We start from the raw sequence: 124,414 nt of genomic DNA, 5'->3' as shown, positions 1-124,414 counted from the left end.
TACGTCCTGTTTCAGAAATGACAAGTAGTTCACTAAAGGCAGGGGTGAGAAAGAGAGGCTGATGGTTAGAGTGGCTGCAGGTGGTGGTGTAAGAGAGAGGCAGATCATTAAGGGACATTATGCTTGGGAAGTTAGGTTTTAGTTTATAAATTATGAGAAGTCATTGAAAGAGTTTAAATAGCAGAGTAATATGAATAGAATGTTTTAGGAGGATGTTGGGATTATATTTAGTAGTGATTCATTAATAGACAAAATGTAAAGCTCAGGCAAGAGGTAACAGGCTGACTTAAGACATTAGAAGGGCATTGGGATGGAGGGAATAGAGTAATGAAAATATTTAGTAGGTCAAATTGGTAGATCATGGTGAGGATGGGAGAGAAAAGTTAAGGATAATTCCTAGGATTCTGCATTGGGTGACCATTCATATGATAACATGACCATTAGGTGGTACCACTTTTAATGAGAGAGGGTCATACAAGGCCAGGAATGGATTTTGGAAGAAAGACAATGAGTTCAGCTTTAGACATACTAATCTCAAAATATGTGCAGACTGTCCAGGTGGAGATACCCAGGAGGAAACTGATAATGTAGATCTGCATATGTGGCGAGAACTCTGGATTGGAGTTGTAGATTTGGGAGTTATAAGCATAAAGATGGTAGTTAAAACTTGTAGATCTGACCACCTAAGACTCAAAGAGTGTGCTTGGGTCCAATATGAAAAACAAGTGCAAGTCTCAAAGAGGAAAAGGGGTCTGTTATGGCCTCCATGCTGCCAAATATCTTCCCACTAAGCAGTGTCTGCAATTACCATTGTTGTGATTTATTCTTTTAGGTTAAGGTCGTATCTCTAAGTAATTGCCTCTTAAAAGTACCGTTGGGAGGAATTAAACAGACAACACAGTAGTGTAATGAAGAGAACAACTGAACTAGGTATCTAAAGATCAGTTTCTAACACTGACTTTGCCATTGACTGCCTGGGTGATATTCAGCAAGTCACTTTGCTTTAGGTTCCTCATGTGGAAAATGAGGAAGTAAGACCAAGTGACCTACAACATTTGGTAGACTATGATTCCACCAATAATAATGTCTTATTGTAGTTTAGTTCAGTGATTTTCAAACTTATTTAGCACCAGTTAGCCTTCTTTGAAAGAATTTTCACGTGGAAATACAACGGATTAGTCAGGATGTTTTGGTTGCAAAGGTCTAACTCAAGTTAGTTTAGGTGTAGAACAGAATTTCTTAGTTAATTTAACTACACTATGTGAAAAGGTGGAGCTGGACCCCATGGATGACTGGAACCTGAGACTGGTGCACCAACAGGACTTGCTCTTTACGCTTCTCATCTCTGTGTGATGACTTCATTCTATTCAAGGCAGTATGTGGCCACTGGCCACTCTCAAGACTTCCTTCTTCCTTCCTTCCTTCTTGTCTTAGACTACTAGTACAGTGAAATAGCCCTTCTTCCCTTAGTCCCACCTGAAACATTCTCAGGACGAACTCTGCTTGCTTTGGCTTGAGGCATATGCCCACCCTTTAGCCAAGAAGTTGGGGGACTCTCTTGAGCTGCAGCTGCCATTAGAATCACCTGTTTTCAGTATTGGAAAGAATATTTTCCCCAAAGGAAAGGAGCATTGTTTGTAGAAAAAGGAAAGTTAGCAGGCAGACAATTAAATGGTCAATATGTAAAACAGATAAAACAGAGGCTTTCTAGTTGAGGTCCCACCTATCTGGTCCCCTCTGTGTACCCTAGGTGGCTTCTGAAGCATACCTTTGAAGACCTCATGAGGATCCACGGAGTAGAGCATTAAAATAATTGATTTTATTGATTGGATAGCATGCTAATTGCATAGCATGCCTCCAAGTCCTTGAAAAACTTAAGCACTAGATATTTATTGATGGTGGTGGTGCTTACCTAGTACAAAATTTCTGCAATAGGGAAGTACTAGAAAGAGTGGTGCTGATGTTGATGGGATTGGGGTGGAGATTTTGAATATTCAGGGATCAAGGGACTTGAGACAGGGAGTGTAGAAAGAGCAGGCAGGAGGGTACCAAGATGAACTCTGCCTACTTTTCATTTTACCTAGGACTAATATATATATGGCACACTATTAATAATCGTGGAAAATATTCATCTTTGGCTAAGATACTGGGATGGGTCCTTGGCGTCATCAACAGTCATTCTAGAGAAAGGAACAAAGGGGACTTTGATGGAAAGAGAGAGTTGATGGACCCAAAGAGGGGTAGAGGCAATGAGTAATGCCACCTTTCTTCGATGAATATACCCATGGTAGATGGTACCTCAAAAAACATTAGAAATAAAGTTATGAGGATAGAGAGAGAGAGAGGAAGAGTAAAAAGATGAGTAAAAGATGAGAAGATGGAGAGTAGTTCAGTAAAAGGTAGAATATATCACTGGAATATAGTTTGCAAGCCCTGTCAGTAGGTCTGGGAAGTAAAAATTCAAGATCACCTTGATTAATACTTCTTTAAAAGTTGTACTAATGAATATCAGGTAGATTACATTTAATTATCTTACTAATTATACCTTACTGAATAATTGAAATGTGACCGTTTTCTTGAAAAGTTATGTAGTTAGTATAAAGGTATGTATTGAAATCAGTAAAATGAAATTTAATTGGTTCTTTATCAAATAGTAATAATGTTCTTAAATAAAAAATTTTAAATCTTTGCCTTCTGAGCAAGCTGCTCAACAGAATTTCAGAAAACAGACAAAGAAACAGTTATAAGGGATCTAAGAGGTTCAGCTACCTGTGCTACCAACAGAAAAAACATGGAGAGATCAGATTTACTCACATCAAATATTAATTACTAATTTGGAAAAGACACAGGTAGTCGCTAGAACATCAAGTACTTTTTTTTTATTGAGAAGAAATGAACCAATTCCGTAATAATACAATAATACAAATAAACATTAAGTGTTGTTTCAGAACAAATTGTACCTACATAGTGTTACTGTTACACCAACTTGGTCAAAAAGGCTTACTTAAGCCAAAAGCTTTCACTTGGATAAATCACTTCTTAAAAGTGATATTTTCTTACTATGTTCTTATTTTTAATCTTAATTAAAAAATTGCAGTATCTGTCAAACATGAAAAATTCCCATGAAATGAGACATCAAAAGTAGGTTACTATTCTGTTGCAAACTTTGATGTACTATAAAACTGCTTTTTAAAAATCGCTTAAGTGCTACTCTTTTGTTGTTGGAATGTTTTTTGAATTGGAGTCTTATGAGGGATTTTTTTCATATCAGTGAAGATTTAATTTCTCAGCATTTGTACAGTGCCAACTATATGAAAATTATTATTTCTCTAATTTCGATCTCACTGCAAATGAGAAAAACAACAATCTATTTTTTGGATGATACAGTTATACTGGGTAATATATAAAAGTATTGCTTTCCTTTTGTTTCTAGTGAGTCAATTTATTTGCTATGGTATCAAGAGAACATCCCTAGAGTAGAGATTATTTCAACTCAACCTTCATTCAATTGATATTTTATAATAAAATCCACTCTTTTTTTTAAATTCACTATTCTTAACTCTGAATGACACAATTACAATTATTCCATGGATTGTGACGCGTTTAGTATTTAAAATTTAAAGGCCAACGATGAATATTTCCTATATAAATCTGAGTTTCAGGACCAGCAAACCCCACCATTATTAATGCTTCTTGAACATCCACAAAGGCTCCCCTCTTTCCTTACCCCAGTCACTACCGCTAGTAAGCCTGTGAGAGTGGCAGGTATCATATAGCTCAAGTGAAAATGCCAGTGCCATCAGCCTTATCCTCCTGGGCACTGTTGTGACTATTAATTTTGTGTCACCTTTCATACTTTCATTTCTGGTTTCTTCTGTGAGAATTTCCTGTTTATGTGTCTGCTTCTCCTACCACGACTGTGAGCTACTTAAAAATCGAGACTACATATGCTTATCTATCTCTGACGCTACATACAATGTCTGGAACATAAAACACCCTCCACAGACGTTTTTTTATTGTATACGAATGAATAGCTAGGAATCTATATATCTACAGGTGTTTGAAGAAGCTTAAATCTGTGAGGATTTCCCATCATCTGATTTATATTTTTCAGGTGCCTATTTCGCTCTTTTCTTCACATTTGGTAGCATTTCTCCTTGGGGAAGACTGTTTGTGTGCCAAGGAAAAACGCTGTGGCAAGATGCCACTGAGGCAGGCTTACTATTCTGGGCTCCTGAAGTGACTTGTTTGGCTTTGTACAAAGCCAAAGATAATTATTCATTATATGTCAGCCTAGGCTCAAGATAGTTGGGAATCAGTGGGACTTCTTCCAGGATGAAGACCATTTGGACACCTATTACAAAAGCTGGTATGGGGGTGGGAAACGGAAACCTAGCTGGTTGCTAGGGAGGGAGATAGAAACTTAACACAGGTGGAAAACAAAGTAGCCACGAATGTCCTGAAAGGCTTCTTCAGTCACTCACTCACAATTCCTGGTAACAAAGACGAAAGTGGTGCAGTTGTTCTTCTGCAATCGTGGGGTCTTTTAATAGCTGATCAGCTCTGGCTAAATGATGATTTGCATTTTTACCGCATCTTTTTCCCCAGGAGAGGAAGGTCTTTTACATCCGACAATAGGGTCTAAGATTAATTGCAACCAACACAACGTGCTTAGTGTGCTAAACACTACCCCTGTGGGAAAAAACTACTGAACACTACTAATAAACCCTTGACCAATACTGGTAAGTACACAAGCTCGGAGCATGCATTGAGAAAGAGATTGTGCAAAACTGCAACAGCAGCATTCTGCCTCTAGAGCTGGTATGATTTGTTTTGGGACTGCTGAAACTGACTCACAAAAACAAAATTAAACCCCAGAAACTTAAAATGTCAAGGCCACATTCACCAAGTAAATATTAATATTTCCAGTTTACATTTTGATGTTTTCACTCTGTAGCTGGCGGTTGCCAACAAACGTAATTCTATCGCGAGAAAGGAGAATTAGAAAATAAACAGGACCGGGTTATCGCATAGCGTCACGGGTTCTCTTATTTACTTTCGCGATACAACTTACACAGGCGGCACACGTTAAAAAAAAACCCACCGAAGAGGTCCGGAAACATTTCCTTCGGTTACTTCACCTCACCTGGCGTCTCGTTAGCTACCCAGACCGGCGCTCGGCTTCGCCGTCACGCGGCCTCGGGCGAGCGAGCAGTAAACAGCACCGAGTACAGGCACGAACACCGGGTGAGGCGGCTTCGCCACTCTCTCCCCTTCCCCCACCATGGCTTAGTGGATGTGGATTTCTGATACCCTACCAGCCTTCCCAGCTCTGCTCGTCACTCAAGCCACGAAAAGAGAGTAAGAAAACAGCAAGGGTAAAGGAGAAAACAGGCAAGACCCCCCCCCGGCAGCCGCGCGCGCACGCGCACCACGACCAAACGCGGCGCCAGGGGGCGGGGCCAAGGCGCGGCGCTAGAGCTCCGCCTCCTTGCCCTCACCCCACCCCTCCGCGCAGGGGAGTGAGTGACTCCCGCCAGCCCCTCCACGTCAATCAACCCTCCTCCTCGCACTCTCTGCACCTTGTTATTAATCTCAATACCGATATCGCGCGGACGCCTCTCCCCCAGCCCTCGGGGGTGTGAACGTGTGTGAGCGAGAGCAAAGGCACCGAAAGCTGGCGTCTCTGTGCAGCAGCCTCGGCCGCGGCAGCAGCAGGCGCAGCAGTAACCCCCACAGCGGCGGCAGCCCAGGCGCCAGGAGGCCAAGGCCAAGGCCAGGCTCTGCGCGGCTCTCGGAGTAATAGCCGCGGCTCCGGCGGCTGCGGGGGCGAAGCTTCCTCCGGCGGGGGCCTTCGCGTCGGCGGCCGCGGGGCCTCTCCTGCGCGCCCAGGGTCACCGTCCCCGAAGCCCGGCGGCGCGGCCCTCGTCCCCTCCCCGCCCCCCCATCCGTCTCCTTCTCGCTCCCTTCAGCCTCCCTCCTCGCCACCGCCTCTGCCGTTCCTCAGGCGGCCCGGCCCGGCCCGCCCGCCCCGCGTCCCCTCCGGCCGGTGCCTCTCCCCCCGGCGGGCTGCCTGCATGTCTTTGCTGCCCTCAGCCCCGCCGCCACCGCCGCCGCCGCCTCCCCCGCCGCCGCAACACCAGCACCAGCCGCCCCGCCGCCGCCGCCGCCGCCGCCGCCCGGACCCCGGCGCGCTGAATGCAGGTGAGGAGGGGGCGCAGGCCCTCCGCGACCCAGGCCCGGGCGCCGTACGCGCCCGCCCGCCGGAGAGCCGGGGTCCGGGCCCTTCCTGTGGCGGCGGCTTCCCTTCGGGGCGGGCGGGAGCGCGGGCCGCCCGTGGGTGTTTGTGTTTGCGTCTGCGGCGGCCGCTCGGGAGGGGAAGCATCTGTGGGGGCCTGGTGCGCGCGCGCGCGTGTTTGTGTGTGTGTTTCCCCTGCCGCGGGGAAATGGCTGCTGTCGCTCCTGGGCCGGAGGAAGAGAATGAGGTAGAGTGTGTGTGTGCCTGCGAGTAGGATCGAGAGTGTGGGGAAGAGGAGCGCGTCCCCGGGGAGATGAGGTGGGAGAGGGACAAATGTTCGTGTGGGTGCGCGAGTTGGGACTTTGGCGGGCGGAGAGGCGGCCTGAGGACCCACGGCGAGTGGGTGTGTGTCGGGTGTGGGGCTGACCCGCGCCGCGGTCGGAGGCGGCGAAGGTTCCGGGGTGTGTGTGTGTGGTGGGGGTGTCCGCGCCCAGGGCCCGGGACTCTGGGGGCGGGTTCCGTGTGTCCGGGACCCCCGAGCGGCGTGTCCCTCCCGCTCTGTAGCCGAGGCTCCGGAGCCTCGCAGGTGAGAGCTGCTCGGGGCCGGGCCGGGAGGGCGAGTGTGTGTGCGGCACACGCGCTGCGGTCGGGCCGCGCCGCCGTTCCGCGGGCTGCCGTTCCCGGAGCCGCGGCAGGAAGCGCGCCGGCCTGCAGCGCGGCCTAACCGCCTCGGCGCCCGCCCGCCTCCCGGGCCGCGCGGGCCCAGGGCGCCGCCGCCGGCCCGGGCAGGTGAGGGTCGGAGGCGGGACGCGCCGATTGCCGTCGCCCCGGCCGCCGGCTCGCCTGAGGAGAGGCGAAGGCGTAGCTCGGCGTTCGAACTGCGAGCTCTCCCCGGCCGGCGGTGGAACCCGAGGGAAAGTGAATCAAAGCAGTAAATCTCGGGGATACGCGCTGGCGGGATCCCTTCCTTAAATCCTTCCCTGACGGCTGTGTGGAGGGACTACATCCATATTTTCATTTTTCGTTGCACGTACTTTCTCCTTGGTAAGAGGTATGCTTTTTTTTTTTTTTTTTTTTTTAAGATAAAAGATTTTCTTGGAGAGGCCGGGGAAGAAATGGAAGCTGGCTTCCGTGTCCTGTGGTGTTGGTGGGATTGGATCGATTTGGGGCATTCAAAATTGTTTTATCCTGCCTCCTAGGGGGAAAGGCGTGTACGCGCCGAGCTGAGGGGGTCGGTGAGGAAGAGGAAGTTCCTGGAGCTGTCATCCTGAACTCGGCCGACTAGTTAGCCTAGGCTCTTGAGATGGGTTGTGTTCAGGAGTTGGGCTGAGCCGTTTGTCCACATTGGAAGCACAGTACTACATTTTGGGAGACACTAGCTTATTGCTTGTAGTTAGTTATCTTAATTGCCAGTCAAGATAGTCATGCATAACACAAACAAACACGTTTTCCCTCACAGTCTCCAAAACCTAGATCAAGCAGCTTCTATTGTCTACTCAGTGTGTGCTCCTGGAGAGCTATTTTGAGAGTAGTCTAAGTAAAACGCAACTGTAAAGATAAATCGGCCAGTAGGTATACAGTGCACTTCAGAACCCAATAGAAATGGTATTTGGATAATTCTGTGCTGATTTACTTGATCTACTCTTCCCTCTTCCATTCGCATCTAGTTAGCCCATCTAGAAAACCCTGTGGATCAAGTCAAGATATAGGTTCTATCTTTGGAGGCCATGCTCTGTCACGGTGGCCAGAGATTGCTTTTTTCTGAACCTGGTCTCACAAAGAAATGTTCCATGATGTTCACCGGGAAGTAGGGGGAAGAATAGGATGGGTGGAGAACTGTTTTCTGTGACCACTACTGGAAAAACAACACATGTCGTTTAGTGGAGAAAGGACTTGTTTTACAGACCTCAGAACTCTCGCTGTGCCATTTTTCTTAGCTTTTTGACCTGAGGCAAGGTATCTAATATTTATAAGCCTCTGTTTTCTTCTCTGTAACAGAGATAATACATTTGTAGTAAGGTTGTCTGAGGATAGAAGGAGAAAACAAATGTTTGGCGCATAGTAGATGCTTAGTTAAGCATTAGTTCCTTCTCCTGCAGCCTTGACTGCGGGCATTGAAAAACATAAGTATAAATACTCATTTAATTATTGAAATATTATGTAACTAAGTAAAAAATCAAGACAATAGAACATTTCACAGTCCTTTGATGTACATAAGGTATAAATAAACAACTTCTGATGTATTTTAGAAGTCTTTTTTCAGAAATAAGACTCATTAAAATAGCCTGTTGTATTAGTTTATAGAGACTATATAGTCATACTTAATTTTTTTTCATGTTTTCGAATAGGCCATCTCTCAGTTTCGTTACTCTTTATGAGTTCTTGCTGTGTAGCCTGGGAAAAAAATTTTAAGCTATATGTATCACATATATGTTCCAGTGCAATCAAGCATTAAAAAAGAACTCAGAGAACTAGAGTTTACTTTATCTGTATAGATTCAGAAAGTATAAGTGCTACAAAAATTGTTACGTAATTCTTTTATTATTTATGTAATTCATGTTGGCTGATTCTGGTAAACAAAACCTCTTGGAATATTTTCCTGATGGAAGCAAAAATCCTTTATCAACTTTTGATAATTTTCTGTTTTTATTATTCTATTTAGAGCTGTAAATGTGCTGCTCATTTAATTTTAACTGTATTATGGTGGAAAAAATAATGGTATGGAATTTAAGGTAAAGGCAACAGAGAGGTTAAATAAAGGACTTTTTTTTTTGGTGAAGGCAGGGTGAAGAGTATGTGGGAGGAGTTTGATTGGTTTCACTTTATAATGTCTCTGTTTACTAATGCCAGGTTTCCCAGTTAGGCCCTATATCATTATTATTTATATCAGCAATGTTAAAAGAAAACCTAGTAAAGCACTAAAATTTCAAGACATTTGTGAAGGATTTTTGTCAAGGGTAGTAGGGACAACTTTATTAGAATGAAAAATGTAATGGTTTTATTAAAGCATGTGTGTTATGGGTATGTGCATTTACAGTGAACAGAATTATCTGCCATATGGTTATATTTAAAGGAAAAATTTGTACCTTAAAAATTATAAATGATAATTCTTAATACTTTAAAACAGTAAAATAGAAATGAATTTTGCCCTTAACTAGGTATTTGGTAATTTTCATTAGACATTATGAATTATAGTATTTTAAAACACTTCATAACTTTTTTTTAATTTGGGAGAATTGAGGAAAACATTTTTCTGTAAGAATCATGAAAATAGATGATACTGAACTAATATATTAACATGTGGATTATTGGACTGTGAAATTTATTATTAACATTGGCACTGCTCATGCTATCATTGTTTAAAGGAATTATGTTATAACAAAATCAAGGTGGCAAATTGTTTAGGTTTTAAAATTGAGTGTTACTTAAATGGGCTTTTAAACAATCTTTCCAAAATATTTCTTATACATGTCTTTAATTAGGGGAAATTGAAATACTTAAGACTTTGTGCATGTATTACTTTGAGTAATGCTAATTAGGGTAATAAATACACTCCAAAATTTTAGTGGCTTAACATATGTAAGTTTATATTTTGCTCGCATAACAGTCTAGTGCAGGTGCTCCTGGTTAGCAGGCTTGTGGCTTTCCTCCATGTGGTAATTGAGGGACCCAGACTTCTTACATCTTATGTCTCCACCATTCCTTAGGGTCTTGGAGCCCTGCCTATTACTCACAGACCATTTCTTAAGAACCGCCAGACTTAAAGTGACAAACATCTGCCCACATTTTATGGTGAGAATTTGTCACAGAGCTTTATTTGAATGCGAGGGGGATGGGAATTTAGTCCCTGGATGGTGGACAGCTTGGGACATTTCATGATGTTATTTTAGATGGTAGCATATATTTAAGAAATTATGTCTAAAAAGTGAATTATAATAGTTAAAAATTGCTTTCCATCTTCAAAGAGTAAAATTGGGGATGGGGGAGGAAGAGAAGGGAAGGAGTAAGAGCCAGAAGAGGGGGAGGGGGAGGAGAAGGAGGAGGAGGAGGCAAGAAGGAGCTCTCTTCTCTGAGGGGTTTGAATGACAAGTGAACTTCAGCTATTTAAAGATACAAGTTTTACAGAGAACATTACAATTGGATTTTATAACCTTTAGAAGATCTCTCCTTTACTATCCAGTTACTAATTGTCGTTGTGGTTTGCTGGGTTCTGGCTGTTTGAGTTATTTCTCTTTGTGCTTTGAAATCAGTTGACTTTGCATTTCAGTTTCTGGAGTATAGTTTCATGGGAAACACATTTTTTGAATTTTCTTTTTCTGTTGTTGAGATAGAGCATTATTATTATTATTACTTTATACTTTAAAGAAATTGACCTTACTATGTTTTGTTGTTTGCTATTGCTGTTTTTGTAATTCTAAAGTCATTGTAATTAATATATGTGAGCCTTAACCCAGAAAGAACAATAAAATCATCAAGTAAACAACAAAGGCTTAATTATTAACTTGTGCTCATGTTTCATGATGAAAATACTACAACTTTCTTTGACTAACTGCTCTAACACTGAACCTCTAACACATTAAAGGAATTTTATCTTGGGACAATTTTAATTTTAACTGAATCACAACTTATTCTTTCGTTGCCTAGGATTATTGTAATGTGAAACCTCAGTTCTATGTTTACATTTACTTATTTTGTTCTGAAGAGTTTGGCTAGGGATCTGGGGAGTTATATATATCTGTATTCCCCCAAAGGAAGATTTTTGAGTAATTTGGTTAACTTCTCCATGGTAAATATTTCTAATATTTTGCATTTTGAAAATTAAAAACCTTATTTGAGGGCCCATTCTGTACCCACTATTATACTCGGTTCTAAAGAGAAGTATGAAAGAAGTAGAAGAAAACCTTGCAAAGCTTGTAGCTTGTGAGTGAGGGAGATAAAACATATAATTTAGTTATTTCAAAACAATAAATGAACAAGGGCAAGTCACTACAGTATAAACTGTTTACAGACATTCTGAGAGGGAGTGACATTAAATGGAATGGTGGGGGGGTAGGGACTACTTAAAGAAAGAGTTGAGAGGATTTTTTGTTTTTTTGTAACAGCTTTTTTGAGATATAATTAATTCACTTACCATAGAAGTAGCCCATTTAAAATATATAACTCAGTAGTGTTTAGTATATTCAGAGTCGTGCAGCTGTCACCACAATTTTATGACGTTTTAATCACCTGAAATACAAATCGTATATTCTGAGTTACCCCTCATTCTCCCATACCCTTAGTTCTAGACAATCACTGATCTACTTTCTGAGTATATATTTGCCTATTCCGGACATTTTATACGAATGGAATCTTTTTTTTTCTTTTTGTGTGTGAGGAAGATTAGCCCTGAGCTAACATCTGTTGCCAATCCTCCTCTTTTTGCTGAGAAAGATTGGCCCTGAGCTAATGGCCCTGCCCATCTTCCTCTACTTTATATGGGACACCGCCACAGCATGGCTTGACAAGTTGTGCATTGGTGGGCACCCGGGATCTGAACCTGGAACCCTGGTCTGCCGAAGTGGAGCACGAGTACTTAACCGCTATACCACTGGGCTGGCCCCACAAATGGAATCTTGATGTAATATGTGGTCTTTTATCATGGACATCTTTCATTTACCTTGTTTTAAGGTTCATCCATGTTATATTGTGTAATAGTACTTTGTTCTTTTTATGGCTGCATAATATGCCATTATATGGATATACCATATTTTGTTTATCTGTCATCTGATGGACATTTGGGTTGTTTCTACTTTTTGGCTATTATAAATAATTCTGCCTTGAACATTCGCATATAAGTTTTTGTGTACATAGTTTTCAATTCTCTAGGGTATGTACCTAGGAGTGGAATTGCTGAATCATGTAGTGCCTTTATGTTTAAACTTTTGAGGAACTTTCAGACTGTTTTTTCTGAACAACCTCACCATTTCACATCCCCACTAGCAGTGTATGAGGGCACCAGTTTTTCCACATTCTTGCCAACATCATTATTATCAGTCTTTTTGATCATAGCTCTCCTAGTGAGTGTTAAGTAGTGTCATTGTGGTTTTGATTTGCATTTCCCTAATGATGTTGAGTGTCTTTTCATTTGCTTATTGGCCGTTCATATATCTTTTTTTGACAAATGTGTATTCAGATCCTTTGCTCAGTTTTCAGTTGTTATTTATCTTTTTATTATTGAGTTGTAAGAGTCTTTTGTATATTTTAGATATGTGCTGCATCACATATATGATTTGCAAATATTTTCCCCCATTCGGTGAGTTGTCTTTTCACTTTCCTGATGGTGTCCTTTGAGGAACAAAAGTTTTTAATTTTGATGAAATCTAGTTTATTTTTTCTTTTGTTGCTTATGCTTTTGGTGTCATATCTAAGACACCATTTACTAATCTAAGTTCACAAAGATTTAGCCTTCTGTTTTGTCCTAAGAGGTTTTTAGTTTTAGCTCTTACCTTTAGATCTTTGATCCATTTTGAGTTAATTTCCATATACAGCCTGATGTAGGGAGTCTAACTTTATTCCTTTGCATGTGGATATATGGTTGTCTCAGTACCATTTGTTGAAAAGACTTCCTTCCGCCTTGAATTGTCTTGTCTCTCTTGAGAAAATCACTTAACCTTAAATGTGAGGGTTTATTTCGGGACTTTCAGTTTTATTCTGTTCTGTATAATTTTTCTTATACCAGTATTGTCTTGACTACTGTAGCTTGGTAATTGAGAAGTGTGAGTCTTCCAACTTTGTTCTTCTTTTTCAAGATTGTTTCCGCTATTTGGGGTCTATTGTATTTCCATATGAATTTTAGGATCAGCTCATCAATTTCTGCAGTGAAGCCAGCTTGGATTTTGATAGGAATTGTGTTAAATCTGTAGATCAATTTGGGGAGCATTGCTGTCTTAGTAATATTAAGTTTTCCTATTCATGAACATGGGATCTTTCCACTTATTTAGATCTTTGATTTCTTTCAACAGTGTTTTGAGGTTTTCAGAGTATAAATTTTACACTTGTTGCATTTGTTCCTAAATATTTTATTCTTTTAGATGCTATTGTAAATGGAATTATTTTCTTAATTTCATTTTTGGGTTGTTCATTCCAAGTGTATAAAAATACAATTGATTTTTTTGTATTGATCTTGTATCCTGCAAATTTGCTGAACTTGTTTATTAGTTCTGACAGTTTTTTAGTGGATTCTGTAGGATTTTCTGTATAACAAGGATCATGTCACCTGTAAATAGATGTAGTTTTACTTCTTTTCCAATCTGGATGCATTTTATTTCATTTTCTTGCCTAATTGCCCTGGCTAAAACCTTCAGTACATTGTTGAAAAGAAGTGTCAAGAGCAGATGTCCTTGTCTTGTTCCTGATCTTGTGGGGGGAAGTGTTCAGTCTTTCTCTATTAAGTATGATATTAGCTGTGGGGTTTTCATCGATGCCCTTTATCAGGATGAGGAAGTTCCCTCCTATTCCTAGTTTGTTGAGTGTTTTTATCATGAAGGGGTATAAAGGTTGAGGTTTGAGGGAAGTATGAAATATAGATTAGAAAGGTGAAGATGCTGTGTCCAGTAATGAGTGGCAGATAATAATGCTTAACTTGTTTGGGAAAGAGGGGTAGCTTTTTTCTCCTCTTTTCCCCTCTCCCTTCTTTCCTCCTCTCCCCTCCCTACTTTTTTTTTTTGTTATTGTTAGAGCCCTAAGGTTGATTCCTACTCCTAGCAACCCTCTGTACAGTAGAACAGAACCCTACCTCATCTTGTCGCACCATCCTCTCTCCTTCGGGCGCTGTATCAGACAATGCTCCACTGGTATCCATAGGGTTTTCATGGCCACTTTTTTCAGAAGTGGGTAATCAGATCCTTCTTCCTAGTCTGACTAGTATGGAAGTTCTTCTGAAACCTGTCCACCATGGGTGACCTTGCTGGTATTTGAAATAGCAGTGGTGTAGCTTTCAGCATCACAGCAGCATGCACTGCCCCAGTAAGGCAACCGACAGATGGGTGGTGTGGTTCCCTGACCAGGAAACGAGCCTGGGCCGCAGCAGTAAGAGCCCCAAATCCACTAGGCCATCAGGGCTGCTGCCTTCTCCTTTAACATTCTCTAATTGTTTTCCCATCAATTCATATACGTATTTTGGAGGGCCCTTAATCGTTTACTGAAGATTTTTCTAAATAACTCAGATTTCTTGAGCAGTGGAGAATATTGTTTCTTTTGAAAAACATGCAATAAAAACAATGTGGAGAGTTTTTTTCTGATTAATTTGGTAGCTATGTGGGAGGGGGACACAGGAAGCAGAGAGAATACTAAATCATAAATGAAGTGATAACCATAGAATTAAAAAGAAAGAAACAAAACTGTGTGACATTAAGGATATGGTTAATGAAGAATTCCGTGTTTACTTTTTAAAATTTTTAAAAACTTTTCAATGAAATCAATATTTATTGAACACTTATAAATGTGCTAGGTAGTGCTAGACGATGAAATACGTCTTTGCAACAGAGATGGTAAATTGATTAGAAAAATAATAAGACTTTATAGATATATGGACAAAGGATACAGACAGTTCCCAAAAGAGGACATAGCCTGAAAAAATAAATGTGAAAAACCTGATCAAGTAGTGATCAGAGATGCAAATTAAAACCATAATGAGATAGTTTAATTATCAAGTTAACAAGGATTATGAATGAAAAAATTCTCTTAATTTTACTATAATAATAGCTTTGGGTTTCTGTATTTCAACTATTTTATTTTGCCAAAAATCTGCATATTTTGAATTTTAGTTATTATTATTGCTAGTTGTTTCTAATTAATTACTATTTAATTTTTTAATGAAGTCCTAAATTTACTTAATCTGTTCTGTTTTACTTTCCAAACCAAACAGTCTTTTTGCTGTTGTTTTTTTTATTGAGGTCACATTGGTATATAACTGTGTAAATTTTTGGTGTACATCATTATATTTCAGCTTCTGTATATACTGCATGTTCACCACCAAAAGTCTACTTTCCATCTGTCACCATACATATGTGCCCCTTTACCCTTTTCGTCCTCCCCCTACCTCTTTCCTCTCTGGTAACCACCAATCTGTTTTCCTTGTCTGTATTTCATATGGTATTTGTCTTTCTCTGACTTATTTTGCTTAGCATAATACCCTCAAAGTCCATCCACCTTGTCGCAAATGGCATGATTTCGTCTTTTTTTTTAATGGCTGAGTAGTATTCCATTGTGTGTCTGTATGTGTGTGTGTGTACCACATCTTACCATGTTTACTTTGAACTGGCTGTCACCTGACTTTTTTCTCAAAATATTTGAGCATCACTGGTTTTGTTTTTGTAAGTTTTTTTTTTATAGTTTGCTAAAAATTTTAATAGCTTTCTTAGGAAATTTTGCTCTACAAGGTAAGGTTATATTGCACTTGATGTGGTGATTGCCCTGTGTTTAATTTTTGAAACTTTGTGTTTCCATGGAGCTACATTCTGGTTAGACAATATTTGTCTTTTTTTTTTTTTTTTTTTGTGAGGAAGATCAGCCCTGAGCTAACATCCATGCCAATCCTCCTCTTTTTTGCTGAGGAAGACTGGCCCTGAGCTAACATCCGTGCCCATCTTCCTCCACTTTATGTGGGACGCCGCCACAGCATGGCCTGACAAGCGGTGCATCAGTGCGTGCCCGGGATCTGAACCCTGGCCGCCAGCAGCGGAGCAGGCGCACTTAGCCACTATGCCATGGGGCCGGCCCCTAGATAAATATTCTTAAAAATTTTCTTTCTTTCCTTCATGTTATAAGTCTCAGAAGTTAAATAACTTTGGGTTTAGCTAAGAATCTTCCTGTTCACAAGGCAGAATTGGAAAGTGGTAATAGAATTTTTGTTTTGTATTGTTCTTTTGTAGCAGGATTATTACTTTTCATTAATTTTTTAATCCACTTTAAAACATTACAGATAAAATTTATTTCTAATCTTTTGAAGAAACAAGTAGTTCACTTTGCTGTGTGAGAGACTCATCATTCCTACTGAAGAGACGCCTGGTAATTTTGGGTTTTCATATTGTTTTCATTTATTAACAATAGAAATTGGTGACACAAATTGGAGAGACGAAATAGAAGTTATAACACTTTGTCTTCCTTATAGTCATCTGTGGAGAGCACCTCTCTCTCTGTAACTTTATAGTTTAGAATCTTTTTATTTTTCTCTTCCCAAATTACTTAAATAGATTCCCTAAATGAGTAACATAGATCAGAGTTATATAATACCAGTTACAATACTGCTAAGAGAATAGACCTAAATTTAGGATATACCAACCTTAGTGTCTCTCTATACAAAGATTTTGCTTGGATCTTTACATATATATCCATTGGTATCTGATCATAATGTTTATATTTAAAACAAAACAAAACCAAAAATCGAACAAGGTATGTTCTGCTATAGGTTCATATTTAGTGCCATCTTCTGTAACATCTACATATAAATTTATGAAATAATACATTGTGAATTATGTACAGAAAGATAACCTTTAAACAGTACAAGAATTTTAATCACTAAAAGTGTATCTAATCCATTAATAAATATTTATTAAGCTTCTACTCGCTATATGCTGTTGTATTCAGGGTCTGAGGAATAAAAAGTTTAGAGTATAGTCTTTTCTACCAGGAAGTAGAACTAATATTTATTGGACTACTGAGTACTAAGAACTGTGAAAAGTCATCTCCTTCCCTTTAAATATGTAATCAAAACTAGTCTCATGAAAATCTTGTGAATTAGGCAGTATATTCTCATTCTGTCGTTGGTTAAGAATGTGAGCCTTGGATCCTTCACTTTCTAGCTCTTGGAAAACTCATTTAACTTCTCCATGCTTCGGTTTCCTCATCTGTAATAGAGAGATAATAAACATCCTTATCTTAGAGGGTTGTTTTGAGGATTAAATGAAGTAATACCTACAAAGTGCTGAGAACAGTATGTGGTACATTTGTAGTAAAAAAACAAAACTAAACTAAAAAATTCAGTATATGTTAGCTATTACTGTTTCTCATTATTAGGAGACATACGGTTAAATAACAAGTCTTAAATGTTGGTAAAACCAGTATTTAAAACAGGATCTGATTGACCAAAATACTTACTCTTATACTACTTATAGGGGATTTAAGCCTGGATAAATAGGAAACAAGTGAAGGCAGAATATGCTAAGTGAAAAATAACATTAAGTGCTATAATGTACAGAGTACATATGGTTGTGTGACCTACGGGGATAAAGAGAGGAGGTAGAAGTTGATCTCACCTTTATCTTCAGGAGAAGGAAGGAAAGGAAAAGTTAATGGATTACTGCAACATTCTCCTTGCTTGTCTCCCAACAAGCGTTATTGCTCCTGTAACTTCTGTTCTTTTGTATGTATTGTTAACAGAGAGATCCTTGTAAACTTCATTCCATGTTACTTAAATTCCCTGCTTAAATCCTTCAATAATAAGAATAGTTCCTACTTTTTGGTTGCCTACTATGTGCTAAGGGCAGGAGTTGGCCAGTTTTTTATGTAAAGGGCTATATATAGTAAATATTTTGGCTTTGTGGGTGGCATAAGGTCTTTGTCCTATACTCTTCTTTTTTGTTGTTGTAATTTTTTTGGTCTTTTGACAGTCCTTTAAAAATGGAAAACCATTCATTGCTGGCAGACCAAGCTGTAGTTTGCTGACTCCTGTGCTGGGAGATTTATGTGAATTAACTTCTTGTTAGAATCCTGGCAAAATTGATATTATTAATCCCTTTTTATAGTTGAGGAAACTGAAGCTTAGAGAGGGAGATTTGATGAAAGTCACATAGCAAGTAAATGACAGAGCTCGAATTTGGATTTAGGTCATTGGAATTCCTAAACCTGTGTACTTTCCAGGATATCCTGCTGCTGCTTATTGCTTTTAGAATAAAATGGAGATTTCATTGCATTATGTGTAAGCCTATCATGATCTTGGCCTTGTGTACCTCTCCAGTTTTATCATTTATGACTCCTCTCTCGAAGATATTCTACAGCCTAGTCATACTGAGTGACTTTATATAGCCTAGTTTATGCTTTCTATGTGCCTACTACAATACCTTATACTTTATGACCTTACTTACTTCTTTAATAATTCACCTTGGGTGCTCCCTACTCTGGGAAACCTTGCCTGACATTTCCAGTCTTTGCTTTATGCTCTTTCTCTGTGCTCCCCTAGCATCCTGTGCATTCGTCTTGCATAGTATTTACCACATTGTCTTGTGTTTACCTGGTTTATGTCTCTGCTTTTCCATTAGACTATGAGTTTTTAAGGGCAGAGATACCTTACCTTTGTAGTTCAAGTGTTTGATACATAGCAGCGGCTTAACCTCTACTGTGTACTAAGAGTTTGGTGTATATTAGGGGCTTAGTAACTGTTTATTATATGAATGAATGATCAAATGGCATTAGAAATGCTAGAAATTACATACATAATTTACATAACATAATTCTACTACATTTATGTGGTAGTAGAAAGGCATGAGTCGGGGCCGGCCCCATGGCTTAGTGGTTAAGTGCTTGCGCTCCACTATTGGCGGCCCGTGTTTGGATCTGGGCGTGCACCGACGCACCGCTTCTCCGGCCATGCTGAGGTGGCATCCCACATACAGCAACTAGAAGGATGTGCAACTGTGACATGCAACTGTCTATTGGGGCTTTGGGGAAAAAAGGGAGGAGGATTGGCAATAGATGTTAGCTCAGAGCTGGTCTTCCTCAGCAAAAAGAGGAGGATTGGCGTGGATGTTAGCTCAGGGCTGATCTTCCTCACACACACAAAAAAAGCATGAGTCCACATTCGAGGATGGGAGGGAAATTGAGTTATTTCTGGTTAACTTCCAGAGCTTCAGTGGGAACAAGGAGGCTGGTAAGGCAAATTGGAGATTGATTATTATGGAGGGGTTTGAATGCCTGAGTAAGGAATTCTAATTTTATTCTAGGTTCAACTCTAGAGCAGCAAGTGGCTTTTACATCTATAAATTGAAGTTCTCTTATTAATACCTGAATTTTATGTTGTAATATTGATTTAGATGATATTTTATAGGACATAGCTATATAATAGTTTTGATTAATAGTTATTGCAAATATGGCTCTAGAATCTCATAATTATCAATATTACTATTAAAGACATTAGAATCATTGATTTTGAGCAGGTTGATAGTTTGAAAATAATTATTTAAGAAGGTTAATCTGGTTGAGGTATGCAGAATCAGTTGAGATCAGAATGGGAAGAGGGAGGCTCTTTTTTAAAGAGATAAAATTAAAATATGAAGCGATAAGTCAAGAAATAGATCTGTGTCAATTAGGATAGGAAAGGAAGCTCATAAGTGACACTGGTGAATATGAAGAAAGAAGTCAGAGCTGACTGAGAAATTAGAAGGAGGAGACAATTTGGGGAAGAAAATTTTGTATTAGACAAATTGATTAAAATTGAAATGATTTCTATTTGTGTCTGAATTTAGGCCCTGTTTACTTTATGCCTGAATAATTAGAGTATCCTCCTGATTGAATGAGTTCTATGTTTGGATGTGGGTGGATGTTTGGTGATATAGACCCTTTGGCAGTCTGGAGAAGGCTGTGAAGCCTTTTTAGAATAATGATTTTAAGTGAATGAAGGAAAATAAGATTAAAAAAGAACCTGTAATATTGAAATACTAAAATATTTAAAAATTTTAAATTTTAAAATATTTAGAAGCAAATTTGTGATATATTAATATATATGCCTCTCTGTCAATGCATTTAAATAAGAAGATCAAGCAGTGAGTCTAATAACTACCATGATTTCCAAGTAATGATATATATAGATATTTTTTATTTTTTTATTTTTATTTTTTTTTATAATTTTTATTTATTTATTGATTTTTTTCCCCCCAAAGCCCCAGTAGATAGTTGTATGTCATAGCTGCACATCGTTCTAGTTGCTGTACGTGGGACGCGGCCTCAGCATGGCTGGAGAAGTGGTGCGTCTGTGCGCGCCCGGGATCTGAACCCGGGCCGCCAGCAGCAGAGTGCGCACACTTAACTGCTAAGCCACGGGGCCGGCCCATAGATGATATTTTGAGATAGCTATAACAACTATAATATATGAAAATATAACTTGTGTTAGGGACAAATCACAAGTACTGCTAATATTATTATGGTAGGTTGTTTAGGTGTAATTAAAAGAAGTACTAAATTTTAATTAGAGGTTAATGAAAATAGTGATAATGTTTTTCCTATACAAATTTACAGATTCCCTTAGGTTTATGGACCCCAGGTTAACACTCTGCTTGTGTTATCTCCTGGTTGCAATTTATTCTGTGTATTTTTGTCATAGTACTATACTTTTCTTTGCAGATGGCAGTATTTTTTCATGTCTGCTTCTGGAAATATGTGCTCTTTGTAAAAATAAATAAATAAAATGATACTGAAGAGCATAATTTTCTGGTTATGTTAACTCATGGAGATCAAGACTGTTAGTAGTGTAATATATATAGCACCATTATTTGTTTCTGGGCAATGTGTACTTATATAACCACAAAAACATACATAAATAGAATCATACTGTAGATACTGTTTTTTAAACTTTGTTTTTCACTTAACAACATATTATGGCCATTTTTCGTTAATAAATATGCCTCATGCTTTTAAAAATTTTATAGCATTTAAAAAAATTGAGATGTATATTACATAACACAAAATTCACCATTTTAAAGTGTACAGTTCAGTGGTTTTAGTATTTTCACTGTGTTGTGAACTACCACTACTATCTAATTCCAGAACATTTCTGTCACCCTCAAAAGAAACCTCATACCTATTAGCAGTTCCAATTTGCCCATTTCTCCATCTCCTGGCAGCCACCTATCTACTTTCTGTCTCTATGGGTTTGCCTATTCTAGGCATTTAATGTAAATGGAATCATACCTTTTGTGTCCTACTTCTTTCACTTAGCATATGTTTTCAAGATTATTACATGTTGTAGTGTGTAACAATACTTCATTCCTTTTTATGGCTGAATAATATGCCATTGTATGGATATGTAATATTTTGTTCATTCGTCAGCTGATGGACATTTGGGTTGTTTCTACTTTTTGTCTTTTATAAATAATTCTGCTGTGAACATTCATGTACAGGTTTTTGTGTGGACATATGTTTTCACTTCTCTTGGGTAGATAGCTAGGAGTGGAATTACGGGATCATATGGCAATTCTGTGTTTAAATTTTGAGAAATTGACAAACTTTTCCACAGCAGCTACATCACTTTACATTTCCAAATGTCATGCCTTTTAATGGCTGAATTGTAATCCATTTTGTTGATGTACTGTAATTCAGTCCCCTATTGATTTGCAGTTGATTTCCTGATTTTTGGCAATTATCAACACTAATATAGTAAAAAGACTTGTATATACACTTTTGCACACTTTTTTAAAGAATAAATTTCTAGAAGTGGACTTGCTGGATTAAAATGACGGCACATTTAAAAATTTTGATACATTTTGTCAGGTTGCTCTTTAGAAATGTATAAAATTATATTCCTACCAGTTGCATAATGGATGCTTATTTCTCCAAACTCTTATTCACATTATTAATCTATGCCATTCTGATAATAGTCACATGTTTTTAAAAATTTGCAGTTATTTGATTAATAGTGGGGTTATATTTTTTCACACTTTTTTAGTCCACTGCATGTGTTTTGTGATTTGCCTGATCATGACTTTTACCCAAAATTTTTCTATTGAGGTGTTTACATTTCTTTCTTATTGATTTGTAAGAGCTGTTTATATTTTAGAAACATTACCTCATTGTCCATTATAAATATTACAGAGACTTTTTGCTCCAGTTTCCTCTTTGTCTTTTGATTTTATGACTTTGCTCTTTGCCTTAGGGACATTAAAATTTTTTTTATATTGTTCAATCTGTCATTCTTTTTCTTTATAATCTTTACCTTGCTTAGAAAAGTTTTCTGCATTCCAAGATTGTGAGATTATTATTCTACATTTTCTTCTAGAAATGTCTAAAATTAAACTTGTCATTGTTTAGTAGAAGAAGCTTGGATTTTGTATTTGGACTTGCCTGTGTTCAAATACCAGTCCAGTCACTTATTAGCTGTGAAGTGTTGGATGTTTCACAGCTTCTCTGTACTTCAGCTTCTCATTAGTAAAATGGTAATTAATAATATGTAGTTTTAATTTTAGTGAAATTAAATGTGATAATGCACGCAAATTGTCTAGCACAGTATCTGGACATAGACTGAGCATTCAGTGCATGTTTTCTTCTCTCTTCCACTCATAAACTCTGTCTTCCTTCAGCCAATTTAAAATCTGATTCAGAAGATAAGGGAGGGGCAAGTTTCAAGAAATAGAGGGTGGTCCTCAGTTTTCAAAACCAGAGAAGCCATATAGGATGAGTACTGACTGAAAAGGGGATTGAAAATCAATTTAGTAATTTGAAAGTCATTTATGTTTAATGAGAACATTTTTCATTAGAGTGATGAGAGACTGCTATATTTTAATAGGATGAGCACTAAATAAAGCCATACAACATATAGGAAGGATGATATGTGCATATGCAACATGTATCCATCATTATTTATAATATCTTTGAGAAATAGTTGTAACTCTGTTCCTTTTTCTCTCATTGTTAGAATGTCAGTAAGAGGATAGGGATAGCAATACTAATAAATATATAATATATTTATATTGTGTGTATGAGTTGTATACAAATTTAGGTCACTTTTACTGTTATTAGTTACGAATTATAGTACTTGTAGCACATTTCACAGTTGTCAACCTGGTCAAGAACTACTCCAGTCGAATTTTGTTCTTAGTAGCTCTTTTATGGGATTTACACACATTTCTTCATTAAAATATGATTATTTGTAAGCAACGTTATATATCCTTTGTGGAAAACAACTTTAAATGTATTTTAGAAGGAAATGGAAAATATGTAAATGTTTACAACATAGTAATCATTGTTTACGTTTTTCTCATCTTTCCTAGACTATAAGGTTTTTAGGGTAAGGAACACAGTTCTAATTATTAAAAATAATGGATTTTTGATAAATGTTTATAAAGCATTCATTTTTTTCCCTCTTTTTGTAAAACAACCTCAAAATAAAGTTTTAAAAAATTGTTAATAAAAAATGTATATTTAGCTCTTCCTCAAATGGAGAAATAATAGACATGGATTATGTGCAACTAGGTTTTGGAAAATGATATCAGATTCTATTCCTTGACTCTAGGTAACTGCTTGTTTTACCTAGTATGTTGTAAGTATACCGTCCTCTTTTTGTCAGCCTCAAAACAAGAAGAAGGAAATTCTGTATTGGTTAGCTCAGGAGGAAGGTAATGAGTTTAAGTAACAAAACAGGAAATTTGTTCCTCTGTGACCTTTGATAAGTTTGTGAAGTTGGCATTTTGACGGCAAGATTGAAATTCAGAAGAGTTTTATATTTAGTTTGCTTTGTTGCTTTTGCAGAATATCTACCTGCCAGGAAAAAATAGGAATCCAAGTTTAAGGCTTGGCTACCTTTGTGGGAAATGATGAACAATACTCTTCCTTCTGCTGACAAAATCTGAGTATCTGTATTTTACAATGGCTGGTTTTTGCTTTCACTTAGGGCCAAAGTATCCTTTTCCTGGAACCAAGCTTGACTCAAAGCCTTTGTAAGTTCTCTTATTCTTTATCCTTTTAAGCAACTATTTTAGGAACTGTTTTAAAGCTGACACCCCTTCCCTTCAAACCTTTTCCGCTCAGTACAAAGCACCACCTTCTTGGCAGTCATTTGTATGAGTAGAGTGGGTACTCTCGTTAGGCATTTATTCATGCCAAAAAGTTAAGGATTAGCTCTATTGTTTAGTGCTATCTGTTTTGGATCAATGTGAGTCAGCATTGGCCTTGCATTTTAAATTCTTTCGTAATTAATATGCTGGCACCTTGGAACCCTTCCTGGATGGAGCTTTTCTTTGTGCATTATCAAGTTTTATCCCATACAGTTTGGTTATTAAGGTTTTTCTGTTTCACTCCACTGTTTTTAATGGAGACTTGTAGATTTAGATATGGCTTTTCCAAATTCTAAACACTGGTTCTCAGATAAGTAAAACTAGTTTTAACACCTTTTTATGTATATTTCACTGTGTATATCCAATGCTGAAGCAGTGTATTATTTGGTCAAAAGTATGAGACAGCTATTGTGGTTACTCTCAGACTTTCATATTAGTCAACTTTGTATTCAAGATGTAATTAAATTATTTAAAAAAAATAGAAAAGCTGAAATAATTAGAAAAGCTATTCATTCCAAAAAGGATTCATTAGTTAAATCCTTCCTTTTTGACATGATCAAGTTTAGTTTTCTAGTAACAGAAACCTAATGATTTATTGAATTAGTATTTATATTTTCTTGATGCAGTACAACATTCTTAGTTTATACATAGATGATTTTTTGCATAAGTAAACAAACTTAAGGCATTATATTTGTGAAATATTACTCAGTTCTTTGATTTTATATATCACTTGAGAGGCAGAGCCTGAAATTGGAAGCTAGGAGAAGGAAAAAAACGAAGTATTTTGTTTTGTGTAAAGTGTTAGAATGTTACTTCAGTTTTTTTCACATTTAAACATGTTAGACTGAGTCCAGTTTTTCTAGTGAATTTGTTACTTTGAATGATAAGAACTCTCATACTCTTGATATGCTTGCTTTTTAACAATGTGGCTTATCTAGGTGATCTGTGATCCTATTACAGCTGCCCTTGCCACTTCTCTCAGTTTGGGTCTGAACATATTTACTCTTGACTTTGTTTATAGCAGCAAAGATGTTTTCATTTCTGGTAAGTTTGAAGAAACAGACTGTGCTGTGGATTTTTGTTGACTCAACCCTCAGATTGCACAGCCAGTTGATCTAGGAGAATACTTTTCTTTGGGCAGTACTTGTTATTGATTAGCAGTTTTAGGAGAATACTTGCGGTAAACTTTGTGATTTTAAATTGTAGACATCTTGTGAATAGACTACTCTTGCTTTTATTTTTTCCCCTCCCACTTAACTTTAGTAGGTTAACTACAGTGGAAAACAGGCATTCAATTGAGAGTTTGCAATAGTCAGACCTTTGATCATCAGTATGTTAAAGGAGAATGCTGGAGAATAGACAAATAACTTTGCAAGTTTATCCTTGAACACATGCCAGATGTATTGGATAGATCTGTCTTTTCTTCTTTTCTACGTAATAGCATCTTGACTACATAAGACGGGTGGAAACGTTGTGCTCATTCTGTGGCTTTTTTCTTGCTTACCTGGATATCTTACAACTGTCCTTCTAAAAAGGGATGTGAGCTCTATTGGAGTTAGGCTGACAGAGAATTAGGAGGACAAGAGTACAAATAAAAAAATCCCAAATGATTTTCTTATTTATTTTGTCAGTGTCCGTATTAGTGACTAAAGTAGGAAATGAAAGAAAGGAACTGCTAATTTGAGAATTCATTAGAGAAATGAGAACATGGTTTTCCTTGTGTTATTTCTAAGTTTGTTTAAGAGTAAGCTGCACTGTAATGTTATATTGTTCCTTTGTCAGAAAAATGAACTGTTTCTGTAGTCCATTCAGGTTGCTTGGATTCAGGGTGTTAGGGGTCTGATAGTAGTAGGATTTGGGTATTCCTGGGTCTCTAGACATACAATCATCTTGTACTTGTCTCCTTGGAGTTTCTCAAGGGGCTGTATATATGAAGAAAAATGAGAATTGAATTACCAACTGATTAATACATAGGACTTTGTGCTGGGCTATTTTAAAATCAAGACTTACATGGACCTCCTACTCCTCAACTCCTCTACTTCTAGGTCAATTTTTTGAAAATCAATTTGCCTACGAATCAATTTGCTGAAATTATCAAAATTGTTTTCTTTCATTCAGCAAAATTATTTTGAAATTTATCCATGTTGTCCTGTGTATCAGTAGGTCATTCATTTTTTTTTATTGAGGTCATAATAGTTTATAACATTGTGAAATTTCAGTTGTACAATATTATTTGTCAGTCACCATATATATGTGCCCCTTTACCCCTTATACCCACCCCCCAAGCCCCTTCTTCTGTGGTGACCACTAATCTGTTCTCTTTGTTCATATGGTTATCTTCCACATATGAGTGAAATCATATGGTGTTTGTCTTTCTCTGTCTGGCTTATTTTGCTTAACATAATACCCTCAAGGTCCATCCTTGTTGTTGTTGCAAATGGGATGATTTTGTCTTTTTTTATGGCTGAGTAGTATTCCATTGTACATATACCACATCTTCTTTATCCATTCATCAGTCGATGGGCACTTGCATGTCTTGGCTATTGTGAATAATGCTTCAATGAACATAGGGGTGTATAAGTCTCTTTGAATTGTTGATTTCAAGTTCTTTGTATAAATACCCAGTAGTGGGATAGCCGGGTTGTATGGTATTTCTATTCTTAATTTTTTGAGAAATCTCCATACTGTTTTCCATAGTGGCTGCACCATTTTTCATTCCCACCAGCAGTGTATGAGGATTGCGTTTTCTCCACATCCTCTCCAACATTTGTTGTTTTGTGTCTTGGTAATTATAGCCATTCTAACGGGTATAAGGTGAAATCTCATTGTAGTTTTGCTTTGCATTTCTCTAATGATTAGTGATGTTGAACATCTTTTCATGTGCCTGTTGGCTATCTGTATATCTTCTTTGGAAAAATGTCTGTTTATATCCTCTGCCCGTTTTTTGATTGGGTGGTTCATTTTTTTTGTTGTTGAGTTGTATGAGTTCTTTATATATTTTGGAGATTAACCTTGTCAGGTATATGATCTGCAAATATTTTCTCCCAGTTGGCAGATTGTCTTTTTGTTTTGTTCCTGATTTCCTTTGCCTTGCAGAAGCTCTTTAGTCTGATGAAGTTCCATTTGTTTATTTTTTCTTTTGTTTCCCTTGCCTGAGTGGACATGATATTTGAAAAGATCCTTCTAAGATGGATGTCAAAGCGTGTACTGTGTATATTGTCTTCTAGGAGTTTTATGGTTTAACGTCTTAATCAGGTCATTCCTTTTTATTGCTGAGTAATATTTTGTTGTTTGTACTTACCACGTTTTATTTATCTATTAGCCTGTTGATAGACATTTGGGTTGTTTCCAGTTTTTGGCTATTACAGATGAAAGTAAGAAATTTGGGATCAGTTGAGTCTTTGAGTGGACATATGTTTTTTGTTTTTCATGGGAAAATATCTAGGAGTGGATGTCTGAGTCATATGATAGGTATATTTTAACTTCTTAAGAAACTACAAGACTGTTTTCCAAAGTTGTTCTGTTTTTAATTTTTATCTGCAGTGTCTGAGAGTTCCAGTTGCTCCACATTCTCACCTGGTCAGTCTTTTTAATTTTAGCCATTCTAGTAGGTGTGTAGTGGTATCTCATTGTGGTTTAATTTTCATTTTCCTGATCACTAATGACATTACCATCTTATAATGTGCTTATTTGCCATCCATATATCTTCTTTCATGAAGTATACGTTAAAAAATGTTTTGTCCATTAACATTTTCTTACTGAGTTTTGAGAGTTCTTTGTTTATGCTGGATACACATTCTGTATTATATATATGATTTGCAAGTATTTTCTCCCAGTCTGTGGATTGTTTTTTTGTTTTCTTAACAATGTCTTTCAGAGAACAAAAGTTCTTGATTTTGATGAAGTTCAACTTATCAATTTTTTGTTTTATGGATCATGTTTTTTTTCCGTTATTTAAGAAATCTTTGCCAAACTCATGATCACTAAGATTTTCTTCTAGATGTTTTATAATTTTAGCTTCTACATTTACAGTTTCCTGTGCCTCTCTAAAATAATGAAAACTCTTACAGTTTAGAGTAGTTGTGATTACTAAGTCAATTAATAATACCTGTACATTAATGTTACTGATTTTGAGTTAATTTTTGTATATGGTGCAAGGTAAAGGATGAAGTTCATTTGTTTGAATATAGCAATCTAATTGCTCCAGCAGTTGTTAAAGACTATCCTTTCCCTACTGAATTGCCTTGGCACCCTTGTTGAGATTAATTGACCATATATGTGTGAATTTACTTGTAGACCCTATTCTGTTCTCTTGGTCTATTTTTTTATGCTAATACTTCATTACCATGATTACTATAGCTTTATAATAACTTTTGAAATTAGGTATCATAAATCTTCTAATTTTATTTTTCTTTTTAGAAGTTGTTTTGGCTGTTCCAGGTCCTTTGTATTTCCATATAAATTTTAGAATAAGCTTGTCAAATTTCTGTCAAAACTACTGGCTGGGATTGGATTGGGATTGCATTAAATCTATAGATCAATTTGGAGACAATTAAAATTTTAACGATATTGAGTCTTCTGTTCTATGAACATGATGTATGTCTCCATTTATTTAGCTCTTTAATTTTTCTTAGCAATATGTTACAGTTTTCAATGTATGGGTCTTGCACATCTATTTTCATATTAATCCCTAAGTATTGTATAATTTTTGATACTTGTATATTTTGTTACTTGTATATAGAAATACAGTAGATTTTTTTGGGTATATTTATCTTGTATTCTGCAACCTTATTCATTGGTTCTAGTAGCTTTTTTGTCAATTCTGTAGAATTTTCTACATATACACAATCATGTTGTCTGAGTATAAAGAGGGATTTAATTCTTCCTTTCAGTCTTAATGCCTTTTGTATCTTTTTCTTGTGAGATTGCATGGGCTAGAACCTTCAGCACAAAGTTGAAGAGATGTAAAAGCAGACATCCTTGCCTTGTTCCTGATCTTAGCAGGAAAGCATTCAGAATTTCACTGTTAAGTATAGTATTAGCTATAGGTTTTTCATAGATGCCATTTATCAGGCTGAGTATATTCCCTTTTATTTTTAAAATGAGAGTTTGTCTTTTTTTTTTTTTCTTTTTTGGTGAGGAAGATTAGCCCTGAGCTAACCTCTGTTGCCAATCCTCCTCTTTTTTGCTGAGGATGATTGGCCCTCAGCTAACATCCGTGCCCATCTTCCTCTACTTTATATGTGGGACACCTACCACAGCATGGCATGATAAGCGGTGCATAGGTCCGCATCCCGGATCCGAATCAGTGAAGCCGGGGCTGCTGAAGCGGAGTGTGCGAACTTAACCACTATACCACTGGGTGGGCCCCGATAGTTTCGCTTTTTGAATAGGGGTGGGTGTTGGATTTTTTCAAATGCATTTTATGCATCTATTGACATGATAATATATATGTTTTTAGTCTGGATATAGGTGGATCACAGGGATTATATTGATTTTTTTGAATGTTAAACAACCTGGCGTTCCTGGGATAATCACCACTTGGCATGATGTATCATCCATTTTATGTATTACTGGGTTCAATTTGCCAAAATTTTTAAAAACATTTTATGTGCTCTGTCTGGTGTTGGTATTAGGGTAACGTTCACCTCAACTTTATGGAAGAGTTTGTGTAGAATTTGTATTGTTTCTTCCTTAAAGGCAAAGCAGGGTTGAGAACTATTGGACCGCATATGATCTTTGTTTCCTTCTATTTCTAAAATTTTAATTCTCTTCTTTTCATATAATAGGATATGTACATTCTTACAAATAAAGGACAACTTGTGTGTTTTATTACTTAATGAACAAGCCTATTTGGAGGTAGAGTGGGAAAAGTAAATAAGTTTTGCAAGGTACAGCACAAAGCAAGTCAATGTTTGATTTGAATTTTTCAGGGAAGTGAGGATTTAAAGGAGAAGGGAAGGCAAGATTTCATATACTTACAGTGGTATGCTAGAGTTGGCTTGTGCTGGTTTGAGAGAGGCAGTTATTAATTTTTCAGGAATTTTGCAAACTCTAGTTATTAAATACAGCTCATTAAAAATTATATAATATAAAATTAAATCATGTTAGAAACAAAGATAATAAATACTCAAAACTTATCACTTCCTAATTATTTTACTATTATCTATGCTCTTGAGGTTATTTACATGTGAAATACAATATAATGCTGTGTTATTGTGCATCCTGTTGATAGCTTGAAATGTGCCATTCATATGGGAGAATTTGTACCACAACTGCATGTGGGAGTATTTGTACTACAGAAATAGGCAGATGCTACAAATAGAGCTTAATTTGTTGATTGTATAGTATTAAGAAAGTGATAGAGGAAATATTAATAATCCATATTAAACTGTAGTATATTCTAAGTCTGTTGGGAACAGCACAAAAAATTAAGGAAACATTCTTCCAGTATGAGACAACCCTTATCAGCAAAGAAATTGCTCATGTCATTGACAAACAAGTAGAGTTCTGAAGTAAGTCTTTGTTGCTTCACTTTTATCTTTTTAATGTAAATGGAATTATCAACCATCATTCATGTTGGAATTGTACTTATTTGTCAGTTGCAACTGTAAGTTGGCAACAAATCAACTAAAACATTCTGTGAGAGTCAACTGGTTATTTGGAATTTACAATAATGAGTATTGTATATTTTGTTATTATTTGTTAATTTTGTGGTACACACACTTTAGCTGAAATTCATAACAAATCTCACACACCTACACCCCACACACACTTCTCCCGCAGAGAGCTTATCTGTCTGCTGAAGTTGAGCAGTTTCTAGAGTTAGTTTTATTGGCTGTCTTTTTTGGCTCCCCTGTCCAATGCCTGGCAGTTGATGGCTGCTGCTTAGTACTCAGGAAAAGGCCCAGAGTTCCTGTGAAGTTTCTCTCTGTTCTCTTGCTCTGTCCTCAGACTTTACTAGGTCCAGCATATGAAGCAGTTGGGTGTATTACCGGATAAGACTGGGACTGTAGAACCAGACTGCTTGGGTTAAATCACAGCTCTGCCACCCGCTAGCTGTGTAACCAGAGGCAAGTTCCCTGTGCGTCTCTAAAATAGAGATAATTAAAACATGTACAACTTAGAGTGGTTGTGATTACTAGGTGAATCAATACGTGTAAAACACTATGGATAGTGTTTTCACATGGTTAGTGCTCATTGGATGGTAGTTATAACCTGTCATTTGTCTCCACTTGGAAATTGCTGACCTGCTCAGCCTCTGGTGGAATAACTGTCTGCTTCTCTTAGCACCTAGAGACAATTTTAATTGGCTAGGATGTCTTCTTTGGTCAAGAACTTATGAATAAGTAGAACTCATAACCTTTGACTTTTCCCTTTCTATCATATAAATCATATCATGATTTTTTTGCAGTAGTACTTGATTTTCTAAACACTTATTTAACATACACTATACTGTGGACTCATGCTTAGGTGATTTTTGTGAGGGGATTCTCAACCTTGGCACTATTGACATTTTGAGCCAGATATTTCTTATTGTGAGGGCCTGTCCGGAACATTGTAGGATGGTTAGCAGCATCCATGACCTGTACTTACTAGATGCCATTAGTATTTCCCTAAGTTGTGACAATCAAAAATGTCCCCAGACATTGCTAAATGTCTCCTGATGGGCAAAATCACACCTGGTTTAGAACCACTTTTTTAGAGGGGCCTTCATTGTGTGCTGTGATACGAGACTGTGATTTGTTATTTTTGTATATTTCTTGGAGAGACCCATGACAGTTTTATTAATCAATACTTATTTTTTTGACTGCCATTAGTTTTACTCGCATATTTTCACTTTAGTGTAGCTACTTGATTTAGTTGCTGCTACTGGGATTGGTCAGTAGGGCATCTCTTTTTTTTTTGTGACTGCTCAAACTGATGGCTTAAAGAAATCCTTTCTTACCCTTATAGATGCCATGGATTTAGGCATTTAGGGAAGTTCTCAATGAATAACAATACCCAGGCCTAAACTTTTTTGTATGTAGTTGCACTTTGGTTTCAAAAAGAAGAGACAGGGAATCACACATATTAGTGATGATTTCACTTCTTATGTTATGCTCAGAGGTGGTTGGGAAAACAAAGAGTTCTTACCCCAAGAAAGGAAATTATTGCTTGGAGGTAGTCTGTTGTCCTTGGGCATTCGTAAGTGACCTTTAGGCTCCTCAAAAAAAAAGAGAGAGTAACTGAGGGTATTTTATTTGAATTAAAATTATTGAACAACTGAAGAATAAATACAGTGTAAGTATTATTGGTAGTAAGTTTTTAAAACATGCTTTTGAATATAATCTTTATACTTCAGATGTATATGTGTGTATGTATATTTTGTGGGAAAAATATGGTTTTGAATCTATAAATTAAAAACATCTATTGTTTCATTTAGACTTGGTTTACCTTATCAGAATATTTTTCATAATACCAAATGATTCTTTAAATATTGTCTTATGTGTATATGAATGATTTATAAGAGAAAAATATCCTACATTCATAGGTTAAATAATACCCAAGCAAAATCAGGTTAATTTTGTCAATCAGAATATGGAAGAAACTTTAGAAAAATATTATGGATGCAACAGATGAATAAACTTTAGAGAAATTATATGCCAGTAGTGTACTTCTGTGATGTTAGGCTTATAATCACTAAACATATCACAAAATGGTTAAACACACTGCCTTTGATCAAAGAAAATATGGATGTTTAAATGGACAGTGATCTCTTTACATAACTCATTAATTTTGTGAACCTAAGTTTTCTTAAATTACCTTTCTTGGCAGAATTTTATTTCTTGTTTTATTAATCTTTGTATTTTTTACAGTCCAAGATTGTTATTTATCTTGATATTTTGCAGATGCCTGTAGGTAATATATAACTTTCTCAGTACTGATAACATGCTAGATTATGAATCAATAATTATGACAAAGATTATTTTTAAAAATGTGAAAGTTTTACATATATCTTCAAATATATATCAAATGCCTTTTAACTTAAAAAGCTCTCTGTAAACTAATAACAAAATACTACACAGTGATTAGCCAAAAATGTAAAACATTGACAACACCAAATGCTGGCAAGAAAGTGGATGGAGCAACAGGACCTCTTTCATTGCTGGTGGGAATGCAAAAATGGTACAGCCACTTTGGAAGACTATTTGGCAGTTTCTTGTAAAACTAAACATACTCTTACCGTATGATCCAGCCAGCAGTCATGCTCCGTGGTATTTTCTGAAATGAATTGGAAACTTATGTCCACACAAACAGTGGCACACGGATGTTTATAGCAACTTTATTCATAATTACCAAAACTTGGAAGCAACCAAGATGTCTTTCAGTAGGTGAATAGATAAATAAACTGTGGCACATCTAGGCAATGAAATATTATTCAGCACTAAAAAGAAATGAGCTATCAAGCCATGAAAAGACATGGAGGAACCTTAAATGCTTATTACTAAGTGAAAGAAGCCAATCTGAAAAGGTTATATGCTGTTTGATTCCAACTATATGACATGCTGGAAAAAGACAAAACTATGGAGACAGTAAAAAGATTAGAGGTTGCCAGGGTTTAGAGGAGAGGGAGGGATGAATAGGCAGAGCACAGGGGATTTTTAGGGCAATGAAACTATTCTGTACGATGCTGCAATTAGATACTTGTCATTATAGGTTTGTCAAAATTCATAGAATTTTAAAACAGCAAGAGTGAACCCTGTTGTAAACGGTGAACTTTAGGTGATGATGTGTCAGTGTAGGTTCATTGAGTGTAACAAATGTACCACTCTGGTGCTGGATGTTGATAGTAGGGAGGTTGTACTGGGTAGGGACAGGAAGTATGTGGGAACTCTGTGCTTTCTGCTCAATTTTGCTTTGAACCTAAAACTGCTCTAAAAAAATAAAACTTATTAATAATAAAAAAGTCCTTTCTTCATATTATAAGAACAATATATTATTAATGTAGAAAAGTTAGAGAATATAGCTAAACAAGAAAAATAAAAATTACCTGTAATCCTCTTATTCTTTCAGACCTTTTTTGTACACATTGGTATACATTTTGTATACACACATTGTTTTGTTACAAAAATGCGATTATACTGGATGTAATCAGTTTTCGTTTTCAGTTAGCAATACATGTTGAATGCTTTCCCACATACTTAAATGTTCAGCAATTTTTAAAAATTGAATTAGCGCCTGTCCACAATTGGAGAATGGACTGGTCTGACTTTTAGAGAGATGCTTTGTGCTAAATGTAGATTACCAACTTTCAGGTTAGGCCACGAAAAAATAAATATCCACTCTATACTGATCATAATTTAATGTTTTTCTTTGGGATTATTTATTGCAGCCGGGGTGGTCTAGTGGTTAAGATTCAGAGCTCTCACTGAGGCGATCCAGGTTTGTTTCCCAGTCAGGGAACCACACCACCTGTCGGTCAGTTGTCATACTGTGGCAGCTTAGTGTTGCAGTGATGCTGAAATCTGTGCCCCCAGAATTTCAAATACCAGCAGGGTCACCCATGGTGCACAGGTTTCAACGAAGCTTTCGGACTAAACAGACCAGGAGGAAGGACATGGCCACCCACTTCCGAAAAAATTGGCCGTGAAAACCCTATGAATGGCCGTGGAGCATTGTCTGATAGAGCGCCCGAAGGTGAGAGGATGGTGCAAAAAGACTGGGCAGGGTTCCACTCTACTCTAAACAGAGTTGCTAGGAGTCAGAATTGACTCAATGGCAGTAACAACAAATTGCAGAACTGTAGATGGCACAAATATTGGGTATTAGAGAGGACTAAATGATAGAATTTTGGGTATACCAATTTCTATAGTATTTAATATTTTCTGCAGCTTTGAAAAACTCGTTATTTGAATCCCATGTGTTTAAGTAAATCATAGAATATTAAGGGAGTTATCAAAGGAAAAATAGTAGGCTGTTGTCAATGTAAAAGAGTTACTAGTTTTATTGGAGGCTAGTTTTTGTCTTTAGAGTAAGGATAATAAACAGTAATAAAAGTTGGTTAAAGTTAATTTCACTAATAAGACTGTGTAGACTATATGGCCATTTAGTTACTATGATACATGTTTTTGTCACCATTTTGGAATGACTGGCGTCATTTCCTAACCATCATTGGAGAGTTCTTTTTCATTTATTCACTTCACAATTGTCTCCTGAGAACATGGGGATATATTATTTGGTATATTTCTTGTACTCTAATTTCCCTCTTCAAAGAGAATCATGAGGAAACTGAATTTTAGAAAATTTTTTTCCCTGAGGCAATTCATTTGTCTACCTTTCTATTATGGAACTGGATTGCTGTGGCTTCTTTTCTTGCTGTATTTGACATACCTATGCATAAAATTAAATTACAGTATCTTTCATTAAATAAGTATTAATTTAGAAATTTTATGGTGTTTTTAATGCAGCTATTTATGTATATATTAAATTATAGTATTTTTCATTAAATACATTTTAATTCTGAAGCTTTTGAATAAAAATTTGCTGGGATAGCCTAATAAATATAAGTATCACTGTACTCAACCAAGTACTCAGCCAAGTGTCACTGAGTGGGAATTTTTAATTAACTCTTGGGGGCATATACGTGGGATTTTGTTGTATTTCTTCTGGGGTATAAAATTATTCTTTTAGATGGAGTAATATAAATCTAGATTTCTACCTTATGTGTTTATTTTCAAAATCTGAAAGGATTTATTTTAGAACTGAAAGGTAGACTGACCTTGAAGAATCCCAAATTTAGTGATAGTCTGCTTTAAGTTGATTCTTTCAATTTCAAAGAAGAGTATGAGTACCCATTTTAGACTTGGGTCTTATGCTAACTGAATCTGTTACTAGCCTTGTGCTTATAATTGTGCATGCTGAAAAACTTGGGTTAAATGTGATGACAGTCAAATGCTTTGCTGTCGAGTCTGCTTTTATGATGGGCAGTGAGAATATTTCTATATTTCATACCAAATACAGGGTTTTTAAGGCATTTATAACTTCTTTAAGAAGTGACAGCTGAATCAGAGAATAGTCGCTTGGAAGTGTGACTAGAAGTGCTGTTGAGCAGAAGAAAGTAAAACGGATTGAAGGAAGGAGGCAACTAGGATTGATAGTATCATGTTTGTTTTTAGACTCTCTTATGGCTGGCAGTTTTTCATATTAGAAAAATGATTTATAGGAAAAATCTGGAAAGCATAAACAGATTATTGAACTTTTTGTGATTTTTCCTCCACCCACCTGTACACACACCACCACCATCTCTCCATGCCCATGGTGATATTTTATAGCAACCCTGAACTGTTTGTACTTCTTCTCTCTTGTGTGTATTGGGGGGGTGGGGGTGGGGAAGGAGAGAGGGGAATTTTTTTACTTTTCAAATGGCCTGGGTCACATAGCATGTATTAGTCAATAATAAAGTTGACTTGTGACTTTTTGACGTTAAGTTACTAAGAGTCTGCAAAATGCTATGGATTTAACTTTTGTGATTTTACTTCCTCAAGTCAATTAATACTGTTTTTAGGCTAACATATTTAAAAACGCCTGAGGTGAAGATAGAAATAGGGAAATCATACATTCTGTTTATTTTCCTTTTTACTCTCAAGTGGTTTTTTGGATGGTAAAGTAATTTTTCCCCAAATTGTTCTGCTTTACCAAGAAATAGGAAGGCTTAAATTATTTTATTTCCTCAGTGTATTTCTGATGATAATATTGTGAATAATTATAGATTAACCAGTATGTCTAGTTCACATCATCACAGAAAATTTCCTTCAGCCCCTTTATAGTTTATCCTTCCCTCTACCCCTAGCCACTGGCAACTACGTAACCGGTTTTCTGTCCCCATAGTTTTGATTATTCTGGAATTTCAATATATGGATTCATACGGTATATAGCCTTTTTTAAAAAAATGAGATATGTGACATATAACATTGTATTAGTTTTAGGTGTACAGCATAATGAATGATTTGATATGTGTATATATTGTGAAATGATTACCACAGTGAGTCTAGTTAACATCCATCACCTCACATAGTTACAAATTTTTTTTCTTGTAATGAGAACTTTTAGGCTAGTCTCTTAGTAACTTTCAAATATACAGTACAGTATTGTTAACTGTAGTCACCATGTTGTACATTACATCCCCAGGGCTTATTTATCTTATCACTGGAAGTTTGTACCTTTTGACCCCCTTCACCCATTTCGCCCACTCTCCACCCTCTGCTTCAGACAACCACCAGTCTGTTCTCTGTATCTATGAGTTTGAGTTTTTTTAGATTCTACATATAAGTAAGATCATACAGTATTTGTCTTTCTCTGTCTGACTTATTTCACTTAGCACAATGTCTTTAAGCTTCGTCTATGATGTTGTAAGTGACAGAGTTGCCTTCTTTTTTTGTGGCTGAATAATATTCCTTTGTGTGTGTGTGTGTATACCACATTTTCTTTATTCATTCGTCTCTTGATAGACACAGATTGTTTCCATGTCTTGGCTATTGTAAATATTGCTGCAGTGAACATGGGGGTGCAGATATCTTTTCGAGATAGTGATTTTGTTTTGTTAAGATAAATACCCAGAAGTGGAATTGCTGGATCATATGGTAGTTCTATTCTTAATTTTTTGAGGAACCTCCATACTATTTTCTATAGTGGCTGCATCAATTTACACTCTCACCAACGGTGCATAAGGGTTCCCTTTTCTCCACATCCTTGCCAACACTTGTTATCTCTTGTCTTTTTGATAGCAGCCATTTTGACAGGTGTGAGGTGAATTTTCATTGTGGTTTTGATTTGCATTTCCCTGATTAGTGATGTTGAACATCTTTTCCTGTGCCTGTGGGCCATCTGTATGTCTTTGGAAAAATGTGTATTCAGATCCTTTGCCCATGTTTTAATTGGATTGTTTGGTTTTTCTGTTGAGTTATATGAGTTCTTTATATATTTTGGATATTAACTCCTTATCAGATATATGGCTTGCAAATATTTTCTCCCATTCTTTAGGTTGCCTTTTCATTTCATCGATGATTTCCTTTGCTGTGCAGAAGCTTTTTAGTTTGATATAATCCCACTTGTTTATTTTTGCTTTTGTTGCCGTTGCTTTTGGTGTCAAATCCAAAAAAATCATTGCTGAGACCAGTGCCAAGGAGCTTACCCCGATGTTTTCTTCCGGGAGTTTTATGATTTCAGGTATTACATTCCAGTCTTTAATCCATTTTGAGTTGATTTTTGTGTATGGTGTAATATAGGGTCCAGTTTCATTCTTTTGCATGTGGCTGTCCAGTTTTCCCGACACCAGTTATTGAAGAGACTATTCTTTTCTTATTGTATATTCTTGGCCCCTTTGTCATAAATTAAACGATCATTTATGCGTGGGTTTATTTCTGGGCTCTCTATTCTGTTCCACTGATTTATGTCTGTTTTTGTGCCAATACCATGCTGTTTTGATTGCTATAGCTTTGTAATATAATTTAAAATCAGGAAGTGTGATGCCTCAAGCTTTGTTCTTCTTTCTCAAGATTGCTTTCGTTATTCAGGGTCTTTTGTGGTTCCATACAAATTTTAGGATTGTTTATTTTATTTCTGTGAAAAATGCCATTGGAATTTTGATAAGGATTGCATTGAATCTGTAGATTGCTTTGGGTAGTATGGACATTTTAACAATATCAGTTTTTCCAGTCTGTGAGCATGGAATGACTTTACATTTATTTGTGTCTTCTTCAATTTCTTTCATCAGTGTCTTACAGTTTACAGTGTACAGGTCTTTCACCTCTTTGGTTAAATTTATTCCTAGGTATTTTATGCTTTTTGATGCAGTTGTAAGTGGGATTGTTTTCTTAACTTCTGTTTCTCATAGTTCATTATTAATGTATAGAATCGCAACAGATTTTTGTATATTTATTTTGTATCCTGCAACTTTACTAAATTTGTTTATTCTAACAATTTTTGGTAGAGTCTTTAGGGTTTTCTATATATAATATTATGTCACTTGCAAACAGAGACAGTTTTACTTCTTTATGATTTGGATACCTTTTGTTTTTCTTGCCTAATTGGTCGGGCTAGGACTTTCAGTACTTTGTTAAATAAAGTGGCAAGAGTGGGCATCCTTGTCTTGTTTCTATTATAGTGGAAAAGCTTTCAGCTTTTCACCATTGAGTATGATGTTCACTATGGGCTTGTCATATATATTCTTTATTGAGGTACATTGTATCTAGTCTTTTGAGTATGGCGTCTTTAATTTACCATAATGAATTTGACATTTATCCATGTTGTATGTATCAGTAGTTCAATCCTTTTTATTGCTGAGTAGTATTTTAATGTATGGCTGTACCACAGTTTATGTAATCATCAGTTGAAGACATTGGATTATTTCCAGTTTGGGGTGATGATGAATAAAGTTGCTGCAAACATTTATGTATAGGTTTTTGTGTGAACATAAGTTTTTATTTTGCTTCGGTAAATTCCTAAGGATGGGATTGCTGGGTTGTATAAGTGTATGTTTAACTTTATGAGAAACTACCAAGCTGTTTTCCAAAGTGGTGGTACCATTTTGCTTTCCTACCAGCAGAATATGAGGGTGTGTGTGTGTGTGTGTTATATATGCATATAAACATACACACACGATGTGGGGGGTGGTGTGTGTATGCCGCATCCTTCTCAGCCCTACATATTCTAAGTTTTTAATTTCATCATTCTAATAGGTCTGTAGTGATATTTCATTATGGTTCCATTTCCCTAATACCTGTTTCTTGGGCATCTTTTCATGTGCTTAGTTTCTATCTGTGTATCTTCTTTGCTGAAGTATCTGTTGAACTCTTTTGCTAATTTTTTTTATTAGATTATTTTTCTTATGATCTTGTTTTGAGAGTTCTTTATATATTCTGAAGTGCTTTTTCAGATATGTGTTTTGAAAATATTTATTCTCAATTCTAAGCATGTCTTTTTATTCATCTTTCAAAGAGCAAAAGTTTTAAATTTTCATGAAATCCATTTTATCAATATTTTTCTTTTATGGATCGTGTTTTTTGTGTTTTGTCTCAGAAATGTTTGCCTAATCCAAGGTCACAAGATTTTTCTCTTATGTTTTCTTCTATAAGTTTTATAGATGCTTCTTTTTTTCGTGAGGAAGATTGGCCCTGAGCTAGCATCTGTTGCCAACCTTCCTCTTTTTGCTTGAGCATGATTGTTGCTGAGCTAACATCTGTGCCAGTCTTCTTCTGTTTGTATGTGGGATGCCGCCACAGCATAGCTTGATGAGCGGTGTCTAGGTCTGCGCCTGGGATCTGAACCCACAAGCCCTGGGCCACTGGAGTGGAGTGCGCAAACTTAACCACTGTGCCACTGGGCCGGCCTCTTTATAGTTTTTGGTTTTATATTTAAGTTTATGATCCTTCTAAGTTTTTTTTTTTAATTGTGCAAGGTATGGATGAATGCTTATTTATTTATTTTTGCTTATGGATGTCCAGTTGTTCCAGCACCATTTGTTGAAGTGTCTATCCTTTCTCTGTTGAATTAGGTTTGTGGAAAATCTACTGACCGTATATGTATGGGTCTATTTCTAGTTTCCCAGTTCTATTCCTTTGAACTATATATGTCTGTCCTTTTATCAGTACCAAACTGTCTGGATTACCGTAGCTTCATAGTAAGCCTTGACTTCAGTAGTAGGTGCATCCTAGTTTCTATTTCTTTTTCAAAAGTGTTTGGCTATTCTAGATCCTTCCTTAAAAATTTTAGAATTAGCTTGTTGAGTTTCATATGGAAAATATTCTGAAGAGGAGATGAAAGATGACTTAAGCCAAGAAGGATGAATAGGAATTTGACATCAATTTAAAGAGGTGACAATGTATATCTCAGAGGAAATATAAAATATGGGCTACACCAAAACAGTGGAAAGATAGGGGTAGGGAGAGGAAATCATAGTCCAGGAAAAATTGATGTTGAAAATTTTAGTCTAATTACCTCCCATTTTCTGTAGGATAATTAAGTTGTATTCAATATCTTTAGATAAGTGGAAGGCATTACATGTAGGAGGCATTTTAAAACATAGTGGTTGTTAGATAGAGACTAAGACCTAATTTGGAATGATAGAAGAAGAACCCTAAGCTTTCTTGTCCAAATTGATTGCTAGTGAAATAAAGCTACTATTAGATAAGTTTCATTTTTTGTTTTTTTTTTTAATTTTTTTAAATCCCCCCCCCAAGCCCCAGTAGATAGTTGTATGTCAGAGTTGCACGTCCTTCTAGTTGCTGTATGTGGGACGTGGCCTCAGCATGGCCGGAGAAGCAGTGCGTCGGTACGCGCCCGGGATCTGAACCTGGGCCGCTGGCAGCAGAGCGCGCGCACTTAACCGCTAAGCAACGGGGGCCGGCCCTTCTAATAGTAGCTTTATTTTGGAATTTTGAAGTGATTTGTAGCTTTATAATCCTAGGTCTCCATTTTTCATTTCAGTATTTACTTAGGTTTTGTGTTATTGCCGCTGCTATTTAACTTTTCCTTTAGTAGTTGTACTCATTTCCTTTAGTTGTTGTGCTCATTTCCGAATAGTGACAATAGGGAGCAATGCAACCACCTGATGAGGGGGGAAAAACAGTAACAAGGAGAAATGCCAAATTCTTTATAGAATTATTTGAAAGTAAAATATTCTATAACTTTATTTTTCAAGTAGTGCCATGAAAATGGTGTAAAGCTACATGAGGGTGAGGATGTTGTTCATCACTGCTGAAGTTCTGGTGCTTGGTATAATACATAATAATAGTAGGCCTGCAACAAATAATAGTAGGCCTGCAAGAAATATTTGTTGAATAAATCTTAAACTGGTCAAAACAGGAAATTCCAAAAGTCTGAAGGTTATTTTTTTCATAATGATGCGTGACTTTACCGTCATAAAACATAGGTTCTGTTTTGTTTGTTTAGAAGGTGGCAGAGCGGGAGATATCATGAAAACTTTGAATGAGATTCATTTTGAATGTTTGCATTATCATCATCTGTGGACTTTAGCTGAATATGTCATTGAAGACAAATGCCATCCAGAGGCCCTTGGTATAGAAGTGGAGTGGGAAGGCTAATGAAATTATTTGTCTCAGGGTGTCTTCTAAGCTCTTGTGATTGTCATCAATCATTATTTTTATCAATATAATCCTACTGTAAGCAGTGTGATTTGCAAGGTGCTGTTTTTTAGTATCAGCTGGTGAGCCCATTCAGGGAAGGTATAAATTCTATATTACAGTTGTAATGATTAACAGTTGTGTATAGTTAAGAATACATAGTGCTGAAGAAATAGAAACTTCAGAAATGCTGCAGCTCAAGGGTTATTTTGCTTCTTTAAAGAAGGTAAACTTAGACATTTTATCAGAAAGGAAAATGGTCTTAATGGTTAAGACCAGATGGGAAGGCTGGATGTTAGTCAAGGTGGGTATACACAATAAATAATATATAATGTGTTCTATAACCTTTGGGAATAAATGCCAGTTTAAGAGAGATTTATCTGAGAATGTGTAAAATATAATAAATAATTAACATCTTGCTCTAAAATGTAAGCAGAAATACTAATGTAGGGGCCGGCCCCGTGGCTTAGCTGTTAAGTGCGCACGCTCCGATGCTGGCGGCCCGGGTTTAGATCCCGGGTGCGCACCGACGCACTGCTTCTCTGGCCATGCTGAGGCCATGTCCCACGTACAGCAACTGGAAGAATGTGCAGCTATGACATGCAGCTATCTACTGGGGCTTTGGGGGAAAAAAATAAATAAAAATTAAAAAAAGAAATACTAATATAAGCTTAGTTTTGTCTTCTTCCACCTTTGGGAACTCTGCCAGCATCTGCATCTCTGCCTAAGATTGCTTTCCAAACTATTGTCGAGAGGATCACTTAATATTTCTATGGAAATAAGTGCATGTCTAATGATTTGTATTTTAGTGTTGGATTCATTGAGTTAGACGTCTCTGATTCATTATGAAGCACTCTTTGGTGGTTGTAGCATTCTCTCTTGCTTAGTCTGAATTCTAAATGAAATAATAATCGTGCTGAACTATAGACTGAGATAAAAATGACCTTAGACAGGGAGGCGAGAGGGAAGCTGTTGTTGAACACCATAAGGACTTACATCTTTATGTGCACTGTGGAGCCTGCTGTTTTTTTAAAGCTGCTCCAGATGACCAATATTAACAGAAGTTTAGTTCTAGCCTTTAACAGTTTGCTCTGATTTGGCTGAGATTTTTTTTTTCTTTTAGTATGTGTGTGGGGGGAAGTTATGCTACATTATTTTCCTAGCCCCAGGAAACCTGAGATTTGGGATTACTTAGCAATAGTATATTTGGGTGTATTTCGTACATATTTTGTAATATGCTGTTCATTGAAACAGCATGTTATGTAGGTGTCTTGTATTTTATTTACAATTTTGGAAACTCCAATATAAATTTTTCTAGGGCAAAGTAGCCCTAGTGTTAGGTATGATATTGCTTGTAAATTTTTTAAAATTAAAAAAAAAATTGGAATATATTTTCCATGAAGTCAGTATTTTATAAGTTTACCTGAAACTGTCTGAGAAATAAACTAATGAAAATCTTCACTACGTGGTAGTGATTAATCAGCCTTCAGTGATGGAGAGTAAAACTTCTTTACTTTCAGGATAGTTTATGTAGGAACTAAGAAGTAGGAGGTAATCAGATGTTTTGTCCAGGACTGATGGTTACTCTCTGAAATTTTGCATTCGAGTCTGAGAGGGCTGCATAGGTGATATGGTTTGGTCCAAGGAATGGAGAGTGATGGCAGGTTCAAAGAAGCTTATGTAGCTAGTATTTGGGGAACTATGTGGAGTATTTTTCATAGTGTCTAAATGGAATTGAAGACTGGGAAGTTAAAGAGGTTGTGTTGTGAAGGGCCTTTTTGTTTACTTTGTTACTGAAGTTTACTTTGTTACCTTGTGATCAGGATCCCCAGTATAAATTAGGTTGCTGTAAAGGGAGGATCCTTTGGGAATTGATGTAAGATGTTGTAGAAATTAGAAACTCTTGGAAAAACCAATTCAAAAACCCACCTCTTTCATCAATATGAAAAAGAAGATAGGAAAAAGAATTAGCTGTTAGGCTTTCCAAAGTAAAACATTTCTGTTTCTTGGATAAAAAGTGTCCGTTGTTCAGTATTTAAGCATTGGAATGACCTATATGTGAGTCTATTAGAAACCACATTATCAGTGTCACATTTAGAAATTTAAATTACATTTGAATTGTTATTTTGTATTTTAAATAGGTGTTTCTGGTATGTCTCCAAGGGAAAGCTGATGCCGAGGAACTGAGAGGGAGAATAAAGCTGAATAGGAAGATTCAATAATACCAATTTACTAAATTTGAGTTCTCTGTGTTTTTAGTAGAACATTTGAAAATTTGATGTTTGGGACAGTGGTGATCACCAGAACTGTAGACTCTACTAAATTACTTAGTTAACTCAAATGAAAAATGTGTTAGTTTCAGTCAGATTATCCAAATCTAGATTCATTTTGAAAAATTAAGTCACTTGTATTTTTATTGGCTTCCTAATCAAATCTAAAAGAGACCTCTGACCCCTAATATGACAGTATTAATAATACTTTGGTTTCGGGGCCGGCCCCGGTGGTGTAGTGAAGTTCGCACACTCTGCTTTGGTGGTCTAGGGTTCGCAGGTTCAGAACCCCGGATGCAGACCTACATGGTGCTCGTCATGCCATACTGTGGCAGCGTCCCACATACAAAACAGAAGAAGATTGGCACAGATGTTAGCTCAGGGACAATCTTCCTCAAGCAAAAAGAGGAAGATTGGCAATAGATGTTAGCTCAGGACCAATCTTCCTTACCAAAAAAAAAAAAAAATAATACTTTGGTTTTTACATATTATAGACATTGGTAAACATTTTATGGATCTGTTTTGCAGGAAGAGATTTCGTAAATTTTAATGGACTTACAAAGATGGAAACTTGTGAAAAATTAGCAAAAAAGAAAGTATAATTTTGTGTAGTAGCTATTTTAAGATTAGAACTAGAGGGCCAGAAGAGATGGCAATTATTAATCTGTCTAGATTTTTAAAATGTTTAGGAAATTGAACGTATGGATTAATTACTATTTCTTGAGATTAATTTTTAGAAAACGTTGACTATTAATTGGCTATGTGATGGGAAGGATGGGAGGGCAGTGGTAGATTTTAGGATTATAAAGCATATGATCATTCCGCAGATACGTGTTAAGTGCCTACTATGTGTAGGAACTGTATAGAGATATAAAAAGGATATGCCTCCACACAGAAATAACTCACAGTCGAGTTATTTCTTAACATACCAGCGAGTGAGAGCCATGATTAAAACTGCAAAATTAAGTTAACCTCTAATCCTATGCTCTGTTTTATAAAAATAGTCTACAATTAATGAAACATGTTTTTGCAAATTTCGTAGTCTTTGTTTTTTTTACCCATCCTCATTGTGTATAATAGATTTGTAGCATGTCTTGGAATCTGGATCTGTTTGATTTGTCTTTACTTAATTTTGTGTTTTTGTAGAATCTTATGTTAGTATGCAGAAGTACCCATAGAGACACATGTGCCTTATGATGCACAGTAGAAATTCAGAAAGCTAAGCATTTTATTGGCTTAGCATTTTATTTTCAGAAGTATTTTATGTAGGCTGAATGTGGTAGAAATCAAGTTTTTCCCCTGTGGAAAATGATCATATTGTTTGTGCTGTGTGGAGATCTGGAACATTTATGGGAAATAAAATATGGTTTGGTATCCCCCACATTCTATGATAAGGTGAAAGCAGAAGGGCTTAACCTGGAAACTTGGAAGCTAATTACTGTTAGCAGATGAACGAATCTGGAAAACTTTCTCTTTACCCCATTTAGTAAGGGGGAGGGAATGACTATTTTATCTTCAGAAATATGAGGGCAAATTATGGTATGGGAATTTTTGATTGTCCTCTTATAAACTAGCTTTGATTTCTTGATACATGATCGAATACCTCTAATTTTTCTTTATTGTCTATATGTAACAAATTTCAGACCACCTGAAAGTAATTCTTCCATTGAGTTGTAAGTTCTGAACTCTAATTAGAAACACTCCCAGATTTAGACACTTGGTTTTGGGGTGGGGTAGGGTGTGTGTGTGTATGTATATATATGTTTATATGTAAAAATATGAGCAAAGAATCAACTATAAATACTACGAGGCAATTTACTGATCACATGCAGGAGTTTAATTAGGTTTAGGACTTTGTCATTTGCTGTTCTTGTTAGGTCTGAACTGGATTTTATTTTCTGCCAGTTACCAAACAGTAATTCTTATACTGGACTTCTTGAATGGTTACTCTTAAGGCCATTTGTCATCTGCTTCATACATTGTACACTTGAGGAGTTTTATGTCTAGTTGGTCATCACTGATGATTGTTCAGTGATTATTTTGGCAGTTACATGAAGAAGACTGTATAATATTAGTTTCAATTAGGATGACCATATAACTCATCATCCAAATTAGACACTTTTGAGAATGAAAAGGAATGATATTAATAATTAGCTAAGAACAACAGATATGAACCAAGATGGGCCCATGCAAACCAAGATATATCATCATCCTAATTAGAATGCTTTGGATTGCAAGTAACAGAAAACACAACTCAGACTAGTTGAAGAAAAAAGCGAAATATATTGGCTTCTGTATCCCAAAAGCCCAGTGTTTGGGAGTGCTACAAGCATGGTTTGGTGACTCTGGCTTTGTTTCTCTATTTTCTAGACTCTGACTTCTATGGATGGCTCGCCTTATAGTTGTTGGATGGCTGCCAACAACAATCTAGGCTATATTCTTCTTCATTTATGACTGGCGGGAGAGAGAAGCCTGCTCCTCCCATAAACGCAGAATGAGTCTTAAGCCTCGTGATTATTAGATACTTCTGAACTAATCTTTGTGACAAGGGGAATCTCATGTGCTGATTGTCTTAGATATGGGATACCTGAATATCACTGAGGCAAGGACGATAGAATTACCTTAATTCTCTTAGACTAGTCAGAGTCCTTTCAGAAAACTGCTGTAGGGTCAGTCTATCTTGGAAAGCAAGGCAGCTCAATGAAGGGGAAGGGGTAGAATTGAATGTTCGAGAAGCAACCATATCTTCACTGTGAAGGCCAGTGTCATTGCTTGTTTGCATTTTCCCTTAGGCGTCTGTTGCTGAGTTCCTGCAAGAGCCTAGTGTACTGCAGATGTGTTTTCCTTCTAGTGAGAATTTGTAACATAAAATTACTTAGTAGCCTGGCAAGGGAAGAGAAAAAGAAAATTTACCGTCCCATTCTTTTTCTATGAGACTGTAATAATTGTTCATCATCATTTTTTTTTTTCTACAGACTAATAGGGATGCCAAAGGAAAAATATGATCCTCCAGATCCTCGCAGAATTTATACCATCATGTCAGCAGAGGAGGTAGCCAATGGGAAAAAATCTCACTGGGCCGAATTAGAAATCTCGGGTGAGTGGAATCTGAAACATTTAATTTAGGATATAGTAGCAATAATGAACAAGCGTTGAGTATTGTTATAGTTATTTCTTTGTTGTACTTTTTTACTTAGATGAACTAATTGAGGAAATATAAGATGCTGAGGTACTAGTGTTTAATTTTTCTGTTTTACCTGTGATTAAATATCTTTATTTCTATCATTTCTTTTGAGATTGTTACCTCAAGCCAGAGTTGGCATCTGGGATTGAGGATGTTGGGAGTTCAGTTTCTAAGTAAAACCACGTTCTTTGATATAATAGATTTTGTTTTGACTATTGCAGCGTAATCATTTTTGCACATTGAATTATTTGCCACCCTCCTATCATCCCGTTGTTGGCAGAGTGGGAAACCTAGAAGCTATTTGTTTATTCCACAAATAAGTAATAACTGTCTTACATGATCTTACATGTTTAGGATTTGTTAAAATAGAAGATGATTCCTAAAAACTCATAACTCCAGTCTAATAGTGAGAAAAACATCAGACAAACTCAAACTGAAGGACGTTCTACAAAATACCTAGCTAGTAATCCTCAAAATTGTCAAGGTCATGAAAAACAAGGAAAGACTGAGAAAGTGTCACAGACCAGAGGAGACTAAGGAGACAATGATGACTAAATGCAAAATGGTATCTTGAATTGAATCTTCCACCAAAAGGTGTAAAAACTGGTGAAATCCAAATAAAGTCTGTAAATTAGTTAGTAGTAATGTACCAGTGTTGGTTTCCTAGTTTTGACAAATGTGCCGTGATAATATAAGTTGCTAATATTAGGGGAAACTGGATGAGGGGTATACAGGAACTCGTATTATCTTGGTAACTTTTCTGTAAATCTAAAATTATTACAAAGTTAAAAGTTTATTTAAAATAGAATACAAGTATGTTTTTCTTCTATGAATTGATACAATACAGATTATATATAGAACATAGTTTTTTCCCCAGTAGGCTTTCATTTGGAAGAGTTAAACCCACATTATAGTGTCAATAGCAAGAATTACCTATACGTTTAGCTAAAAGGTAACTGGGTGGATAGGTGATTGGTAATTGAAAGAATGAATATGAGCAAATCCTATTCGGTTAACTCGGGGTTTCTCAACTTGGTACCGCTGACACTTAGGGCCAGACAATTCTGTGTGCTTGGGGGCTGTTGTGTGCACTATAGGATGTTTAGCAGCATCCCTGGCCTCCACCCGCTAGATGCTAGTAGCACTCTTCTGGTTTTGACAACCAAAAATGGCTCCAGGTTGCCCGAGTCCCTTGGTGAGCAAAATTGCTCCTAGTTGAGAACCACTCAGTTAAACCCTGGGTAAAACTGAAATAAGTTTCTCTTTTACCAGAGCCTCTCTTTACTTGAAAACTTTGTTTCCTGTTAAAATGCAAAATCCTAGTGGGCACTTTAAGACTGATTACAGACAGCATGAAAGAACACTGTGGTGGAAAGAACCCTGGACAGAAGATCTAAGTTTGAGTTTGCTGCTTAATAGCTATATGAAAAGTAACATTTCCCCTTTGAGATTTTGTGCCCTCTCTACCTTCCACTGCTCTTTTAATCAAAATCTTTTGTTTGGAAAGTGATATATAATAAAAATACTATTTTACTTTTGTAAAGTTTATAAAATGGTCTTCATATAAATTGCTTATTAAGATAATATCACATTTTATAGAAGCTGAGGCTGGGTGATTTGCCCAGGCTTATATAGCTAATAAATGGTAAAAGTTAGGACTCTGAACCGGGTCTTCTGACTTTTTCTAGTACATGTTCCACCATAGCTGTCAGATGCTGAGTGGTTGATAAAGCTTTAATGTGTGACTGTTTCCTTGAGTATGCACTTAATGCAAAAATCTTACACCACAATTGTTAATCTATAATTGTAACATCAGAAAGCCAGGGAAATGGTTGGTTGGGGGTAAAATGGTTTTCCTGGTGGCTAATCTAAGGTTGGTTCTAAATCATAGTAATTACTCTTGTCTTTTTAAAAGTTTGTGGACTAATCCAGGCCCTAGATATGGATAAACCTTGCACTATTAATTTTCATGGAGTATGTGAGAAATACTTTTATTAGGACTATGACTTAAAAAAAAATTCAGGACTGTTCTCCCGCAAAAGCTCAATTCAGCCCTGCGCTTTCTCCTTGAGACTGTATGATCACCCTGACTCCAAAGGTCTCCTCATTATGCCACATCTCATTTAATACATGGAAGGTCTGTGAGAAAGAAAGATTGTCAGGCAAAAGTGGCATGAAGTTAAAGAACGGCCAGATGTATTTGGGAGCAATCAAATGGTGTTAAATACAAAATTAAAAAGTCAAAGATACAATATCTGCATATATTTGCAGGCTCTTCTCCACTTTTTAGTCCTTGTAGTTCAGCTTTTGTCTTGGGCTTAGAGTTTAATGCTTCGGTATTTTGCCTTTTAGGTAGAGTGCGGAGCTTAAGTACATCACTTTGGTCATTGACACACTTGACAGCGCTGCACCTAAATGACAATTACCTTAGTCGCATTCCACCTGATATTGCCAAGCTTCATAATCTGGTTTACCTGGATCTGTCATCCAATAAACTCAGAAGTTTACCAGCAGAACTAGGAAACATGGTGTCTCTCAGGTGAGGAAATATTATAGATATGACTTACTGTACAAAATTATAAATTTACGAAGTAAGAAAATTATGAGATGTTACTCATCTTACAGTAGGATTTCCATATGTGTTTGAAGATTAAATGATATAACCTGTCTAGGCGCAGTGCTTGAGTTGGCCTCCATTGAACATTTCTTTTCCATTCTTTAAATCTGGAGATTTCTGGCTAGAAGTGTGCTTGTATTACCAATTTCTTTTGACAGACTTGAGGTGGGGTGGGACTAAAATACTGAGTTTCGCTTTAGGCTCAAGTGTATGATAAGACTAATCAGAAATAATTGGGAAAATATGATTTGCTTATAAGTAAAACTTTTAGGGGCATATCTGTATTTTATAAGGCAAGGTATCCTTATATATTACAACTTCTTAAGGAAACCTTAAAACCTGATAATAAATGGATTTATTTCTAGTCCCTCAGGATTCTTTAAGGATTTCTTCATAGGAGAAGATTTCGTGGAATCTTAAGACCTCGTATAAATTTTTCCGGTAGAAACAAGGATTGCTGTTCTATGTTGTTTATCTGCTGAGTAGTAATTTAAAAAAATTGCTATGATATGTTTAAAATTAAACATTTATATTGTTTTAGAATCTTGTTCCTCACCATCCCCTTACTGTATGTTTCTGTTGGTTTCCTTTTTTTTTTAAAAGTACATTTTAGTTGTCTAATAAGAGGGCTGTTTATTTTTTCTATAGTCTGCCCAAATTTCATTGTCATAAACTCAGATTGTATCTATGCTGTTGTATTATCTATACTATCCTATGCTTAATTTTTAATGTTTATGTTCTCTGTTAGTGGTTGTTCATCATATGGTATCTTGATGAGATTATAGTTGTGATCAGTTATAAAAATTGATACAGGCAATTGGCTATTAAATCCTGAAATTTTTTTAAAAAATTTAATTTTTTCTATGAATTAGACTAGGTTCAAGAGTATCTGTTATCTTTGGATATTAAGAATATCTGTCACTCTGATTTGCATCTGATAGGCATTTTAGTGAGAGAGACAACGGGGTGAGTTTAGCCTGAGAATGATATGCAATTCCTACAGCTTTAATAATCTGTGCTACAGGATGAGTAAATCATAGCAACACTGTTAACAATTGTGGCGATCACATATTTTGTAGTACTTCAATATTTCACAACATTTTTGGATGAGTGTATAGAAATGTGCCTTGAATGTAAACATCACTCATGATATGTTAGAGGGAATGTCAAGAGAACAATTGTAAATATTAATAAAGTTTGCTACATTAAACTAAAACAATTTTTTTTTAACAGGGAATTGCTTTTAAATAACAATCTGTTACGGGTTTTGCCTTATGAACTTGGTCGGCTCTTCCAGCTACAAACTCTAGGTTTGAAAGGTGAGTGATTTTTAAAAAATGATAGCATTAACACTCAGTATTGAAGTGTTTTGAGCCTTTTAAAGGCCATTTTGGTTGCAATTATAGGTCGGGTTTTAGTATAATTTTGAGAATGTGACTGTGTTTTCTCTCGAAAGAAACGTGATTCTTCAGTATCAAATCGAACTTCAGGATTTCAACATGCTGCCATCATTTTTTTTTTTTTTTTTTGTGAGCAAGATCAGCCCTGAGCTAATATCCATGCTCATCCTCCTCTTTTTTTTTTTTTGCTGAGGAAGACCGGTGCTGAGCTAACATCTATTGCTAATCCTCCTCCTTTTTTTCCTCCAAAGCCCCAGTAGATAGTTGTATGTCATAGTTGCACATCCTTCTAGTTGCTGTATGTGGGATGCAGCCTCAGCATGGCCAGAGAAGCAGTGCGTTGGTGCGTGCCCGGGATCTGAACCTGGGCTGCCCGTAGCACAGCGCACGCACTTAACCGCTAAGCCATGGGGCCGGCCTGCTGCCATCATTTTAACAAACTGTATGAAGAGATTTTTGTGTTTTGTTTTTTATATTTTACCTTAATTTTCTATAAAACTCTGAAATTCCTTAGAGGAGGTATTTTAAATTAACACTGTAGTTTTTTCCCATTGTCCTTTTTTTTTTTTTATAAGAGTGATTTAATAGAATAAACCTTAACTTTAGCCAGAACGTCCCATGTCAGATTTTGATAGAGTAGATAAAATAGCATTGACATATTATATGATCATAAGAGGGAAAACATTATAACAGTAAAAATGAACTATACCAAATAAGTATAATTATGGGCATATTGGAGATATTGCAAGTTCAGTTCCAGACCACTGCAATAAAGCGAATATCACAATAAAGTGAGTCATATGAATATTTTGGTTTCCCAGTGCACGTAAAAGTTATGTTTACACTATACTGTAGTTTAATAAGTGTACAATAGCATTATGTCTAAAAAACAGTGTACATACCTTAATTTAAAAATACTTGATTGCTAAAAAATGCTAGCCATCCTCTGAGTCTTCAGCAAGTTGTAATCTTTTTGCTGGTGGAGGGTCTTGTAAAAAAACACAATATCTGCGAAGTGCGATAAAACCAGGTCTGCCTGTATTCTAAATAAAATGTATTAATCCAAAATGCAGGCTCCTCTGACAATCTCATCTTAGTCAGTTTGAGACGAAAGTCGTACTCAATTCATATAAATACTGAAATTTGTATAATTTCCTCTTACGGCATAGCATAGGAAGAAGGGTTTATTTTGAATTCAGAGGACTAAATACAAATCTACTGTATTGGTTAAACATTTTACTCGGTGTTCATGAAGAATGAACATTAATCAAAGCCTTATAAAATACACACTTTCATATATCTTATTTTCCTTCTTCAAAGACTGAGTCTTTGTGAACATGTTCTGTTTGCATTTGCTTATATCATTTCATGGAACGTTAAGAATGAAGCCTGAATAAGAATGTAAAGAATGCTGACATTGGTTGAAATGACAGAAATGTGGTATTAGGCTTCCTTATGCAATTAACCCTTTGTAAATTGGATAATTATATGAATGATCTAAGTCTTGTGTTTTTAGGTTCTCTGCAAGATTTTATTGATATTTTTTAATCATGTATGAAGTGAACAGGGGATACTTATATCTAAAGTATTTTCTTGAGGGTTAACCTAAGGCATTTGAAATTTAACTGTTGGGACATTTCATCTTATTCGCTATATGCTAAATGTTATTCTTATAAATATAGTTGAAACAGCCATGTAGCTCGAGTTGGAGTGGGTGTAGGTCTGTTCCTTTTTATTAAAAAAAATGTAGAATGGTTGTCATTTTTTATAATTTTAGATTCATGAAATATGAAATTCACAATTTCATACTGATTATAATAAATTATATATTTTTTGTCTCTAAGAATACCATTTTTCTTACTTTTAACATCAATCAGAACAGCTGTTTTTCTCCTCCTAATATTGATGGAAAGCGCGTCAATGACAAATGAATAATTTACTATTGAACCCAGTTGACTTGCCCTGTGTACCACATAACATTTCGGAAAAAGCAAATATTATATATCTTACTGTTTGTCATAACTCTATTCCATGATATCTCATATAGAGACATGTTCCCAGAAAACTTATACTGAGTATCAATTGAAGGAATCATTCTGAATATCTGTTATCCTCCTTAGTCCTTCATTCTATTTTAGTAGTTAAAAATGTTAGTCTTCCAAACAACTGTCTTTGCCTGGCGTTCGATCCTAGTGTCCTTTTGTCTACTGAGTCACATTTGTTAAAATCTCTTCTTAGACCTCTGCTCTTTCATATTAGACACCAGCTCTGCCTTGCCAACTGTAATGCTTTGTTCTTGCCTATGGGTAATTTTCATTAAACTTCAGTTTGTTCTATGGTAAATACCTATATGCAGTCCTTTTCTCTTTTGTGAAGATCTGTTTTTCTGGCAGTGCCACTTTCTCTTCAGATGATCCAGTACAGAAGAGAAAGGACCTTTCAGAAACGAAAGAAAACTAGAGCCCTTTTTACCTTCTTTCAAAAGTTTAAGATGGTAAAAACAGGATTGGTTTTATGAAGCGATTGAAGGAATAAAACGCCCCTAATGAATGGTAGCTTTATATTCTTAGGAAGGCAAAACATGAAATAATTTTTAATCAGTTTTAATAGCCACATAGTGATACTTCATGTCCAAAGAAAGGGGAGGGAGTGGAATGGAGCGTTTAAAATAGCACTGTGATGTGTTTAAAAGAAAATGAGAATGGACTGCTTCTGAGAATCCATTTTGTCTTGAAATTGAGAAAAGGAGTGCCTCTTTTATATCTCCTTGTCTTCCTCTGAAACACAGATACTGAAATTTTGATAATAATTTTGATCATTCTGGCCCAGCAAGCTAACTTTTAGAAATTCTATTTTGAGATTGAGGGGTATGTGTGAAGCGTAGGGTATTTGAGGAGTTAGAATAAGAAGGCCAATTTAAAAACTATAGACATGGCCAGTCCAGTAAGTTGGAAATGTTTTCTTAAGTCACTTAATAGAAAAATCCAAAGTGTATTAATTTTATGAAAGAAAGGGCATTAGTAAAAGCAATTCTCATACAGTTACTTTTAAATGATATAGAATTCATGTCCTAAGGTGTAAGGCAATACCTTCTCTGACATATGGGCCAAAGAGTTGTCCTCAGGCATTAAACACTCAAGTCATAAAAAATTTAGAACTTCAATAATTGTGAACATTTCTAGCTTTCTTCCAAGAATTACTTATCTCCCTTAAAATAAAATGGACCATGACAGTAGAAGATTCTTTTACTTGTAGAATTTTTTGTTCATGAAATATAGTATGTAAGAATAACAACATACATTTTAAAGAAAATAAAATGAATAACTATGCATCCATTACCCAACCTTCTCAGTACCTTTTTAAAAAATACACTTCAAAAATCTAATTGTCATTCATATAGGAGGCAAAGTACTTATTTCTGTGTTATGTAATGAGCTTCTGGAAACCAATAAGGAAAACAGTACTCTAGTAGAGAGCATATTAATAGTTTATATAAGAGGATATTCAGATGGCTCTAAAGTTATAGTAAGTTGATCAACTTTATGCAGAATAATAACAATGCAAATTGAAACTATACTCAATTTTCACCTACCAGATTGGAAGAATTCCAAAAATTTGATAAAATAACTGTTGGTGAGATTATTGGGAAATAGGCACAATCACACCTTGTTGGTGTAGATTCCCTGTAGCTCACCTTGTAAGTTTCCTGTGTGCCTTTTCATGATTACCTCTTCATCCCTTTTCCCAGAGGTTATCACTGTCCTGAATTTTGTGTTAGATATTCTTTACTTTTCTTTCAGTCATTCAACAGGTAGCGATGAGCACCTGTTATGTACCAGATACTGGGCTTATGTATGTATCTGTTATGAGTGTTTTAACTTCTATATAGATGGAATCCTACTGAATGTAATTTTCTGACTTGCTTTTTTCCAACTTTATGGTTTTACGATTCAGCCATGTTCATGCATGCATGTAATTGTAGTTTTGTTGCTGTGTTGTATTCTGATCTATGAATATACTGTAATTGATTCATTCTGCTATAGATATTTAGATTGTTTCTCCTTTTTTTGGCTACTATAATTAATGCAGCTATGAACATTTTTGTACATATCTCTTGATTAGAGTCCCTAGGAGTGGAATTGTTGGGTTGTAGAGGCCTGTATATCCTTAGTTTTATTAGGTAATGCCATAATGTTTTACAAAGTAGTTGTACTGAAATAGACTCCTCAAAATAATACAGTTTCCATTTTTGTTTTCTTCCCAACACTTAGTATTGTCATATTTTTAAAATTTTGCTCATTATTGAGTATGAATTAGCTTTTAGTTGTACTCTTAATCTGCATTTTCCTAATTGCTAGTGAGATTGAGCATCTTTTCATATATTTATTGGCTGTGTGTCTTCTGGGAAATTGCTATTGATGTCTTTTGCTCATTTTCACTCAGTTGTTTCTTATTGATTTGTAGGAATTCTTAACTTTTGTCTGTTTTTTATTGTAAAGACCTTATTTCACTCTGTGGCTTTTCTTTTTTGATATCTTTTAATGAATAGATTTGATATTTTTATTGTTTTCTTTTCTGATTAGTGCATGTTATGTCTAGTTTAAGAAACCATACCCTGCTCCGGTCAGAAATACGTTTTCCTATATTATCTCCTAAAAGTTGTAAAGTTTTCCTCTTCATAGTTCTTTCATTCATTTGGAATTGATTTTTTAATGTGGTATGAGGGGTCTAATTTTGGGAGGGATCTAATCTTGTTTTTCCCTGTGAATAACCAGTTGTCTCAACACCATTCATTGAATAGTTTTCTCTTTTCCCACTGATAAGCAAAGTCACCTCTCTCATATATCAGCTATGTCTCAGTCTGTTTTTGGGATCTCCATTCTGTATATCCAGTAGTCAGTTTGTCTAATCTTGTACTAGTTACTACATTATCATAATTTTGTTATTATGGCTTTATATTAAGACTTGATATCTGGTTTGGCAAGTCCCCTTAACGTTTTTCTTTCACAGTATCTTGGCAGTTTGGGTGTCTTGGATCTTCCTCATATTAAGAAACAGCTTGTTAAGTTTCATAAAAAGTGCTGTTGGGACTTGGGAATTGCATTGAATTTCTAGATTAATTTAGGAAGAATAGACATCTTAATTTATAGTGAGTCTTCCTGTCTATGAATTTGTATGCTTTCTCAATTTTACTTCTCTTTTTTTGTGCAGTAGATCAGCCCTGAGCTAACATCCATGCCAATCCTCCTCTTTTGTTGCTGAGGAAGACTGGCCCTGGGCTCACATCTGTGCCCATATTCCTCCACTTTGTATGGGACGCCGCCACAGCATGGCCTGACAAGTGGTGTCTTGGTATGCACCCGGGATCCGAACCCCGGGCCACCAGCAGCGGAGCGCGTGCACTTAACCGCTATGCCATGGGGCCGGCCCTATTTGGCTCTTATTTGTCTTTGCATAAAATTTTATAACTTTCTGCACACTGGTCAAGCACATCTTTTGTTGCATTTGTTTCTAGGTACCTTATATGTTTTTTGTTCCTATTGTAAACCTTGTCTTTTTTATTTTTAAAGTTGCTTTTTCTGCCTATTTGCTGGTGGGGTATAGAAATAAAATTTTTTTAAAAGTTGATCTTAGATCAGCCTTCTTGGCTAAATTCTCATTCTTTCAAAAAATTTGTCTGCAAATTCTTTTGGGTTTTGTATGCAGATAATTATAATGACAGTTTTGTTTCTTCCTTTCAAATTCCTGTATATTTAATTTCTTTTATTTTAATATACTGACTAGGATATTTAGTACAATGTTGAATAGAAGCATTAATACTGTGGGTATACTTCTATTTCCAATTTTAAAGGAAATACTTCTAATATTTTTTCCTTAAGAATGATACTTGCTCTGTATTTTTAGTGAAAAAATTTTCAGTTTTTAGAAGTTTCCTTCTATTCTTACTTTGCTAATCCTTATTCAAGTGCTGAATTTTATTAAGTGCTTTTCTGCATCATTGAGATGATTGTATTATTTTTCTCATTTCCTAGATTGAGGTGGTAAATTACATGTATACATTTTTCCCAATTTAAACCACACTTACATTCCTGAGATAAAGCCAACTTGGTGCTTTTGCATACTGCTGGATTTATTTTAATATTTATCAAGAACTGTGAAGGCTCAGAGATTTTACTCCACTTACAAGCTAATAAGTTAACCAACTATTGTTTCATGGATAGTGGCAGAAGACATGAGATTCCTGGGTCAGAGACAAAAAACATTATCACTCAAGCAGCAACATGGGCCCAGACAAACTCTATGTACACAGAGTTTGCATTGCAATTGAGTAATCCAGATCCAAGCGTCCAGCACTTTTCAAGCAAGCAGCAAATATTGTAGCAAACAGCAAAAAGTGAGTCTTGCTTCCCCAAGGGGACATGAGTTACTTGGAAGTATTGCCATGGTTGCCCTGACCTATTGCCTATATAACTAGCTATAGACACTCCTCAGTATCAGGAGACAGATAAGCCTCAGAATCTGTCACACCAAGAATGAGGAGGGAAGCACAGGGTCCCTGGTGGACTGCCTCGCCTAACAAAATTTTTTTTAGGAATTTTTCACATACATTCATGAGTAAGATAGACTTCTGTTTTTTTTGTTCTTACTCGGTTCTCTGAAAGAGTTGTGTAAGGTTGAACTAATCTGTTCCTTGAAATTTTGTTGGAACGATTCTATAAAACTATCATTGCCTGGTGTTTTTTTTTTTTTGTGGAAGATATTTAACTACCACCTCAATATATTTGTAGTTTTTAGAACTATTGAGATTTTCTAATTGTTAATGAGTCACTTTTGTTGGACCATATCTGAACTATTGGAATTTGTCAGCTTTTTAACTTTTCAAATTTATTTTCATAAGAAGTTCATAATATTCTCTTGATATATTTTCATCTATTTTTATGTTTTTTATTGAGGTAACATTGATTTATAACGTTATATAAATTTCAGGTATACATCATTATATTTCAAATTCTTTGTAGACTACATCATGTTCATCACCAAAAGTCTAGTTGCCATCTGTCACCATACACGTGTGCCCCTTTACTTACCCCTTTCACCCTCCCCCCTCCTCCCCCTCTGGTAACCACCAGTCTCTTCTCTGTATCTATGTGTTTATCTTTCATATATGAGTGAAATCATGGTAATTGTCTTTCTTCATCTGGCTTATTTTGCTTAGTCTCATGCTCTCAAGGTCCATCTGTGTTGTCGCAAATGGCACGATTTCATCTTTTTATGGCTGGATAGTATTCCAGTGTGTGTGTGTGCGCGCGCGCGTGCATGCATGTGTGTGTGTGTGTACACTACATCTTCTTTATCCATTCATCCATTGATGGGCACTTAGGTTGCTTCTAAGTCTTAGCTATTATGAATAATGCTGCAGTGAACATCGGGATGCATATATCTTTTCAAATTAGTGTTTTTCTGTTCTTTGGATAAATACCCAGCAGTGGAATAGCTGGATCATATGGTAGTTCTACTTTTAATTTTTTGAGCAATCTCCATACTATTTTCCATGGTCTTGTACCAGTTCAACATCACTAATTATTAGGGAAATGCAAATCAAAACTCTAATGATATATTACCTCATGCCTATCAGAATGGCTGTTGTTAAAAAGACAAGAAATAATGAGTGTTAGAGAGCATGTGCAGAAAAGGGAACCCTTGTACACTGCTGGTGGGAATGTAAATTGGTACAGCCACTATGGAAAACACTGAGTATTTTTAATACAGCTTATCATGTCTTCTTTGACTCTTCAGTTATTTAAAATTTCCATGCATGTGTGATTTTAAATTTAGCTTTCTTATTGTTAACTTTAAACTCGATTGCAGTTTAGGAAGTTAAGGTAGTCTGTATGAACCAGTTCTTTGACATTTGTTGATTCTTGCTTTATGGCCCCGTACATGATCAGTTTTTGTACATGTTTTACTGTATCTGAAAAGAATATTGTTTCTCTAATTGCTGGGCTCAAGTCTATATATTTGTCCATTAGATCAAGTTTGTTAGTTGTGTTGCTCAGATTTTCTGTATCTTTAGAATTTTTTGACTGTTTGCTTTTTTGATAATGATATTTATGCTAAAATTTCCATTAAAATGGTGTATTTACTCATTCCCCATGTAGCTCAGTCAGCTTTTGATTTATATGCTTTCAGGTTATTTTATGAGATATACGAACTATACCTATATATTGCTGTGTATTGTGTATATTGCTATACCTTTGTTGAACCTGATATTAGGTTGTGAGCCTCTTTCTCCCTTCTTAGGGTTTTTGTCTCATAGTCTTTGTAGTCTAATATTATAGCTATGTAAGTTTTCTTTTGGTTAATGTTTGTCTAATGTATCTTTTTTTGTCCGTTTACTTTAAACCTTTCTGTGTGCTTATGCTTAGGTGTGTATCTCTTACAAATAGTATATAGCTGGACTTATTATTTTTTTTTTTTTTTGTGAGGAAGATCAGCCCTGAGCTAACATCCATGCCAATCCTCCTCTTTTTGCTGAGGAAGACTGGCCCTAAGCTAACGTACATGCCCATCTTCCTCCACTTTATGTGGGACACTGCCACAGCATGACCTGACAAGCAGTGCATCGGTGCGCGCCTGGGATCTGAATGCGGGCTGCCAGCAGCGGATTGCGTGCACTTAACCACTACGCCATGGGGCCGGCCCCTAGCTGGACTTTGTTTTTAATCCAGTCAGACTTTATTTTGTTTTTAATGCATGAGTTTGCTTGCCTTACCTATTTTTTAATTTTTGATATTTTTGTGTTATTGCCATCCTATCTTTTCATTCCACTTTTTGTGTGATTTTTCTCTTCTTTTTTGCCTTTCTAAAAATGGGTTATTTTCCCCTTGTTTGTTTCTCTTGGTTTGGAATTTGTACATTCTTTTTCTGGACTCTTAGTGGTTACTCTTAAGATTGTACCTTGAATATACTTTTGAAAAAATTACATTTTTAGCAACTTTTTTACTAAGCTATAGTTTATATATAGTGAAATTCACCCCCTTGGTGAATGTTAATAGACATATGCAGTTGCATAACCACCACTACAATTGAGAAATAGAACTGTTCTATCACCACTCAAAATTCATTTGTGTCTGTTGAAGTCAACACCTTCTCCAACTCTTAGCCCTTGGCGGCTACTTTTCCAGAATGTCGTGTATGGAAACATACAGTATGTAGCCTTTTGAGTCTGGATTCTTTCGTTTAGCATAATGCATTTGAGGTTGATCCGTGTGGTTGTGTATATCAGTAATTTATTTCTGTTGCTGAGAATATACCACAGATTTTTGTTTGTTCACAAGTTGAAGGACATTTGGGTTGTTTCCAGTTATGGGTGATTAGAAATGTAGGCACTATAAACATTTGAATATAGGTTTCTGCATGAAGTAAGTTTCTATTTTCCTTGGGCAAATACCTAGTCGTGGGATTGCCAGGTTGTATGATAGGTGTACAGTAAACTTCATAAGGAACTGCCAGACTGTTTTCTGTAGTGGCTGTATCATTTTGCATTCCCACCAAAAATATGAGAGGGTTTTAGTTGCTATGCATCTTTGTCAGCACTTGGTGTTATCAATATTTTTTACTTTTGCCATTCTAATAGGATGTAGTAGTATCTTGTGGTTTTAATTATCATTTCTCTAATGAATAATGATACAGTGTATATTTTCATGTGTTTATTTGCCATCTTTTGTCTAGTTTTGTTATTGAGTTGCATCTTTCTAATTACTGAGATTTGAGAGTTTATTATATATTCTGGATTCAAGTCCTTTTTAGATAAGTATTTAGCACCTATTTTCTCCCACTCTGTGGCTTGTATTTCTATCTTGTACAGGGCCTTTCAAAGAGGAATTTTCCATTTTGATGAAGTCCAGTTTATCATTTGTTTTCTTCTATGGATTATGTCTTTGATGTAATAACACCTAAGAAATCTTTGCGTTCCCACGTACATGAAAATTTTCTTCTAGAAATTTTGAAGTTAAGTTTTACATTTAGATCTATGGTGTGTTTTGAGTTAATTTTTGTATATGGTGAAAGGTCTGTGCTTTTGCATATGTACATCCAGTCCAGCACTATTTGTTGCAAAGATTATACTTTCTACATGGATTGCAACTTTGTCAAAATTCAATTGACTGAAATATATGTGGGTCTACTGCTAGATATTCTATTCCGTCCCACTGATCAATACCGATACCAAAATGTTTGATTACTGTAGCTTTATGATAAGCCTTAAGATTATGTAGTATGAGTTCTCCAACTTTGTGGTTATTTTTCACAGTTGCTTTGACATCTCTAGATGCTTTGCATTTCCATATAAATTTTAGAACCAGCTTATGATTTCTGCGAAGTATACTGCTGGAATTTTTATTGGGATTGTGTTGAATATGTGCGTCAGTTTGGGGATATTCAGTATCTTAATCTTGTGACTTAATATTGCGTCTTCCAATCTATGCCTACAGTCTCTCTCCCCATTTATGCAGCTCTTCTTTACTTTTATTTCTTTAATGTTTTGTAGTTTTCAGCATGCAGATCTTGCATATATTTTGCTAGATTTATATTTATTTGATATTTTTGATGCTATTGTAAATGATGCTGCTTTTTAAATTTCCAATTATTCATTGATATTGTATAGATTTAAAATGCAATTGATTTTTAAATATTTTGGCATTATCTCTTGCCATATTTGTAAACTTATTACTTCTAGGAGATTTTTACAAACTTTTAATCTGTGAATAAAGACTGTTTCATTTCCTCCTTTCCAATATGTGTTCTTTTAATTTGTTGCCTTATCACACTGGCTAGGACAATAGAAGTGATGACAGTGTCCATCCTTGCCTTGTTCTTGATTTTAGGGGAAAAGCACTCAGTCTTTCACTATTAATTGTATCAGCTGCAAGTTTCTTGGTAGATGCCTTTTCAGGTTAAATAAATTTCCTTTTATTTCACATTTGCTGAGGATTTTTGTCATTGATGCAAGTTGAGTTTGGTCAAATACTTTCTCTGCAACTGTTCAGATGATAATATAACTTTTCTTCTTTTGTCTCTTTATATGCTGTATTACATTGATGGATTTTCAGATGTTGAACCAGCCTTTTATTCCCATTTTAAATACCACTTGGTCATTATATATTCTCTTTAATACATTGTTGGATTTGATTTGCTAGTATTTTGTTGAGGATTTATACATTTATGATCATAAGACATATTGTTCTGTAGTGTTTTTCTTACAGTGTCTTTGGTTTGATATCAGAATACTGCTGACCTCATAAAATGAATTGGAAAGTGTTACTAACGCTTTTTTTTTCCTGAAAGAGTTTGCATAACATTTGTATTATTGTTTTCCTAAATGATTGTTAGACTTTTCCAATAGTACCAATGGGCCTGGAATTTTCTTTGTTGAAAGGTTTTTAACTACTAATTCAGTTTCTTTCATTGGTACAGGACTTTTTTTCTTAGAATAGCTATTCTCTTTTGGTTACTGTTTGCATGGCATACCTTTTTCTCTTCTTTTACTTTCAACCTATTTGTGTCTTTGAATCTATAGTGTGTCTCTTGTGGACAGCATATAATTGTCATGTTTTATTCATTCTGCTAATTGTTGCTTTTTAACCAGAGTTTAATCCACTTAGATTTAATGTATTTGCTGATAAGGTAGGATTTATGTCTGCCGTTTTGCTATTTTTTTTGTATGTCTTATGTCCTTTTTGTTCCTCTGTTCCTCAATTAATGACTTTTTTGTGTGTTAAATGGATATTTTCCAGTGTACCAATTTAATTACCTTGTTTCTTTTGCTATATTATTTTGAATTATTTTTTTAGTTGGCTATCCTGGGGATTACAATTAGCATCTTAGTTTATAGAAGTGTAATTTGGATTAATATCAATTTCAATAATATAAGAAAACTTTGCACCTATAGCTCCAATTCACTTATCTTTTATGCTGTTATTGTTACGAATATCATCTTTATACATTGTGTCCCCATTAACACAGATTTATAATTATTGCTGTATGCAGTTGTCTCAGATAGGAGGAAAAAAGAGTTAAAAACAAAAATTACATTTATACTGTCTTTTATATGTACCTTATATAGTTATCTTTACTAGTACTCTTTAGTTTTTCATGTGGATTCAAGTCACTCTCCACTACTCTTTCATTTCAGCCTGAAGGAATCCCTTGAGTATTTCCTCCAGGGCTGGTCTCTTAGCAACAAACTCGCTCAGTTTTGTTTTATTTAGGAATGTCTTAATTTCTCCTTAATTTTGAAGAATAGTTCTGCTAGATATAGAATTCTTAGTTCACTTTCTCTTTCAGTACTTTGAATATGTCATTCTACAGCGTTTTGGCCTCCATGGTTTCTGATGAGAAATCAGCTGTTAATTTTATTGAGAATCAGTACGTGATGAGTCACTACTCTGCTGTTACTTTCAACATTTTCTCTTTGTCTTTCCACAGTTTTGTTATAATTTTTCTGGGTGCAGATCGCTTTCATTTTATCCTTCTTGGAGTTCACTGAGCTTCTTGTTTTTGTATATTAATGGTTTTCATCAAATTGGGGATGCTTTTGGCCATTATTTCTTCAAATATTTTTTTCCTGTTCTTTTCTCTTCTCCTCTGGGACTCCCATTATGCAAGTCTTCATGCACTTGATGTTGTCTGATAGATCTCTGAGCTTTGTTAATTTTTCTTCATTCTTTTTTCTTTATCTTCCTCAGGCTATATAACCTCAACTGATCTATCTTCAAATTTACAGTTCCTTTCTTCTACCTGTCTAATACTGCTCTTGAGCCCTTCTGGTGATTTTTTTCATTCTGCTTTTCAACTTTATAATTTCTATTTGGTTCCTTTTTATAATTTTGATTTCTTTTTCAAGATTTTCTTTTTGGTGAGACATCATTCTCATACTTTTAATTCTTTAGATGTGGTGTTCTCTATCTCTTTGAACATATTAAAATAGTGGATTTTTAAAGTCTTTTCTGGTCATTCCTCAGGTACAGTTTTTATTGTCCTTGGGTTTCTATTGATTGCTTTGTTTTCCCCGTGTAGGACATATACTGTCTTGTTTCTTTGCATGCTTCATAATTTTTTTGTTAAGAACTGGACATTTTAAATAATGGGGCAACTCTGAAATCAGAATCTCTACCCTTCCCAGGGTTGTTTGTTGTATTTGTTGTATTTATTGTTTGTTGCTTTAGTGACTTTTCAGAACTAATTCTGTAAAGTTCATATTCTTCATCATGTATGGCCATTGAAGTCTCTGTTCAGTTTAGTGGTCTGCTAATGCTTGAACAGAGATTTCCTTAAATGCCTGGAACCAATAAATCTCCCACTCTTGGCCAAGTGGCTCTGTGTGTGTTTTGGGGCACATCTTTATTACTCAGCCAGGAAGTTTATAATTCTGTCTTAGCCTTTGCTTCCTACTTGTGCAAAGCCTCAAGGTCAGACAGAGGTGAGAGTTTAGTCTGGTTTTAGGTCTTTCCTAAGTTTGTGCTTAGCCCTCCATGTACGTATAGCCTTCTAGATTCCTAGTAATACATCAGAGCTTTTCAAAGCCCCTATTGACATCTTATTCCCAAGCTTTTCCTTTTAACCTTTTGGGTTGGTCTACCGTTTGCTTCAACTGTTTCCGTGACCTCAGGCAGCCATGAAGTTAAAACATTTGCCGGTAATGATTTCCTCAGACTTGCCCCTAACCCACTCCCTTGTCCTCCAGGTAGAAGTCTTTTAGCGCTAGGCAAGAGTGAAGGAACCACCACAAAGGTCAGACAATGACCTGTCTTTGAGAATGAGGCTTTGAAAGATCTCTAGCTCAGTTTTGGTTGCTCCAGTGGTTGCCAAGCTGCCCTGGCAGTGAGGAACCAGGAAAAGCTAAAACTCCACAAATTGCTCTCCTTACACATATGCTGCCTTTTTACTTGAATAAACACTCCTGAGTTGCTGTAATCATTTGGTTAATTTTCAGAGGTCTGAAATAGTTCATTCTGACAATTTTTACTAGGTTTTTTTTTGTTGTTGTTGTTACTGTTTTTATGGAGGGGCAAATTTTTGGAGGTCCTTACTGTGCCATTTTTGCTGAGTTTTCTTTCTTTTGAGTGAGCTGTGGTAGTTTCCGTCTTTTAAGGAATTCTTCTAAGTTGTTGAATTTATGGACATAAAATTTTCTTTCTTTCTTTCTTTTTTTTTTTGAGAAAGATTGGCCCTGAGCTAACATCTGCCAATCCTCCTCTTTTTTTGCTGAGGAAGACTGGCCCTGGGCTAACATCCATGCCCATCTTCCTCCACTTTATATGGGATGCCGCCATAGCATGGCTTGACAAGTGGTGCATCAGTGCGCGCCTGGGAGCCGAACCGCTGAACCCTGGGCCGCCGCAGCGGAGCACGCACACTTAACCGCTTGCGCCACTGGGGCAGCCCCTGAAATTTTCTTAATATTCCCTATCCTTCTAATGTCTCAAGGGCTGTTCCCTTTTTCATTCTTGATATTTATAAGTTGTGTCTTTTTGTCCTTGTCAAAGATAGGTTTATCAATTTTATTTCCTCTTTTTTGAAGTACCATCTTTTAGGTTCAGTAGTAATCTGTTGTGTTTCTGTTTTAAATTTTATTAATTTCTGCTCTTATGCTTATTAATTCCTTCCTTCTGGTTTCTTTGGGGTTCATTTGCTCTTTTTTTTTAGATTCTTAAAAATGGAAGTTAGATCATAGATTTTAGATCTTTCTTTTCTAATATAAGCATTTAACACTGTAAATTTCCCTCTAAACACTGATTGGCTGCATCCTACAAATTTTGATGATGTGTTTTCATTTTAATTCAATTAAAACATTTTAAAATTCCCTGTGACTTCGTCTGTGACTCATGGATTATTTAGAAGTGTGACATTTAATTTTAAAGTACTTGGGACTTTTCCAGATGTCTGTCTTTTATTGATTTCTAGTTGTATTTTGTTATGGTCAGATAGTATGCTTTGTATGATTTCATTTCTTTTAAATATGTTATAGTTTGTTTCTGGCCCGAAATATGGTCCTTCTTGGTCAGTGTTCATGTGCACTTGAAAAGAATGTATATTTTCCTGTTTTTGAGTAGAATATTGTATAAATATCAGTTAGGTCAAGTTAGTTGACAGTGTCGTTCTGGTCTTCTCCATCTTTATTAATTTTCTCTTTACTTTCTCTGTCAATAACTAGTGGAGGAGTGTTGAAGGCTTACATACCTTCTTGCAATTTTTGGAGCTATTATTCCACTGTATTCTAGCTTCCATTGTTGCTAATGAATTTTGTTGCCATTCTCATGTTTTTTTCTTTTGAAGTAATTGGTCCTTTTTCCCTGTCTGGTTTTAAAATCTTCTGTTTGCTATTGGCATTCTCTAGTTTTCAGTACAATGTAAAATGAAATCCTTTCATAAACTTCTTTGTATACATTGTGCTTCTTGTGTCAGTTTATTTTTTTAAAAATTAGCTTTTGCGAGTTTGCAGCCTTTTTCTTTTCAAATATTATTGCCTTTTCTCACTTCTCTGTAATCTCTCTTTCTGGCTAGGAGTTAGTCTTTGTTTATTATTTGCTATAGCTGTGTGTCAGAATCTAAAATCTCCTCTAGTGTCCTTGTTTTTATCTCCTCTGTTATATTTGGGTTTTCCTGCAGTTCTTTTAGCTGCAGTCCTCTCTTGTTGTACAGGAGCTCTACTGATGTGGTGGTAAGGTGTGGAAGGAGAGGAAGAGTCCTATAGTTCAATGATTAGGTCTCAGTCTTTTAATGAGCCTGAGTTTGGTATTGCCTTCCCCCCCCTCAGGCTAGAGGGGGCTGGAGTATGGGGTTATTTCTCTTACCCTAGCTTGGTTAGGCTTTGGTAAAACCCTACTTGCTTTTATTCTGGTAAAATAGTTTCCCTTGTGGGCAGGACTTGTTAAGGAGGACGTTACTTTTCTCCTCCCCTGCCGGAAACATGAGGGGATTTTTCTCCAGTCCTGACTTTTACCTCCAGGAAAGTGTGGCGGCTCCGAAGACTGAGTCCTCTCAAGTTTTTAACTCTCAAGCTAACCTCTGAACCTCCAGCAATTTGTCAATTATGATTCAAAGTGTTCTAACCAATAATAGTTCCAGTTCTGGGCTTCTGCATCTGGGCTTCTCTTCACAGTAGGCTGTAATTCTCTGTGTCTGCCTGTTTGTGTTCAGGGCATCAGTTTGCCCTATGACCTCAGTTGTTAGGGCAAGAGTGACAACTTCCAAGCTCTTTACATGTTGGACTAGAAATGGAAGTCTTATGCTCTCTTTCTACAGCTCTGATTTAATGTATATTAAGATTTCTTATTTTAACTCCGTTATCTTTTACTGTCTCATGTTTTACATCTTTTTGACACTCAGTGATGCATTTTGGGTAATCTCTTTTAATTTATTTTTTCTGTTCACTAACTTCATTTTCAACTGTTCTAATCTACTGCCTAACTCATTCATCATGGTTTTTTTTCCTAGTACTTTATTGAGTTACAGTTACATACACTAAGATACTCAAATACTGAAGTATGCAGCTTGACTAACTTTGACAAAAGCATGCATATGTAACCACTGCCTGGTTCAAGATATTGAGCACTTCTGTTACCCCAGGAAGTTTCCTTTTCCTACTATCAAGTCAATTGGAAACTGCCAACCAGATTTTCACCATAGTTATACCATTCTACACTTCCACCAACAATTTATGAGAGTTCCCAGTACTCTACATTTTTTCTAACACTTTGTTGCTCAATAGTTTTTAATTTTAGCCGTTCTGGTGGGTGTGCGTTACATTGAAGATTTTTGTCTGTTTAATAGTTAGAACCTTCATTTCTGGAAGTTCCATGGTTTTTGTTTTTTTAAATCTATTTGCTAGACTTGTTGCGTGCTTGTCGTCTTTATTTCTTAAGGGAATATATAGACTGTTAACAATAGCTTATTTTTTGATAGTTGATAAGTCTGTACTCCTAGTTCTCAGATATCCCTGATCACTATCATAAAAAAATTCTTATTTTCCTCTCACATTGCACTAACTCATCTTTGTGTAATAGATTTTCTTTTCATTTGAAATATCCTCCTTCCCTCCTTATGTAATATAAATATTCTAATTAGGAAGACCCTCCCTCTTTTTTATGCTATCACTCATTCTTTCTCATACAAGGCCTTTTGTCCCTCAATTAGAATATTGTCTTCAAAGATAAATATAGAACCTATAAGGGTTACTTCAAGGTGCTGAGTTGTGGTATTACTTTAGAAGCGACCAAGATTAATTTATGTATGTTGATGTATATATGTGATTTTGACAAACGTAAATTATAGGTATACAGTATAACTCTTTTAAAGTTTTTCTTATGACTATCTTAACAAAGAGAGTATTTCTTTAAATTTATGTAATTTCTTTAAACTTATATAACAGATTAAATACAGTAAAATTCAATTTAGAAAATTAGTATTTTTTATTGTGTACATTTGTCTGGTCTTGCAGTTCTAAGTCTTACAGATTTTATTTTTATCTTCTGTTTTAGGCAATCCTTTATCACAGGATATTCTCAATTTATACCAGGACCCAGATGGAACCCGAAAGCTACTGAACTTCATGCTTGACAATCTTGCAGGTAACTATTATTGACAAAGTAGTGAACTCTACAGATATTACTGCTAGCTCATATGTCACATGTTGCTTAAGAGGATCTGACTTATTTTTTATAACTGCTTATAAGTTTGGATTTCTGCCATTAGTATATCCCATGGTAGTGGGACATTGTTCTTTTCATATACTGAGTGCTTTTTATTTACCAAGCAATACGTTAGGAGCTGTAGTTACATTATCTTGTTTAATCTTTCTAAGAACCTACGAGGTAGGAATTTTTACTGGCATTGTATAAATGCAAATTCTGAGATTCAGAGAATAAAGTAATTTACCCAAGTTACACAGCTGATTAATGCCAGAGCTGTGAACCCAAGATTTTCTTACTCTTAATCACAAAGATACATAGTTAGCAATTGTTTGAATTTGATGCAGATTATGTGGAACCCACACATTGTACACATTTTAATTAAGAACACCGGATTTATCTGACTAAAATAGTTGTATTCCAAATGAAAATTTTTTTATATAAGAAAGCTATTAAGTATTTGACTTAAAACATTTTTTTTTGTTTAAGCACTTAAAATAAAGGTTCAAGTGTGGAGATGCTACTACATTCAGATATTTTTCTTAGAAGAATGTCTTTCTAATATACAGAACCCTGAAACAGAGCTAGAGAAGTCTAGATTCCAGCATAGAAGCCATCATCATAATATTTTGGTTATATACTCTTTAATTCTCTCCATCATAGAAGACACCTACATACAAAATTTAAAAAAAATAGTAAGATTTACAATAAGGTAAAACCAAAGTAATATTATCTAAAAAATTTTTATCTAAAAAAGACTAAAATTGATTGATAGGAGAGAGAGAAACTTATTAGAGAGGTTCTTTTAGTAACAAATTAAGAATATGTGGCAGTTTAAGCTGTATATGTAATGTGTGTATACTATTTCCTTCTTGCTTTAAAATTAAATCTCTCTCTTGTCTGTATAGATGTAGTCAGTTGACCCAGACGTATGTCATGTGTGTGTGGTGTGTATATCTGTGTAATTTTTAAGGAGTTCTTCATATGTTTTAGATATAAGCCATTTGTTGGTATGTATGTTGCCAATACCTTCTCCCATGCTGTTTGCTTTTTCACTCTCTCAATTTGTTTTTTGATGAACAGAAAAATTTTAATATAATTGAATTTATTGTTCTTTTCTATCATGGAACTGCTTTTGTGTCCTTTCAGAATTTCCCTCTACCTCAAGCTCATGAATGTATTCTCCTATGTTATTATCTAAAAAGTCCATTTTTTACTTGTAACATTAAGAGCTATAATCTTCCTGGAATTGAAGTTTGTGTAACAGAGGAGTCAATTTTCATAACTTTTCATATGTGTATTAAATTGATCCTGAGCCATTTATTGAAAAGACTGTCCTTTCATTACTGATTTTTAGTACCATCTTTGTCATAAATCATTAATGTATATATGGGTCTGTTTCTGGATTCTGTATTGTCTAGTCTCTTCCACTAGTCTTTATAGCAATATAGCAGTCTTTAATTATGGTAGCTTTATAAAAGGTCTTAAGAGTCAGTAGAGTATGTCTCCTTCCTTGATTTGATTTGAAAGTCTTGGCTAGTTTTGGCCCCCATACTTCTTTTACCTTGTGTTTTCATTAAAATTGTTAGAATCAGCTTTTCAAATTTCTCCCTTACCCAAAATGTAGGGAATATATTGAATCTGTAGATTGCTTTGGGAAAAACTGACGAACACTGGGTCTTCTAATCTAACAATGTATAATATTCTTTAATTTATTGTGCCTTCTCTAATTTATCTCAATGTTGAGTTTTAGGTTTCTGTAGTGGTCTTACATGTCTTTTTTTATTACATTTGTTCTAGGTATTGATTTTTCTTGATGCTCTTAGAGTCTTTTTGAAATGTTAATGGTTATTGCTGATTTATGAAATACAGTTGAGTTTTGTATATTTATTGATATTCAGCCACCTTGCTAAATACTTGCTAAATGCCTTTGGTAAATACATATTCAGCACTTTGCTAAACTCTTTTTAATCCTAATGCATTTTTTATTTCAATTTATATGTTCATATCATCTGTAAATAATAACACTTTTATTACTCTCTTTCTAATTTTTGTATCTTTTATTGCTTTTTCTTGCCTTATTGCAGTTGCTAAGACAGCCAGTAAAATGCTAACTAAAAATGGTGATAATGGACATCTTTGTCAAATTTCATAATTTATTAGCTTTTAATAATTTATGATTAAGTATGATGTTTTGTGTAGTTTTTGTATAGATAACTTTTATCAGATTAAGGAAGTTTTCTTCTATTCTTAGTTTGCTAGGAGAGTTTTTATTTTTTAATATGAATAAATGTTGAATTTTATCAAATGTCTTTCCTCTATTGAGATGAATATATAATTTTGTCCTTTATTCTGTTAATTTGGTAAATGTACCAGTTGTTTTTCATATTATACCACCTTTGTATTCCTGGAATAAACCCAAGTAGCTTGTAATATATTATTATCCTTTTTATATATCCTTGTATCCAGTTTGTTAATATTTTACTCAGGATTTTTTTGCATGTGTGTTTGAGTGAGATTGGCCAGTAATTTTACCTTTCCTTAATATCCCTGTCAAGTTTTGATATAAAGGTTAAACTGGCCTCATAAAATTTATTGGGAAGTAGTTTTTCATTTTATATCATTTAAGAGTTTATTTAAGCTTGATATCCCTTCTTTCTTAATGTTTGGTAGAATACATCTGAACCTGGGGTTTCTTTTTAGGAAGTTTTCAATTATTGATTTAATTTCTTTAATGACTATAGTACTGTTCTGATTTTCCATTTCTCTTTTTATCAGTTTCTGAAAGTTGTGTTCTTTGGTATTTTGCCCCTTTTATCTAAATCTTCAAGTTTTTTGACACGAAGTTATTCAGAATATCTTTTTATGATGTTTTAATGTCCATTTAATGTATAATGTCTCTTTTCCATTCCAGATATTAGTTATTTATTTTTCCTTTATTTACTTCATGCATAGTCTTGCCCACAGATTTATCAGTATTTTCTTTGAAGAAAAGAACCAATTTTTAGCTTTGTTGTCCTCTATTATATATATAGATATATTTTTGATATCAGTAATTTATCTTTATTTCTTCGGATTTCATTTGCTGTTCTTTTTCTACCTTCTTAACATTTAAATCATTAAGTCTTAGACTTTCTTTTTTTTTTTCCCAAAGCCTTCATTTATAAATCTCTCTCTAAACAGGGGTTTTAGCTGCATCCCACAAGTTTTAATTTGTATTATTTTCCATTATCTTCAGGTCAGCGTATTTTCTAATAGCTCTTATCATTTCTTCTTTGACTAATGAGTCATTTAGAAGTTTTTTTCTTTATTTCTAGGGGAGTTGTAGTTTTCTTTGTCATTGATTCCTAGCTTTTGAATTCCATTGTGGCCAGCGAATGTACTCTGATTGATTTAAATTTTTAAAATGTGTTATTTATTACCTCGTACAAGGTTAATTTTCTTAAATGTTAAGTATGCGTTTAAAAAGAATGTGCATTCTGTAGTTACTTGGTGCTGCAGTCTATATATGTTAAAGTTAATTAGTTATTTGAATGTGTTGTATATACTTAGTGATTACTTTGTTTTTATTCATTACTGATAGAGCTATGTTAAAATCTCCCACTTTGATTGTAGATGTTTATTTCTTCTTGTAGCTCTTGTAGCCTTTTTCTTTCTTTCTTTTTTTTTTTTGTGAGGAAGATCAGCCCTGAGCTAATATCCACACCAATCCTCTTATTTTGCTGAGGAAGACTGGCCCTGGGCTAACATCTGTGCCCATCTTCCTCCACTTTATGTGGGATGCCACCACAGCATGGCCTGACAAGCGGTGCATCAGTGTGCGCCCAGGATCCGAACCCAGGCCGCCAGCAGAGGAGTGCGTGCACTTAACCGCTACGCCACGGGGCCGGCTGCTCTTATAGCCTTTTAATTGTATATTTTGAATGTCTGTTTTCATGGGTTCCATCATTCTGGTTATTTGAAGCTTTTATCGTTATGTTCTTATTACTTTGATATTAATATAGTTACATGAAAAATTATAGCTATATGAGTTCTCTTCTGGTTAGAATTTGCACTGTGTATCTTTTTGTGTTCTTTTGTGTTTAACTTTTCTGTTTCTCTATATCTTAGTATTTCCTTCTCTCTGCTTGCTTTGGTTTTATTTTGTTCTTTTTCTTGTTTGAAGTAAAAACTGAGGTTGTCGATTTGAGATCTTTCCTCTTTTTTGATGTAAGCATGTAGCATTATAAATCTCCCTTTCAGAACTACTTGAGCAGCATCCCTCAAATTTTGGTGTGTTGTATTTTCATTGTTTAATGTATTTTTTAAAATTTCCTTTCAGACTTCCTCTTTGACTCATGGATTATTTAGAAATGTGTTGTTTAATTTCCTATTGTATTTCTGTTATTCTTGTTTGATTCCAGTCTGGGACCAGTTAGAAAACCTATTCTGTATTATTTCAGTTTCTTCAAATTTGTTTGTTTTATTGTCTGTCTTGGTGAGTGTTCCATGGGTGCTTGAAAAAGTGTATATGCCATAGTTGTTGGGTGGAGTGTTCTATAAATGTAAATTAGATCATTTTTGTTGTTGGTGGTGTTCAGTTCTTCTATGTCGTTTGTAATTTTCTATCTAGTAGTCCTATCAAATGCTGACATTTTAGGGTTGAAATCCCCAACCATAATTGTGGATTTGTCTATTTCTCTTTTCAGCTCTGTTAGTTTTTGCTTCATGTATTTTGAGGCTGTGTTGTTTGGTGTATACATATTTAGGATTGCTACATCTTCTTGGTTTGATTGATCCTTTTATCATCATGTAATGACTTTGTTTCTAGTATTTTCTTTGCTGTTAAGTCTGCTTTATCTGATATTAATATAACCACTCTGCTTTTTTGGTTTAATGTTAGCATCGTATATCTTTTTTCATTCTCTTACTTTCAGCTTTACTATGTTGTATTTGAAGTGAGTTTCTTGTAGACAGCATACAGTTGTCATGTATCATGTTTTTTATCTACTCTACCAAGATTCCACTGTTTTAATTTGTGTATTTAGACTATACATTTAAAGTAATTATTGATATATAGAACTTAAGTCTGCCATTTTATTACCTGTTTTCTGTTTGTTTTCTCTGTTTCTCCTTTATTTTCTTGGTTACCTGGGGGTTACTTAAACATTTTTTAAGATTCCATCTTGTTTTATTTATGCTGTTTTTGAGTATATTACCTTCTATAGATTTCTTAGTGGTTGTTTTGTCACTTCAAGTGAATTATTGATGCCTACTTCCATTTATGTCCCTTCACCCTCTCTACTTTTAAAATATAATTCTATAGTATTTCCTCTACTTCCATTGAGGACCACACAGATCTTGTTAAAATTTTTGCTTCAGCCATCAGATATGATTTAAGCAGCTCATTGGGGAAAGATAATCTATTATTTACTGCTAATTTTACTTATTCCTTGTTCTTTCCTTTTTGTTCCAGTTCTTCTGTTATCATTTCCTTTCTGTTTAGAGAGCTTCCTTTAGCCCTTCTTTAAGGGCGGGTCTGCTAGCAACAAAGTCTTTTAGTTTTCCTTTAATAACGTTTTCATTTCCCTTGATTTCTGATGGATAGTTTTGCTGGATACAGAATTTGCAATTAGCAGTTCTTTTATTTCAGCACTTAAAAAATATTGTGCTACTTCCTCTGGCTGTCATGGTTTCAGAACAGAAACCCTTTGTTCCCATATGGGTAATGGGTCACTTCTCCCAGATGATTTTGAGATTCTTTGTCTTTAGTTTTCAGCAGTTTAATTATGATGTGTCTTGGTGTGTATTTCTTTGGGCTTATTCTACTTGAAGTTTACTCACCTTCTTGAATTTGTTGGTTTATGTCATTTACTAAATTTGGGAATTTTTAGTCATTATCTGTTAGAATACTTTTTACACCCACATCCTTTCTCTTTTCCTTCTTGACTCTGATTGTATGAGTCTTAGAGTTTTTATTATATAGTCCCACAGGTCTCTCAAGCTTTGTTCATTTTTTTTCAGTTTATTTTCTTTTTATTGTTTGTATTGAATGAATTCTGTTGATTTGTTCTCATAGTCACTCATTTTATCTTTTGTTATCTTTACTCTATTATTGTGCCCTTCCAGTAAGCTTTGTTATTTTGGCTATTGTATTTTTTGGTAATTTCTGTTTGGTCCTTTTTTAAAAATATAACCTTTTTTTGCATGAGTTTTCTATTTTTTCATTTGTTTCAAGAGGATTTGTAATTACTTTATGATTACAAATTACTTTATGCTTTTAGAGCAGCTTTATGATGACTGCTCTAAAGATCTCTGTCAGATAATTTCAACATCTGAATCATCTCTATGCTGATGTCTCTTGATAGTCTTTTCTCACTTAAGTTGTGATTTTCATGGTCTTTGGTATGACCAGTAATTTTCACTTGTACCCTGGATATTTTGAATATTATATTAGGAGATTTTTTATTCTTTTTAAATCTTAGTTTTAGCAGGCAATTGCCTAGTTTAGGTTTAGCATGTTGGGTTCTGTCAGCCCTTCCAAGGCTTACCTGATACCTCCTCTGTGGGCAGTCCAGGCTCAGTGCTGCTGGCCACTGTGAGGTGTGGGATGCGTTGGCTCTCTTGGGCTCTGCTGAAGAGGTTGCCATCAGCAACATTGATTCATCGCTGCCGCTGAGTGTGAGTTTCCCACCTAGTCCCCACTGGGCCTCCTCCTTTTCCACTCCATTGGCCAGAGAAATCAGGCTTTTCTTGGTTTCTGTTTTTTTCCCCTGTCTATTCCTAGTGGCTCCAGGGCTGGTTGCAGGGCTGTCAAGCACCTAGTGTGGCATGTATGGGAGATAAAAATGGGAGAATTATTGTTTTATTACATTTTAGGTATGATGCTGTGAGATTATTAAGATGTTAACTGCTGTTTCTTCTTTTCTATTCATAAAGGGGAGAGATTTATCTTTGGTTTTGATTCAAATTCTAGTACTGTGTCTAGGACTGTACATATTTATCTATTAAACAGTATTTTTTTTAACTTTTTAAAAATTTTAATGAGGTCATATTGGCTTATAACTGTGTAAATTTAAGGTGTACATTGTTATATTTCAGTTTCTGTATAGACTACCACCAATAGTCTAGTTTTTATCCGTCACCATAGTATGTGCGTGCCCCTGTGTCCCTTTTGCCCTCCCACCCCTTTTTCCTCTGGTAACCATTAATCTGTTCTCCTTATTTATGTGTTTATCTTCCACATATGCGTTAAATCATACGATATTTGTCTTTCTCTGTCTCACTTATTTCGCTTAGCATAATACCCTCAAGATCCATCCATGTTGCCGTAAATGGCACGATTTTGTCTTTTCTTTTATGGCTGAGTAGTATTCCATTGTGTATACATACCACATTTTTTTTACCCATTCATGCATTGATGGACACTTGGGTTGCTTCCACGTGTCGGCTATTGTGAATAATGCTGTGATGGACATAGGGATGCATAAATCTTTTTGAATTGTTGATTTCATGTTCTTTGGATAAATATCCAGTAGTGGAATAGCAGGATCATATGGTATTTCTGTTTTTAATTGTTGGGGAAATCTCCATACTGTTTTCCATAGTGGCTGCACCAGTTTGCCTTACCACCAGCACTGTATGAGCGTTCCTTTTTCTCCACATTTTCTCCAAGACTTGTTATTTCTTGTCTTGTTAATTATAGCTGTTCCGATGGGTGTGAGGTGAAACCTCATTGTAGTTTTGATTTGCATTTCCCTAATAATTAGCGATATTGAACATCTTTTCATGTGCCTGTTGGCCATCTGTATATCTTCTTTGGAAAAATGTCTGTTCAGATCCTCTGCCTATTTTTTGATCTGGTTGTTCATTTTTTTGTTGTTGAGTTGTGTGAGTTCTTTATATATTTTTGAAATTAACCCCTTGTCATCTATATGATTTACAAATATTTTCTCCCAGTTGGTGTGTTGTCATCGTTGTGTCGATCCTTTCCTTTGCCATGCAGAAGCTTTTTAGTCTGATGTAGTCCTATTTGTTTATTATTTTTTTGTTTCCCTTGCCTGAGTAGACATGGTATTTGAAAAGATACCGCTAAGACTGTCCAAGAGTGTACTGCCTATATTTTCTTCTAAGAGTTTTATGGTTTCAGATGTTACATTCAAGTCTTTAATCCATTTTGAGTTAATTTTTGTGTATAGTGTAAGATAATGGTCTACTTTCATTCTCTTGCATGTGGCTATCCAGTTTTCCCAGCACCACTTATTGACGAGACTTTCCTTTCTCCATTGTATGTTCTTGACTCCTTTGCAAAAGATTAGCCATCCATAGATGTGTTGTTTTATTTTATTTGATGGTAGCCCATATAACTGTCTATTTTTGTCCTTTGTTGTATCATTGGCATTGCAGTTTCATCTTTAAAGCAATTGATTTTAAGTGTATGTTACACATGAATATATATTCTTCTTGTAAAAAATGTTAAAATTCCTAAGACTAGAATTTTCTTTGACCACTTCCTTTAATTTCAGTCCCTTACATGTAAGTATACGCACCTGTAAGTTGAGTGTGTATCCTTGTAGATATTTTTAGACATTTACATACAAAAATAATACCAGCAGAAATTTTATGGTATTTCTTTTCATGTGTGTTTTTAAAATTTTTTCTAATAAAATGTCATATTTTATCATTACATATTTTTCTACTTTTGTTCAGTATTTCTTGTTTTTCTTTCCAATTTAGCACCCATGTATCTATCCTTTTTCTTTTAAACTGTAGCATAGACTTCTGTAAAATAGATATTAGGCATTTACCATTGTTTTTGCTATTATGAACAATGGTGTAATGAATATCTATTTGAATGCTGCTTTAAGCAGATAGGGCTGATTCCAGGAAATACGGTTGCTGGGTCACAGGGACATGGATGTTTTAAAATTTAAAATATGATCCAATTTGTCCTCCCAGAGAGCTGTACCAATTTATATTCCCACCAGCTGTACATGCAAGTATCTGTTTCTTTACTGACCCTGGATATTAGTAAACTTAAATTTTTTTTGTCAACAGAATTTTTTTGTCAACCTGGATAAAAACATACTATCTCAGCTTTTTATTTTTCCTGGTTACTGGTGAGAAAGAGTGTGTTTCCTCTGTTGTTGGCTCTTTGGGTATTGTTGGTGCATACTATGCATTTTACTTATACCTGATATATTGTTATTTATTAGTTAAAATATATTAGTTAATATTTGGCAAGCACCAAAATGTTGACATCACCATACTTGTTTTATTTTGAGAATTTTCTTGATTTCTGAATTTTTAACCATATGCTAAAAAGGATCCCTACAGCTAGAAAGTTCCTTGTTTATTCTTCATTGTATTTGTATGTTGAGCTTTCTGTTTTTGAGATAGTTGCCATGATTCAGGCATGGCACTCCTAGAAAGTATGATTATATTTCAGGATTCAGTATGTTGAAGCAGCTGTATGATTTGTTTGTCATCTTATGATAACCTTCATTTCTGTCCTGGCTACATATGGAATATGCAAAATAATGTTCATTCCACTTTGTGAAAAACATGGAAGCTAAAACCAGGCATCCTTTAGGTAGACTTCTGGAATGCCAGGGAGTAAAGTGACAGTTTTTAAGATCTTGGATACTTTGGTTAAAATTTCTGTGGCTGGATGACGATGAAGTGTTTCTGTTTTAAAGCAATGTATTTCTCAGCCACTATGCTGAGCAAATCTGCAAACTTGAATCAAATTGTCCTGTAATTGCAAATGCTTTTAAAGAGAAGAAGAAAAAGGGGTAGTTAAATCTTAACTTAGTGAATTTTCTTTCATTGGATACTTGGGTAGCATTTAGTTCCATGGTATTGATAATTATATCTGAGCAATTAATGTTTAACCAGTGCCTTCCTTTTTCCTGTACAATGTAGTTCTAATCTCTTGCTTTGCATGGGCATTATAAAAGGGAGAAAGATTAAAATTAGGAAATGGAAGCCCCATTAGAAAATTCATTAATTTTTATTATACATTCATATGTGTTTTTTCTGTTTTAAAGATATTTGAGTGTTTTAGTTCATCGGTATGTTGGAACTTCACATAGCTTTGATTTCCTAGCAGGGAACAAGGCTGAGTCAACCCAATTTACATGTATAATTAAGACATGAGATCTTACTTAAGGTTTTAAAGAGGTACTTTCATAAAAACTGTGTAAATGGAAATGCCATTAATGAATTTTCTAATATTCTTTTCATATATTGGTTACGTGTTTTCTGCATAGCTCTTCTTAAACTTCCTTTGTCTTATGAATTTTCATTATATTTCAATATTAGATTTTTAAGTCAGTTTGTGGGCCATTATAGCTGAAGAGAAAACAAAAGTTGGTTTAACATTATGAAGTAAATGATACTGATTTTAGAAGCACATGAAATTAATTTATGTTTAAAAAAAAATTTTTTTTTTCCAGTTCATCCAGAGCAGCTTCCTCCGAGGCCATGGATTACATTAAAAGAACGAGACCAAATTCTGCCATCAGGTAAATAGTTTTTCTTATTCTTCCTTGACTTTTTCCAGAAATAACTTGAAATGTCATTTGGGCTTTGTGATATAATTAACAGGCCTTCATTTTTATCTCCCCTCAGTAGATGAGTTTAAAAATACTGATGGAAAGACTTTTAAAAAAAAGTTACACTGTGGCTTATGTACAAGAATCTTGTATCTTTCACAATGATGCAACTCTTGGTTGTAAAATTAATCCTTGTAATAGAGCCTTCCAAGTGACATCTTCACACAGGATATTGGGTGATTTAAGAAAAATGAGTAATAATGAATTTTCTTCTGAAAAATTTTAAACTACTCAGATACTTCATCTTTCTTAAGCAGGTTGTTAGTCCATATTCTTCTGGCTCAGAGCAGTGAGAGCAGTACAAGGTCCAAAAAAGTATTAAGTATGGATATTTTGTTAATAAAAATTAATGAAATTGGAGCCTTGTAATGAAAATGAAACTAAAATTTACTTTTGTTCCCTTTATACAGAGAGGCTTTGCTCAAGACATTATGTGTAAAAAATTAGCATTCTGATTTAAAACTTGAATTTTTATTTATCAAAGTAAATTGGCTGAAAATCTTAAATATGAACTGTTAGTCTAAATCTAGTAAAAGAACTTTGGTGTGATGGTCTCCTAGTGAAGGTGTAGTAGATGTAGTTTAACAGAATCTTGCCCGAGGCATTTCACAATGATGATATTTAGGGTATATTTGTGTGCCATGTGTGCTTGTGCAGATATATACATGATACTACTTTAGAAAAAGTTGCCTAATTTTCTCCCTTTTGTCTGTTGTTTTTTTTTCCCACTTCTTAGCATCATTCACGGTTATGTGTTACAATGTGTTATGTGATAAATATGCCACCCGGCAGCTATATGGCTATTGCCCATCCTGGGCGTTAAACTGGGAATACAGGAAAAAGGGAATTATGGAAGAAATTGTTAACTGTGACGCAGATATCATTAGTCTTCAGGTAACACTACAGAAATTAAATTGTCTTTAACTTAAAGGTGAACTTACACATAATAGTAGGAGATCTTACTTTTGGGAGAGATCTTGTGTTCAAAGCAAAACTCAAAAGGAATTATTTTCTCTCTTTTTAACAAAAGGACAGTTTTGGGGCCGGCCCGGTGGCATAGCGGTTAAGTGCACACGCTCTGCTTTGGTGGCCCGGGGTTCAGAGGTTCGGATCCTGGGTGCGCACCGACGCGCACCGCCTGTCAAGCCATGCTGTGGCAGTGTCCCATATAAAGTGGAGGAAGATGGGCACGAATGTTAGCTCAGAGCCAGTCTTGCTCGGCAAAAAAGAGGAGGATTGGCCACAGATGTTAGCTCAGGGCTGATCTTCCTCACAAAAAAAAAACGGACAATTTTAATAAGCCCATAAGACATTTCCACAGTGAAACTATTTTGCTAAGTTCAGCCATCCACTTCTCATCTACTATTTTCTTAAGTGAAAATAGTCTCACCCATTATTCATGTTAACAGTTCATCTCATGAACAAATCATTGGTATTGCTGAAAGAGAAAACTACAGAAGATTGGGTCTTTCAAGAATATAAATTTAACTTATAATGGAATCTGTTAAAAAAATTGCTTGCCCACTGTTGTTCCTTAATGATAAACATTTAAAAGTATTTTACTATCATTCATGTATTTTTGCCTTATTTTAAAAATCATTTCTGAAATTTAGACTCCTCTGTTTTACAACACTTTATTTTAATGAATTTAACTGAAGAAGCACCTTTCCATTGAAATATGTGTTTAATCACTTCTTTTTAGCACTCAGCTAATGAATAGCCGAGAAGGTTTATAGGAAGTTTTTAGTAGGTTTTTCCTTAGCAACTTTTCAAAGCGTATTAAATGCCTATAAACATATTTTAAAATTTAAACGTTATAATTTCACATCTTCTTTTCAGCATAGCCTAAGAAGAAAGTTATTACTTTTTAAATAATTTTTTTCATACTAGAGTAACTTGTATGAAATTTTTTTATGTTGTCCATGTTTCATATGACTTCCTGGGAAATAATAATAAGTAAAAATCTTCAAAAATTAGATTTTCTTCTAAACACTGAGAACTGACACAATTCGGAGGAGGAGGAGGCAAACAAAATTAGGCTTGTTGTAGTTACTTAATCGTCTTTCTTTTGATTTTGTATTTGTAGTAATAACAGCCTCCCAGTCTTCTAAGTAAAATATAATTTGAAGGATAAAAACATCATTAACAAATATATTTTCTTATAAAAGTAATACTATATTCTAAAGTGTTCATTCTAGAGAAGTGAAAATTTTGAAAAAATATACAGAATGTTGGAGGAAAACATCTAATCTCATATCCCAAAGAGAGTTGCTGTGTTAAAACTTCTGAAGTATTTCTTGTACACATTTTTTTTTACTCACCTATTTATTTACAGATATATTTTCGAAATAAAACTGAGATCACACTATTGACATATTTTGTTTCTTGTTTATTACACTTAATGTACTTTCCATATTAATAAAATTCTTCAAAGCTAATTAATTATGTGTATATATATATTAAATGATTTAGCATTTTCCCTACTGTTGGACATTTAGGCTGTTTATGAGTTTTTTCTATTATAAAATCATATTGTTATGAGCATTAACATACATAAATCATTCACGCTTGGTTATTTCATTTGGAAAGATTTGTTAAAAGTATTTAACGGGTCAAAGAATAAAATAGTCTAACTTAATTTCGAAATTAACAGAGACCATTGGATCATGGGTATTCAGGTACCTAAAAATTCCTTAAAGTAGAATTTTTTGTTGATAGATCTTAAGCTGCTCACTCTTGGGTATCATTCCTTTCCACCACACTTGAGAAAAATAAATAATTTTGAAAATTACCTCTTCATATATAAAATTTACTATTTCCTACCACTTAATTTATAGTATGACCCACTTTCTTTGTTTAATTACCAGTCTTGAGGAAGTGAAGTATAGTGGAATAAACTCTAATTTGGGAGTCAAGAGACTTGGGCCAACTAGCTGTGAGAGCATGAGAAAATCATGTGACATTTCTGGTTCTTTCATGTTTAGAAAGCTGCCATTGTCAAATGGTGGCTGCTAGCAGTAAGGTAACATAGATAATATTTGTTGTGTGAATTATTTTAACTTAGTCACATCTTAATTATAACGCTTAATATTTTTATATCTTAATCAGAGTTTCCCTTTGTATATCAATGCTAACTTTTCTTTCATCTCAGGAAGTGGAAACAGAGCAATACTTCACTCTCTTTCTGCCAGCATTGAAGGAGCGTGGATATGATGGATTTTTTTCTCCAAAGTCACGTGCCAAAATCATGTCTGAGCAGGAGAGAAAGCATGTGGACGGTTGTGCAATATTCTTCAAAACAGAAAAGTGAGTTAAGGAAACAAAGTGTAATAGTGTAAACCTACTTCTTTAATTATCAAATATTTCAAATTGTCTTTGGTTTGACCCTATAAAATAAACAAAAAGTATAAATCAAGTGGTATAAATATAATTAAAACTGTTGGTAATGTTTTATTTTTTAGACTGTGTATTGAAAATAAGAATATTTTTTATGCTTTTATTGCCAAATTACATTGAAAATTTTAAGAGGTGTATACTTGAATATAGTGTTGTAATCAAATGTATTTTCTTTTTTTTTTTTCTTCTGAGGAAGATCAGCCCTGTGCTAACATCTGCCAGTCCTCCTCTTTTTTCTTTTTCTTTTTGCTGAGGAAGACTGGCCCTGGGCTAACATCCATGCCCATCTTCCTCCACTTTATATGGGACGCTGCCACAGCATGGCTTACCAAGCGGTGCGTCGGTGCATGCCCGGGATCCAAACCGGCGAACCCCAGGCTGCTGCAGCAGAGCACATGCATTTAACTGCTTGCGCCACCGGGCGGCCCCCTAATGTATTTTCATGAATTAAAGTGTTAGTTTTGGTGTAGAAAGAGAAAGTAGTACCTTTTAAGATTAGAAATAAGTGATCTGAGTTTCTTTCTGTGATTTTTTTTTTTTTTTGGTAGTTGGCCTTTTTCAGAATCATTCACTTTATCAACTTTTTCATTTTTTTCAATTAGTATTTCATACATTTATTTAATCATTTATTCACTAAATGTTTACTGAGCTTTTGCTTTGTGACAAGTGCTGTGCTAAGTCACGGTGGACACAAAGGTAGACAAGACATAGTTCCTAATTCCTCTCAGTCTAGTAGGAAAAGGTAAGCATATAAGAAAATCACAGTGTAATATGGTATATGTAAGATAGAGATATGCATAGATAGATAAGGCGGGACAAAAGAGAGGCACAGAGTTTATGGAGGTGGGGAGGTAAAGGATTGATTGAGACAGGACGATGGAAAGCAGTCATTATCAAACATCCAGAAAACATGACCTGTGTTTTTTCAGGGCTATTAATGTAGTTGATTAAAGTATTATCAAAGATGAGAATATTATGAATCTACTTATTAAAACATAAAGGATCTTGTAGAGGCCTCTGTGCTTTAATATTCTTGAGATTAAAATGGAAAACGGTATCTGTTCAGCCTACTTACCTCAAAGATAGTTAACAAGAATTAAATGAGGTAATGAATGGGTAGGTCCTTGGTAAACCATAAAGTGTCCTGGAAATATTTTTATTATTGTGATATTTCTCTGTATCTGTAGTCCTTTGTAATTTTAGTGTTTCTCTCTTCCTGGGTTTATGTTGTATGCATTGGATTTGGGAACTGCATTTCCTACTTGAGGATGCGGAGCCATAGCATGCTCAGAAGGCTATCTCTTGAGTGCTGGCTGAATGACTAGATGGTTAGAGGCAAATTCTTTTGGTTATTGTCTTGAGGAAAAGAGAGAAGCATATTTTTGCCTCATAAAGTTTTAGAGTGGAAAATTTGAGGGAACCTCCAAAAGAAGACTGGAATGTGTGAAGTATGATAGAGATTGAATCCCATGGTTAATAATTTGGGTTTGATACATTAGATAGGGAATCATCTACTTATAGAATAAGCATGTATATGCTTGTGACTATTTTCCAATATTTCCCTGTTTAATACCTATTATAACAAAGCCAGTTAAATATTTTTATTGATACAGACATATTACCAGCATGGCATGTTATTTTAAGTAAATGTGAATAAGTATATTTGAAAAATATTTGGCTTACTTGTTCTCATTTATTGTACTACTTTCCTGTCTTTGAATTTTTAATAGAGATATTCTCATTTTGGTTAATAACTAGTACACAGTTCTGTAGTATTTGAGGTCAGAATATACTAAATTCTTCTAGTGGGTTGGTGATTTTTTTAATGCATTTTAGAATAACAATACCTGTTACTTCCATAGTGTTTACGTGTCAGGCCTTTTATTTATATGGATTATCTTAGTTAATTTGTAAAGCAACCCTCAGAGGTAGGAATAGAGCTATTTCCTCATTTTTATAGATGAAGAAACCAAGGCACAGAGAGTAGTCTGGCTTTTATAGTCAGTGCTTTTAACCTGAACTAAACTGAATCTTAAGGCTTCTTGTTTGAGCTTTCGATATTACTTGTGCCTCATAAGGTTACCTCATTCTGAAAAATTGCCTTGAATTTGATATACGTTACCTATATTCATATACAAATTTCCTTGAAACTCCATAATTTACAAAAAGTACTGATAACATGGAGACATCTAACATTAAATAAGCTCTTTTTCTGTTTCCCGTTGTTTCTTTTTTTTTTCAATTTTATTTATTTATTTATTTTTTCCCCCAAAGCCCCAGTAGATAGTCGTATGTCATAGCTGCACATCCTTCTAGTTGCTGTATGTGGGACGCGGCCTCAGCATGGCCGGAAAAGTGGTGCGTCGGTGCGCGCCCGGGATCCGAACCTGGGCTGCCAGCAGTGGAGCGCGTGCACTTAACCGCTAAGCCACGGGGCCAGCCCCCGTTGTTTCTTTCTGAAGGAAGATAATACAATTTTTATCATTCCCTTCACAGTTTTGAGAGGAAAATCTAAAATGCCTTGATAATTTACTAGAGGTGGTTAAGATTTTGAACTAACAATTATAACTGTTGTCTAGGAAACTTTAAACAACTGAGTATTTGGAAGTCGATGCTTAAATTATTAAAAATGTTGTGAATTTAGTTAAGAGATGAATATATAGGAAATTCTTAGATGCGTCATTTATATTTCTTCCCTTACTCAACTCTTTTTGTCTAAATAGTAATGTTGATCCAGCAATGGATGAAGATAGAGTTTGAGTGTGATACATTATTACATTCTGCCTCTTCTGAACAGTACCAAGTACTTGTTGATGTCATATTAGCTAACTAGCCAATGCCAAACTATTTGGAATTTAACACACAGTATACTACCTTGCCTTTATTCTATTCTTTCTTCAGATTGGAGAGATAATAAATACAATGCAAAGAAAAGACAGTTTTGAAGCCAGATGGTTCTCTTACTTATATAGCTGTATAATTTTGAACAAGTCACTTACCCTTTCTGGGCTTATTTCCTCATTTGTATATATTTGTGTATTACCTTGTAAGATAATTTCTTTATATGATTTACAAAACTGACAAAGTCAAAAGGTTGCTGTAGAAGAGTACTTCAACTCTCTGTACTCATTCTCACTAAAACCAGAGTATCTGATAATTCCTAAAGTTCATTGATGACAGTTTTTTCCCTTTGTAGAAAACAGTGGTACAGAGTAGGTAACAATAAGTGGAAATCATAATAATTGCTATTTTTAGCAAAATACTATAATAAAAATCTCTTATCCATCATGATGAAAGGATAGGATGTTGCTTAGTAAAGGCTAGGACACAGATTACCAAGATTCAGAGAATTAGAATACAATAAAATATTCCTTGCATCATATTCATTCTAGTTTAATTTAATCTTTGGTCATTCAGAAGGCCCTTAAAGATTTGGTAGCACCTTTTGGTCATTATTATGAATATCATTGTTCGGGTAGTTAGATGTGTAGAGATACCAGAAAATAGAAATTTTGATGGATGAAATGCCAGAAATCACCTTTTTTTTTTTTTGTGAGGAAGATCAGTCCTGAGCTAACATCCGATGCCAACCCTCCTCTTTTTGCCAAGGAAGATTGGCTCTGGGCTAACATCCGTGCCCATCTTTCTCTACTTTATATGGGACACCGCCACAGCATGGCTTGACAAGCAGTGCATCGGTGCACACCCAGGATCCGAACCTGCGAACCCTTGGGCCGCGGAAGCAGAGCGCATGCACCTAACCACTAAGCCACTGGGCCGGCCCCCAGAAATCCAGCTTTTGCTTTTTCCTTTATCTCAATAAGTATTGTCTTTAGACCGAAGTATTTTATAGGAATACACATATACATGTATGTATGTATTTTGTATGTATGTGTGTATGGAGAGACTGTTATTATAGATAAGTTTTTTGGACACGGAAATTTAAATTTCTTTTGTCGTGTTTTGTCCTATGGACTTAGCAGGAGAAGCGGGGTCTTGGAGCCAGATATACAGAAATCCAAAATGGAGATGAAACCAGACCTAGATACTAGACTTACTTGCTGTTCCTGAGGTTAGCAGTTATGATCTGATGATGCTCTGTTTCAAATCAATGAGAAAGGGAAAGATGAGAACAGCAGTTTTAGAACAGTGTGACCGTTACACCGTGAAAAGGCAGTCTCTTCCAGTGTGATTCGGAACTAGGTTGCCGTGGTGCTTAGTCCTTCTCGTATTGCCTCTGCTTTCTAACCTGCTTCCAGTCTCAGAGGTACCAGGTAAGGCCACGTCCTTGCTTTTTCTTCCTGTATTATGACAGGTAGTTTTGTGCTTGGAAAGAGGGCATTTAGAGAGTATAGTATCATTCCAAAATGACCTATTAGGATAATCCTATCTCACTGGTTTCTCAGTTATTAATTTCTTCCATCATAGGTGGTGATTGCATTTAGAATTTGTCTACGTGAGTTTTTAAAAACAGATTATGATCCCTGGTTTCTAATGTTAACTTTCCCATTAAGTTAACATAAACTTATTGCTTCATACCACAGTTTCCTTACCTTTCCAATATGGATAATAATAACTGTTCCACCTAACTTCAGAGGTTTCTTATGGGGCTAAGATTATCAAGGATGTGAAAGTGCTTTCAGTGGTTAAAAGAGTTGTACAAATATAGGTAGGATGGTGTATATCCACTTTTCTTCTCTATTTATCCCAGTCTCTAAGCTTACTTTTCCAGTAAATTATTTTCTGGCACTCCCATGATTACTAAAAGGGAACCAAGAACACATTTCATAGCGTCTTATACTGAATATACAATAAAAACTTGCGTTTGGTTTAGGTTTAAGAGTGCTGGGTGTGATCCAGAAAGGGTCGTAGTTAACTTTTGTGTAGTTATATTCTCTTCTTGACTATGTACTACATTGTTCCTTTTGGCTCATAAATGAATTTGGGAAGGGAATATTCCTTAAGTCTTTTAGATTGTTTTGCTTGTTCATAGTTGGTATTCACTGTCCTCTCTCTAGCATTAAGTTAATCACATCAGAGCCCATAAAATTACTTCTAGATCACAAGTTAGTAAGAAATTGAGTTCTTTGTTCTATTTGAAGGGCTGTTTTAGATATGTTCTTCCTGTTTTTGAAACATTCAACCTACTAATCTTTCTCAGATCATGTAAGAAGGGTGCAGTCTTTTTTGTTTGTTTTTTGGTCATAGCAATCTTCATTTTATATGATCTCTCTCGTACCCATTTGACCTTTTGTGAAATAAGATTTCTAAAAAGGTGAATATACAGAAGAATTCTTAAACTAAGTAAAAGAAAATAGCATTAGGAATAATTCGTATAGTATCTGTGTACTAGCTACAGAGTAGGAATAATAAAATAAATTGAAATAGAGAGTCAAGTTTAAGATTTTACATATTATCAAGGCTTGATGACTTGGTTTAATGAGTGGAAAGTAACTATAAACCAGTATGTCTTATTCAGAAGAAACATCTAATGGAAGGAATGGAGGAAGACTTCTGTATGTCAAAATATCACCTGTCTGGAAATCTTGGAGACAGAAAGTAGAAGCAGAGTGGAGTGCATTTGGTTGTGTGTGGGAGGGGAAAGTAAGAAATAGTATTGTTAAGTTAGTATGGATAGAATATAGATAATTATTTCTTGCTCTATTATAAATGAATTATAGTATAAAATAAACACAAACAAGATAAGTTGTAGGAGATTACAACTATCTGCACTGCTGCTGGGAATCTCATTTTCTGAAAGCAGAGTACCTGAAAAGTTCTCAAGGTTCAGGAATCATCTTTATGCTCTTATTTACTTCTCGTTGGAAAGAGGGAACTTTCTTTGGTTCCTTAGTTCTTAACTGTCTCTTTGGTTCTTCAGCTTTTGGTGAAACTGAAATGATAAAACTCGAGAGTGTGACTTTGTCCCCTTTAGTATTTCTAAACACCAAGGAAGGAAGTGTTAGTTATAATGACATACGTACTCTGTTTAGGAAAACTGGCTTTATTTTTCTGAACTTTTGAACCCAAAGACCTTAAACAGTGGCTACCTTGAGAATATTGGGAAGTTCTAAAAGTCAAAGGTAGGACAATACATTTCTAAATTATACCAATGAGGAAGAAAGTTGGAGGGGTAGTTGGAGGCATCTAATAAGCAGAATAATTGTTCAGGATTCATTTTAAAAGGATGTATTTTTTTTAATGAAGAAAAGTCAATAACCAAGCATATATTTTAAAAAGGAATTTATGAACCTGTGATCTTTGCCAGTAAAATTAAGAAAAAGCAAAAGTTTGGTGAAAATGCTAAGGCAACAGGGAGGACATTTTAAATAATATTTTGCACTGTAAAGAAGGGATATACTCATTGCGGATTGTGTAATCACTAATTGATAATCGAGTTAAAAACAGAGCTATACAACTTCTATTTTGCTTTCATGATCTCTATTGAGGAGAATTATCTTCACAGTGGAAAGACTAAGGAAGAGCAGGTGAAGAGGAGACTGGCAAACCAAGATGAGATTGGTAAGCCAAGAGAGTCACTAAACTGCCTTAACTAGTTAGGTTTCCAAATCAAGATAATTATATCCCATGGTACCAAAAGATCTTGCAAAAGTATGATTAGAGTACTGACAAAGGTAATCTATTATGAATATTGGAGTATAGGAGAAGTTATAGGATATTGGAGATGAATGAACCAACTATCTCATTTTTCAAAAAGACTTTCCAAGCCTCAGTTTTTCTCATCTTTGAAATGGGAATAGTAATGCTACCTGTTGCAATTTGAGTTCTCCAGAGAGAAGACTGAGTTAGTTTGATGTTCAGGAGTTTATTAGGGGTCAATACCTGTGGAATGGAAGGGAGAAGAAGCAGAATTGGGCATAGAGAGTAGAGCTGTGTTGCAGGCCTGACAGCCTCAACTGACCCCACCTGTAGCTGTGGAGCTAAAATGGCATGTCAGAGTTAACATGGGAAGGACCAAAATCCCCAGACCTTTATCTTTTGCTTTTGATCTGTAATTGGAGGTGGGCCACTTTCAGAAGAACTTGACCTTGGGTAAGGCAGCTCTCTGTAACTGGAGCAATTCCTGAAGGATTGATGAGGAATCTGGGCAGTATATCTTCACGTCCACCCCTTTGCAAAGTTTTTGCAAATTTTAGGACTAATATGTGTGAAGTACCTATCACAGATCTTGATACAGACTAGATCTTCAATAATGGGTAGCTTTTATTCTTTTATTTGTCCTGTCCTACTGAGAATTTTGATTACTTCAGAGAAGATAGATGTATACACATAAGATTTGTAAAAACCAAAAAGCTGGTGGGGGGCGCCAGCCCAGTGGCACAGTGGTTGAGTTTGCACACGTCGCTTTGGCAGCCCAGGGTTCGCGGGTTTGGATCCCAGGTGTGGACCTATGCACCGCTCATCAAACCATGCTGTGGTGGCGTCACACATACAAAATAGAGGAAGATGGGCACAGATTAATCTTCCTCAGCAAAAAGAGGAAGGTTGGCAACGGATGTTAGCTCAGGGGCCGATCTTCCTCACCAAAAAAAAAAAAAAAAAGCTGGCAGCAATATTTAATCTTTTGGAAAAAGAGAACGAAATTTCAAAGTGCCCTTAATATCTGAATGGATGAACTAATGAGCAGAATCTCATGAAATGATACTCAGCAGAAGTAGATAAAGTCTGCTGTTTTTAGATTATTAAAGGAAGAAAAAGAGGGAGGGATAAAATCATTTGAGAGTACAGAAAAATATTTATTGCAAAAATGTTCATAATGGCATTAGTAATAATAGCTCAAATCACAAGTGACTTAAATGTCCAACACAGAAGAGTTAAATAAATTATGGCGAATCTGTATAGGGGACTATAATGCCATCATAAAAATGGATTTTGAGGAATATTTAATTTCATAGGGAAATATCCCTGATAGAATGTTTATTAATAAGCCAAAATATATACTTATAGAGTATTATCCTAATTGTATAAAAAATATTTGTGTGCATATGCATGGAGAAAAGTCTGGGGAAATATATTAACTTGTTAACATGAATGTTGGGTTGCAGGTGACTTTAAATTTTCTTTATATTTTTTCCTCATTCCCAAATCTCTACAATAAATATATGTAACTTAATTATTTTTTTATGTGTTTGTTTTTAAGCATCTATAAATGCAGGACTGAAGGAACCTGGCTTAAGAGTAAAGAAGACCCAAAAAGTTTTAGAGATATATTAGTTCTTATTTGGCTTATAATTAATGTGGCTGTACCCAAAGTGCAATTTTAGTCTTTATTAACAAAAGTACAGTCCAAAATGAAGAAGGCAGTAGTTCACTTATGCCCAATTCTAGGCACTGTACCTTTGGGTAAACTTGAGTTATTCAAGTGAACAACTGTCTTACACCATTTATCGTGTAAGGAATTGATCATTTCTTTTCTAGAAAAGACTGGGGGGGGATATTTAAAGTGGTGTCAAGTGGAAGAGAAATTAGATTTATTATGTATTCCTTTAAAGAAAAGATCTAGATCTAGGTTTAATGGAAGAAAGATAAAGGGAAACAAATTTTAGTTAAGAAAGACATTTCTAATAATTAGATCCCTCCCTGATTAATGGCCTGACTTTGGTAAAAGTAAAATATTCCAATACTAAAAATATTACTATAAAGTAGGATTTTCAGACTTTCCCACGTAATTCTAGGTTCCTATAAATAATTGAACTATAATTTAAAAATGTTCACTAAAGTGTTTCAAATACTAAATTTTAACACTGGAAATCAATAACATTTTCCTGATGTACTGCTTAGTTAACTTGTTTTGGTGGAGACATCTAAATTGAGTTTTTGCCTACTTGCTTGCTTTTTCTGAGTTCAAGGCCAGTTATTTACCACTTGTATTTGTGTGTCTATGTGAATCAGGATTTTTATTGATACTGTGTAAACAAAACAAAATTCAGAAATAAATTGGATACTGAGACTGATATAAGACTATAATTATTATTTATACCCTCTGATTTCAAATTTTTATTATCACCAAAACAGATTCATTGTTTTCACTGATTGATTTATTCAAACATAATACTGCTTTTATCTGTTTTATATAGGGGAATCTTACCAGAAGTTGTTTGAAAAAAGTATTCCACTGCTTAAATATGTTTGAAAAGGTCTGCTGTTTAGGATGGTCAATTATATCTATAGAACATATTTTGAGTCTGCCTACTTCTCTTTATTTCTCTTGCCTTAGTGTAAGCCACTGTCATCTGACATCCAAACAACCTCAGAAACTTTCTAATTGGTCTCACAATTCCCACTTTGGGTCCTATAATCCATTCTACAAAGCAGCTGGAGTGATCTTAAAAAATATAAATCAAATAATATCATGTCCTTACTTGGAACCTTCAGTCATTCCTCTTACTCTCATCTCCAACATCGTTTCATACCCTTCCATTCTTTTTTACCCTGTAAATGTACAAAGCTCTTTGCTAGCTCAGGACCTTTCACTTCTTCCTCTATTAGAAGTGGGAATACTCTTCATCCCATTCTTCACCTTGGTAACTCCTCATCCTTCATGTTTCAGTTTCTGTCCCTTTAGAGTAGACGGTGGAAATTATACTGTCTTTAATCACTCTGGTTTGAAATAGACATGTGACTCGACCTTATATTTTTCTCAGTGTATCTGAGACATTCAGAATTGGAGCAGGGAGAGGAGTATTGTTTCATCTAGCACAGTGTCCTATGGCACAGTAAGATTTTAGTCAGTGTTTTTGAAGGGATGTGTGTGTGCATGCTTCTGTTTCAAAGCTAGGAAGAAGATGGGGTGGGGGCCTGTTATAAGAACAAAGGTATCTTCTTTCCACTTAACACCTAATGAAAAGTAGACAGTATATTTAGTAAGTTTTGGTTGTTTATAAATATTTCACAAACTTAAGAAAACTAGGCTGAAAGAGGTTAAATGGCTTGACCAAGGTCATATTGCTATTAAATGTTAGTAGTACTAGACTCAATTCTGTTAAATCCTACCACTCTACTATACTTAATTTGGCACTTAGGAAAGAAAATACTATTAGTGCAGAAGGTATAATCATAGAGAAAGCCATTCTTCATCTTACAGAGTCTGTTCCTCTTAACACTTGCATATACCCAATTCCAGCTTTCTAGTAAAAGCCAAATGGAAAAATTAGCTTCTCCTTAGCTGAGATAAGGGTATGTCCCTGAATTTTCCTAACAAATCTCTTGATACAGTAAGAATAAAATTGCAAACAGGGTAGGTAGATTTTATTCTGTTCTTTCTCATTAACTTGCTGTCTCAGTTAAGATTGTGTTCAACATTAAATACAAGAAAATCCCAACAGTAGCTTAAAAAAATGGGAGAAGGGTAATTTTTTCACACAAGTCCAGAATTGGCAGACCAGAACTGGATTTGGCTTCTTCCCCATCCATAGTCGGTTGGCTTTTACCCTCCTGCTTCTTACCACATGGACAAACATGTAAAGGGGCAAAGGGATATATACACCATCTTTGCTAGGTGGTGCTTCCAAGAAAGTTTTTACAGTAATCAGACTTCTTACGTCTTATTGGCGAGAACTGTATCATATGGCCCCTTGCAGCTAAAACATGACTAGGGAGACAGTGAATAGTGTCTGCATCCTATACTCCCTTCATTTAATGTCTTTTTTTGTTTGTTTGTTTTGTGAGGAAGATTAGCCTTGAGCTAACATCCAATGCCACTCCTCCTCTTTGTGCTGTGGAAGACTGGCTCTGGGCTAACATCCTTGCCCATCTTCCTCTACTATATATGGAACGCTGCTGCAGCATGGCTCGATAAGCAGTGCGTTGTGCACCTGCAATCTGAAGTTTCGAACCCCGAGCCACCCAGGCAGAGCACGCACACTTAACTGCTATGCCACCGGGCTGGCGGCCCCCATTTAATGTCTTTTTAGCATGATAGTCCAAGTACCTGATATCATAATAATACTGCATTGTACCTTTTAGATTTACATTGGTGCAGAAGCATACAGTGGAATTTAACCAAGTGGCAATGGCTAATTCAGATGGATCCGAAGCTATGCTGAACAGAGTGATGACAAAAGATAATATTGGCGTCGCTGTGGTATTAGAGGTCCACAAAGAACTATTTGGAGCAGGTGAGTGCAGTTTAAAATATTCTTACTAAAAATAAACACCATCCAAAGTTTTCCTGTGTCAAACAAGTGCAGAATATTTATTGCATGGTTATTTTCTTGTCTTTGAGGAAAGTTAAGAGAGATGGGCATGAAAATAGCACTAATTGTGTAACGCATCATGTATTTCTTGGAATGTTACCAGTTAATCTGTAAAAAGGAGAATCTTTAATATGCCATTAATTCCAAAAGGTTATTTGAAGTAGGAAATGTGGTAGTTAGGCTGAATTTGGCAATTATGATGAGTTGGTTCTCTTTTTAGCCGTAGTTTTTAGCTTCTTGAGTGTGAGATCTTTTGTCTTTAAGGTTTAGTACTTGGCACGTTTTCTCTGATTTCTTTGTTATATCTCAGTCATTGTCAGGATAAGAGCAGATCTTTTGTCTACCTGGTACTTTTCTTTTGCATTTTAGATTATTTATAGCTTCCTTCAAAGTCAGAAACTCATTATGTACTTTGCATATCCAGACCTTTTTTCCCCCTTTCAACTGCTGCCTTTGAGCATTTGATTGTTCACTTAACTCTATTTTAGGCAAGAGCAAGGAACCGCATCAGGGCTTTTATTTTTAAATTTTTTTTCTGTGCTTACTAGAAGAGAAAAAGATTTTGCCTTGAGAATTGATTTGAATTATTCAGACCATGCTTATCTGTCAGACCTCCTTTTCTCATTGTTCTTCATTTTATCCATCATTAAGGCAATCAGTCTTTGATATGAGATTTTAAATTCTTTCTTCTTTTTTAGCCTCTTCAGTTTTACCTATTTTTATGTTCTTTCCAGTCTGTCTTCTCAAAAGTTTGGTACCTTTTTTTCTGATAATGTGAAAATTTAATTTCTGTTAGTTTTACTAACAGAAAAAACTAAATTTCTGTTAGTTTTACTCTTCTTTTAATTTGCAGAAAAGTAATTATAAATTATACAGTAGACACTCTCAGATTCGGAAATATGTCTGTCTTGTACTTCTAGAAGAGGAATTTAATATTATAGAAGGTGCCTATGGCCACTTTGAAGGGACAAATTTTTAGTATTTAATACAGTGAACATTTAATCTACAGCCATAAGTGACACTATAAAACTTTTAGGAAAAGAAGAGAGCTTAGAGAATTTTGGCTGCAATTTTTTATTTTATAATTAAATTACTTTAAAAATGACTATTTCTGTCACGTATAACAGATACTTCAGTTACTTGTTTACTCAACATCGAAGATAATTATAGCTTGGTAAGACAGAAGGAGACTTAACTTTACCAAAATAGTAGACTTAGAAAATTAGGTATTTTTCTGCAGAGTTTATATTTTCAGTAGAAAAATTTAAGACATTTCTATAGAAATGTCAATAGAAAAATTAATTTTGTATGTTCATCAATATTCCAACAGTACAAAATATGTAAAGTAACAAGTGAGAGGCCCCTCATCTCCCTCATACTCTAGGAGTAGCTCTTGTTCATTTCTTTACACATTATTAACTTATAGAATATATGTATATAGTTTTATTTAAATGACATCCTTCTGTGCATTTTGAGCTTTGTGCCTTGAATATTTTATGGACATCTTTCTCTGTCAGTACATGTTAACTAAGTTTAACAATTTTTAATGTATTATACTGTCTGCCATTTTGAATGTACTGTGTTAATATTTATTTTGACAGAATTTAAAAAACATAATTTTAGGGGTAAAAAGAACCTTAGAGATTTTCTAGTTGACTATCTCATTGTCCAAATGAACCTGAGCACCAAAAAAGTTAAGTGACTGGCTCAAGACCACACAAAATAATTAGTAATAAAGCCAGGTCTAAAACCAAGTGTCCAGACTTTGAAAGCACACTACTCCCTAATTATCATTTTTAAAATTACTTTATTTGGGTGTATGGTATGAATTTATTTTGATAGGAAATTCACTATCTCATTCTATTTTGTATGAGTTAATATAATATTACTGCCTTTTATTACTGACCTATCACTGATGTGCTTAGGAGTTGTAAGGTTGAAAGAGTACTGGGCAATGGGAAGAACTTAAATTAAGGTTTAGGTAACTCAAATAACTGAGAACCTGCCTCACTGGGTTTTTGTGGTATTTAAATGACAGAAATATTTAAAGTGCTTGTTTACACTAAGAACTCAGCAAATCAAGGTACTATAATCAAATGTTGATTATATCATGGTATAATTCTTAACTTGGGCATATAGAGTAGGAGTCAGCAAACTTTTTCTCTAAAGGGCCAGATAGTTAATATTTTAGGCCCTGTGGGCCACATATGGTCTCTATCCCAGCCTTGAAAAAATTTTATGTAGAAATCTTCAAAAACGTAAAACCAGCCGTAGCTCATACAGGCTGTACAAAAACAGGTGGTGGGCCAGATTTAGCTCATGGCTGCAGTTTGTCAACCCCAATCTAGAGGAGTATTTCCCATTTTTTGATTACCAGAATCTCAGCACCTTAGCTTCTAAGAACTACTAAGAGATAAATGGGAAGATATAAATTAATGGAAAAGAGTAAAGAAGTGGCTATGGGTTTTTGGGAGAAAACCTTAAGTTACTGCTTTTTTTGATACATAAAGCATAACTGTATCCTCCTCTTTCTAATGTTTAAATTTAGGTATGAAGCCTATTCATGCTGCAGACAAACAGCTGCTTATAGTGGCAAATGCCCACATGCATTGGGACCCAGAGTATTCTGATGTGAAACTCATCCAGACCATGATGTTTGTGTCAGAGGTTAAAAACATTCTGGAGAAAGCCTCTAGTAGGCCTGGCAGCCCAACCGCAGATCCTAATTCCATCCCGCTGGTGCTATGTGCAGATCTTAACTCATTGCCAGATTCAGGTATTTATGACATCATTTCCTCATTGCTTTCAATTTTGCTTTTACTTCTAGTTGAAAGGCTAGCTAACTCCTAACTTTTGAGTAGAGAATTTCTCTTCTAAATTACAGAGTGTATCAGTAAGAACCCTAGGGATGGGACATAGGGTAATTGCGAGTTTAGCAAAGAAGCTATTTCCAAACGTGCGTGCAGGGTTAAGGGACACAAAACAATGAATGATGCAGTGCTCTGCCACTAGAGGAGTTAGGGACCCTTTACCACCCCTACACCTCAAGAGAAAAGTGGTGGAACCTGTTATCAGAACTTGGAAAAAGTAGTTATAAGGAGAGGGCCATGTAATAGGAGTGAGGCCTTTGAATTAGTGGTGCAATCAATCCCAGGCAAACCAACAAAAAAGGAGCTAGGGGAATATATATCCCTACCTCACTCGGCTCCTGCCCTCTGATCTGCCAGTGCTGCCTATTTGCCAAATCCAACTAGAAGCTTAGAAGAGGAGGGGTTTGCAGCTGATGCAAGTGAAGGTCAGCCTCCTGAGGCACAAAGCGCATTTTAGAAGGGTGATCTGAAGAAGGAACCAGAAAATATTCAGCACAGGTAGCTATCTGGTTTAATAACGTTGGCAACTTTTAAGTGAATTCATTAAATGATATTTGAATGCTGATATCAGGTGCAGAAGAGTGATCAAAATTATCTTAGGATTTCACATTACTTCTTGAGTTCCACTAAACTACTTTATGTCCTGACTTATATTATTTTAGATCTTTGTAAAAACTCAGTTCTGCATTTGAGATATTAAATTTCAAATGTAAAACATAAAGTATTACTCTTTTGATATTACCAAAACATAGTCTAAATTTTGTGTATTTTCAATAAGCTGTTGTAAATTGTTTAATCACTCAACAATAAATATAAAATAACTCAAATGCCTACATTTGGAATATTCATACAAGTCACAAAACTAGAAAACATCTTTACTTTTTCTCCTTAGCAAATAAAATGCTGAAATCGTCCTTTCACAAACATTTGTCTTCATCCCGTAGCCCCATTGGCACCTTAACCATGTCCTCCTTTCTTAATCCTTTTTTTTTCAGTTGAATTGCTCTCAAGGACAAGTTTCCCCCTATCTCATTTGATTTAAGCCAGTGAGCTGTCATTTGGCAGCATAGCATAGTGAGCTGAATCTGGAGCCAAACTGTCAGGGTTGGATCTCAGTTCTACCACTTATAAGCTATGCAATGTATGACTAGGTTTCTGATTTTTAATTAGGGGATGATCATTTTATCCACCTCATAGAGTTGTTTGTGAGGTTTAAGTGTGTAAAGCACTTAGAACAGTGCCTGGCATGTAGTAAATGCTAAATAAATGATAGCTCCTTTTCATATTCACAATACTGATGTTGTACTCATCACATTCATTATATGTTGCCGTCGTCATTCCTTATCACAAATAGAAAGAGATGACCAACGTTGTTCACTAATCATCATCATAAGAAGAATAGTTGTGATATTCTTTTCATGTTTACCTATTCAAGGGAAGCAGTGTACTTTTTTGAATGCTTCTACTCTCTTCAGCTTTTTAGACACATCTAATATTTCTAAGTGGTATATTTCTAGCATATGAAAAAACTCACTCTAGCTCAAAATAAAGAATGATGTTGCCTAGCTGAAGCTAGACATTGAAGTGTTGAAGATGCAAAGTCTATTTCTGTTGTAAGTGATTTACTTTTTGTTATGTATGCTATATTTTACCTAATCCCAAAGTTGTTGATTGACTGCATCGAATGGTGAAATACTAAAGAGATTAGTGGTTTGGGATAATATTCTAAAAACTTTTAGGCTCAATATCTTCCTGGTGAATACTACCCTAGGCCCTGGGAATGAATCTTCTTTAGCCTGGAGAACCACTAAGAAAACAGAATATTTCTGGATGATCCTGATACTTGGCTGTGAAATAGGCAAATAGCCTTTCGTTTGATCGAACTGTATGCAATTGCTAATATTTGATTTTTTTTTTTTTTTTAACAACAACAAAAAGACAGTTTCATATGGCTCAACCTAATAAAACCACTCTGGACATGGTGCGTCTACCTGGGAGTGGATTTTGGCCATGAAGTCCTATGTAAGGTCTAAATGCTAAATAGTAGTGTTTCTTCCTTTTTTATTCTACTAGGTGTTGTGGAATATTTGAGCAATGGAGGAGTAGCTGACAACCATAAAGACTTCAAGGAACTAAGGTACAATGAGTGTCTTATGAACTTCAGCTGCAATGGAAAGAATGGAAGCTCAGAAGGGAGAATCACACATGGCTTCCAACTGAAGAGCGCCTATGAAAATAACTTGATGCCTTACACCAATTACACCTTTGATTTCAAAGTGAGTGACAGCCTCTGGGCTGGTATAGAAATTATTTCAAATACAAACAAGGTATAAATTATTTATGCTTAAATGTATAATCTCCAGGAATTTTTAGATTCTCAAAATGACTACGTATGCACCTAAATGTAAGGAGTCTTGTTAGGTTTTGTGGTGGTTATTGTTGACTTGAGAATTCTTTTTGAACCCTCATTTGTTCAAATTTCAAATTAGTGTTGATGTTAGCAAAAACTTTAAAATGCTTACTATGTGCCAGGCATTGTTTAAAGCACTTTATATTTATTAATATAGTTAATCCTCACCTGTTCATACTATCCCTAACTTTCAGTAAGTATTCAAATAATAAGAACCTGATAGAGCTAAACTCACCTTGAATGAATTTATATAGTCTTCTCTGAAAATTTTCTTAGTACTTTGCATTGATCCTTATTTATCTTTGAATTTTCCAGGTTTCTTTGGGAGAAGGGGTTAGAGAGGGTTGTACTTAGGCTCTGTTTTACATCCATGTAGTTGTACTAATATATTCCCAGGCAGTGGAACACTCCAGCTTAATAAAAGGAAAAGAAAGATATTTTTGCAAAATAAGAAAAAAAAATTTAGAGGGCCCGTTGTACAAGACCAGTTGTTCTCTAGAAAGATTGATTCTAGCAGTTTTCTCTAGGTAATTCCTTTCCCTTTGCCAGTTTTCTGATCACTCTATCTACCTGTAGCTCTTCTGTTGTACCTTTCTTTGACTTTTTGGCATTTCAGGCATCTATACTAAAATCTTATACTATCCTGAAAAAATGCAGATGTTAGTCATTTGGTGGAAGATGCCTAGAGGGAATTTAATAAAATACCAAAGGAAATTTATGAAATGGGCCTTTCCATATCTCCAATAACGTTTTTCCATTTTCAGTGCTCGTTAGCCTCTTCCAAGAAACAAATAGTAGGAAGAAGAAAGGAAATTTGGGTGCTGATGTTATTAGCTTTTTGTAGTCATGAAGTGGAAAAAAATTTGCTTAGAAGAAGTTGAATCTAATTTTAGTATGTTTGCTGTTAGAGTAAATAACTCTATAGTGATAGTTGATTTCGTTCATGTCACTTGTATGCAGTGATGTGCTGATAAATATTTAGTAACCACCTTTTTGGGAAAAAGAAGCCCTACTTTGTAGTTTTTGCTGATTTCTGTGGAATAAGCACTCCCACTGGTTTCAAGCTCTCAACATAATACCATTGAACACATAGTTGGGATGAAGTGCTAAGAAAGCTGGTACTAGCTGACTGGAGCACACCACTGCTCTTGTGTAAGCTTAAAGGAAAATCTCTAGATTTAATGATACACGGTTTACTAGAGGTTAAATCCTATCTTTGTGACTATAGTGATATACAGTCACATCTCTGTATGTGACTACATCGGTGTAGCACAACATTTCTACCAGCACAGCCCATAAAACCTAAAAGCATTTTATGTAATTAGTGCTTTACTAATATTGAAGGCAATCGATAATAAAGGATACGTAACATCAAATATTAAAATGTCGTGTGACCAGCATTAAATACAGATCTAAATACAATATCCTGCCATTGCATCAATGGTGGTGGTTAAATTTTCTTTACTTGGCTTAGCATTTGTTTACTTTCTTGGTCCTTGAATAACTTAGAAATGTAGAAAAGTGGTATTTAGAACTCAGATTCATTTAATCGATTATTGATTTGGAGGGAACTGAAGGATAAGCAATTAGGAGAATTACTTGCATACCAGGTGTCTTAGTCAGTGCAGGCTGCTATAACAGAATGCCATAGATTGTGTGGCTTATAAACAACAGAAATTTGTTTCTCACAGTTCGGGAGGCTGGAAGTCCAAGATCAGGGTGCCAGCATGGTCGGGTTCTGATGAGAGCCCTCCTCCAGGTTGCAGACAGCTGGTTTCTCTTTGTATCCTCACATGGCAGAGAAGGCAAGTTTGCTTTCTGGGGTCTCTTTTTAAAGAGTGCTAATCCCATTCATGAGGGCTTCACCTTCATGAGCCAATCACCTCCCAAAGGCCCCAATTCCTGATACCATTGCATTAGGGGTTAGGATTTCAACATATGAATTTTGGGGATATACATTCAGTCCATATCACCAGATAAGTTGAAGAAACAGCTTAATTCAAACACTTTCTCCTGCTTCTGCTTCCCCCCACCTCCTCAATCTAAGGATGTGCTTGAACCATTTAATGAAAAGAGGAGGGACAGTTTTCCTATTATGTCAAGTAGTAAATCTTTCTCTTCTACATTATGAAATTTATATTATATAGTTTTCTCACATATAGAAAACAAAGCTTAGCGTAATGCTAGCTCAAACTATTTTCACTTTTTTCTCAAATACAGTTCTATAGACATATAGACTGTAGTCTTTACTAATATAAAAACTATTTCCAACATTATAGTCTTTTTAAAAAGAAACAGTTTGAATCAAAAAAGGTTAAGAATCATTAGCCTGTAACCTCCTTTGTGAATATGATACAATGTACAAATATACATACATATGTACACATATTTGGGTGAGCTCACAGACAGGACCTTGCTAAGGTTTTTGATAAGTTTTTTTACTCTGGGTGTTTGGAACCAAGAAAATAGTTACAAGTGATGCTTTCAGTTAAATACATGTTGCTTTCTGGAGTGTTTAACATCTTTCTTGGGGCCTATGTGTGCAAAGATTCTATAACTCTAGCAGCTGATATGCATAATGACATTCTAATGAAGTGATAAGATATAGGAGGTTTTATTGAACCTAAGTAATTGAGAATATTTCATTTGTATTTTGTTTACTTTATAGTTGAAACAAAAGGTGATCTCACAAAGGAAAGTAAACTACTCTGACCCTTGTTAACCTTTTTCCTAAAAACTAGGCATTAGCCAAAATGAAGGGATAATACCTTGTACTAATATCATTTCTTGACTGTTTGGACTTGGAGTATTAATGGCAGAAAGTCCTCCCCTGAATTTAAGTAGCTACCTTAATTTGTGGTAAAGTAAAGGTATCTAATGTTGAATAAGGCCTTTTTGTCATTAAAATTTTTTTTTTAAAGTAGCCCATTTCACTGTAATACCATTTAAAATAGTAACTGGAACTCATTATGTATAGTATTTGTAAACAGATACTTCCAGGTCTAAAAATACCTCTCCATACTTGGGCTCAGGCTCTCTTGATGTGAATAGGAAGAAATTTGACTTTACTCTCTTGCATGCACAGCCTGGGGCAACAAAAGCACACTAGTTTTGAAACTTACTGATTCATCAGGTTCTGAGAGATACAAGTGATACATATATGGGTCCTTCCCCAACGTTTTTTGCTAAGGTATCATTATACAGCAAGGAATCCAGAATTTACAGTATACCAGGATATGTGAAAATGAGTATTCCAAATTAAAGAATAGATTGGAACAATTAACTATATTTTGTAGTATTTTGTATGTACAGTAATCTCCCCTTATTTGCGGGGCATATGTTCTAAGACCCCCAGTGGATGCCTGAAACCACGGATAGTACCCAACCCTATACCAAACCTGATACTATGACAGTCGATCTGATAAGCGAGACAGCTAAGTGACCAACGGGCGGGTAGCATATAAAGTGTGGATCCACTGGACAGAGGGATGATTCACCTCCCAGGTGGGTTGGAGCAGCATGGTGTGAGATTTCAGCATGCTACTCAGAACAGCATGCAATTTAAAACTTATAAATTGTTTATGTCTGGAATTTTCCATTTAACATTTGTGGGCACAGTTGACCATAGATAGCTGTAACCAAGCAAAGTAAAACCGTGGATAAGAGGGGATTACTGTATGTAGCAAATCTGGGAAAGCTGAACTAGAATTAGCAAATCTGAAAACATGCTTTACCATGGCTTTGTTCAGATGTGTTTGGATAGCTAAATGGGCAAATAATTGAAAATAATGCCAATTACCATTAAAAGAATTAATTTGTCATACTTTTTTATTAACTGTTATGTATTTATATAAATATCCTTATTTTCTGCTTATTGTAAGTGATAGAGTTAGTGCAGTTTCCATAATGTATATACTGATATATTAGATTTCACTAACACAAGCAAACCAATTCTAAAGATGCCTAGGCATAATTTGGTTTGCTTACCACTTATGCACAAATGCAAGGCTTTATGATTCCAATCCAGTACTGTGTTTCCCTATTGAGCCGCCTTTATTTCCTGTAATACCCATTGAAGACTTGAACCTTATTTGACCCACTGTCAACACAACAGGTACCAGAAGTACAGGTTCCTCAGTTATTTGGCTTTTATGAATTACGGATTGTTCTTTATATATCTTGAGTTTTTCTATTTTCTAAGCATATATTTTTCTTTTTTCCCCAACCCCCAATCTCTTTCCAGGGCGTGATTGACTACATTTTCTATTCCAAGACTCATATGAACGTGCTTGGTGTCCTGGGGCCTTTAGATCCTCAATGGCTGGTTGAGAACAACATCACTGGGTGTCCACACCCTCACATCCCTTCAGACCACTTCTCACTGTTAACACAACTTGAACTCCACCCTCCACTCCTGCCTCTTGTTAATGGTGTTCACTTGCCTAATCGGAGGTAGTGGAGTACTGCCCCGCAAAGACGGGGATCTGTTGCTATGGACCTGTACAGTTGTAAATCAAAGTATGTAGGAGTGAAGTATGGCCATTCTTAAGCTGCTTCTTCAGGTTTCTTTCATTATGTGTTTGCTATGAAATTCTGTACATTTTTGTGCATATTGGTATCATTTGGCACTAGGGCTGGAACCAAAGTATTATTCTCTTTCCAGATTTTTAGTTTAATGTGTTTTTAAATTGGACTTCATAGGAGTCAGCATTCAAAATTGATAAATCAACGTTTCGAGGCCCAACAACAGTGTATTTGTTTTTGCAAAACAAATGCTTTCTTTTGAATGGTTTCAAATGAGCCAACCGTTTTTGTAAAAGGCAATTTTTAAAAACTATAAGATTTTAAAGTGAAGGATGGCATGCCTTGCAGGGGAAACTTTCTTGAATTTCTGTTTTCCATTATAACAAACTGATTTTTGGCTCCCCAAGTCACTTGCACATTAATAAAGCACTTAAATTTACCAGATCTGTACATAAACTATGATATAGCCTTTAGCCGTAATAAGAAAAATTAAGAAATTAAAGATGGTTGCACAATATGCTTTCAAAATCAAGCATTTAACAGTACATGACAGTTTGTTGGGCAAATGCTGGTTGTTTTTTTTGAGGAATCACTCTGTATTTTGTTCCCCCATTAGTTATAACCTTATTAGAAGTATAAATTGTAAGCCTGTCTCTCCAGTTTATGTATAGGGAAATAGTGGGTAATTTCAACTACCACACATCTTGAAAATAGAATTTTGTATATTTAGGATGCCCACAAATTAGTGTCCAGTATTTTTCATTATTCGCATCTACACTATTCTGCCCGATTGTGCTGGAAAAACAAATATTATATGATCTGTATAATTTTTGCTCTTATAGTCAAATGTTAAAAAATAACTACTGAATGAAAAGGCCCTGATCAAAATTTTAGAAGGAGAAGGCTATACAAATATTTCATGTGTTTCCCAAAGTAGGTCAAGTGGCTGTTGGTTTTGACTTTTGGAGGTGACAATGGAAAGAATTTGGAGGAGAGAGAACAGGGAGTAGTTGAAAACCTTGGATCATTTTTCCTGGCTCTAGTTGCCAAATGGCCATTATATGCTTTTAATCTTTGTTTCCGTTGTCTGTCAGGGTTGAATTAAGAAGCTACTGGTTTATTCCCAACTGTTGATGCTCTTTAGATATGTTGGAATCCTTTTTTTGCCCAGGAGGGGCCAGTTGAAAATCTGTGACTCAAGAGGCAGTGAACGTAGTATCGTTTTCTAGGGGAAAAATTGGTTGGCTACTTGATGTTAATTATGGCACAGGAACAGGAAAAGGTTGTGTCTGTGTTTTTAAGTTTTTCTTTATTCTGCTTTTTTGCTGCTATAAGAGTTTTCTGAAATTTATATTTTAAACTTTTCATGCACTTTACTGTTTCTAGTCTCAAAATGTGATATTTTTAATAAACAAATTTTCCATTATGTGGATGAAATTTTAAAAGAAAATAGCCTATATTTGTGTCTCACTAATATATAAAGTACAGGTCAAATTTAAATTATTTAATTAGTTTTAAACATATACAATTTGTCTCTTCTTTCAAACCTGACATCTTAGGCTGTTTTATTAGTCTTAAATGATGCGTTTTCTTTGGTCGTTTTATACTAATTTCTCCCATAGTAAATTAATCAGGCTATATAAGATAATATTTCCCCTGAAGGGTAGTTTTAGTGGGACAAGAGTGGTGGGATGATGTAATATCATATATGAGATTGCATCAGAAGGATTCTGTAAAGCCTAAACTCCCTTTTAAAAGTGCCTAGTGATAGAGGCGTTGTTTGTCATCTATTATAATTGGAATGTCATTGTGAAGTTTAATGTAAATAAAATATTATTTTAAAAATCTTAAAGTATCAGAATAAACAAAGAGACAACCCTTAAGATGACAGATTTTCCTCAATGTGCAGGTATCCCTTCTTATATACCTCAAGCATTCAACATCTAGCCATGCAAACTGATTACCTGAAGCATAGTACTGGAAAGTAGAATAGCATGAAAAACTTAATTTTGTGGACATTACCTTTTTTTGTAATCAGCTACTGTATGTTTTATTTTAAATCTTTTGTTTTGGGTGGGTTTTCTGCTCTGGAGGTATATGCACTAACAAAACATTTTCCTCCTTTCATATACGCATGTTAATTAGCAATGTGAGCAATATTTCCTACCATACTTCACTCCCAATATTTTTTGAGATGTTTGTATAAAATGGAATTTAAAGTTCACTTATGATTGTATATGAACCACAGAGAAGCCCATTTATTAATAAAAAACTTTTTTAATAGTTAAATGTAGAGGGAAAAAAATAAAAAAAAAATTGGGAAACATTGTAAACAGCTTAAGTTTATTTTGTGTATGATCGAGGCACTCTGTTGCAGGAAGGTGTGTAATTGGGTTCTCTCTGCTTCCAAATGCACTCTTTCAGACCATTCATTATCCTGTGTATTTTTAATGTGGTTTTAGTAAATGTTGGTATTAGCGCTGTTGAAGTAGGTAATTGTGTTATGTTTTGGGTGGCACACACACTTGGGGCATGGTAACCCAAATTTCATGTGCACGGTTTCCCTTTAGCCCACTGCCCAAATTTCACACATCCTTCACCCTTTGTTCCCTTTGTAAAAGGAGTAGTATCTGTTTTGAGCTGCCAATTCAGATGATCAGAAATGCTGCTCTCCTCAGTATTGTCTTGTTAAAACGCATGTCATTTTGAAGTTTGGCAGTGAGAAGCCAAAAGGAAGAGGTGAATGACATATGGTGTATGTTCAATGAAAGTAAAATATTTATGCTCATATACTTTCTAGTTCTCAGAATAAGTTAAATAAGCTTTATGCCAAGGAGCTGCTGCATATTTTATCTGAAGATAAAAGAAAATTTGGGCATTTTTAGATTGTGATAATATGGTTTTTTTTAACTGTTAAATATGATTTCTGATATTTGTCTAAGAACTGGAGTGTTCTTTAAATTTATTAAAACAGTGTTGTTTGAGGAAGAGAAAACTGCACTGTTTGCTATTACAAGAGTCATACAAGTGCATGTCAAGTCACCCACTCTCTCAGGCATCAGTATCCGCCTCATAGCTTTACACATTTTGATGGGGAATATTGCAGCATCCTCAGGACTGACATCTGGGAAAGGCTCAAATCCACTTACTGCTCCTTGCTTGTTGACTTTGTTTTAAAATATTGTGCCTGGTGTCAACTTTTAAGCAACAGCACTGCCTAAAAGCAAGCAGAGAACAGAATCCCAGCACCATTCTATAGGCAACTTTTTAGAATTCAGATATAGTAAATCTGTTCAAGATATATGATGTTTTATGTAAAAAAAAAAAATTTTGTACAATGTAGCTGAATATTTTTGTTTCATTTCTTTGATGTAAGGCGTGTGAACGTTCGTTTGAATATCACATGTTAAAGTCAGGTATGGCACAATGGGTTCTGAGACCAGCTTTTCCTCCCTCCCATTTGCCTTGTTTCAAGCTCTTTCTTTTCAAATTACTTTGCTGATATTCATAGGCAAATATTTAATTTTAGTAATAAGCATCCTGTGTGAATGTATTAAAGAAGCCACTGTGTTTTAGTGTTGTAGTTTGCAGAAATATAAAGCTTCATTTCTTATTTGTCCCTATTCCTTGGTGTTTTAAAGTTCTGTATTAAATCACAGAGTAGCAACGGAGAAAGTTGAAAGATATCTAAGGCTCATATCACTTGATTCTATGGTGGGTTATATTAGAATTGAGGATGTGGCACATTAAAACTGGAACATGGGTAAACATATTGTGTTCCATTTTAAAATTGTATCTCCTAAGCATATATTGTTAAATGGGTGAAAAATTAAGTTTGTATTTGCTTTTCCAGGAGTTTCTAAAAGTCACTAATGCCATCTATAGTTTCAAATCAAATAGCAAGGAGTTGAGAAAGCACAAGAAAAAGTAGGTTAAATGTGTTCTTTGATGGAACCAGAGGCATATGATTCATCATTCTTAAAACAAGGCTAGATTTTCTAGCAATAAAAATTGACTGTGTCCCAATACTTAACTTATTTGTTTCTAAGGTCTTATATTCTGAGTTTCTGAGGGATTTTAGTAGCTCTGCAAAATGTACTGACTGATCAGTAGCTTCTGTCACTGAAAACATCAGTTTCTGTTACATTTGGCATCATCAGTTTCTGACACATTTGGCTTACTAATGGTTTTATAGCAAGCAAAGACTTTTTGGCATGTTTTCAAAATAGCACTCATATATACTTATATTTTGACAGAAATGTGAATTCTCACATTTGTAAGGTATTCTCTTTCTCTCCCACCTGCCCTCACCTTTAAAAAAAAGTCACCTTTCTAATATGTAGATTTGTTTAAGCTTTTCCTTCTGAATTGTATCATGTTTGTAGAACTCAGTGAATTATAGGTAGACAAATTAGGGAAATTAGAGTATTTTTCTAAGCCAGGAACTTCAACTATGGTTTTGAATTTGTAGACAGATGAGAATTTTTATACTTGTGGTTGCTTTGGGTGATTTTAATTTTCTAACAGCATCTTGATCACCAAATTTGAGTTCAAACATAACTAAATTAGTACATCTTTAACCTGGCATATTTACCAAAGTTGTAATCTGTTTAAGAACAAGATGCCACAAGCATCTCTCATTTTACAGAATTATAAGCAAATCTTTATTGTGTAAGTGTCACCCTAAAGCTTAAGAGTAAAAAGAAAAAAGAAAGCCTTTATATCAATACTTCAGGGTGATCTGAACAGGATCCTCAGAAAGAAAGAAAAAAAAAAGAGTTTTCAGGAAGGTGGTAAGGGAGAGCATGCATGTTTCTTGTTTTAACCAAATACCTTCTTTATGTAAGTTTCTCTGTTAAATCACAAGTCCTACAGCAAGAAATATAGAGATACCAGGAAAAGCAAGCTTTATTAACCTAGTTAGTTATTTCTTTTGGCATAAGTTTGTTTGGTTAGACTTGGGTTATTCTTGGAACCAAACGAAAACAAGCATGTTGAGGTTTTAGTCAATAAACATTATGACATCTAACTAATGGAATGTTTTTAAGTAAGATAGCTTCCACTTTCAAAGCCTATGAAATGAGGACATTTCTGCCTATTAAATGTTAACTTTTTATGGCACATAGCATAAACTCAGTAGCATCGTACTGAAATTAGAAGTTGTGTCGTCAGAAATCACATTATGAAAAGGGTATACAAATGCCAAGTGATATGACTCTTTTGGCACAGTAGCATGGGGTACATTCAGCTTTCAGAAACTTTCAGAAGGCATAGTTTGGCGCCTATTAGTAGTTATTTTTGTTATAACAATCTCCCCGAATTTAGATAACTTTTCTGTTTGTATGTCTGTCACTTTTAACTCGAAAGCATAAGAGTCAAAGTAGCCCTCTCAGAAGTGGTCCTTTCTTGCTCATTTCAGTTTTGTGTTTATTTCTAATTACTGAGATATGACTGTATTTTCTTTCAAGCTTTCAATGGTTATATGTACTACGTTTGTTTAATTGGTTATCTTAACACAATTGGCTCAGCATTGATATGTCAAACAATTGCTTTGCTTCTTATGAACAGGCTTAGTTTCCTGCTACTTGTTTCAATCTTGATGCAGTAAGTGATGCAGTAGTCTGGGTGTGTATTTATTCAGAAACTGTACTGTCCTTTCTCTGTGCTTAACTTGCTAAAAATATATTTCCTTACCTGTGAAATTCCTGAGCGGTGCTCTGCCAACTTTTGAGGGGGAGGAGTTTGGATGGCTGTGTTACTGCACACTGGATCTGGAATTGTTCAGTGTTGTGAGTGGCAAATTTCTTAAACACCAGCAGCACTGAGAAGTGCACTATGGGCATTCATACAGTTGTCCAAATGCAAGCAATTCTTTCGTCTAGGAGAAACTGAGGAATAGAATTCGTTGGAGTACTTGGAATATTTCAAGGAGGATGAACGTTTCAGCTTTGGTTTTTGTTGTCTCTGGAGTCAGGTGGTATGGAGGGAGTTTTTTTTTTTTTTTTTAAGGGAGTGTGAATGTACTTTTTCTCTCTGAAAGGGCCGGGGTGTTGGTCAGATTCACCATGGATTAATTTATATCTTCTGTTGTGATTTCTTTCAACCATAAAACAAGTGCCAACTAATTGTCCGTGAGACGATCTACTCTTCCACTCAGTTTAACCATTTGAATAGGAGAGGGTTCATTTATTTTCATTACTTGGCATTAAATTAATCATTCATTGTTTTGCATACATTTGAGTTATTCTGTGGCCTATGAAGTGTTTTTGTAACTAATTTAATGGTTGGAAAGCAAAGCACATGAGTTTAAATCTGAGCAAGATGTTTTGGTAATTTTTTCCCTGAATACTTGGTAGTTTCTATTGATACTATTCCGAAACAAATTCTACTGTTTTAGATTGTATGTTTACTTTGCTTTTGTCCTAAGAAAAAGCCAAGCTCTAAATCAATTTGTTATTGTGTTCTAATAATCAGTTTAAAATCTAAGATTTTCTTTTTTTTTTAATATTAGAAGGTTTAATGAAGTGCCATGTAATTATAGCTTACCTAGTGTTTAATGTTTAATAGACTGGTTCTGTGGTGTTCTAATCATTTAACACTCTGTCATCCCTGGAGAAAGTGGTTCTACTCTTACTGAACACATTCTCTCTGACAAAATCACCAGCTGCTTTATTTTTCTATTTATTACAGTTAAACAGTTGATGAGGTCTGAACCTTGACCAAACTGCTCAGCTGAGATGTTTTTCACTATAGACACTGTACAAAATGTGCGTGCAAAAGGACACAGTTGGGTGGTAGTATTTTTTCATTAATGTGAACATTGACTAAACAAAGCAGTCCTGCCTTTTAAATCTTGTGGCAGCTCAGAAGGGAGGTGCTTAAGAACCTTAACTACTATGTCAGATGACAAAATACTTTTTCCATTTTGGAGATTGGGTACTGCTCACACATGATGTATAGGGCTAAATATATGCTTGTTTCCTTGCACCTGTGTACTTCCCCTTCTCTCCCTCCCTTTCCTTCCCCTGTAGGCAATAAATGGCCATTTTGCAACTGCATACCTTTGTCTTGGTTTTTTACTCCTTATGTTTGCAGTATAAGTGTCTGCTTTTAGGTCAGTACATCTCTTGTATAGGGAAGTAGGGAGCCAAGATAATTCAGGCAAAAAATTACAAATTCATGCTATATTTTTTTATCTGGTAAAAACTACGTTACTATTTAAACAATACTTTGTTTAGAATAGATTTGGAAGTTAGTCATAGTTATGAGACTTGCTTTGGCTGAAGAAATCTGAGCAGAGGGACATGTGTCACTTCTGAGTAGGGCTTTAGGAGCCAGTGTGCATTTTGCCATATTCCTTTTTCTTGCCTTGGTGATTATGGAAGCATGTTTTGAGATCATACCTCTCATCTTAGATCCTTGAGGAACGTTGATGAACAGAGATCCCCTGCTGTCTTACAAAGGACATGTAATGTGAGTGAGAAGCAACCGCCAAATCTCAGTGTCTTAATACAATGAAAGTTTGTTATTAAGGTATAATCTAGCTCATCCTGACTGATAAACAGCCATCAAACAGATCTGCTGAGTTCCCAGTATTGACCAATCTCAACAGGTGGACTTGCCAAGACCTAGAGTAAATTCATTCAGCAAATATTCAAGTATCTGCTATGAACAGGGTGTTTTGGAGGATATTTAGATGGATAGGCTCCCCATCCTCCAAGAATTCACATTCCAAACTGTCTTCTATTTATGACACAGGAGAAAATGTAGAAGTGTTTTAGAGTAAAGATATCTTAAATCTTAGGATCTTGGAAGGGGAGAGGGAAAGGGCACATAGTGAAATAATTAGGAATTCTGAAAACTATGGTTAGGGACATTCAGTTGAAAAATGATTTTAAGATGGTGTGATTGAGACCAGATTATTCTTGAAGAGAGTGAAACACAATAAAAAACTGAGCTGTCCAGCTTAATAAATGCTTAGGGAAGAGAAAGGCAGATTATTTTGAAACAGATTGCTAATATCAACAAATTTCTAGGCTGAAAGCTCAGTGCCTACTGAGTTGTCCTTTCTACCAAGGATCCAATGTGAGCCTGTCACTGACCCCGAGGACTTGCTCTTTACAGAGGCCTTGATGTTGGCTAGCCTTTAGGAAGTCTACCAAAAGTAGAATTACCCTGGAGTGGATGTTGAAGGGACCAGGTTTTAGGATACTGCCTTATTAAGAAACACTCCTAGGATAGGACAGTCAAGACATTTACCAAGTGTCCTTGCATTCCACCATGTGGCTTTGGACAAAATACATTCTCATTGGTAAAATGAATTTAAGAAACTAAATCTCATGAAATGGTTCTCTTAAAAAGCAGGCACCAAGACAAGGGCTTGCATGCAGGTAGTTTATTTGGAGAAGTGATCCTAAGAAAGGGTAGGACTCTAGAAAAAATGAAATAAGGAAGGAGGGGAAGCCAAGTCAAGAGTGCATTATTGAGCTGATCACCTCTGTGGGCAACTGGGGTATAAACCTGCTGAGTTTATACTTATGACTCTCTGAGGAGCTGAATAGAATGCATCTCAAAATTGTCTTCATGAGAGATGAGAGGAAAGAATTTATTTACAGGCTCCCATCTCCCATGAGGCCAGGGTTACTCCATGGGCATTAATTCCTTTTCCTATCCATTTTTGTGTATTTATCAATTCAGTAGCAGATTCCTGCAGATATCCGATACAATAATAGTGGATAAACGGGGTAGTGGTGGGGTGTAGAAAGCAAGAAACATTTGGTGAGGCAAAGTGCTGTTAAATTACACTTGTGTGCAACTGGTTGCCACGCAATGGTGAGAGTAAGGAAGTGAGCTGAGAGGGTGTGAGGCAGAGCACAAGAGGAGTCTGACACAGTGTACCCCTTGTATCACTAAGACCTGTTTGGACCCACTGTTAGATCCATTTCATCAGGGCCTTTTAGGTCATAACAGGCTATAATCTCAACAAAATATGGAGAAACAGTGGAACAAGGTGCAGTCCACTGCTGCAACTGGTTCTGCTACCATTAATATTTGTTATTTTCCTTCTTCTATCATGCATCCCAGATTTTACTCAGCTCTGCACCAGCACATTAGTGGGTCTGGTTTGCTTCCCTAAGGTTGGATGATACAGACCTTCATCCCAAAAAGATGTTTTATGCTTGTTGGGCTGTGGTTGCTGAATTTGCCCTCTCATTGCTGGGCATGAAAGAACCAAGAGCTGCCCAGTGAATCCCTTGGGTTCTGGACACTTCTTCCTGCATCCCGTTGTGTAACAGCATCCCTACCTTCTCATGCCAATATGATGACTCTGCTTGTACAGCAGCATCGTGACCCCCAAAGGACCCCTTCCTGGGAGCAGCCTACATCCAGCGTGTGTGTATAAAGGCCCACTCTTAGTCCACCTCAGCAACTTTGAAGGGCCATCCCATCTTCAGAGTTCCCCAGAGTGCAGCTATTCCCTTGGTCCAGTTCTGATTCATTTCACAGGGTTTGATTCGGAGAGCACTCACTAATAAGCTTCTTGCACACTAATCTCCATCTCAGAGTATGCTTCCCAAGGAACACAACCTGCCACACCAAGTTACAAAAAGTCATGCCAGCAGCATATTAGGACTGCTTCCAGGACTCCCTGCAAAGGCTTTAAATCTTGAATCACTAGAGAGTGCCACCATGTCAATAAATTGTCCCTTATGCAGTCTTATTCAGGTTTCTCTGGTCCAATGCTTCCAAGATCCACTTCCACATGTTTCTCCAGTGCCTGGTCATAATGTTAGCCCAGGTCTTAGAATTCTTTGGGTGTAAAAGCTGTTTTCTTCTCGGGTATGTGCTGTATTCCTCCGCTCAGGCTGTGCTGTGATGTTATCATAGTTATTGATCTCAAGTTTGATGAGAGGAGGCATGGGTGGATCTTAAGGAAAACAAGCATTTTTTTATGAGGCACCTGCTACAAGTGAGAATTTTGCAAGTTATCCAGGCAAAGGGAGGGCCCTGAATGCTCAAGGATACCTGGGAGTTCAATCAAGCTTCTCTTGCTTTTCTACCCAAATGTCCCCATCCTAGGTTTTACAGTCTTACTTTTGAATGCACGCCCTTGAAGACTGCCTTTTCATTGTGGCTCTGCTACTATTATGCAAATCCTGGGCCTGATCTTGAGCACTGTTTGCCCCATGGCTGCTGAAATCATGGTCATTAAATTCTGCTCTGGATATATCTGACTTTCACAGCATGTCTTGAGTTATAGTTGGCTAATCTGAGCCTGTCATTTTCCTTTTTCAAGGTGTCTAAAGTCAGTTTGAGAACTAGACAACCCCACAATCCTTATACTTAGCATTGCGCCATACTGTTTAAGTGCTACTGCTTCCCATGTAGCCGATGCTTCCCTTGCACCTGTGCTTTAAATACTCCACCAGTGAAAGCATACTGGGGTCATAACCAGCCATAGAGGGACTAGAGAGTGATCCAGGTCCAGAATCTCATCTTCAGCATTTGCTTTCTTGGGCTACTTCTGGTACTGACTGTCTTAGCCTAAGTTTCCCCAAAGGGCAGAGCCTGAGAGATCTTGCTTGCAGGTAGTTTATTTTGGGATGTGATCTGAAGAAACAAGAGTGGAGACTGGGAAAAGTCAAACAGGGAAGGAGGACAAGCCAATTCAGTGGTGAGTTCCGGAGCTGATCACCTCTGTGTGCAACTGAGGCTTGTTCCTACCAGGAACCCTTTGAGGAGCCATGTAAAACACACCTGAGAATATCCACCTGAGGAGTGGAAGAGGAAAAGATTTATCCAATGTCTCCTAGACCCTCGTGGTCAAAGTCACCTACCTGGATGTTAACTCTCTCCTACATCCAGGCTTAGCTTTTATCTTCAAATATGACATGGTGAGGGATCTTGAACTTTTGTTGAAGCAAATCAAGGAAATAAAATTACAACTGCAAATGATAAAGTTCTTGTTAAAATAAATTTAAGCATAGTCCTATGATTTCTAACCATGTTATATATACATATATCCCTTCTTGTTTGTGGATCATGGCGAATATGTAAACTAATATAAAAACTAGAATTTACTGTTACAGGGTTTATTATGTGCCAGTTACTATTTATTAGCTTTATATACATTAACTCATTTAATCTTCACAACATCCCAGTAAAATACATACTGTAATTCTCTTAATTTTCCAGGTGAGGAAACAGACCCAGAGAGACAGTAGTCCAATAGTGGTGTGATCTTGGGCATGAGTTGGTGCAGGAAACAGGAAAAGGCTCTTCAGCAGGTCTAGGCTAGAGTGCAAGTGGCCTTCCCACTGGTCCAGGGGACCCTATAGAGCTCTGGTGTTAGAGGTCCAGTTGCTGTTACACAGTGGGAGCAGGGAGGAGTATATTTGTCACGCAGGGGTACACTTGGGTGGCTCTTGATATCCCTTTGCCCTGTTTTGCTGTTAAATTGACAAATGCAAAAATCATGGCCTGAAAAGGGCATGGTAATCAGGTTCTAGGTTATACCACTAGATCAGCCACTAAGACCAGCAGAGGTGCCAGCTGAGGGTGAGTGGATAGTGGAGGAGAGAGATGATGAGCATCAATTGCAGCCCCACAAGAGCTGCAACAGAGGAGGCTGTAGTTCATCTCACTAACCTTTCCCTTGTAGGTGTCGGGGTGGAGATAGGCGATGGAGATGCTTTCTGAATATATTATATAAAGCAAGTGACTGGTCAAGGTGATGATGTGGTATACTCCTCTGACTCCGCTCTTCAGGACTGAAGCAGTTATTCTCTCATCTACTGGGAGGGGGCTTTCCACCAAGACCCTCCCTGAGAATTATCCTAGGCTGAGGAGGGACAGCTGCCTTGCCCAAGGTCAGGCCCTGTTCCAGGAGGGGATGCCTCTCTTCAGCCAATGACTGTCGAATGTGGGGTTATTAAGGCTTAGCCCCGTCACTTCAGTATGTGACAATTTTAAAGGGACATGCCAGCTCCAGAGCCCCCACGCGAACGGCTAAGACCTTTGTTGTGACTACATTGCTTCCTTCACTTCCCATATTTGATCCTGAGCACTCTCCAAAAAACTTCCTGAATGCCAATCTCCATCTCAAAATCTGTTTCCTGGGGTATCCACATGGTGAGTAATTATGCTAGTGCTCCTGGATGATAGAAATCTTCCTACAGAAAACTATAGTACTTGGTATATAAAATAAATTCCTAGTATGTATGTATGTATATATGTATGTGTAGGTATGTATTTCATAAGTATATACTAAACATTTAAAACTGTGCTAAACAAGTAAATATGTAGGCTTTATTTAAAAGATCAGTGTAGATCAAATTGTGCAATTTATGAGGATTTGTGATCTCTTCATGTGAATGAGTTTTAGATGTGTCAATAATAAAGGATTGCGTTAGTTAGGATTCAGTTGAAAAAACGGAAGCTACTCTATTTCAATCAAGATGATTATAATAAAGGGAATGAGTTAAATGGGGGAGGAAAAAGCAAAGTCAAACAGTGGATGATGAACCAAACCAGAGATTCACAACATCTAACAGCCACTACAATCTTTAAGCCACTGGACGTCAGGAGGAGTTGAGATTACCTATCAGGAGCTAGAACTGTGGCAGGGGCTGCCTGTTGGAGGTGATATCACAAAGGGAGGGGCTGTCTTCTGAGGGCTGGGATCACAGAGAAGACTCAGAGTCTGCTGGAAATGCTACCTGTAGCAGTAAGAGAAGGAGAAAGACCCTGGCTTCCCACCAACCCTTCCCTCCAGTTTTCCACCATGTCTTTCATTGGCTGAACCTAACCAGAAGTGACTGACAAGGAAGCCTGGAAACTGTTGCTTCCTATGGTACATTCAGAATACAGGAACAGTGGGGAATGCATGTGGGAACAAGCAAGCAGATCATTAGAATACACTGCTGTTTTTACTACTCAGCATTCGTTCTCACATTCTAATCAATTTTTTTTTTCTTTTTAAGCACTTTATTTGCATCATTTTTTTAATTGGTATTTTTTAAGTGGTAAAAAAACACATAAAATTTACTGTCTTAACCATTTTTAAGTGTTCAGTAGCATTAAGTACCTTCACATTGTTGTGCAACAGATCTCTAGAATGTTTTCATCTTGCAAAACTGAAACCACACCCACAGAACAACAACTCACCATTTTCCGTCCCCAAAGCCTCTGTCTACCACCATTCTACTTTCTGTTCCTATAAATTTGGCTACTTTAGAGAGCTCATATGAGTGGAATACGGTATTTGTCCTTCTGTGACTGGCTTATTTCACTTAGTATAATGTCGTCAAGATTCATCCATGTTGTAGCATGTGTCAGAATATTCCAGAATGCATAATATTCCATTGTATGTGTATACTACATTTTGCTTATCCATTCATTTGTTGATGGCTGCTTGGATTGCTTCCACATTTTAGTTGTTATGAATAATGCTGCTATGAACATGGGGGAACAATAATCTCTTTGAGACCCCGTTTTCAATTCTTTTGGGTCTATACCCAGAAGTGGAATTGCTGAATCACATGATAATTCTATTTTTGATTTTTTGAGGAACCGCCATACTATTTTCCACTGTGGCGGTACCATTTTATATTCCCACTAACAGGCACGAGTTTTCCAATTTCTCCGTATCCTAATCAACACTTGTTATTTTCTGGGTTTTTTGATAGTAGCCATCCTAATGGGTGTGAGGTGATGGTATCTCATTGTAGTTTTGATTTGCATTTTCCTGGTTATGATCTTGAGCATCTTTTCGTGAGCTTATTGGCTACTTGTGTATCTTCTTTGGAGAAATGTCTGTTCAATTCCTTTGCCCAGTTTAGATTGGGTTGTTTTGTTGTTTTAAGTTTTAGGAGTACTCTATGTATCCTGGATAAGAATTCCTTATCACATATGTGATTTGCAAGTATTTTCTACCATTCTGTGGGTTGCTGTCTTATTCTATTGATAGTGTCCTCTAATGCACAAAAGTTTTCCATTTTGATAAAGTCTAATTTGTCTATTTTTTCATTGGTTTCTTGTGCCTTTGATGTCATATCTACGAAATCATTGCCAAATCCAATGTTGTGAAGATTTTGCCTTATGTTTTCTTTTAAAGTTTTATAGTTTTTAGGTCTTGCATTTAGGTCTCTGATTCATTTTGAGTTAATTTTTTATATATGGTATTAAGTAAAGGTCCGACTTCATTCTTTTGTATGTGGATGTACAATGTTTCCAGCACTATTTGTTGAAGAGACTGTCCTTTTCTCCTTGAATGGTCTTGGCACCCCTGTCAAAAATCATTTGACCATATATGTGAGGGTTTATTTCTGGGCTCTCTTTTCTGTTTCATTGGCTTATATGTCTATCTGTATAACAGTACCATAATATTTTGATTACTGCAGCTTTGTAGTAAGTTTTGAAATCAGGAGGTGTGAGTCCTCCAGTTTTGTTGTTTTGTTTTGTTTTTTGTTTTTTTTGAGGAAGATTGGCCCTGAGCTAACATCTGTTGCCAGTCTGCCTCTATTTTTTTTCCTTTTTTCTCCCCAAAGCCCTAGTACATTGTTGTATATCCTAGTTGTATGTCCTTCTAGTTCTCCTATATTGGATGCTGCCTCAGCATGGCTTGATGAGCGGTGTGTAGGTCGGCACCCAGGATCTGAACTGGCGAACCCTGGGCCACTGAAGTGGAGCACACAAACTTAACTGCTATGCCACTAGTCCAGCCCCCTGTTCTTTTTCTTCAAGATTGTTTTGGTTATTTGGGGGTCATTGGATTCCATATAAACTTTAGGATGGATTTTTCTCTTTCTGCAAAAAATGTCATTGAAATTTTGATAGGGATTGTATTGAATCTGTAGATCACTTTGGGTAGTATGGACATCTTAACAATATTAAGTCTTCCAATCCATAAATAAATATCTCTTGATTTTTTTATGTCTTATTTAATTTCTTTCAGCAATGTTTTGTAGAAGTCTTTTACCTCTTTAGTTAATTCCTAAATATTTTAGTTTTTTTTATGCTACTGTAAATGGAATTGTTTTTGTAATTTCCTTTTCAGATTGTTCATTGTGAGTGTATACAGATGCAACTTATTTTTGTGTGTTGATTTTGTATCTTCTTACTTTGCTGAATTCATTTATTAATGCTAACAGTTTTTTTGTGTGTGTGTGGAATCTTTAGAGTTTTCTACATGTAAGATTATCATCTGCAAATAGAGATAATTTTATGTTTTCCTTTCCACTTTAGATGTCTTTTATTTCTTTTTCCTGCCTAATTGCTCTGGCTAGAACTTCCATTACTATGTTGAATAGAAGTAGTGAAAGTGGGCATTCCTCCCTTATTCCTGATATTGGAGGAAAAGTTTTCAATCTTTTACCATTGAGTATAACGTTTGCTGTGGGTTTTTCATGTATGGCTTTATTATGTAGAGGTGGCTTCCTTCTATTTCTAGTTTAAGTGTTTTTATCATGACAGGGTGTTGAATTTTGTAAAATGCTTTTTCTGCATCAATTGAGATGATCATGTCCATTTTTTTCCTTCATCCTATCAATGTGGGTTTTACCTTGATTGATTTTTGTATGTTGAATCATTTTTGCATTCCCGGGGTAAATTCCACTTGGTTGTGGTATATAATCCTTTTAATATGCTTCTGAATTCTGTTTGCTCATATTTTGTTGGGTATTTTTGCATTAATCTTTGTAGGGAATATTGGTCTATAGTTTTCTTTTTTTGTAGTGTCTTTGTCTGGCTTTGGCATCAAGGTAATTCTGCCTCATAAAATGAGTTTGGAAGTGCTCCTTTCTCTTTAATTTTTGGAAGAATTGGTTTAATTCTTCAGTTCTTTGAGAGGAATTGGTTTAATTCTTCTTTAAATGTTTGGTAGAATTCACCAATGAGGCCATCAGGTCCAGGGCTTTTCTTTGTTGGGAGATTTTTGATTACTGATTTAGTCTCTTGACTAGTAATAGGTCTATTAAAATTTCTATTTCTTTGTGATTTAGTCTTGGTAGGTTTTGTGTTTCTAGGAATTTGTCCATTTCTTCTAGGTTATCCAATTTGTTGGTGTACAGTTGTTCATAGTATTCTCTTATAATCCTTTTATTCCTGTAGAATCAGTAATAATGTCCACACTTTCTTTTCTGATTTTAGTAATTTGAGTCTTCTCCCTTTCATTTTTAGTCCATCTAGCTAAAAGTTTGTTGATTTTGTTGATGTTTTCAAAGAACCAACTTTTACTTTCATTGATTTTCTCTATTGTTTTTCTATTTTCTATTTCATTTATCTCTGCTCTATTCTTTATTATTTTCTTCCTTCTGCTAACTTTGGGTTTAGTTTGTTCTTTTTCTAGTTCCTTAAGTTGTAAAGTTAGGTTGTTGATTTGAGATTTCTTTTTATTTAATGTAAGCATTTTTAACTATAAATTTTCCCCTTAGTTCTGCTTTCGCTGTATCCCTTAGGTTTTGGTATGTTGTGTTTTCACTTTCATTGGTCTCTAAGTATTTTCTAATATCCCTTGTGATTTCTTCTTTGATCAATTGGTGGTTAAAAATGTGTTGTTTTCGGGGCTGGCCCAGTGGCGCAGCAGTTAAGTTTGCGTGTTCCACTTCGGTGGCCTGGGGTTTGCCGGTTCAGATTCTGGGCGCAGACCTACTCACCACTCATCAAGCCATGCTGAGGTGGCATCCCACATAGAAGAACTAGAAGGACCTACAATTAGGATATACAACTATGTTCTGGGGGCTTTGGGGAGAAAAAAGGAAAAAAAGGAGGAAGATTGGCAACAGATGTTAGCTCAGGGCCAATCTTCCTCAAAAAAAAATATGTTGTTTAATTTCCACAAATTTGTGAATTTTCTAGTTTACTTCTATTACTGATTTAAGTTCATCCTATTGTGGTTGGAGAAGATACTTTGTATGACATCTATATTAGCCCCCTGCCTTCTGGCATCCAAAGTTTCTGATGAGAAATCTGTTGATAATCTTATTGAGGATCCCTTGTATGTGATATGTGGCTTCTCTCTTGCTGCTTTCAAGATCCTCTCTTTTTCTTTATCTTTTGAAAGTTTCATTATAATTTGTCTCAGTGTGTGTCTCTTTGAGTTCGTCTTTCTTGGAGTTTATTGAGCTTCTTGGATGTTTATATTTATGTCTTTCATCAAATTTGGGACTTTTTCAGCCATTATTTGTTCATATATTCTCTCTGCCCCTTTCTCTCTTTCTTCTCTTTCTGGGACTCCCACAATGCATATGTTGATCTGATTGATGATGTCCCACAGGTCTCTTAGGTTTTGTTCATGTTTCTTCAATCTTTTTTTTTCTATTCCTTAGCCTCAATAATTTCCCTTGTCCTAGCTTCAAGTTTACTGCTTCTTTCTTCTGCTTGCTCAGATCTGCCTGTGAATCCCTCTAGTAAATTTTTCATTTCAGTTATTGCACTTTTCAGCTCCAGAATTTCTTTTTGTTTTCCTTTTTCGTTTTCTATTTATTGATATTTCCATTTTGTTCAAACATTACTTTCTTTACTTTTTCCACATCTTCCTTTAGTTTTTCGAGCATCTTTAAGACAGTTGTGATTTTTTGTTAAAAACTGGATATTTAAATGTAATAATGTGTAACTATGGAAATCAGACTTGTCCCTTTCCCCAGGGTTTGCTGGGTTTTTTAAAAATTATTTTTGTTTTTTTTGATTCTTATAGGCGCTCTCTGTGCCAAGGATAACCCTGAGGTGTAAACTTAAGGTCTAATTAGGTCTTTTCTGAGCCTGTACCTTTCCCTCAGCATGTGTGGTCCCTTTCTAATTTTACCTGTAAATGCAGTTGCTTTTGAATATCTTAGTCTTTAATGTCTGGCTCCCAGAAGGGGGAAAAGAGAAAAATGAAAGTGGGGGAGAGCCTCAGCCCTTTAAATTCCCTGGAAGTCACTTCAGCTGGAAGGGAAGGGGCTTGCAACAATGAGGGGAGGTGCAACAGCATTGGCTGCCTGTTTCTTTGTGTGCACCTCTGTAATCAGAAGCAGCAATTAGCAATCAGAGCACAGATCCCCAATATTTGGAGGACTGGGTCTTTTTTGCTCACCCTGGCTCCTGTAGGCTGTGTGCAGGCTGCTCTGGGAATAGGTGCACAGATGCCTACCATGTGGCTGGGAGTGGGGTAGTTGCTACTGTGCTAAGAGCTGACCTTGACCAAAATTAATCACCATTTACCTTCCAAGCCTTCCCCTGAAGTTGCAAGTCTTTAATAGACTCCAGAGTTCTAAAATAGTTACATCAGACAGATTCTTCCAGTGCAATTGTTTTCTAGGTGGGGAGACAGACTCCTGGTACTTTCTACTCCACCTTCTTCCCAGAATCCTCCACCACTTCTAATCATTTTTAATTTCAATACAGCCACAGTCTAATGCTGCTACATAACAGGATGCAACTATTCTTTATCTGACTATGCTTGTGTCACCAATGCATTTCTTAATACTGTGATGAAAGGAATGTCTTCTGGGCCCTTCAAGGGGAAGGCATAGTTGGGAGTAGCTAAGTTTACACATTATGAATCCACTCTAAATTCCCATCTTTAGGATTTTCCAGATCCCTTTGCCTATGCTGTGCTACCTAGTATGGTAGCCAGTAGCCTCATGTGGTTACTGAGTGCTTGAAATGATCACTTTAAAAAAATACTTTGGATTAAAATATGGATGCTAGAAAATTAGAAATTATATATGTGGCTTACGTTATATTTTTATCTGGATAGCACTGTTTTTCAATGTGTCAAGCAAGTTCTGCCACATTACTTCACTCTTTTTTGGCCTTATTTTAGTAACCTAGCAGGTGGTTAAAGCCATCCCCTGGTGCTTGAACCAACACATTAAACCCTGAATCCCAGGCAAGTGTACACATGTCAATAAATTCAGCCTGATCCAATCTTTATGTCATAATTCTGAATAGTCTTAGAATATATTCTCATGGTCTGAATGATTATGTTACCCTATCACCCTAAAATCCATCTGTTTAAATCCTAACCCCCAAAGATGATAACACGAAGGGTGGTACCTTTGGGAGGTGCTTAAGCCATGAGAGTAAATCTCTCATGAATGGGATTAGTGCCTTATAAAAGAGGCTCCAGAGAGATCTTTTGCCCCTTCTACCATGTGAAGACACAGCAAGAAGGTGCCGGCTGTGAATCAGGAAGAGGGCCCTCACCAGAAGGTGACCATCCTGGTGCCTTGATCTTGGACTTCCAGCCTCCAGAACTGTGAGAAATAAATTTCTGTTGTTTATAAGCTACCAATCTCTGGTATTTTGTTATAGGAGCCTGAACAGACTAAGACATATTCCCACACATGTTCCCCATATTTCTTTCGATAAAATAGACAAAATTCTACAACTCCTTTGAAGTATTTGCTGTCTTTTACTGGAGCAGGTCCTGCACTTTTCCATCTGGACTATGTTGGCATACAACTCTTGTTATGAGACTAGAGACAATGATGAGTTGTTAGAATGGATTCTGTGGAGAATAAGCATCGTCTTCTCAGGCAACTGCCACAAGAGAAGTCGTGTAAAGGTTTTTATGCCCATGAAGGTTGGTTGCCTCAGGTGGGATGTTAAACTGACAAGAGGAGAACTGCTTCTGCCAGCTAGATAGGTTCAGTGAGTTGGAGATTTCAGAGTTTGCAGCCTCATCTCTGTCTGCCCAAATGTCACCACCCAAAGTCCCAGTGAAATGCTCCTTTCCATTCAGGGCCCTTACCTTAGCATAAAATATCTGATAGGACTATACATTTACCTAAAGTTGCAACTTTGCAACCTGTATTATCACGCCTTGGGCCTGATTCTCAGCCATGTTTGCCCATTGGCTATGGGGCTATGAAATGTGGCTACATAGCTTATGATTTTATATTAAAAGTTCAAGGCATTAGTCTTTATCTTAGTGTACACTCTTCAGGGCAGTCAGGAGCATCCATACCATGTAATAATTCTTGTTAATCATCATTGTTATCATAATGGTCAAGTGCATCAGTTACTTGACCGAAGTCTTATCTTCAACCTGTACTGTGTCTCAAGAAACCACAGCTTATAGTTAAAGGAATTGTGATGCC

General features: G+C 35.8%; 1 protein-coding gene across 4 annotated transcripts; it reads left to right on the top strand.

The window, feature by feature from the left end:
• The first annotated feature begins 5,278 nt into the window (after positions 1-5,278).
• CNOT6L (CCR4-NOT transcription complex subunit 6 like) lies at positions 5,279-105,756 on the top strand. Of its 4 annotated transcripts, none has more exons than XM_058547323.1 (12): positions 5,279-5,361; positions 47,404-47,525; positions 49,965-50,151; positions 51,463-51,548; positions 69,170-69,259; positions 79,756-79,824; positions 80,651-80,808; positions 83,066-83,220; positions 94,297-94,448; positions 97,075-97,302; positions 99,470-99,672; positions 104,050-105,756. In XM_058547323.1, exons 1-12 carry the CDS (start codon positions 5,297-5,299, stop codon positions 104,260-104,262), a joined length of 1,728 nt encoding a protein of 575 aa, XP_058403306.1. In that variant the 5' UTR covers positions 5,279-5,296; the 3' UTR covers positions 104,263-105,756. The 4 variants fall into 4 exon arrangements, with proteins under 4 accessions (XP_058403306.1, XP_058403309.1, XP_058403308.1 ...); XM_058547326.1 differs by lacking the exon at positions 5,279-5,361 and adding an exon at positions 5,813-6,204; XM_058547325.1 differs by lacking the exon at positions 5,279-5,361 and adding an exon at positions 6,407-6,485.
• The last annotated feature ends 18,658 nt before the right edge of the window (positions 105,757-124,414 follow it).

Source organism: Diceros bicornis, chromosome 8 (assembly GCF_020826845.1).
Source record: "Diceros bicornis minor isolate mBicDic1 chromosome 8, mDicBic1.mat.cur, whole genome shotgun sequence".
Classification (NCBI taxonomy): Eukaryota; Metazoa; Chordata; class Mammalia; order Perissodactyla; family Rhinocerotidae; genus Diceros; species Diceros bicornis.
Note: the sequence above shows the minus strand (reverse complement) of the source record. Positions and strands in the feature narration are given on the sequence as shown.

Coding starts and splice junctions, on each gene's coding strand:
- CNOT6L (XM_058547323.1), top strand. CDS start 5,297: ATGTGGATTTCTGATACCCTACCAGCCTTCCCAGCTCTGCTCGTCACT. Junction 69,260..79,755: donor CATGCTTGACAATCTTGCAG/GTAACTATTATT, acceptor TTTTTTTTCCAG/TTCATCCAGAGCAGCTTCCT. Junction 79,825..80,650: donor AGACCAAATTCTGCCATCAG/GTAAATAGTTTT, acceptor CCCACTTCTTAG/CATCATTCACGGTTATGTGT.